The 144,179-nt window shown below is 36.1% G+C and overlaps 2 protein-coding genes across 2 annotated transcripts; one reads left to right on the top strand and one right to left on the bottom strand.

Annotated features, from left to right (window-relative positions):
• Positions 1–50,245: 50,245 nt before the first annotated feature.
• Positions 50,246–52,612, top strand: LOC149562011 (uncharacterized). Its single transcript, XM_089827934.1, has 5 exons — positions 50,246–51,295; positions 51,428–51,481; positions 51,682–51,910; positions 52,001–52,125; positions 52,250–52,612. Exons 1-5 carry the CDS (start codon positions 50,246–50,248, stop codon positions 52,610–52,612), a joined length of 1,821 nt encoding a protein of 606 aa, XP_089684060.1.
• Positions 52,613–54,162: 1,550 nt separating this feature from the next.
• LOC149562010 (DHHC-type zinc finger family protein) lies at positions 54,163–126,862 on the bottom strand. Its single transcript, XM_089825549.1, has 7 exons — positions 126,182–126,862; positions 100,555–100,647; positions 100,223–100,324; positions 100,025–100,102; positions 99,791–99,889; positions 99,572–99,667; positions 54,163–54,701 (listed from the first exon to the last, which is right to left on the bottom strand). Exons 1-7 carry the CDS (start codon positions 126,449–126,451, stop codon positions 54,585–54,587), a joined length of 855 nt encoding a protein of 284 aa, XP_089681675.1. The 5' UTR covers positions 126,452–126,862; the 3' UTR covers positions 54,163–54,584.
• Between the last annotated feature and the right edge of the window lie 17,317 nt (positions 126,863–144,179).

Raw genomic sequence — 144,179 nt, 5'->3', positions numbered from 1 at the left:
AAAAAGATGAATCCTTGGGGGAATAACATTTGACTTCACTTAGTGAGATTACTTGTGAGACTGTGACAATGAGGAAATCACTATGTGGATATGTGTAAGGTACTCTTGTGGCTATGAGTCCTATTTTTAAGTCTCGTATTAGGTGCAAGAGTGGTGTTATGAATGAAAGCCTTGCTAAACACCTTAGGATTTAAAGGCCACCCTTTTTACCCACTCAATATTTGTTGGAAGTTTATTGGGAAACTGAGATACTAAGGGGAGGGTGAATCAAGATCTATTAAACTTTTATTCTTCAAAATAACTTTACTGTATTCACCATGTTAACCATCTCATATCTAGTTTATGCATAACATAACTTGGAATATAAAATGTTGAAATAAACTAACTATATATCACATCCATGAAATCTAAACACATAACACAAAAATTTGGTAACGTAGAAACCCTCCAAGGTGAAGGTAAAACTAGGGTGGGGATGACACCCACAAATCTTTATTACTGTGGTGACAAAGTTAGCATGTTAGGACTACAAATTCGATCACTTCTGATGATCTACCCTAGGGGTATGCCCTATTAAAATATTTACAAGACTATTAGGTCTACCCTGATTAAAGGATTTAACACTTAAAATTTAGTCAGGACTCTATTAAGAGATTTTAAAAGGTTTGTTAAAACCACACTGTTAAGGGATTTTCCCTAATTCAATCTATCAAAACTGGCTCAATACCTGATCCTTTGATCTGCACTTATTATTTTTTATTATGGATCTCCTCCCTCTAATCTCTAATTTGATCTCTTATCTTATATGTCTTTATCATGTCCTCCAATGCTTCATTAGGTTGCTAACTCTATTTATACACAACTTTTGCATGCAGCCTCCAAAACCTAATTCCTTCACACAACACTTTGCTCCCTTTGTCTCAACTATTCATCATATCAAAATAGGGTTTGGATCTACCCTTTTAAAGACATTTGTAGATTCTTCTAGAATACAATAAATTATTTATATGTTTCCCCTTTTACCTGTTTATTTGATGGGTTGTTCATCCCTTGTAGGGCATAGTGATCCACGTCAAAACATGTAACAATCATTGCAACAAACTCTACAATCATTAAATGTTATTTACATTTTGGCTTGAAATGGTTTCCCTCAAATTTTTTACCATTTCAAACATATTTTTTCTCTTTTTGTTACTTGGCACATATTGTCTTTGATGCTAGGTTGTAATTGTTCTTCCTTCTATTGTTCTATCCTAACTGACTCAGCTCCTTCTGTATGACTCAGAATCTATGTGCACTATATGCTTTGTCTTCTTGGCATTAACTGTAGTTGGCTTGTATGGAAGTACTCAATGACCAAAGACTTGCTCAACTCCTATAGAGCTCAGCTTATACATGATTATTTACAAGTCTTTACATGACTTGACCTATATAGAGTAACTCAGTCACAATGATGACCAACTGACTCTGTCTTATATATGACTAAGTGTTTCACACTAATAGACAACAAAAATTAGAGATACCAACAATATGTTGGTGAAAGGATCAGTCCTAGTACACTACCCACATCACCCCAAGATTTGACTTACCATATATGTTCCTTTAGATGTGGGTAAACTATCTGTGACAAAGCCACTACTTATTCTAGGCGACCACTTTGTGTAAGGCAAGGGATCATCAAGTTGTGGGCCAAGGTATTAAGAAATGAATTGTGTCCTTTAGGTAGATATTGCTTCAATGTGTCTTTGGATGTGCTAGACCCATAGAAATATTTTAAACATACACATAACAATAGTCTTCAGAGGGATTTTTGCTTTCAAACCTCACTAATAGTTTTATTGGCAAGGTCATTTTATCCCTTGTCTAATTGTTGAAAACATGTGTTTGTATCCCAAATTATTTTTAAAACTATCATTTTGTTGTCAAAAACTAAAGTAAACTCTGCTACAATAGTCACATTGCACAAATTGGTCAAAAAAAAGGTTGAAACATAGGTATTTTTAGGCACAAAGTCAATAAAATTATCTTATCTCTACTAGTCAATTATCATACTTCCTTACTAATAAATATTATATGATACTTATAAACTCTACAAAGTATTGTTCTATCATTCAAAGTTTGGCATACTACTATACTGAGGTTCGTTGTACTAGCATATAAAAATTGTCATACCAAATTAAACTATTGCACTACTTCTTGAAAATTCTCATACAAAACTATCTTTTGTCCCTCTGTCATACTTCTTTCTAGATTATGTCTCCTAGACTTTGTGTTTTCTTAAATTGAGTGTGGTTACACTCTTAGCTGATTTAGGAGTGTCCTTACTTGATCACATTGTGTCTCTAGTCTGAAATCTACATGTTTGGCTATGTTTTAGGTTGAAAATGATCACCTTGGCTCCTTGGGTGCATACTTGACTTGAAAGATTGTTCACTTGTCATTTCCTCTAATTTTTATCAACTTTTCTATTTGGCTTCTTGCCTAGATCCCAACTTGAGTCACTAGTGTCAAAAGCTACTTGGACACTTTTGACAAGTCATTCTCATTGCTACCCCTTTGACAAGTGAACATCATGATTTTCTAAGTTTGGATTCCAAGTGATTTATGTTATCCTAGTAAGCTAAAAACTAGCCATTACATGTTGGTTACAACTAGGCTCCAATTTGGTCAAGGAAGTCATCATTCTTTTAGCTTTGAACATTTACCTTCCCCTACTAGGTGTCCATGTGAAAAACCTCTTGAGGCTGAACCTATCTTTGAAAAAGTAGAGAAAGATACAATCCTCTTAGTCACTTTGGTAGTTCCTTTGATACTCCACTTGATACAACTAGGGCTGAAAATGGTGTGTCTTTCACCATGAATCAAGAAGAGAGTAAATAACACTTAGATAGCTTCCTTTTAGAAATGAAAAAAATTGAAAGGGAGAAGAAAGATTACCAAGATGATCAAGTAAGACTAGGACAAGGGAGACTTGAGCAAGCAAGATACATGGCTTCTAGGATTAAAGCTCATACATATGAAGATAAGAATGCTTAAAATGCTAATGCTCATGGGTTTGGGAATCATCATGCAAATACTTTTGACAATCAATATGTTAATGCTACCTATAATAACCCCTTTGTGAATTATTTGAACATTGGAAATAATGGAAATAAGACCCCTCCAAGGACTCCAAGGTTTCAATTTTAGGGTTATGTATCCCCACATAGAGGTTCCCAACATGGAAAACCTTCACAACATGGGAGTGAAGTAGATAATGAATTTTCTAGTGATGACCTCATAAAGTTCTAACAAGACGACTACCTAAAAAGACTTATGCTTAAGGCTTTAGAGAAAAATGGTGACCAATACTTTGCATATTTAACTTCTAGAGAATGGAAGATACCCCTATGATTTTGATGTCCAAAGGATCATTCAAAAGAGAGAACCTATCGAAAATGAAATCATGAAAAAATAATTCCAAGACATACGAAACGAATTTGCATGCATGAGAATGGAAAAGGAAAAGCATAAATCTTCATTCATTAAAGCTATGTGCATGCTCCCTTTTCACAATAGTCTTTACATGATACCTTTATTGAGGAATGTGCAGATTCCTAAATATGACAAGTATGATGGCAATGGGGATCCACATGATCATGTTAGAAAATTCTATGTGTGTAGTATGGACTTTATGCATGAAGACACATATCTCATGAAACTTTTTCCAAGGAGTTTGAATGGACAAGCCATGGAGTGGTTCACAAAAACTTATCCTCCTCTTAAGTCCTTTGATGAGCTTGTGAAAGGTTCATTCCATATTATTTTTACAACATACCACACCCCATTACTATGCTAGATTTAAGCAACATCAAACAAAAATAATGGGAATCTTTTGTAACCTATTCACAAGGATCAAAGAAGTTGTATGGTAAATACCCTCGCTAATTCCCTATAAATGAGAAAATTGACATCTTTAATAGCACTCTTGTGCCTGAGCTACATTATGATCTTAGAAAACAAGTGTTCCTCACTTTTAGTGACATGATTGAGAGTGTTTATTACATAGAAGATGTTTTTGTTAAGGGGGAAATAGTCTTTAACAGGGATAAAACCAATGATGATAGAAATGGTAAGGACAAAGGAAAACTATGGAACATGAACAAGTATATTTTTAATGATAGTGTAGTTGATGTTCCTAAAACCAAATAACCCATCTCCAATCTAGTTAATTCTATCCTAGCTACAAAACAACACGAAGCTGCAAAAACTAATGATTCCAGCAAGCCTAAGTTTACACAACCACCTAAGCCTAAGCATATTATCGCCCATTTGGTTGATTATTATGAGGTGATCTTAAAAAAATTGCTTTCTAATAAACTCAATATGCTACTAGACTTTTCAAGACCTTATGGTCTCATTGTTAAGCCTCCTTAGTGGCAAGAAGATCACTTTTGAAACTATCATAGGAACAAAGGTCACAACATTGATCATTGTCTTATGATTAAGGATGTTATACAGGATCTTATTGATGAAGGAAGGGTTGGTATTGATGGGATAGTTAAAAACTTTGATCATAAGGCTTTTTAGAAGAATCTCCCTAAGTATGAGCAAGGGGAGAAGTCAAATGTAGACAAGAAAATCGTGACATTGAGATCAATTACACATATACCAATGCTAACAATGTTATACATGTGTGTAAACCCATTAATGAGCACATTTACATTATGGAACCTAAATATAATGAGGAGCCTAACTATGACATGGATGAAAAAAGGCATAAAGTTATCTTAAGAGTAATTGGTCCCATCTCTTCCTCTAATGGTGAAAGATCGAATGTTGTTACTAGGAGTCAACCCAAAGTTGTCCTTAAAACCATAGACACTTCCAAACAAACTCATGCTTAACAAGTGGGATCTTCCTCTTCTTAGTAAAAAACTACCACTACTAAATCCACTTATGACCTTGTGAACCAATTGCAACATACCCTCACACAAATTTCTATCTTCAAGATACTAGAGTTGTCCTCTTTGCACAAGGAGATCTTAGAAAAAGAATTATGAATGGCTAGTGTCCTTACTGACATTGATGCAGATCTCTTCGAAGCTATGGTCAGCCACATCTCCACTCCACACTACCTAACATTTTTTGAAGAAGATGACAAAGCTCTTAACCATCCACACAACCTTGCACTCCATATTGAATTTCAAATCTATTATACCCGATTTAGACATGTGTTGATAGACAATGGCATGGGGTTAAATATCATTTCCTTTACTTTTTTTCAACAATTAGGTCTATTGGAGTTCATCATTGATCCTAGAAGAAAGATCACTATCAAAGCTTGTGATGCAATTGAGTGTTCTTCTAAAGGTCTAATTGTGCTACCTATTCGAGTGGTTCCTATAGAGAAAGATGTGGTCTTCCAAATTCTTGATATTCAACTCACATTTAACATTTTGCTAGGGAGACTTTGGATGAATGACATGTAGGTTGTCATATCTACCTATCATCAATGCATCAAGTTCCCCTTAAATGGCACTGAAGTCTCTATTCCTAGGGATAATGCTATGTCAATAAACACGTTTACTGTTGTTGAATAATAAACATGCTTACTATTGTTGAATCTTTAGTTCCAAATAACCAAGCTACCAATGAAGCTAAAACCACACTTGCTAATTGTGAGAAGAGTCTCAAAATGATGAACATTGGTATGGAGGAATATATTCTTGACTCTACTATTGCATTTCTTGTTTCCCCTTATTCTTATGGGAAGTCATGTGACAACATGAAACCCTCATGTTCAAAATTGACTATCTATGGCAATTTTTTTCAATCTTTAGTTCCCTTAGAAGATGAGAAGGAACATTGAGTTATCAAAGACCTAATTCATAGGGAAGAAGAGACATATGATGAGATCACACTCACAACTCTGATTTCTCCTAAGTAATATGGAAAAGGCTATGAGTTACTTAGAAAGATGGGTTATTCAAGTTATAGAGCTTTGACTAACAATAAATATGCTCTCACTAAACCCATGAGTCAAACAAAGGGATGAAAAAGAAAAGACAATACTAGTTTGGGCTATGATGTTAATGACAATCCTCATATCTATGATGAAACTTCTACTGCTAATGACTCAAAAGTTGAAATTCATCTCATTGCTACCACCACTCTTGACAATGAGGATTGTGTACCTCCTACTTTCATTCTTTGGGGTGAAAATTAATTTTAAACAATGATCAGAGTGTTGAGGCTTCCATTTGTAGATAGATTCAGTTTGATGAGTCAGATGTAGAGGATCCAAATAGAGACATGATTAAAAAGAGTATTGCTTGCCTTATAGAATATGATCAAAGTACTAATTTTAATAAATATTAGTGGGATTCTATTTTAGTTGCATCTCATGAGTTGGGGATAGATGTTATACATGCCTATGCTAACCTAACCAATATAGTTGACAACTCTTTAATGGGGTTTGATGAGTTGGATTTTCAACTTGCTTTAGTGGACTACATTGATTCTCCTAGGCCTCACCCCAATTTAGGTAGCTTTGAAGAATTCTTTATAGATTCCAACTCCCTTGTCACTAGAGATGATTCCCTTTGTATCAAAAAATTAAAATCCTCCACTTCACGATCACTCATGCAACCCGATCTCATTGATTCATCTATACAAAGCCAACCACCTAAGCTATTGTCCTTCCAAAAAGATTATGAGATTGCTTGCTACCTCAATGCTATTGAGCATGTAGTCTCTTCCACCAATAAACCAACTATCAACATGACTGAAATAGATATCAAGTACCTTAATCACAAAATCAAAAGAAAAATGAAAAAAAGGCACTATGATCGTGAAAACCACTTTATGGCAGTGTCAGAGCCTAAAAATATTAAAGATAAAGATGTATCCAAGGGTAGAAAATTTGAGGAGCCTCAAAATGAGGTACTCAAATAGTCTGCCACGCTATTTTTAAGATAGATCATCAGTGTTGATTGAGCTCATGCAGTATATTAATCTTGGTACTAAATATTCTCTAAAAATTATACACCTAGCTCAATCTTTGTCAGCTGAAGAAAATGAACAGTTCACTCAATTTTTATGTGAGAATAAAATCAAATTTTCTTGGACATATGTAAACATGTCTAGTCTTGACATTGGCCTTATCATGCATCATCTTTCTATAGCTCTTGGTGTCAAACTCGTTAATCAAAAATTGAGAAAAATGCATATACGTGTTTCCCTTTTAGTGAAAGTTGAATTAGAAAAGTTCCTAAGTGCCTAATTCATAAGAGTTATAGACTATGCAAAATGGATCTAAAATATTGTACCTGTTTCAAAGCATGACAAATCTATTCGAGTGTGCATTGATTTTCAAGACCTAAATAAAGCTTTTCCTAAGGATGATTTTTCATTCCCTAATATTGATATGATAGTGGACATGATTGCAGGCTATGAAATGTACTCCTTGATGAATGGGTTCTTGAGATATAACCAAATCAAGATAGCTCTTGGAGGTCAAGAAAAGACCACTTTCACTTATGCATGGGTTACCTTTTGCTGGAATGCCATGCCATTTGGGCTTTAAAATGATGGTGCTACCTATTAAAGGGCTATGACAACCATTTTTCATGATATGATGCATAAAAACATGGAAGACTATGTAGATGATACTTTGGCTAAGTCAAAAAAAGAAACACTCATTTGGATGGCTTGAGTTTGATAATGGACCATATGGAACAATTTCAACTTAGGCTCAATCCAAAGAAATGTGCCTTTGGTGTCACTTCTAGTAAACAGCTAGGCTACATCATATCTACTAAGGGCATTGAAGTTGATCCTAAAAAAATACAAGCAATTGTGGAAATGCCACCTCCTTGTAATATTAGTTTGTTAAGGAATCTTCAAGGGCATCTTCAATCTAGAAGGAGGTTTATTTCTCAGCTAGCTGATAGATCATAACCCTTCAATAAAAAATTGCATAAAGGGTCTTTGTGTGTGTGGAACAAAGAATGTGACAAAAGCCTTAATCAAATCAAGAGTATTCAGCCAAGCTTCCTATTCTTATGCCTCTTGTTTTGGGTAAGCCTTTAATTTTGTATTTCTCAACTACAACTACTTCCCTAGGAACACTACTAGTACAACATGATGGAAATGGAAAGGAGTGAGCCATCTATTATATCAGTAGAACTCTAGTTGCTTATGAGTTCAATTACAATAACATTGAGAAAGCTTGTCTTGTTGTAGTCTTTACATCCCAAAAGCTTTAACATTATATGCTAGGTCACACTGCACATCTGATTGCCAAAATTGATTGTCTTAAGTATCTCCTAAGTAAAGATATACTCATCAGTCAACTTGCTAAATGGATGATGATTCTCTCTAAATTTTGCATTTAGTATGTGAATGAAAATCCATAAAAGGATAGGCTACCAAAGACCAACTTGTTTATTTCCTGCTTCAAGATAATACTCATATTCAAATAGATTTCTCTGATTCATCTATTGTGTATGTCATAGAAAAGATTTGGAAAATGTTCTTTGATGGATCTCACACTTAGAATGGTATTGGTGTTGGCATTTTTTTCATTACACCTCATGGGTACACTATTCCTAAGTCCTACAAGCTATTGTTCCCTTGCATAAACAACATAGTAAAATATGAGGCTCTCACAAATGCTATCAAATTGGCTATTAAATGGAGAATTACTAAGCTACACATCTTTGGAGACTTCCAACTTGTCATAAATAAAATTAGCAATTACTACCAAACTAAGGATGACAAGTTGATTCCTACAAAAAAAAATTGATGCCTTGAGGAATTACTTCAGCTTTGTTCTCTTTCAAAAAATTCCTCAAACTAAAAAATGAGGTTTTTGAAGCTATGAAAACCTTGGAATCTATTCTATAGTTGCAAGAACATGAATCTTAATTTGAATTTATGGTGGAAGAGATACGCTACCCTGCTTATGATTCCCCTAATAACTAGGTCATTTTCACTATTGTTGGATATGACTTCTCTCGCTACTCCATTATCTATTCTTACCTCTATGACCAAGTCATTCCCAACAATCTAACTCATAATCAAGAATGCCAACTCATTCACAATGCCTCTCACTATACCCTCATCTCTGGTAACTTGTATAGGAAGGGTCTAGATGGAAATCTACTTAGGTTCTTAGAGGAGGATGATTCTAAAAGGACATTAGTTGAAATTCAAGATGACATTTGCAGGTCTCACTCTAATGGCCTTGCACTTGCTCGAAAAATACTTAGGTTGGTTACTATTGGCCTACTATGCAAACAGATGTCATGTGTTATGCTAAGTCCTAAAGTGTCAACTCCATGGTAACTTGATTCATGCCCCTAGACGTGATTTGATTCCCTCTATCACACATTGGCCTTTTCAACAATGGGCTTTTGATTTGGTTGACAAAATACATCCTAGTTCTTCTAGTAGACACAAGTTTATTATCATAGCTACTAAGTATTTTACTAAATGGATTGAAGTTGTACCTCTCTCTTCTGCTATAAGAAATAACATTGGTCTCTTTGTATTGAATCACATCATGTGTCACTATGGCATTCCCTCCTCCGTAGTCACTAATAATGGGGGACAATTCAAGAATAAGGACCCTAGACAACTTTGCAAAAAAATCAAGATTAAATAACATTGGTCCTCTATTCACTATCCCCAAGGGAAAGGTCAAGCTGAATCTTCAAATAAGACTTTTCTCAAAAATTTACATGAGGTTAGATGACATCTACAAATTAATCTAGCATTAAGGGCTTAGAGGACTAGCATACACACACCTATTGGGGCTATACATTTTGATCTAGTTTATGGTTCTAGGGATATTCTACCATTAGAGGTTGAGATCCCTTCTTTGTGAGTCTCCTTGAAATGGCTAATTACTGATGAGGACTATGGAGCTATGAGGATACAAGAGCTTGAACTTCTAGTAGAACATCGCAAGGCTTCTTTTGACCATATGAGAGCATATCAGAATCAAATGTCTACTAGCTACAACAATAAAGTCCATCCTAGGAAATTTCAAGTTGGTGACCTCGTCATTAGAGAAAAACTAAAGAATCAAAAAAATAGAGAATAGAAGGGAAAGTTTGAATCTAATTGGTTGGATCCTTATGAAATCACTGTTGCATTTGGCTCTATTGCTTATCAATTCTCTACACCTGAGGGAGAACAACTCCCGAAGCCCATCGAAATCCTACATTTGAAGAAGTTCTATGCTTAGTGCTAATATTTTGAGTCATGAATATAAGGAAAGATTCATGAATTTTTATTCAATCTAATTATAGATTTTTTGGTTTAGCATTATTTGGTGTGCAAGATAGAAGCTTGTGTATTGGTTTTTGGGTTACAAGAAAAGAACAACAGTTTGGTATAATATATCCTTATGTGGATCTAATGGATCAATTTTGGAGAATTTTTTTTTATCAAGGATGATCACCCATCATATGGGATAACGTGTGATCAACAATTTTGGTTCACATTGGTGTCTACATTATGATCTAGCAAACTGATTGTACATGTTTCATCATTTTGTTAACCATTCTTGAAGCAAATATATAAGCAGTATAATCTCTTATTGTAGATATATAAGATCAATATGTTTGGTTATTTTTATATGGATGATGACATGTGGAAGATGATTATAGCAATCCTACGTAGTTTCACATAGGCAAGGTCATTATTTGAGGTATGAATCAAAGCTACACTATAGTGAGCTCTGGATTGTATGAAATCAATATATTATACTTAATTGGAATTTTATTTTGGAATTTGTAGATGTTGTTTCTTAGTTCAATCTTTACTATGAGATTATATTTATCCTATAGGCAGTAAGCCTCTTTGATTTTGAGCAATGAGCTAGGCAATATGACTAAATGCATGTACATTCCATTTTGTAATACTATCACTTAGTATTTTCATCTTGTGTGTTCATCCCCACCATGGTTTTTCCCTTAATTGAGTTTCCAGACAAAAAAAAATAGTATTATGATGTTGAAGATGTTTGTATCATGATTTACCATCTTTATTTTCTATATTTGTGCTCAGTGGATAAAGACATAGATTAATAAAGTTAAAATGTGCAAAACACGTATTCAACTCCCCCCAACCCCCACCTCTCAAAGTTCTTTAATTCCACCAAAAAGGTGGTCAAATACAAGTCAAAGTACAACTTGCTTAACAATCTCGTAGGGAAGTCAAGGGAACCCTAGCTAGTTTAGCTTCATTGTTGTCTTGTATGTATGTGTTTTGTGGGTAGTCAGGAGGGCTAGGAATTTTGAAAAACTTAGGTGTTGTCATTTTTTATTTAGGTTAGTATACTTTTTTAAAGGATGGTGATTTCAATGTAACTGTTATAGGGATGCTAACTGTATAAATTTTGTGTAGTAGATGCAGAACTATGGAGTTGTGTGTGAAATGTTGTTAATGGCATGTTATTATGCATCTAAGAGTAGTTGTGTTTTCATGTTTTTGATTCCTAGAAGAAGACAGTGATGTAGAACGTGTTTATGTTTAATATACATTATTCAACATTACTAATTAAAAAATACAAATTATTTAATATAGTCTAGAGATTCAATGTTCAAAACTCATTAAGTCAAAGTTGCACTACAAAGCCACATTTGTTGTAAAATAAATGTATGAATGTGTGGTAATGGATTGAAAAGTATAAGACATGACAACATGTTGATGGATTGAAAAATACAAAAGAACATGTATAAATGCATGTAGAAGGATTGGAGAATATAAATTCTACCAAAATATGAAGTGATAACCTAGAAGTGAGAACTTTAAATACCTAAAATGATTAATGATGTGATATGCAACACATTTTTGAAATTGACTTTTTGCTAAAAAGAGTTCATATGACTAATTACATATTTTTCTAAAACAACTTTTAAAAATCGGATTTTTTTAGGTTCCCAATGAAAATTTACAATATATGTTTAAGTTGTTGAAAATGTAAATTTTGATGCTAAAAATAGAACATGGTTTGAATTTTTAATCTACAAAAGAAAATATAATTTTTTGTAAACAAAATATTTAAAACTACCATAACTTTCTTGCATTAAAATCAAGCTTAATGTTTGAACATTTATAATGGTAATTCATAGAATATAAATATTTAAGCATACTAAACATGTTCAAATAATTCAAATTGTCATCATGCTCATTCATATAGCATAAATATTTTAACATTATGGACATGTTCAAGCATGTCAAACTACTATAATAATCATTCATGGAATATAATATACATGTAAGATATTGCTCAAACAGTCTCCACCAATTTTGGACATATAAGTTAGTGGAATCCATGAAATTCCATTAATGCTATATGAAAATGAAGGTTTTGAAGTTAATGATTGCATCTTGTTATATTGTATGGTTATAAGATCATTGCATGTGATGCTTTCAAAAAAATTAGGATGTCAAATATTAAAAACTTAATGTTTCTAAGACTAGCATGGGTTCAACATTTGAATATCCACTCTACTTTTTGGAAGATTATCGTTATGATGCCATCAACAATGCTATTGGCCACTTTTTGAATGTCGACTATACTACCTCCCACTTCAATCACTATTATGTTTCCCAAAATCTAGTGCTCATTGATATCCACAAGCCTCTTATAAAGGGTATATTTTGAACGTTGGAGCACAAGCCTTTGACTCAATTGCTTGATTATGAGGGTATGCCCTTTACTTATAGATGATAATTTGTCACTAGCTTCTTAACTTTCATTATCCACTCTCCTAGAGAAATGGCACATGACATGGTGGAAAAATGTCAATGAAATCACTTGACTATTCATGCTTCCAACTCTCAAGTGGATGGTTCTTCTCAACCTAAGTCTCACTTTTATTCTAACTCCTATTGGTTAATCTTGCCCACCTTTTGATTCAATGACTTAGCCTATTACCCTTCAACTTCTAATTGTCTTCAATCTTCTTGTTAGAATTTTTTTCAATGTTTGACTTCTCAAACTCAACTTTTCTTTATTTCTATTGGACCCATGGGTTGACCCTCGATGGGGAAACCTCCAGCTACTTCTCCTTGATATGACTCGGAAGATAATATCTCCTAGACAACAATATAAAAGTGGAAGAAAGATCTCAATTTTGTCTCCAAATTCATACTAGAGTGAAGACTAGGTTAAATGGGGTTTGATCCAGCATTGTTTAACTGACATCAGTAAGTTCTCTCTCATTTAATACAATGTTTTTTTGTGATCAATATTTGGCTACAATTATATCTACTTTCATTTAGGAAGGGTTGTTTTCCACTTCAGTTGATTTTTGTCTTTGCTCATGGGCTTGTTTTGTAATAATTTTGGACCCATGTTTCCCATGTTTGTCTCATTTCTCATAGTAATCATCACATTTTTCAATGGGCTACTTTACTGTACAATTTGAGCATTTCAAATCCCACTTTTATTGAATTGAAAAAGATTATGTGTTCCAGAGTTTTGGATACCTTCTTGATATGGTTTAGAGTATCCACACTTTTCATAAAGATTAAATATCATGACAACTTTCTAAATTAATAGCTTGTAAAATTCTATTATCAATTCAATATTACTTTTGATCTCCATTTATGAAAGTTGTTGGGTTTGCAGCACTATGCATTTGTTCTAGATCTAGATGATGATTGCACATCGATGTATATGCAATTGTTAGCTGTTGTATATTTGATTTCAGTGCAAAGTAGAGGTTAGTCACATGACTAATGGTTGTTGACCCTTATTAAGTAATTAAATTGTTTACATTGATAATGACATTCAATTGTGCACCAAACGGGTTATTCGCTTGAAGATTATTTGTGAGAAAATTATATAATGTGCATGATGCATTATTAGTATTAGGATTGGATTTACATTTACCATGAATTTTGTTAAATTTTTCCAAACTATGTTAAGAAATGTTACTTGCCAATAACTTTGTGTTTTCCAACGTTCTTGAGAAGTTCTAGAGAATTATTTTTTAACAAAGGTTTGAGGTTGTGATGATGTTATATATTTGTAGCTGCAAAGTTTAATTCTTAATTTAGAATAAGATTTAGGTTACATTTGTGCATTCTTAATGGATTTTTGTTATTGAACACTTAGGCCCCATTTGGTAACAAGAATTTTCCAGGAATTAGAGTGCATGAATTCTTACATTAGCACTTGCAACGTTTGGTTGTCAAATTTAAAATCAGAATTAGAATGACAATATCCTCATTTTGATCGAAAATGACAATCCAGCTCTTCTATTCAAAGGGGAATATTCCTATTCCACTTTTTTCTTAACCATATTATAATTTTTGTCGAGTCCGTAAATGGGTCAATAGCATTGTTGAAGCAATTTTGACCTAAAACATTGTTGTGTGTATCATTTTCTGTGTTCGTCTTCTATGATCTTGGTGTTGACTACAGACATTTGTGCCCTTATTCCATTGTATTTACATCTAATAGAGGGGAGTCCAACTCGAATTGATGGATGCTTGAGGTTTTGGACCTTGAATCTAGCTGCTCAAAGTAGTGATTTGGAATGCTAGTTGACCTAAATAGAAAAGGTGTATGCTTTGCTAAATGGTTTGAAATGAAAATTACCATTACCAATGTGCTTGTTGTAGGAAATTGGAGGATTGTGGTGTTGCTAGTTTGTGCACGTTAAAATTAGTTTTGCATTTGGAGGAGTCTAAAGATCTTTGTAGTTGACAAAAAGCCATTGCTCAAGGCTATCTTCTCTTCCTTAAATGTTGGTGTTGGTTTTGGCTTTCAATTGCAGTTCAACCACGGCTTCCAATACTTGCAACCAAATAGAGAAAATATGTTTACCTATTCTTCTTCCAGGTTAGGTCAAGAATTTATCCCAGAAATGATTTTTAAAATGGGTGAATTCAAGGAATGAACTTATTTGAGCTTAGTTGACTGTCACATTTGGCAATTCCTACAACCAAACGGACCCTTATCGGTAAAATATTGTCTTGGTGAATCAAATGTTTTTCAAAATGTATCTCAACATTCACAAATTGTTTGATCTAATTGGAAACTATGCATCTAGATGATGATTGGATGTGAACTCATATAAATTTGCTAATTCTTCTTGTATCTAACTTCACATGGTAGTTGATGATATGGTTTGGCATGGTTAATATTTTTTTTTGTTCTTGAATTCTTATATTGATGATTAGTTGTTCATTTGTACACCTCATGGGTTGTTCAGTTGTAGATTTTGAGGGAAAATTGTATATTTTTTATTAAGTGGAAATAGGTTTTCAAGGGACTCTGAAACCCTTTACAAAGTAGTTAAACAAGGGAACTGCTACCTAGGATTAGAGATTTCCAACAAAGCACACATAGGCAGGACAAAATAAAGGCACAACAAGGTAGAACCCACATGAGCACTACCAACCAAAAGGGATGCATGGAAGAAGGTGCAAACCAAAATACAAAAAGGACCCTCACATCTTATCAACTGAATTTCCTTTAGGAGATGAAGCGTCATGTCAAACTTGCCATAGGGGGACTTTCCTTTTAACTATGACCTACTCCTCTTCTAATTTAGCAACAGCTTGTGCTAGGGTAAAGAATCCAACAAGGTATGGTTCCCACCTTGAGAAAGGTTCAAGGAAGGGACATATTGAATAGAGACAAGACTAGTAGAATCCAGAGGGCCTGGAGAAAAACTTGAGACAAGGACTAGGAATTCTAGTAGAATCCATCCAAACAAAAATAGATGTATTAGATGAAAGGCCAACAAACTAAACAGAAAAATTGGAGGAAAGGGGTTGCACCACCAATGCTAGACAAATAGACACAACAACCAAATCCCCACAAAAAGAGGCTCGAGCACCAACAACTCCACCCACTGTAGCATCAGCTAGGGATAGTTGTATATTATGGATATTATATGATCAATATTTCATTGGACATTCATTTAGCTTAACTTCATTGATTTTGTTGATTTTTGAATGTGATGCCTACATATGTCATATCCATTTAAGGATGGGTTTGTGTGCAACTGCTCTAGATGTGTTACCTAGTGACAAGCCAAATCTTAAGGATTGGTTACTTTTGGAGACTGACAATTGTTTGTTGCTTATTGTAGTTGTGAGATGAGAAAATGGAGATTGGACATGGTATCAAGATTTGTGGATATTATTTGGATTAGCAACTGATGCATCAAATTGAGAGAGTGCTCTTTTTTGTAGAGCATTGAGATTTCAATGATTTGCATACATTATGAAGGTTTTTAATGATTACGCCTCTTTCACATTTTGGTCCAATTTTTCTTCCATCCATTTTTTGTAGCATCAAACTTTTAAATATATAAGTTAATGACTCTAGAGGAAATGATTTGGATGATTCTTGAATAACTTGATATAATGAGCCAAGAATTTTAGACTGTTGTTGGATAGATGGAGGCAATTTGACCTTACTGGGTTTACAATACTTGTGATAGGAAAATTATGATACTAATGAAAGGTGACAATGTAAACTTCCATATTTTTAATTTTGGTAGGTCTACCATATATAGAAAACCTTTAAAATGAGCATCGTTGATACAAATATAACGAGAGGTTTTGACATAGATAAGTTTAATACTGAATTTTTGTCATTATTCTTGCATCATTTTAGTTAAGAGAATAAATTCATCTCAATTTGGGTTGTAGTGGAGTATGCAAAGGATTGGTATAGATGATAATAAATAATATTGAAGAAATGATCAAGAGGTCGGGAGGTAAAAGGTCCCATGTGAATATGCATTCTCCAATGACACTGGAGTTGTAAGGCTATAGCATAATATAGCTTTATATTAATGAAATATTAGATGCTAGGTTCAAACTAACCAATATAATAAGAGGTTTCTATCACAAAAGTAATTGGTAAAATACTTGCTTGATATTAGCAGAGACCAAAAGGTCAATTTATAAAAAAGAATGAGATGATTTTTCCTTAGGAAACAATTGTAAAGAATAGAAACATTCTATTCTAGAGAAAGAAAAAAAAGTGCAAACTAAAGCTTATTAGATATTTACAATAGATAACCACTAACTAATAATAGATGACTTATCTATTATTGTAATACCCTCCTTTAATGGTTAATCTATCTAACACACCAAGTTGTCCTCTAAATTTGACAAACTTATCAGGACCAAGAGACTTGGTGAGAATGTTTGCAGTCTGATCTATGGTAGGAACATACTGCAAATCTATAGTCCCATCTTCAATTAGTTGTCATATGTAATGACAATGAAAATCCAGATGCTTGGTTCGCTCATGGAAGATTGGGTTCTGTGCTAACTTGATAATGCCTTCATTATCAACAAACAAAGTAGTTGTTCCTACTAGTGACATCATATCCCCAAGCATCTAACGAAGCCTTAATAGTCCCTCTATATTCGGCCTCTGTAGTAGAGAGAAACTATCTGCTGCTTCTTTTTGGTCCATGTGACTACATCGAATCCCAAACTAAACACATATCTAGATACTGACTCGTTATCATCAACAAAGCCTACCCAATCTGAATCTGTGAAATCATTAAGTTTAGGATTAGAACTTTGAGAGAACAAAAGTCCATAATCTAAAGTGCCCTTCACATAACAAAGCACATGCTTTGTTTTCATCCAATGATCAACCTTAGGAGCTATCATAAAACATGAAATATAGTTGACTACGAATTTGATATCAAGCCTAGTAGTAGAGAGGTAGATGAGCTACCTACTAGTTGCATGTATGTAGTATCATCAATGAAAGGAGAATTAGACTTTTCTGATAACTTGGGATCTTTCTCCATAGGTGTAGATGTAGGTTTGCAATCCTACATTTTGAATTTGTCTAACAGGGCTCTAGCATATTTGGACTGAGAAATGAATATACCAGAAGACTGTTGCCAAACTTCAACACCTACGCAATAATTTATGAGCCCAAGGTTAGTCATATCAAAAGATTGGCATAAATTATATTTAATTCCCTGAATCAAAGATGTCAAACTACCAGTGATGATCAAAACATCCACATAGATAACCAGAAGGGTGATGTCACTCTTAGTAGTCTTGATGTACATATTTGAGTCTGAAGAACTCCTCTTGAAGCCTTGGATCACTGAGGTACTTATCAATCTTGATGTACCATGCCTGAGGGGCTTGCTTCAAACCATAAAGAATTTTTACCAATCTGAGAACATGATGGTCTTTACCAACAATATTGAAACCAGGAGGCTACATCATGTAGACCTCTTCATGGAGATCACCATTCAGGAAAGCACTCTTGACATCAATTTGATGGACCTTCCAACCAAATTGTGCTACCGTGGCTAAGACTAATGTAACGGTGTTCATCTTTATAGTAGGAGCAAAGGTCTCCTCATAATCAATGCCCTGATGCTGAGAAAAGCCCTTTGCCACTAAATGAGCTTTGTACTTATCTAAAGTACCATCTAATTTGTATTTGATTTTGTAGACCCATCTGTAGCCAATAGGTTTCTTCCCTAGTGAAAGATTAGAAAATACCCAAGTGTTGTTCTGCAGCAAGCTCTAGTGTGTTCAAATATCATTGCTTGTTCCCACTCTGGAATTCCTTTAGCCTCAAAATATGTTTGAGGTTCAAACACACTATGAATTTTGGCCATAAGAGAAAAGTTAATAGAATATGTATTTTTCTCTTTTTCCAAGTAGTTCTCCCATCAATGAGCTCATTATCACGAAGATCAGCAAGTGTCTTAGCCCACCACTTAGGTTGGATAGGAGAATGACCAACATTAGTACTAGGAGATGCTTGATCAGTAGGATCCTCATCAAAAGAATCTAGATCAAACTCAGGTGGAGCATCTACAAAGCAAGGTGATCCTATACGAGAAGACAGAGGTGTCTGTATAGGTATCATTAGTATAACTGGAGCTGCAAGAGCCACTGGAGCCCTCCCACCAGGTGGACCTAATGGAAGAACTATTACATCCCAAATTTTTGCCCTAAATTTTTATTTTGATCATAGCTGTTGGTTTAATGAATTATTATCATGTAAAGTGACTTAGTTAATTATAGATGTTGCATCAATTTATTTCTTCCTGGTCATGTGAAGTGAGTTAAATAATTATAGCCAATGTATCAATTTATTTCTTCTTGATTATGTGAAGCGAGTTAGTTAATTATAGCCATTATATCAATTTACCTCTTCTTGATCATGTGAAGTGAGTCAGTTAATTATAGCCATTGAATCAATCTATTTCTTCCTAATCATGGGAAATTAGTTAGTTTTTTATGCATTGATGAAATCTCTAATGGTCACTAGAAAATCGACAATGGTTTTGGATTAAAAATTAATATATCTTGAATTAATGTCTTGGAAAGAATTTTGTTTGAATGATTGTAGGAAGAAGACTAAAGAGAGGGGAAGCATTACTAAATGGGATCATTGGAAGGGGATTTGTCGAATAGTCCAGTCATCTGAATTGACAGGTTTGCCCTAAGATCACTCTGGCAAGGATACTAGTATTTGACATGTTCCATTAATGGAACCAAATGATCTATTGAAGAAATAATATAATAAGTAATATAAATAAAAACTATAATTCATACCTTTGAAGAATTATTAATGAATTTATTATTTAATCATTATCATTCACACTCGAATACGAACATATGTATATAAAAATAAGGTGACAACAATCAATTATAAGCTATAATCTAATGATGCCACCTTGTCAATACATACACATGAATGTATATAAGAATGAACAACAACAATAAAATAATAAAACCAAACTCTTCGACTTCTTACTCTTTCCCTCTATTTTTTCTTCTTTTAAAAATTTGAATTGTTATGCATTAGAAAAGTCTCTTGTAATTGATGGCAGTCAAAGAACCAAACCAAATATTTTTTTAAGGAGTCTCATGATCGTATCTTAGCACAATCCTTTATTCTTTTCTTCCCTCTCAACAATCAGTCTCTCTATTCTCTACGTTTACATAGAGTGAAGAGACTACTTTGACTAAACCATTGCATTTGTCATGTTAATCCATAATAGCTTCACATTCCAAATCTGTGGGATACTGTGCAAGGAGTTGAGTCCATTAACCTATCACAAAGAATCTTTAAAAAAAAGAATGTCACGTAAGATATTGTCATGCTATATTTTCCTTAACTTTCTTATGTTCTTTCATAGTGTTAAGTCTGTCATGTTTCAAGTTGAATATAAAGACTAAGTTCAAATGCCACCATACCTTGTTTGTATATTTTCTATGATGTTGCATCAGTTGTGTATCCCTTTGTGCACAAAATTCAGAATACTAATGTTTATTATAGACCGAATCAATGAGATATTAAATAGATTATAAAACATGGAATCTATCATTTATATTGTTGATGATACATAAACATGATAGGATATCATTCATGCATGAAAAATTAACTCAGCCCACAAATTATTACATTTATTTATATCCCATAGAGATGCAATAATATTATGGAATTCAACACCGAAGAATTCACCAGCAATAATGCCAATATGGGTGAAGAGGTGTAAAGAAAATATAGTGGATACAACTTGCGAGCACCTGGGAATCACTAGCATGGAAGCTTGAGAACATGAGGAGGTGTAGAGTCTAATCTGACTGAACCATTGCATTTTCCATTTTTCTCCATAATGCCTTCAAATTCCAAATCCATGAGATATTGTGCAAGGAGTTGAGTCCATTCACCAATCACAAAGAATTCGAAAAGAAATAGTGTCACATAAGATACTGTCGTGTTGTATTTTTCTTATCTTTCTTATATTCTTTCATAGTGCTAATTATATCATGTTTCAAGGAGAATATAGAGACTAAGTTCAAATGCCACCATACCTTGTTTATATGTTTCCTTGATGTTGCATCAGTCATGTATCCCTTGGTGCACAAAATCTAGAATACTGATGTCTATTATAGACTAAATCAATGAGATATTATATAGATTTTTGAACATGGAATCTATCATTTATATCATTGATGATACATAACCATGAAAGGATATCATTCATGCATGAACAATTAACTCAGCCTAGAAATTATTTCATTTATTTATATCCCATAGAGATGAAATAATATCATGGAATTCAACACTAAGGAATTCACCAGCAATAATAGCATTATGGATGAAGAGGTGTAAAGAAAATATAGTGGATACAACTCCCGAGCACCTAGGAGTCACTGGCATGGAAGCCGGAGAAGGTGAGGAGGTGTAGAGAGTCTATATAAGCAAGAATAGAATCAAAACAAATAAATTATTAATAAGCTAAAACAACAATAGCTCATGCATGTTCTAGTTATGTAAATTGTTGTCAAGTCAAGCAGTGGAGATCGAGTTTGTAGAGCCAACTTGAAATCCTTGGCCAAGGTAGAAATTAGGTAGATGTGTTGAACATGTCATCTTTGTTGATTGTCCAAATGCTTCAGTTATTTTGGAGAATAATTGTTCAGACTTCAACCCACTTGATTACTTAGATTGTTGGGCTTATGAACATCCCAAGTCCGATCCCTACATAGGCAAGGTCATTCTATTAATTTAGGATGTGTGGGGATAAGTAATGGTCTGCAATTGGGAGTTTAAGCCTATATCAATGCTTCTCCTCTCACCAATGTTGAGGCTTGGACAACAAGTTTAAAGAGATTCTTTGTTAATATTGTATGTTTCTTTCACTTTTAACCTCTGCAAGAATAGATAGATAATTTCATTTCATGATGGAGAAAAAAATTACTTTTATGTTGAATAAGAATTTCAATTGATATAATTAGTTGTTACTTTATTTTCAGTAGAATATTTAGTAGTTAAATTGTTAGCAATACATAAGTATCTCTTTTGTTTCTCGTGAAATCAATTGAATGTGTAAGATAGATTGAAAAAAATTTTATCAGTTATAATCAATTGGTAGAAATCATTTTCATGTGAATTGCAATTAGTTACTTGTGAAATTAGATTAATTTGAGATTAAAATTGGTTATGAAAATTCATATTTTACATATCTAATCAGAGCACTAGGTTCGACACTGAACCTAGGGCACCCTACCTTCTTGAAACCTAATAGAAAACACCCCGCAAGAAAACTCAGCATCGCATCTTTCCCTATCTCATTAAAAACATGACTAAATATGACACACCTGTTGTTCTATACCCCAAGATAATGAAACCTTAAATCAAGCAATTCAGTGAATGAAGAAGAAAAGAGTCAGGTGGACTCTTTCCAGAAAGGCAGCATATAGAAACAAGCTGATACAAAGCTGGAATGCTTAGCAAAGAAGCCCTCTTTTATAGTTTCATAGATCTTGGATGGTGCAAGATACATACCAGTCTGAACCAAAATGTAGTGTTGCAAAGCAAGATTAAATGTTATGTTGATGTAAACCTCCTCAATAGAGGAAATTTTGTAAATAAAGTTGCTTAGTGAAGCAATGAAATAAATTAAGTTATTTGAAATCATGTGATTGCAAAAAATTTTCTTTATTGTAAAAAAAAAAAAAAAAAAATCTTTTCTATCCACATAATTGACACAATTGCAAATTAACAGGTCGAAATCCTAAACATAAAAATAAATAACAACGAGAACACTAAAAACCAAGATATAATGCACGAGAACCCTCAATCTCCTAATGAAATGCTACTCCAAATCTTGCAAGAAACAAAATTAAAGTTAGAAACCATGGAAAGAAGGATGAGTTAAATGGCAGTCCAGATAGGGCAAAACCATGAGGAAGTGCAAACCTCAACACCTCCTAGACCAGAGACAAAAGTCTCTGAATGTAACAAAACTCCCTCTCCCAAGTAATTGGAGAAGCAAAAGAAGAAAGAAATAGTAGTTAATTTATTAGCAAACATAAAGAAAATAAAATCACATGAGTTTTTTGGTTCTGAGTTTGGGGAGGAAGCAAAAGCATGGTTAATCGAGATGGAACAATATTTTGAGATTAAGAATTTCTCTGAGACCTCAAAGGTAGTTTAGGGAATATATCATTTCATCGAAGAAGCTGCAACCTAGTAGGGAAATACTAAGGTCGAGAAAAACATTAGAACCACTAAAATCACTTGGGAGAAATTTGTGAGCATTTTTCAGAAAGGTTGACTACCTCAGACCTTTTCTGATCAGAAGCTTTTAGATTTCCAAAACTTAAAACAAGGAGACATGTCAATGCATAAGTACTGGGAGAGGTTCACATGATTACTTAAATACATGCCACCTTATTAGCAAGGCACTAATCTAAAGGTGAGAAAATTTAGCATGGGATTGAACAATGGGATAGGAGGAGCTATTGATGTTCTTTCTCTCTAAACCATGGAAGAGGCCCTAGAAAAATTTGTTTGATAAGAACATAAGATCAGAAAGGATGACTCTATCCGAGACAACAAAAGGAAGACAAACTGGAATTCAAACGGTACTGACTTTGGGCCTCAAAAAAAGTAATTTAAGCACTACAAAAGCAACAAACCTGAGTTAAAGAGCAATGGAGCAAGGGATGTCAAAAGAAATTATTATACAAATAAGAACAACTAGAATAATGAGAAGAAGGGACCACCAGGAGGATGTTTTAACTGTGGAGGGGATCATTTTATGAAGCAGTGCCCCATTAAATCCAACATCAGCCAGCCATAATGACCACCTTTTCTATAGCAGCAACAAGTCTTTCAGCAAAGGATTCATGTAGCCCTAGATAATAAACAAGTAGAGCAGCAAATATGCCCCATTGAAACTCTGGGTAAAATTTATGAGAACCTCATGTCCATATTAATTGATACTAGAGCATCTGAATGTTTTATATCACCGAGGTTGTTAAGTAGGTTCCCGAAAAGATTTAATTTTATGGCAAAACATGGATAGTCGAGTATGCAAACCAATCAAAGGCTAAGGTGGAGCAATGCCTATTTGAAGCTTAGGTTGACTTTCCAAAATTCTCAATGGAATTGAACTTATATGTAGCACCGTTGGGGTCATACGATATTATCATAGGAATTAATTGGCTCAGTGAACATAAGGCTAAAGTAGATTGTCTTGCCAAAACTATAAACAATGTGGATGATCAAGGCAAACCAACAAGCATTTTAGGGATTAAACACGAAATTAGATCAAAACAAATTTTTACAATGAAACTTAAGAGATATGGGAGGAAAGGCTATGAAATTTTTGTAGTTAGGATTGAGGATATAAGGGAGTCTAAAACAACCACTTACGGGGATGACTACATTTATGAAGATGGGGAAATTAGGAAAAAATTAAAAGAATTCTTCAAAGAAAAATACCCTTATTTGAAGAATTATCAAGATGTATTTCCTGAGGAACTGCTTGGACTACCCCCTTTCTAAGTATTTGATTTTACCTTAGGCTTGATGCCAGGAGCAAAATCCATATCCCCAACTCCATATAGAATGATAACTACAAAATTAAAGGAGTTATAGATTCAACTACAGGATATGCTAGATAAGAAGATGATTCAGCCTAGCATCTCACCATGGGGAACCCCAGTGTTTTTTGTAAAGAAGAAGGATGGAACCATGAGACTATGTATAGATTACAGGATGCTTAATAAAGTCACCATCAAAAGCTGATACCCATTGTCAAGAATACATGATCCTTTTGACCAAATGATGGGTGCGAAAATATTTTCAAATTTTGATTTAAGATTAGGATATCATCAACTTTGAATTAAAGATGAGCATATGATGGAACCATGAGACTATGTATAGATTATAGGATGCTTAATAAAGTCACCATCAAAAATCGATACCCATTGTCGAGAATACATGATCCTTTTGACCAAATGATGGGTGCAACAGTATTTTCAAAATTTGATTTAAGATTAGGATATCATCAACTTCGAATTAAAGATGAGGATATACATAAGACCGCATTCAGGACTAGGTATGGACATTATGAGTTTACAATATTGTCTTTCAAGTTAACCAATGCCCCAGCAGCTTTCATGAATTTAATGAATAGTATATTTTAGGATTGTCTGAACAAGTTTGTATTGATCTTCATAAATGACATTTTAATATACTCTAAGAATGAAGAAGAACATCAAAGGCACTTAGAAATAGTTTTGCAAAGACTAAGAGAACACAAGCTATATGGGAAACTATCTAAGTGTGATTTTTACCAAAAAGAAATTTAGTATCTAGGGCACATTATATCAACTCACGGTATAGTAGTAGATCCATCTAAGATAAAAGTGAATAAGGAATGACCCATACCTAGAGATGTATCTGAAGTTAGGATTTTTATGGCGTTAGCCGGATTCTATAGAAAGTTTGTCAGGAATTTTTCAAGAATAGCCTATCCAATCACTTCATTTTAGAGAAAGGGAAAGAAATTCATTTGGATAGAGAAGTGTCATTTAGCTTTTGAGTTTCTAAAAGAAAAATTGACTACTACACCTATTCTAAGGGTACCTGATCCACAAAAATAGTCTACAGTTATAACAAATGCATCCAAAGAAGGATTAGGAGGGGTATTAATGCAGGACAAATAGATCATTGCTTATGAGTCTAGGAAACGGAAAAATTATGAATAGAATTGTGAACCCCATGACCTCGAATTGGAAACAATAGTGCATGCCTTCCAAACATGGAGACATTACTTAATCAAAAAACCTTTCGAGCTTAGATCTGATAATCATAGTTTAAAAGATACTTTCACCCAACCAAATCTTAATGCTAGACAAAGGAGATGGCTGGAATTTTTAGCAGATTATGAGTTTGACATAAGCTACATTAAAGGTAAGGAAAACAAGGTGGTTGATGCCCTAAGTTAGAGAAGACACATTTTGGCAATAACTACTGTAAATTTCAAATTGAAGGACCAAATTTTATGACACCTAGAACATGATGAGTTTTATATAGAAATCAGCTTGGCTCTTATCAGAAACCCACAAGATCCTAAGTATTCAAAGTTTAGCTTAGAAGAGGATGGATTATTAAGATACCACCATAGAATCTATGTGCCCAATGACTCTAAACTCTGAAGACAGATTTTAGGTGAATTTCACTATGCCCCATATTCAGGACATCCAAGAGTAACGAAAATGTTATCTGATATAAAACCTTTATATTTTTGGAAGGGGATGAAAATGGAAATAATTGATTTTGTTGTAGGATGCTTAGAATGTCAAAGAGTAAAAGCAGAACATCGGTACTCAGCAAGTTTGTTGCACCCAAATGAAGTACCCGAATGTAAGTGGAAAGTAATATCCATGGATTTTGTACAAGGGTTAACGATGACCCGAAATTAACACAACACTATTTTGGTTGTGGTTGAAAAATTGACTAAGGTTTCTCATTTCATACAAGGGAATTTTATCTAATGGAGCACTCGAAATTTCCCATAAGTTCATAAAAGAGATTTTCAAGTTGCACAAAATTTTGGAGAAAGTTATTTTAGATAGGGATGCTAGGATAACTTCCAAATTCTGGAAAACATTATTTATGGCCCTGGGCACCAAATTGAATATTAGTTCAGCCTATCATCCTGAGACATATAGTCAAACAAAATAGATAAATCAAGCATTAGAAGATCTCTTAAGAGTATAATGTATGGATCGATAGTACCAATGGGAAACATACTTACCCCTGGTAGAATTTGCGTATAATTGTATACAAGAAAACCAGACCTGTTGGGAACAAGAGTAAACAAGCAAACATTAGCCAATATGCATATATCAAATGTTCAACAATAAAATGAAAACTAACTAACATTTGTTTGAGTTTTGCAATTCCAAAAAGACCAAGTCCTCAAGTAACCTCAAATAGCTCAACAAAGGCACCCATGAGAGGACTTGTTGGTGTGTTTAGATTAGAGGGATGTTGATGTGCTCTCCCAAAACACAACTATGATAAATATCTTGATTAAAAAAATGCAAGTATGATAATGATCTTATGCTAAATAAATGAAGAACACTTCAAACAATGCCTATGGAAGTAGCCATGCTTGAGAGCATTCAAAGATATGGAGGTGGAAATGCAAAAAAAAAATTAATCTAACAATGCAAGTGAAATGAGAAAGGAAATGCATGAAACAAGCTAATCTAATAAGGAAATTGCAATGAAAGCTATCAACTACCAAAGGTTAGTATGCAAGCATGAAAATCACTAACAAGCTCTAAGATCAAACTAGCATGATAACAATGCATATGAGGGAGATGAAAATGCTTGAGACAAAGACTCTATTTATAGGCTTGAGAGAGACCTCAATGAGGTGGAATCTATGTGGAATCCACATAGGTGCCACAAGGAGACATGTAAGAAAGTCATGCAAGTGGTCAACATTCAAAGTTTGCTCACACGTGTGAGACAACTTGCAGAAAGGAGTGGGGGACAAAGATGTAAGAGGTGTGGAAGGCATGAGGGGTGTGAAAAGTGTGAGGGTTCCTCACACATGTGTGAGCTCACACTTAGGATTAAAAAGAAAGTTTAACAAGGTGTTTGGGATGATTAAGTGGGATTAAGAAATGGATAGGCTTAGAAGGATGAGAGTGATGGTGTAGACTAGGTTTCAGGCTAGGTTTAAGACTAAATTAAATAAGATTTAATTTAGTTATAGGTTTAGAGAAATTAATGAGATGGAGGGGATTAAATAAATAAGATTTATTTAAAAGGGGGATTTATGGAAGGTCGTGCATTAAATACATTTAACACATTAAGGATTGAAGTATTTAAATTAAATTTGAATACCTTAGTAAAGTGAACCTATTTAATTAAATAAGTAGACGAATGTGACAAATATAATCAATTAATAAATAATTAATTACAATGTCAAGGGAAATATTAAATAAATTAATATAGTGTTTTGGGACAATTTTAAGCATCTACATTTTGCCCCTCTTTGATGTGATGTCAAGACTGCATCATATCAAATATATATATATATATAGGTTGCCCTAGAGAAGGTAGGAGTCCTAGGAGTGACAATAGAGGAGGAGGGTGTCCCCTTGTGAAAATAGATTTTGGGCAATTTTCACGAAAAAAAGGTCTTTCGAAGAAATGAAATAGTAGAAAAATGGAATAAATGAAGACATTGTATGACTTACAGGTAAACAAGGGATGTCAACAGCTTGAAAAAGACATGGGCTCAAAAGGGGGCCTTGGAGGGCCTATATAAGCCTCCAAGGGGCTCAAGGAAGGGTCATTTACACACCTAGAGAGCATAGAATCGAGAGCAAGGATGGACCTCATCGACCAATTACAGCTTGGCGAGTGCATTCGAGAGCGCTAGAGGTCAACAGACATGGGCCCACCAGTGAGTCAACTAACCCTCTTCATCAATTTGTTGATTTGGTAGGCTAGGTGCATTTATGGCGCCATAAATGAGCCATAAACTTAGTCAAGGTGAAGAAAATATTCTCCACCTTGTCATCTGTGTAGATGACAAATCGGAGGCTAGGAGGTCTGTAAAGACGACATGATCTATCCTATCATTTGTGCAAATGACAAACTAGGGGAAGGGGGTCCGCGAAGATGATAGGATGCATCTTTTCATCTATGGAGACAAAAAATTGGGGGAAAAGCGAAGCAGACGTGATGATTTTGAGGTGGTCATCTTCGTAGACGTCAAAACGGTAGCCACCAGTGGGAAATCAGTGTCTGTGTAGCCGTTGAAGATGTCAGAATGGAATCTCTATAGACTACATCTACGTCGATTAGCATCTTCACAGATTGGCATCTATGTCAATCAAAATCTACACAAATCGATGTCTACACTGATTTTCATCTTCACCAATTTGGACAAATCAGCAGAGGACAAGATAGGATGCCCCATTCTGGGGATGGCATAAAGAAACTGACCATCTACATGTCTATACTATAGGAGGAGACTATTGTATTTTGATTGAGGGAGCACTATTTGATGACGATGATGTTGGAGGAGAGACTCACAGAGGCAAAGTGGGGACACATCGAACTGTGTGGGTTAGAGCACATACATGAGTGGCTAGACTTATGAGCACATTCAATGTAGCTATCAGTGTTGATTGAGTGATGGAACACTCCTACCTTAAGCTTTCATCTGCCTACTAGAGAGGCGACTGTCACACTACTAGATGTGTGGTGGATACTATGAGTCCTCATCTGGGGGATGTATCTAGAGTATGTGCTAGAGGGTGCAAATCCCTTTCTACGAGAGTGCTTTGGGTGGCACCAACAGAGGCTACCAATATAGAGATCCTGGCTGACATGGCAGGAGGCACTAGAGTAGCGATTGTCAAGATTAGCTATGTACCTAGCATCATTGATCTGGAGGATGGTATCAGACCATGCTGGGCATGGTTTTCCTATTGGATGGACATAGGTGCTCAGCACCCTACTACATGAGGATGATGTGGTTTAATGTTGGGGCCAAACCATTCTAATAGACCTAACCACAATCTACATATGTGTACATATAGGACACAGAGGACTATCGGGCCAGGACTGATGCTGTTGATGGTATGGTCTTGGGAGCACATTGGTGTCATGAGGTTGATCATGAGATAGGAGACTAGACATCCTAGTGAGCCATTCACCTGCAGATATAGGCCACCCATCTAGTACACCTCTACAGAGTCTGTGAGCTTTTGGCACCAATGCATAGATGAGATCATTATGTTCAACTAGACCCCGTATGATGGAGTGGAGCAATGGGGCATTGTGTTGGCAACGGGAGGGGAGGATGATGTAGAGGACCAACAATATCTTGTGTATACATAGATAGACTATTGGATTATTGGGTGCTCTATGCACATGATCATGAGATATATGCCCTATAGGGTGCAGAGGTAGTTTGGCCGAGTGTAAGATGCAGTCCCCGACAGGTTTCTATACCCTATTGTATCGTAGGAGTATGGCAGGCTATGGGGTCATGGGACCACCCTATGGCTAGCACAAATTTCATGGGTTTTGATGCAGCCAGTTCCCTGGGTACATGAGTAGGATCAGAGAGATGTTGGGATGACACCAACTTATGCTCAGTGGTGGATAGCACACCAGCCTATCAGACTGATAGTTTCAGGAGCACTATCTCCAGTAGAGCATGCATGAGGAGAGGGTGATAGAGCTAGCGATGGAGGGCAGGTAGCATTCATGCCACCACTGGCATAGGGGGCATAGCAGGGGCCATAGGGGCACAGAGCCCATGCGAGGAGAGCACCAAGACGAGTACAAGTTTTGGCACAAGCACCAACACAGGGTCCACGGATACAGGTGTCACCAGGTGGACAAAGATAGGGGCTAGCAAAGGACCCAAATATGACTAGGGTAGAATGGGATAGTCTCCAGACAAAGTTTTCCCAACTCCAGGGTGTGGCACAGGCAGAGTAGGCCTGAGCAGATAGTGTACAATAGGCCATGGTGACCTTACAGGTAGAGGTCTAGGAATAAAGGGCTAGAGCAAGCAATGCACAGGAGGCCCTAATAGCCTTATAGGCATGGGTGGATGCGGATGAGTTTGCAGACTTCTAGGTGTAGGAGGAGGTCAATGAGCTCGTTGAGATAGAGACCCTTTGGCGAGAGGTGGCCACTTTATGGGTGGAGCAAGACACCCATCAGGCGCAACTAGATGAGTATTGTAGGTAGTGGGACCTGGCTAGACAGATGTTATAGCCTAGGCCAACTGTGGTAGTTATGCAGGAGGTCATGTCAGCCCAATGAAATGAGACACGAGAAATGCGAGAGACGGACTACTATAGGTCACTATATCATGATGTCATGCCTGTCAATCAACCATAGCCCAATTTTTAGGCAACCTTAAGCTCATGGACTATTGAGAGCAAAGATAGATCAAAGCAACCTATGGGACAGTGCTGAACTCCTTGAGGGGGTGACATAGGGGGAAGGGCCCTCATAGCTAGCTTCAAGATTTTGTATAGTGAGCAGTTTTGACAGATATGTACAGGTGCAACAAGTTTTTGAGGATGCATATGTACATGATACTACATGATTTTATGTATATGGACTATATAGACATTATTCTTTTGATATATATATATATATATATATATATATATATATGACATGATTGGATGGCCTTATGTGTCTATGGATGAGTTTATGCATATGATATCTATGGTGTGGATACTGACGGTTGTGATGTAGGATGTGTGTGATGTGATGTTTCTTATGATGTATATATGATGCCTAATGTGTGGATGATGCAGGTGTTGTTGGTGATTATGAGATGTATGCAGTGTTATTTTTCATGTATGGATGCACTTTATGTATTGTGAGATTTTTTTAGGATGTATATGCTACTAGACATGATGACTAAATGGATTCATGTAATTAATGTAATGAACCAATGATGCAATCTAATTAAATGAACAAAATGCCTAATGAACCACAAGACTCAAGCATAGAACCACTTGAGATGTTGGATATTTACAAGCTTAAGGAGTGGATCTCCCTTTGGAGTGGCAATTTGATATGCCCCAGAACCATATTTGGCTGTAATGATAAACGAACCAAGCCAATTAGCTTCAAATTTTACTTTCTTTTCACGGTTTTGGAGATTTTTCATGTTATGTTGCAAAACTAAGTCACTAACCTCAAATTCCTATGCCTTGAATTTTTTGTGATACTGAAGTTGAAGGCAATTTTGATACACATGGAGGTGGTTTAGGGCATTGAGCTATCTCTAATAGAGGAGTTGTAGCTCTTGCAAGTGAGCAACTCGATATTCTTCTTTGGACATCAAATTCTTGAGAGAGATTCTTAGGGAAGGGAGGTCAATTTCGATGGGTAAGACTACTTCAAAACCATAAACAAGGGAAAACAGAGTGGCTCCTGTGGGGATATGGATGGAGGTACAGTAGGCCCAAAGGGCGAGAGCAATTTGGAGGTGCCAATCATAGCTAGCTGTATCAATGGTTTTCTTTAGGATTTTCAAAATGGTTTTATTAGTAGCTTCAGCTTGGCCATTGTCTTGGGGGTAGTATTTGGTGGAAAAATGCTTGGTGATTCTAAATTTCTTACACAATGTGGCAACTTCCTAATTTTTGAAAGGTGTTCCATTATCAGTCATGATATCTTGAGGTATACCAAAACGATAGATAATGTAGTTCAAGATGAACTTCAAAATCTATTTTTCAGTGGTGTAGGTTAATGGGATAGCCTCAACCCACTTTGTGAAATACTTAGTGGCGGTAATATTATACTTGTGGCCATTTGCGAAATTTGGGTATACTTGACCAACAAGATCAAATCCTAAATGGGAAAAAGGTCATGGGGTAATGGTGGGTTGGAGGTCTTGGGCAGGGGCATGTATCAAATCGCCATGCTGCTGACAAGGAACACATCTCTTCACAAAATGATAGGCATCTACTTCCATAGTAGGCCAATAGTAACCCGTTTTGAGAAGCATTTTTGCTAACATAAGGCCATTGGAATGGGCACCACAAATTCCTTGGTGGACCTCTTCTAACGTCATTCTAGTTTCGTCTGAGTTGAGACATCAGAGGAGAGTTCCATCAAAGTGTCTTCGAAAAAGTCTGTCACCTAGGATGGTATATCAGGTAGTGTGACAAATGAAGGTCTTATTTTGATTTTGAATGAGGGTTATGGGAATGGTTTTATGATGTAAATAGGAAAAAATGTCAGCATACCATGGAGACTCAGGACCAACAATCTCACACACCAACTCTGAATCGATTTGCTCATAAGCAGAAGTAAAAAGATTCTCAACAAGAAACTCAAATTTAGAACTATATTCTAGCATGGAAATCATGGAGGCAATGATAGCCACATCATCTACTTCTTTGTTATTAGCCCTTGGTATCTATTGAAAGACTATCTTTATGAAGTGTTGTTTAAGATCCTCAACTATCTTGCAATATGACAACAACTTCTCATCTTTTGTGGGGTATTCATCTATAACTTGTTTAACAACCAATTGTGAGTCTCCGAAGACAAGAAGGCTTTTGATATTCCACCTAATAGCTTGATGCAACAATGTGACTAATCCTTCATACTCAACCATATTGTTTGTGCAAGGGAATTAAATTTTATAAGACTTAGGAAGGAGGTCTCCTTGCGGTGTAACAAACAAAATTCTTGCCCCTAATCCCTTTTGTGTAAAGGAACCATGAAAAAATAGCTTCCATGGTGTACTAGGGGTAATAATCATAATTGTGTCATCTGGGAAGTCTGCTACAATAGGATGGTCCCCTTGAAGAGGAGATTTAGCAAGTTGGTCTACAATTACCTATCCCTTAATAGCCTTGTGATCCTTATAAATAATGTCAAATTCACTTAAGATCAAGACCCATTTTGTAGCTCGACCAGTGAGGGAGGCTTTTGATAGCAAATATTTGAGTGGATTTATCTTGGCAATAAGATGTGTAGTATGATTAAGCATGTAATGGCATAGCTTCTATGTGCAAAAGACTACTACCAAACAAGCTCGCTCAATAGCAGTGTAGTTCAACTCATAACCAACTAGTGTTCAAATGAGATAGTATATAGCTTTCTCATTACCATTGTCATCTAGTTGTGCCAAAAGGGTGCCCAAGGCAACTGAAGTGGCTGAAATGTATAGAATCAATGGTCATCCTACAATTGGATAGACTAGAATTGGAGGATTTTCCAAGTATGTCTTAATTTGTTCAAATGCTTTTTGGCATAGACAATTCCATTGAAACTTATTTCCTTTGTGAAGCAAGTGTTGAAGTGGATGGACCTTATCTACCAACCAAGACACAAACTGCCTAATGGATTGTAATTTTCCTTAAAAACTGCAGAGTTGTTTCAATGTGGTAGGTGGAGGTATTTCAATGATGGCTTTCACTTTTGCGGGATCTACCTCAATACCTCTTCTTGACACAATGTAGCGTAACAACTTGCCGGATTTCACCCCAAAACCACATTTCTTTGGATTTAGGCACACTTTATATTTCTCCAATCTTTCAAAAATGGTGGTGAGGACATCAATGTGGGACTCACATGTCTTTGATTTTCCTAGGATTTCATGAACATAGTCCTCCATTATGACATGTAGAAGATCATGGAATATTGTGGTCATTGCATGTTGATAAGTGGCACCGGCATTCTTCAAGCCAAAAGGAATGACTTGATAACAAAAGGTTCCCCATGGGGTGGTAAATGTCATTTTATGTTGATCTTCTTCTACAATTTTGATTTGGTTGTAACCAGAGAAACCATTCATTAAAGAGAACATCTCATGTTCGGGAGTCAAATCCACTATGATGTTTAAGTTAGGAAGTGGAAAATCATTCTTAGGACATGTGAGATTTAAATCTCAAAAATCTAAACAAACACAAATGCCCCCAGATGCTTTCCCTACAAGAACAATGTTTTTGACCCACTCAGGATAATCAATAGGGTGGATGAACTTTGCCTCTAACATTTTTTGCAATTCTACTTTGACTAAAAGTGCTACCTTAAGATGCATCTTGCGCAACTTTAGCTTTATTGATTTAATCTTGGGATCCATTATTAAATGATGCACAACCAAATCTATGTCTAAACCAAGCATGTCTTTGTATATCCATGCAAAATTGACTTTACTCCTTTTCAAGAATTCAATCATTGTCTTTTGTTCTTCAAGACTTAAGGTAGCTGCAATGTAGGTGATTTGTGGATTATCCTCTATACCCAAATTGACTGAAATTGTGTCCTCATTCAAAATAGATGACTTTTTTGGTGGTAAAGATTTGAATAGCAAGTCAAGTTCTCCCTCTTCTGGCACCTCTAGGAGGTTTTCACCAGAAGATGCATCCTTTATTTTATCTTTTTCTTCATCCAAAAGTGCCCTAAAAGAGTTTTCACTAGAGGATCTTTCTTCTATTTTTCCATTTTTTATTTTCTTTTTTACTTTTGGTACTAAGAGAGTTGGCTACCAAAGTAGGCTTCCTCGTTGTATTGGATCTCATGTTCGTAATCTTGGAGATTCTTAAGGCCAAAGAGTGTCATCACTGCTTCATTAGACTTACAGATATCAAGAGCTGGTGGTGTGTCCTAAATTTCTTAGTCTGTCATGTCAGGGTTGGTGAGAGGTAGGTCAGTGGATGAAAGGTCAGCTATGGTAATGGCACAGATATGGTTGTCTAGGTCATCCTCAATGTATTAGAAAGGCACTTGGAAGAATTTCTCCTCTTCAGTCTCAAAATCAAGGTCAACCATAAAATATTTTTAGCAAAGGATACCTTGGGTTTAATGGAGCCCAAATCACGTCCTTTAGGATAGCTATTAGCCTCAAGGGGTTGTTTGATTCCATCTTCTTTAGGTCCAAGGTCGGTACCATGATATCCCATGTTTTTGATAATCAGAGGGGCCTTAACATACTTATCCTTGGGGAGCTCCATAGGTTCATCTTTTCCATCAAAATATAGCCAATCTAGGATATTAGATTCCATATGTTCATCACTAAGTGAACCCCAATGTTCAAATGTTGTCTTGTTAACATGCATAGTATCCTTGTTGGCAGGAGGTGGTAATTGTGAAGGTTTTCCAAAGGAACGAGGAGAGAGTGGCAGTTGTCCAACACACAAGGCATTTTCAAACTTATACTCTCCCATTCCTAAATCAATAAAAGTAACCTTCTTCCCTGTACTATTGACCTCAGTATCTTCCACCTTTTCTTTTCCTTTGCAGGAATTGGAATCATTATTGACTAACTCTAGCACTGTTGGGGAAGGTGATTCTATTATTGTGAAGGGCTTAGGTATAACCTTTGCAAACTCACTGATTGGACAAAAAAAATTTGGTGCACCTTCCAATCTTTTACAAAAGGCAAAAGGTGTGGGATCACTTGGAATCATGACCTCTCTTCCTTGGTGAGGAAATTTTAAGCATTGATGGTAGGTAGATGGCACCGCCTTTAGTATATGTATCCAAGGTCAACCAAGTAAAATGTTATATGAAAAATCCAAGTCTAGGACATGGCATTCAGTATTTATGATGGCTATTCCAACCTTTAGTGGTAACATGATAACTCCTTTTGATTCTCTTTCTCTTTCATCATATTTTTTTATTGTTATCCTTTTGTTGACATCTAGGAGGTCTTTTGGAAGTCCCAATAAATGAATCATCTTTAATATACATAGTTTCAAACCCGATCCATTATCTATAAGGACTCTTTTAATCTTTTGTCATTGTATAAGGACTTCAATGTGGTGTGAAAAATTATGGTGGGGATCAGGACCTTGGAAATCTTTGTCTGTGAAGACAAGGTGTTGTTGTGTGGCAAGGTTTCCAATCATGGCAGTGAATTGGGAGGCATTAATGTTTTCAGGGACACGAGACTCTAAAAGAGCCTTCTCCAAAATTTCTTTGTGGATGGGTGATGTGGTTAGGAGCTCTAGAATGGATATTTGTGCAGGAGTCTTACCTAACTGGGACAACACATCATAGCGAGAAGCGGGCCTTTGTGAGGTGGATGGCACAGCAGGCACATGTGGAACTGATGGATTAGTGGTGGTAGGAGTGGCAGCTTGCAAAGTAAGTCTTCCCCGTCAAGTGGTTGCATCACAATTAGTTGCTTGTAGGACAAGGGTATTCGCATGAGTGTCTACTTCTTCAATGCGACCACACATGGAGTCAAATCCACATATATCGTTGGTTTCTATTTTACCATAGGAGTCAATCCCTAAAATGTGATTATTAGAATAGTCATAGGGTAATGTATTTGATGTGAAAACTCGATTTGCATTGTTCGTATTGTTGTTTCCATTGTTGTTATTGTCATTGTTGTGATCAAGAAATGACTTTTGGAATATCTTCAACTTAGCATTTTTAGAGGATGGCCCTCCTTCTAACTCAATTTCTCCATCATCAACAAGATTTTGAATGAAAATTTTGATTTTTATAAACTTTTTTGTGTCATGTCCTTTGATGCGATGGTATTTGCAATATTCCTTTTCCTTATAACATTTCAATTTGGGTTGATTTTCATCAAAGGGCCATGTGTTGGGATATACCATCAAATTGTGATCCACTAGTTTTTGGAATATGGCTTCTAGGGGTTCACGAAAGTTAGTGAACTTCCTATTTCGATCATAGTCACAGTTGTAATTGTTGTTGGTATTGTTATTGTTGCGAAGGAAAATTTGTGTTTGATTACGAGATTGCTGATTGTCATGGTTTGAATTGTTGTTGTTTTGATTGTGATAGTTGTTTTTGTTGTTCCCTCCTTGAAGGTTTTGTACACTTTTAACATCAGTGACACCATTGTGTGTAACACCTTTGTTCTTGGACCAAAATTTGGGTTTTCTATTATTGTTTGTGTCATTGTGTGAGGATGATGAACTATAATGTTTAATGGTACCTTTGTCTAAAAGTCCATTTTCAATGTTCTTGACTTTCTTGACTAAGGTGGGAAAGTCTTCAGGACTAGTCATCTTCATGTGGAAAGACATCTCTGGTATCAAGTTCTTGATAAATATATCCACAAGGTGGGAATCCTCAATTTTATATGGCATGCGATTAGCAAGATGTCTCCACCATTGTAGAAAGTTGGCAAATGTTTCACCCTTTCGTTGTTTTGTGTTGCACAAATCACTCAATGAGACATGATGTTCAATGTTGTAAGAGTATTGTGCTACAAACTTTCCCATTAAATCATTGAAAAAAGTAAAGGAACCCTTGGGTAAATTCATTATCCACTCTAGTGTGGGGCCTCCAAGACTTCATGCGAAGAGCCTCTTAAGATAATCCTCACTATAGGCTACTTCTTGGCACAAAATAGAAAATTCCTTGAGATGTGTGATGAGGCATGTTTCTCCCGTGTATTTGTCAAATTTAGGAATCTCAAAGTTGGGTGGAAATGGCATCATGTTAATGGATCTATCAAATGGAAAGGGACAAATTTCTTCAAAAGAGAAATCCTTCACCCCTTTGTTGTTCATGGTATGGACTAAATTTCGAAGTTCATGCAACTGTTGGGCTAAATCTTGGTTTGGTTGCATTTGTGATTTTTGGGAATTCATAAATTCACCTCCCAAATTGTAGGGGGTCCCAAACGTAGTGTAAGGTAGTGGAAGTACTCCACTTTGGCCAATGTATTGATATGCAGCCGTTGGAATTGGCACGGATGTCTTCACCATGCTTGTTGGCACTTGCAAATAAGAAGAATATATTGGTTATGTTGGAATTGCCATCTATTGAGTAGACATTTTCCCAATTTTCAAGCATCCTACAGCTGGCACTGTCATGGTTGACTGCAGAAGACTAGCACTAGTAGTGTTCGGCATAGCACTAATGATTTTTTGGATATGTTCTACACTTAATTGGAATGTCAATTGTGTGGTGCCACTTGATGTGGATGTAGCACTAGTTGTCACTTTTGGTCCTTGACTAGATGCTTGGGTTGTGTTTGGAAAAATGGGAGCACCACCCTTCTTAATCTATCTAAACAAGGTGGTTTCATCAAAAGTCGTAGGAACATTAATGCCACCTTTAACCAAGGTTAGGAAGATATTAGTCTTGTTTTCCCTAATAGCTTTTTCCATCATTTCCACATTGTATGGATCTGCAAGGAATGTTTGAACATCATTAGGGATATTGTTATTGTCAATAGGGTTTTCCTCTTCGTATATTTCTTCGTCATCATTTCCCAAAGTTGTGTTGTGAAAAGGATCTTATAGTTCTTGTGTGGATGTTAAGCTAGGCATGTCAAAGTTTGAACTAGAGGGAAATCCTCCCCCCAATGATGTTGCATGTGGAGCAAAAGGATTATCCATCTCTTTTTTCCTTAATGATTCCAACAAGCAAGACATGGGATTAAATGTGAATCTGTCAGATCGTGTATGTACCATATAATAGTGACCAAACCAATGATGGAAGATTATGAAAGAAAGAGAAGGATGTGTGGGAGAGCTGTTGAACCTTATGTGATAAATGGGGCCAACAACCTAAATTTAAACAAAAGACCTTGGTTTAGAAAATGAAGTGTGATTATAGGATAAAAGTATCTTTCTCCTACCAAAGATGGTCAAGTGATCTTTAGGCAAGATAGGATACCAAATTGATTACTCACTATTTGGAGCTGGACTTGTGATCCCAAATAAGTGATAGATGTTTTCTTGTGGATAAAAGGTCTAGTGTTGTGATCTCGGAAGGTGTTCTTATGCCAAAGTCTTTAGGTTCAAATGATCAAGCTCTCTAGAGGAAAATTTGTGAATGGAAGACTAGGAATTTGGGAGAAATGGGGTTAAAATGAAGGTGTGGTGGTCACTTATGTGGTTAACTCAATCCTGACTTACTAGGAACAAAAATCTTGGGTTCACTCCAGAGAAGGTAGACCAATTTCGAAGTTTAGCATTGTATTCAATTCTATTGTAGCGGTCTTCTTTAGCTTCTTCTTTTTGGATGTCTTTGATAGTGTATCAGAATTGTTTATCACCGTGTGCTAGGTTCTTCCTTTCCTTGTAGAAAAATGGTTTGGACAATTTTGCCTTCTTATGTTTGACTTTGTTGGTCATGGAAAGAACAAAACAAGACCCAGTTTCAAAGCACAAACTGTAACTAGACTCAACCAATTTCAACTGCTAGACCAATATAGAACTCTTGAAAATAACCGTGAGTCAAGAGGACCCACTTACCACTATTTCACTCACTAAAGTTTAGCTTGCAATTTCACTCATTGTTTTGCACTTGTTTGATGTTTGGTGTTGGTTTTGAATGTTTAAACAAACAGGCATGCAAAACATGCCAACAATCCTAATAAGGCTGCAACTAGGATGTACAGGGCTTATCTAAACGGAATCCTTGATATACACAAGGTACGTGAGCCCCAAATCTATAAATGAAAGAAAATAATGCCACATAGCTAGGAGGAGACGCTAACCAAATATCCACCTTCACTTTCCAAAGGTATAAAGTTCTTTGGGGCTTAGCCAAGAGTGACAAGATTTTACTTTCAAGAGAGGTGTCTTTCGATTCACCTCTTGATTCTTATACTCCACCAGAACAATGGAGTTGAGGTCATCCTAAGGGGTGATGAAAACCCCAAGCAAGCCTCCTAAGAAAAGAAAACAAGACCACTTATCTCTTGTGCACTCAAGATCATCTGAAGGTGCAAGAGGAGAGAATACGTAAGTGGCCTCGAGGTTTAAAAGACACTATTCTTTCCCAATGAAGCTTTAGGTTTTGTAATCTACTCTTAAAGACACACATGTTTAAGCATACATTGTTCTTTCCAACTTGAAATCATCATCAACATAAATAAAAGCACAGATTCGTCAACAAGAAAGTAAATCGCTCGTGAATATAAGCAAATTGTTGAAAATAAAACCAATTTCCTTAAGTCATTCAAGATTGTGTGAGTTCATTTTAAGCACCAAATCCAAATGTTTGTTATCCTAAGAATACATGTCAATTTCTTTAAGGCATTCAAGAGTGTATGAGTTCATTTTAAGCACCAAATCCAAATGTTTGTTATCCTAAGCATGCATTCCAATTAAGAGATTGGCCATTCATTTAATGGCATTCAAGATTGTGTTTGCTACCTAAACATCCATTCCAATGAAATGTGAATAAATTTCCCTTAAGGCATTCAAGATTGGATGTAATTTTTTCCCTTTAAAACATTCAAGAGTGTGTTTAGATTTTACTTTTTACATTGCAACATACATTCAAAAGACAAGTGGTTATATCATGCAAGTTCATTAACCTTTTAATCCTAAAGTGATGAAAATCACTACAAATTTCTTAAGTGATAAAAATCACTATGGGTTTGTTTTAAGTACTCCAAGGTCTATTTCTTGCATGTAAACTTGTTAGAAATCCCTACAAACAAACAATTAGCGAATAATGTGTCTAAAATTTAATAATTCTGCCAAAAATCGCAGACGATAGTTGACAAGTGCAAACAATAGAACTCGCAGACGCTAAAATGTGGAGATGACAGAAGGTAAAAAGGTGCGGCTTGTAGTCTAGTGGTACTTTTGTTAGGTGCAGATGATAGTTCAAGTTTCAAAGATGCTAAAACACGCAAACAACAAAAGAGACCCAAGACACAAGGCAGACAACAAAAGTACAGAACGCAGATGACAGTTGGTAAACATAGATGACAATTTGAAAATTGTAGACAAAAAATTGTTAAGCGCGAATGATAGTACAATTTTTCAAATTTAAAACCCACCCACAACACAGATGACAAAATGATTTGTGCAGATGCCAAACTAGGTTTTTAAATGCAATGTGGGTGGATTAAAATAGCAAGGCGGAGACGTCGATCTGCACAAATGCTTGTCTGGGTAGACATTGATCTGTGGAGACAATGCAACGCAGACGACGTTGTGTTCGGCGCAAACAACAAAGCAAGGTTTTTGATAACAAGTTATGGATATTTTTGACAGATTTTTGGATGGAAAACAAGGACGTGGGTCCCACCGGGCGTGCCAAAATATATGCAAAAAAACTAGACCTATTGGGAACAAGAGTAAACAAGAAAACGTTAGCCAATATGCATATATCAAATGTTCAACAATAAAATGAAAACTAACAAACATTTTCTTGAGTTTTGCAACTCCAAGCAACCAAAAGACCAAGTCCTCAAGCAACCTCAAACAACTCAGCAAAGGCACCCATGAGAGGCCTTCTTGGTGTGTTTAGATTGGAGGGATGTTGATGTGCTCTCCCAAAACACAACTATGATGAATCTCTTGATATAAAAAAATGCAAGTATGATAATGATCTTATGCTAAATGAATGAAGAACACTTCAAACAATGCCTATGGAAGCAGTCATGCTTTAAAGCATTCAATGATGTGGAGGTGGAAATGCAAGAAAGAAACTAATCTAACAATGCAAGTGAAATGAGAATGGAAATGCAAGAAACAAGTTAATCTAACAAGGCAAATGCAATGAAAGCTATCAACTACCAAAGGTTAGTATGTAAGCATGAAAATCACTAACAAGCTCTAAGATCAAACTAGCATGATAACAATGCATATGAGGGAGATGAAAATGCTTGAGACAAGGGCTCTATTTATAGGCTTGAGAGAGACCTTGGTGAGATGGAATCTATGTGGCATCCACATAGGTTCCATAAGGAGACATGTAAGCAAGCCATGCAAGTGGTTAACATTCAAAGTTTCCTCACATGCGTGAAAAAACTTGAAGAAAGGAGTGGGGGACAAAGATGTAAGAGGTGTGGAAGGCATGAGGGGTGTGAAAAGTGTGAGGGTTCCTCACACATGTGTGAGCATACACTTAGGATTAAAAAGGGGGTTTAACAAGGTGTTTGGGATGATTAAGTGGGATTAAGAAATGGATAGGCTTAGAAGGATGAGAGTGATGGGTGTAGACTAGGTTTTAGGCTAGGTTTAAGACTAAATTAAACAAGATTTAATTTAATCATAGGTTTAAAGAAATTAATGAGATAGAGGGATTAAATAAATAAGATTTATTTAAAGGGGGGATTTATGGAGGGTCATGCATTAAATACATTTAACACATTAAGGATGGAAGTATTTAAATTAAATTTAAATACCTTAGGAAAGTGAACCTATTTAATTAAATAAGTAGAAGAATATAAAAAATATAATCAATTAATAAATAATTAATTACAATGTCAACAGCAATATTAAACAAATTAATATAGTGTTTTGGGATGATTTTCAGCGTCTCTAATAATAACTTTTATCAATCCACCATTAGAATGGCTCCCTTTGAGGCTTTGAATGGTCATAAGTGCAAAACTCCAGTAAGTTGGAATCAATTGGAGGATAGAATCACTATCGGGCCTGAAATGCTTCAGGAGATGGAGGAACGGGTACTCTAGATTCGTTAGAGGTTAAAAGAAGCAAACAACAGACAGAAGAGTTATGTTGATGCCAAAAGAACACCCAAAGAATTTTCAATAGGGGCAAAGATGTTATTAAGGGTTAAACCTTAGAAAAGTACTATCAAGTTTGGCAAGAATGCTAAATTAGCCCCGAGATATGTAGGACCCTTTGAAGTTCTAGAAGTTGTAAATCCAATGGCCTATAGGATTGCTTTACCACCAATCCTTGCCAGGATGCATGACGTCTTCCATGTGTCATATCTTAAAAAGTATATTACCCACCATGAACATATGATTGATTGGAAATTACTGTAGGAGTGAGTACCAAGAGCGGTAGAGGTAAGACTACTCAAAATACTCGAGGTACATAAGCTACGCTTACGAAATCAGGAAGTAACACAGTGCAAGGTCCAGTGGGACCAATATGCTAAAGATAATGCCACCTGGGAGGATTATCATGATATTTTTCAAAAATATCCCTATCTTTTCTCTAAGATTAAAAACTGAATATTTCTTTTCTTTCCATATAATTGATTGAGTACTACTTAAATTTGCTATTATTTTCATCGAGGGCAATGAAAAATCTAAGGGGGTGAGTATGTTACATCCCAAATTTTTGCCCTAATTTTTTATTTTGATCATAGTCGTTGGTTTAACAAATTATTATCATGTGAAGTGAGTTAGTTAATTATAGATGTTGCATTAATTTATTTCTTCCTAATCATGTGAAGTGAGTTAGTTAATTATAGTCGTTGTATCGATTTACCTCTTCCTGATCATGCAAAGTGAGTTAGCTAATTATAGTCGTTGTATCAATTTATTTCTTCCTAATCATGGGAAATCAGTTAGTTATTTATACATTGATGAAATCTCTAATGGTCACTAGAAGATCGACAATGGTTTTGGATTAACAATTAATATATCTTGAATTAATGTCTTGGCAAGAATGTTTGAATGATTGTAGGAAGAAGACTGAAGAGAAGGGAAGCATTGCTAAACGGGATCATCGGAAGGGGATGGTCGAATAGTCCAGTCATCTGAATCGACAAGTTTGACCTAAGATCACTCTGGCAAGGATACTAGGATTTGACATGTTGCATTAATGGAACCGCATGAGCTATTGAAGAAATAATATAATAAATAATATAAATAAAAACTATAATTCATATCTTTGAAGAATTATTAATGAATTTATTATTTAATCATTATTATTCACACTCAAATACGAACATATGTATATAAAAATAAGGTGACACCAATAAATTATAAGCTATAATCTAATGATGCCACCTTCTCAATACATACACATGAACATATCTAAGAATGAACAATAACAATAAAATAATAAAACCAAACTCTTCAACTTCTTACTCTTTCCCCCTATTTTTCCTTCTTTTAAAAATCCAAATTTTTATTCATTCGAAAAGTCTCTTGTAACTGATTGCAGTCTAAGAGCCAAACCAAATCTTTTTTTAAGGAGTCTCATGATCATGTCTTAGCACAATCTTTTATTCTTTTCTTCACTCTTAGCAATCGGGCTCTTTGTTCTCTACATTTACATAGAGTGAAGAGACTAATCTGACTGAACCATTGCATTTTTTATTTTTCTTCATAATACCTTCACATTCCAAATCCGTGGGATACTGTGCAAGGAGTTGAGTCCATTCACTTATCACAGAGAATCTGTAAAGAAACAGAATGTCACGTAAGATACTGTCATGTTGTATTTTCCTTATCTTTCTTATGTTCTTTCATAGTGCTAAGTCTATCATGTTTCAAGTAGAATATAAAGACTAAGTACAGATGCCACCGTACCTTGTTTATATATTTTCCATGATGTTGCATCAATCGTGTATCCCTTTGTGCACAGAATCCATAATAGTGATGTCTATTATAGACTGAATCAATGATATATTAAATAGATTTTTGAACATGGAATCTATCATTTATATCATTGATGATACATAACCATGATAGGATATCATTCATGCATGAACAATTAACTTAGTGCAAAAATTATTACATTTATTTATATCCCACAGAGATGAAATAATATCATGGAATCCGATACCGAGGAATTCACCGGCAATAATGCCATTATGGGTGAAGAGGTGTAAAGAAAATATAGTGGATACAACTCGCGAGCACATGGGAATCACTAGCATGGAAGCCTGAGAAGGTGAGGAAGTGTAGAGAGTCTACACAAGCAAGAATGGAATCAGAACAAATAAATTTTTAATAAGCTAAAACCACAATAGCTCATGTATGTTCTAGTTTTGTAAAATGTTGTCGAGTCGAGTGGTGGAGATTGGGTTTGTAGACCCAACTTGAAATCCTTGGCCAGGGTAGAAATTAGGTAGATGTGTCGAACATGTGATCTATGTTGATTGTCTAGACACTTCAATTATTTTAGAGAATAACTGTTGGGACTTCAACCCACCTGATTACTGAGATGGTTGAGCTTATGAATATCCCAAGCCCGATCCTAAGGTAGGGAGGGTCGTTCTATTAATTTAGGATGTGTGGGGATAAGTAATGGTGTATGGTTGGGAGGTTAAGCCTATATCAATGCTTCTCCTCGCACCAATGTCGAGGCTTGGACAACAAGTTCAAAGAGATTCTTTGTTAATACTGTATGTTTCTTTCACTTTTAACCTCTGCAAGAATAGATAGATAATTTCATTTCATGATGGAGAAAACATTTACTTTTATGTTGAATAAGAATTTCAATTGATATAATTAGCCATTACTTTATTTTCAATAGAATATTTAGAAGTAGTTAAATTGTTAGCAATACATAAGTATCTCTTTTGTTTCTCGTGAAATCAGTTGAATGTGTAGGATAGATTGAAAAGAGTTTCATCAATTATAATCAATTGGTAGAAATCATTTTCATGTGAATTGCAATCAGTTACTTGTGAAATTAGATTAATTTGAGATTAAAATTGGTTATGGAAATTTTTATGTTACACGAACTCCCAAATCATGAGCCATCATAGGTCAGTTTGTTGGATCAGGAACGGGAGAAACTGGCATGAATGGTCCTCGCTGCTAATCAAAGACTACATCACAACTATAGATGAGACAAGATGTCTCAACATCAATTAGGCGGTAGGCTTTGTGAAGACTGCTATATCCAACAAGCATCAGTTTATGACTCTTGGCATCCAACTTGGTGTGTGATGCATCAAGGATCCAAACAAAAGCAAGGGAGCCAGAAACCTTCAGGTGACTGATTCTGAGCTTGTGATCTGACCAAGCCTCTTCCGGAGTTCTACCTTTAACTGCCACTATGGGTGACCAGTTCAACAAATAAACTGCAGTGTTAACTGCTTCTGCCTAGAACTTCTTTGGAACATGTCTATGTTCGAGCATGGAACAAGTTGTCCCGGTGATTGTCCTGTTTTGACATTCAACTACATTGTTCTGTTGTGGCGTGTGGGGTGTGGTTAACTGACATTTGATGCCATGTGTATCCAAGAAGCTGGAGAAAGCATTAGATCAAATTCCCCCCATTGTCTAATTTAAGAGTAATAATAGATTTCCTAGACTCTTTTTCAACTAAAGCTTTAAACTTCTAAAATATAGGAAAAGCATATGATTTCTTTTTAAGGAAATACACTCACATCTTCCTACTAAAATCATCAACAAACAATAGAAAATACCTGGACCCAAGAAGAGGAAGAGTGGCCATAGGGCCGCAGATATCGACATGAACAAGCTGAAGTACCTGAGAAGCTCGCCATGAATCGCCACTGGTGAAAGGTGTGCGATGTTACTTCCCAGCCTAGCATGTGTTACAAACTCCAAGCTATTGAGTCGAATTTCTAGCAATTCAAGAACAAGCTCATCCCAAGCATGCTGTGAGAGATAATGCACATTTAAGTGCCCATATCGTTGATGCCAAAGTGTGCTGACAGAAGATCACCGAACAGCCCTAGCTAAGTCCTAAGAATCACCAAAATCAGTAAGTCTAAAAAGAACATGATTCTAAAGACCCACTGCAACAATAGACTTAGTCACCCAATCAGTGATGGTGCACTGATGTGAACTAAAGGTGACTACCAAGTGTGGAGAAAGTCGCAGCAACTGACTGACAGAGAGTAGATTTAGTTTCATCCTTAGAACGTAGTACACATCAAGGAATATGAGATTCCTCCCAACAGACTAAATCTGAATGTTGCTTTTACCAACAGCCGTGTACTCTTCTCTGCCACCAAAAATAACAGAGTCTGAATAAGCTGGTAGTCAGTAAATCAGTCTTTACGGTGAGTGAAATGACAAGAGCCACTTGAATCAATGTACCAGGCAGATGACTTCACATGATATGTAGGTCTTTTAGCCATGAAAGTGTAAAAGGCAGATTCTACCTACTCAGTGTGCTCTGCATTGTTCGCTTTGGGCTACGAACCTGATTGCTTAGACTATGCAGCTAAGCAATTCCAACATTCAATCTTCATGTGACCAAACTTGTGGCAATAGTTGCATTGAATGTTTTTCTTTTTGGAACCATTTGATGTTGGAGCAGAAGACTTTTGCTGAGATGGTTGTTGAAACTTGCCCTTATCCTTCTGAAAGGATTTTGCAGCAAAGGCTTGCTCTGTGGAGGTGGAACTGGAGTTGCTACCGAACTGTTGTTTCCACCGATCTTGTTGAAGCAGCAGTGTGCAAAAATCAGTGAACTTCAAATCAACACCAATAGATGTGATATTGAGAGTCTCGATAAAATGCTCATAGGAATTTGGTAAACTCCGAAAAGTGATAACCACAATATCCTCTTCCTCCATCTTGCGACTGATGGCAACTGATCACGGATTTCCTAAATCCAATTCAGGTGTCCCTAGAGCGAGGTGAACTCATCCATGACAATAGAAAATAGAGTGTTTTTCAAAAATAAGGCTCTACTTTTGTCAGAAGTCTCATGAAGACCTTTGAGATGCGTCTAGATCTCGGCAGTTGTATCGCCGAATAGAATCTGAGAAAGCCGATCATCAGCCACGGATAATTTGAGAAGCATCACTGCCTCTCGGTTATTCAGATCCCATTTATCTTAATCAAGACCCGGAGAAGTTGAACGCTTCGTAACACCCAAAACAAGTTGATCAATGTTCTGATATTCAAAAATTGCGATAATGCGCTGCTTCTAGGTGCCATAATTGCGACCATTGAATTTGGAGTTATGCTCAAGCAGAATATTTGTCAGAGATGCCATGGCACATTTTTCAATGAAAACTGTGAAATTTTGTGAAGGCACATTCTTTGAGGCAAAAATTCAAAAGATCCAAAAGAATCAGAGTGACCTAGAAAAGAGCTCGAAAAACCCAAAAGGAATATGTTGTCATTTTTTGAATCCGCTGGCTCAAAATTTGAGGTACCCAAAAAAATAGATGACAACCCAGTTGAGCTCTCAAAAAACCCACCAAGAATCTGCAATCAAAAAAAATTCTAGACCCAAAAATTAGGGTTTAAGGAAAAACCCTAGTCGTCGGCTTGGAAGGTTGATTCTACAAAAAAAATAGTGGATTTTGGATAAAAGAAAACTCGAAAAAGGCAGAGTTTGCTGGCAAAGTCAGTCGAGAGGGCTGGTTAGACAAAAACAACCCTGTAGCAAGGATCACAGCAGACAAAAAACTAGTTTTTTCAAGAGTTTTTGTGGCTCAAAAAAAATCCGTCGCCTTGCTTCAAACGGTGAACCAGTAGTCTTTTGAACCAGCAAAGAAAATTGAATGGGATTCCCAACAAATCTGAGTTGAAGAAAATTGCACGAGAGTGATAGATACAATGTGGAAAAAAATCGCAAAGGTAAAATCGCAATTTGCAGACGACTCCAGCCACGAAACAAGTTGAAACTAGTCACAAATCCGACCGCCAAAAGAAACCCTAGTTCGGAAATTTCTCCAGGCAAAAAACCCTAGGCAAGTTTTTAGAAAAATTAACTAAAATAATTTTGGAAAAATTTAAACAGATAATTTCAAGAAGAAACTATAAATTTTTCCAAAAAAAATAAAGTATTTATCTCTAATCTCATATTATGGAAGTAATTGGTAAAATACTTGCTTGATATTAACAGAGATCGAAAGGTCAATTTATACAAAAGAATGAGACGATGTTTCCTTAGGCAATGATCGTAAAGAATAGAAACATTCTATTCTAGAAATAGTAAAAAACGAAAGCAAAATAAGGCTTATTAGATATTTACAATAGATAACCATTAACTAATTATAGACGACTTATCTATTATTGTAATAGTTTTAACCTAAGTTGCATATTCGTAGCCTATGCCCCATCCTTTTCAGGCATGAAACGTACTAGAAACAGAAACCACTGAAATATCGATGTGATTTGCATATGGTCCATTTTTGGTTTTGCTGAAACGTTTTTAGTAATTTCCCACAAAATCTCGTCGAATCCAACTTCTATGAGAAATTTCTAGAACAAATCTCAGTGAAAAGCAACATTTTTCTGAAAGTTTCTTTGGATTGCCTAGTTTTGGGAATGTTTTTCCCATTTTGTCAGTTGTAAAAAAATGGAAACCTCTAAGAATAAATAGGATACGGATACATGTTCGACACACAACTTTGTAGAAGATTAATTTTTGTAGGGAAAAACAAGCGTAGGCAAGGGCTTTCATTGTTGCAGTCTTAATCTGTGCAGTAGGCAGGAGATCGACTTGCAAGCGATTACAGAGGGCAAACGCGAGATGAAGCAACCGTCCATGCATAAGTATTTTTCCCTCCGGCAGATTACAATAAAGTTTTTGTAATGTTACTTTATTAAGTGAAAATTTTAGATTATTAAATGTTTTTATTAATATGATATAAATTTCTTAAAGTTGTATAATTTTTTATCAAATGGCATATAAAATAGATTTATTTTGTTTTTGTTTTTTATTTTGAAGTGTGCAAAGTTCAAACTTTTATTAAATATTTATTCTATATTTAATATTTATTTTTGTTTTTAATTTTGAAGCGTACAAAATTCAAACTTTTATTTAATATTTAATAGTTTTATGGTTGGTAAGAGGTATAAATTTATTTTAAAATTCTTGTCTTCATATAGGAAAATTTAAGTTAATCAAATTAAATTTTATTAAATTAATAAAAATGTTGTGAAATTAATTGATATTCACATTATAATTTAACAATATTAAATTTATAATATATAGTAATAGGAAAATAAATTAATTCTAATATTGAGTTAAAAATTTAAAAAATATAATTTAAATTAATATTGTGTATATTAATGTATTAATTAAATAATAAAATATTAAATAATCAATGATAGAAGTTTTAAGTATTAAATAAATAATAATATAAAATTGTTATTGAAATATAACTTATAAATTTATGATTATAATTATATTAATTCATTTTTTTTATAGTTGTCAATTTTTTCATCTTTATTATTTAATAATTGGATTTTAATTTGTTGTTAACAAGATAATGACAACTAATGTTAGCTCTTAGTCTCCCACCTTCAAGACCGATCCAAGTTCACCTTTGTGGAAATATGTCCAAATGATAGAACAAGTTAAAGCAGGTGGAACGTTTGTTTGGATATGCAATTTTTGTAATGTGAGGTACAAAAGTTTATCTAGTCGTGTGAAAGCCCATCTTTGTGCAATTCCCCAACAAGGTATCAAAGCATGTCCAGGAGAGGATGGCAATGGATTACCGCCTCAACAAATAGTAGGCTATATTAGAGAGCAAGAGGAAGCAGATGCAAGAGTTTCTCGTGGCACAAACCATCCTTTAAAGAAAGGGAAGAAATCAAATAAGCCTCCTCCATCTCATAATGACTTTCATGATGTTATAGTAGAGAGCCACCCATTTCTAGGTAGAACTGAAGAACCTATTAATGTGAAGAGAAGCAAGGGGCCATTAGAGAGTGCGTTTAAGAATGATGCTAGGGAGATTGTAGATCAAAGTGTTGCAAAACGTTTATATGCAAATGGTTTTTCCTTTAATATTGTGAGATCACCATATTGGCAAGATATGTTGAGAAAAGTAAATGAGGCTCCAAAAGAGTACATGGGGCTAGGATATGAGGTGGTGTGTAGCACCTTACTAGCAAGGGAGGTAAAAAGCATAGACACTGCATTGGCTCCAATTAGGAATTCATGGAAACAAATAGGAGTGTCAATTATTTCTGATGGGTGGAAGGATGCCAAAAATCGTTCATTAATCAACGTGATTGTAGTGTGCCCCAAAGGGGCAATGTTTCTTAAAGCTATGGATTGTGAAGGGCAGGTGAAGGATGGACAATTTATTGCTAACATCCTTATACAATGCATTCAAGATGTGGGCCCTCAAAACGTTGTCCAAGTAATAACAGACAATGCAAAGAATTGTAAAGTTACAGGCATGTTGATTAAGACATGGTTTGAGCACATATTTTGGACCCCTTGTGCAATGCACTCTCTCAATCTTATGCTAGAAAAGTTGGGCAGAAAAATTAATTGGATCAAAGATATCTATGCAAAAGCTGAAGAGATCCAAATGTTCATCAGAAACGATCACATGTCACAGGCCATTTTTAGATCATTTTCGCAGTTGGAGTTGCTGAAGGTAATTGAAATACTTTTAAGTTTAGTTCTTAACTTTTGAATTTTGTACTTCACTTTAATAATTATGAATTCACTTTTTAAACTTAGCACATCTTTAGTTTGTAATTCAAGTTTTAATTTTATTTTTTACTAGGTTGCTGAGACTCGATTTGCATCCAACACAATTGCGTTCAGGAGACTTGTGAAGGTACGAGAGCCACTTGCTAGTATGGTTATTAGTCAACGCTAGTCACTATGGAGGCAATCCAACATTGAAAGGGCTATAAATGTAAAACAAATGATATTGGATGACACCTAGTGGAACGAGTGGGATATCTTCTTAGTTTCACTGAGCCTATCATGAGTATGATCCGTTATACCGACATGGATCATTCGTGTTTGGGAAAGGTATATGATGGAATTGATTCAATGCTTGAGAAAATGAAGCATGTCATCAATGAAAAGGAGCAAGATCCCGAAGAAACATTCTTTAAAGAGGTGCAAACAATTTGTGTTGAGCAGTGGAATAAAATGACCACCCCACTCCATCTTGCATTTTCCTTGACTCCCAAATTTTATAGTGATGAAATTCTTGCTATGCCATCAAGGGTACCACCATATAGAGATGTAGAAAGAAGTTAGTGAAAGGTGTAGGAAAGCACTTACAAAACTCTCCCTGATCGTGAAATGGAGAATATAGTTACAAGTGAGTTTGCTGATTTTGTAGCTTCCAATGGTCAAAGTGCTTCTACTCTCTGTGACAAGTATACAAAGGATGCTCATGCTTGGTGGTACCTTAATGGTCATACATCACCGCACCTCCAAACTCTTGCAATCAAACTTTTATCACAAGTAAGTTTTTCCATTTCTATTGCACTCTCTAACTTTATATTGTTTACAATTTGTAAAAATAACAAATATTCTTAACTTCAAAATTTGAATGACATTTTTTATGCCCCTTACTTTGTCTCAATAGGTTGCTAGTTCCTCCTCATCTGAGCAAAATTGGAGTGCATACTCCTTTATTCACTCAATGAAACGCAATCGATTGGTTGCAAGTAAGGCAAAAGAGCTAGTTTATGTGCATTACAACTTGCACCTTCTTCCTCATAGTCAAAATGAGTACAAGGAAGGGGGCATAAAGTTTTGGGATGTAGATCCGGAGCGAACTGATTTGGATTTTTCAGCTGCTGCACAATCTTTAATGGATGTGCAGTTGGGTATCCAACGTCCTCCTAGTGCAAGCAGTAGTGGGGTTGCATCAGCATGTGATTCTAGTCTACCTGCATCATCTAATGTTATTGTCAATGATGATGTTGATGTTGATGATCTTATATGATATGGCATCATATATCATTTAAGCGTAATTAGTAATTATTAAGCATGTTCTTTTCATGTTGAACCAATGAACGAGTTGAATAAGTTGTCATAAAACTCATGTTATGACATATTTTGAATTTTTAGGATTAATGGCAGTACTGAGTTTGTTTAGCATGTATGATCTATTTTATTCTGATGTTGATGATCTTATATGATGCCTATATCATTGATACGTACTTTGTAATTACTAAGTGAGCTATTTTAATGTTGAACCAATGAATGCATTCAAATTTTGAATAATTTGTCATAAAATTCATGTTTTGAGATATTTTGAATTTTTAATATTAATGGCAGTTTTGAGTTTGTTTACCATGTATAATCTGTCGTATTCTGAATTTTGATCTTGTTTTTACTTTTAAGCCTGCAAATATTTATATAGTTATAATTTTTATGTTTTTCTTTATGGTCGTACCCAAACTGCCCCAAAAAATTGCCGTACCAGCGTATCATATCAACATCCCCGTACCTGTACCGGCAACTTAGGTTTTAACATAGATATGTTGAATTCTGAATATTGGGCATGATTCCCGCATCATTTCAGTTTAGACAATAAATTCATCTAGCATTGGATCACAAGGAGTATGCTAGGTTCGGTCTAGAATCTAAATATTAATAAAATAATATTGAAAAAATATTCAAGAGGTTGGTAGGTACGATTCACTCTTACATGACACCGTGGAGTTGTAAGGCTATGTATCATATAGCTTTACATTTATGACATACTTGATGTTTAAGCTTGGTGGTTTATCCTTTGTCATTGTATGTCAGCAGGTTTTCATTTGAAAAACTAACAAATCAATACTGTTGAGATAGTGAAATCATAGAAGTGGAGAATAAACCCAAATTGACAGCACTCCTCATTGCAATGAACCACTAAGGATGTAGTATCGAATTTTCTGTGCTTTGAATAGCACATGATCCTAGATTACTACTAAAATAGAAATCTAATATTCATTAAGACCGTCACTTTTTGGTACTGTTGCCAGATCTGGTACAAATCTGGGCAAAGCCAATTTATTCTGACCAGCTGGACATTTCTATTTCAGCATATGGATTTCCAGATCCTACAGAAGTTTGACCCTTCTTTGCAATTCCAGATATCCAATTTTTTTGGACACAAACCAAATTGGATCTTTGAAACCTGTTGCCATGCATTTCAGCTCTATGGGTAGATACTAGAAACACATATTTTAAAATGCCTTCGTGTCATATTTAGTGAACATTTCTTAAGTGCATTGTAATTAAATGATGTTAAAAAATTACACTGCAAACTTCATTCTGAGTGATTTGTGAGAATCTGTCATTTCAAACGAATATGAAAAAATTTAGGCTTCCATCTCACAAATTTTAACTGCAACACAATTATTCTTAAAGCATTAAACTAAACATATAGAGCTATATCAGAGCTTCACTAAATAATTGATTAAATATTCTGTTCTGGCAATTTATCTTTGCACTTCATTCAGATTCAAACTGCAAATCTTCTCTCAAACCATGGAATCACAAGCATGGACCGAAGGCCAATTCTGGAATTTCATTACCACTTTTAAAATCTTGTTACAACAGTGAAACTGACTCAACAAAATGGTGAAGAATCAGCAACACTAGCACAGCCTCTGGCTCACTACTTACAACCCTTGACATGAAAAGAATCTTAACACTGAAATGCTGAACTGTTTAAAGTTTGAAAAGTTACCATCTATGAATGTATTATCCATGCACTGCAAAGCAAGAAATAGCTTTCCAAGAAGTATCAAAATGACAATTAATCATCACAAGCTCAAGGAAAAACCAGTTTTCCAGGGAAACGTTACCTTTAAATGTCAAAAATCAGGTAGCAGTGCCAATCTTTCCTGCAGCTCAGGTGATTGCATCTATCAGAATTTATATGGCCATTTATTTATCTTTTGAAGAGCTACCAGGGAAAATATTCAAGCAGAACTGGATTGTTCACAAATGTTATCATTATAAGTTGGAAATCGAAGACCAGAACCAATATGCCCTAATGCTGTCGGGCAAATCCATGTAGCCAGATTTGGTCCCAGCACCTGTGAATGAAGCAAATTTATATGACCACCAAGTATGTTTCAGTTCTTCCAAAAGTGCAAACATTATATAATAAATGCTCATGATTAAGATCATTAAGATTAATGAAATAGCTTAAACAGCATAACATTATCAGAATTTGTAAAATAACAATTAACAGTTTAGAAAGCAATAAAGTACATTTTAGTATCAAACCAGAAATGTGAAGTTTTCCAACTTTTATCCTCCATAGAAATACACACAAGCATTTAGTTTTTCCTATTCCATATTTTACGACATTACCCAGGGATGCTTCCCAGGGTTCATTTTCAGCTGTCCCCATCCCAGAGACAGGGGATGCCTACTAGACTTTGACTTTGAAATCTACAGGAAAATCCACTGACCCAAAATACCAGAAGTTTGGCACAAAAATCTTGTCAATTCTTATATTTTAAATTTCCCTGAACATTTTAATTTCCCCTATTTTTATATAGCCATCCCTAGTTGTCCCCAAAATTAGCAAAAACATTGCCATCCTAGAAACTCATCCCCCATACCCTGACGTACCCATAATGGAAACTTGAGGTAACCTTGATATTTTATTTAGCAGAAGCAACCCAAAAAACTGTCATCCAAAACACCATAGATTCCTGTATTAAAGCTTAACCAAAGTCAGTTAAAAACCATATGGGCTTCAGAACTGCTAGTCACATAATTAGTTGATAAATGAATGATGTGTTGAATATTGGAGAGATTGTTGATGATAAGAGAGTTTGTTGAGTTGGAATTGCTCTTAGATGAGTGTTGATATGCAGGTTTGTCATTGATGTCAACATATGTTCAGGAGTTTCATAAAGGAGTTGGACAGACTTAGATTTTGTGCGTTACAGGGTATTGATCAGAACAGTATGGATAATGTAGGACATTCCTGCATATGAGAGCTTGGATATGTGTTGCAAGATGAGCGTAGACCTTATGTCTATTGTCGCAACTCTTTATGTAATGATTTGAGTAAGGTACAAATGTTTTTGTGAAGACCAATTGCAAGCTAGTGACAGAAATATGCCATAGGTAGTTGTTGTATTTTGGATATAACGTGTTGGCAAGTTGGACTTAAGGTTTGCGAGCATAAAGCATGGTATGTAATGTCCCTAATTTTTAATAAAATATTTTAATTAGGTTAATTAATTAAATGGTCGTACAAATTAAATAATATCAAAAGGACTTATTTAGTTAATTGATTTAATTAACAAGGGGGCCCAATTTTTATTTATTATTCGTAGGTGTTTGCCGTGTTGGCATTCTTTTGTAAACCCTCAAGAATTTTCCCCGAAGGGGTATTTAAGTGCGGCATGTAGGAAGTTGTTAGTATGCGATTTGGATTATTTCTTTGTATTGCAAATTCTTGTTGGAGTTTTGAATTGTTTGCCATTTTGGAAGTGGAAGACCTTCCTTACTTGGCTATTCCGGTTTAGGTGGGCTTAAACCCCCACCCTATTCTAATTCTTTGTATTACTTTGCTTCGGGTCTGGCACATCTGGAGCACCATCTATCTGCAAATATAATTGGCAAATATCTATGTTCAACATCCATTCTTGTTTGACATGTATCTTGTGCAATTGGCATTCTAATATTATCTTATCTGGCATATAACGTTGGAATTAATTGTACTTTCCGAATAGCGGATTCAAACCCTATACGAAGCCTTCTTTATTCCTGTAAGTGTTCTCTTTCCTACCGTGCAGCCTTCAGCTTCCTACCATGTACGGCGTCTTTGCTTGTTGGTCTCATAAACTGAAGGTACTTCTGTAGGCACCAAGACACACATGAATATTACATGGTAGAAGACTTCGAATAGTGCGTGTTTCAGGATTTGCAAGTCATTTGGTTCATGTTGTGATGATTGCTAGCGTGTGGCGTATGGATAATTGCTTTTGGGAGCTGACACGATGGTGTAGCATTAATTATGGATTGTGGCATGTAATTTGATAATTGTAATTGTTGTATAATTGTAAAAGGTGCCATGTGCATCTTAAAATGGGTCTATTTAATTATTTGTGCACTAGGGAAGTCCTAATAGGCCGACCTAATTGCGTGTTTATAACTTGTATAAAGGAAAGTAATTTCCTTGGTTGTATTGTGTCAAATGTATGGAATGAAATTGTATATGCGAACCTTAATGTTAGATATTAGAGTAGAGCTAAAGGATTGTCAGATGCTTTGGAAGCGGTATGAGTGACATGTTATGATTCCTAAGTGTACTTCATTGGAACTGTTAAGACAAGTGTGTTGTCATCAACCAATTCATCATTTAGATTTGTAAATCTTTGAAGCTGGCTTTAACCTTTTATCTAAGTCTTTAGACAGTGAGTCTTCTTGAAGGTGGGTTCAACCTTCTCTCTTTGAGCAGTGTGCTCTGGCAGTGAGCTTTTTGTTCTCATCAACTCCTAACAGTATTGGCACCTTTTAACAGGGACTTGTCCTTTAATAGGGATAGTTGTACTAAATGTACTGTATCAACTCCTAACAGGGTCAGGTTTCCTAATAGGAAAGTTTTCATACTAGTGCATAATCTTGTGGGTATCATCCCCACTGAGATTTTTCCCTTAACAGGGCCTTCCTTGAGAGCAACTATCTTTGTGTTATACTGTTGGTTTTGATCTTGTTATGCACTGTTATATTCTTGGTTAGTGATTTGATTAAGAAGATTCAAGTTTATAATTATTGCACACAACTGATTCAACCCCCCTGCCTCCCCCCACCCTCTCAGTTGTGCAGTGTGGACTTTATTACTAAAATGATGTTATTATTACATTATCCTAGGTTGGTATTGCAGGGTGAAGGTAGAGTAATAGATTAACAACATTCATGATGAAATGCCATTGCAGTCAAATTCATTCTACAATTGTCAATAAGAGCGTCAATAAACAAATTTCTATAGTCAACTCATAAAAACATTACTATGCTTCCTAACTGATACAGTAGGTGGGTACCAGTATCAGTAATCCACTTTTTGAAAAACTTGTGGAGATGATTCAGCTGGCTCTTACATACTCATTCCATTTGTGTTAACTTCATTGTTCATGACTCTGGCTTGTAATTTCCTTTCAGTTGTCATTTACCCATGTGTATCATATGTAATTCTTGTATTTTTAGCTCAGGCACATAATTTCAAGAACAAGGTGAAAAGCACACAGATTTGAAATTAGCAGCAAGATATTCATTTGAAGAAGGTGAAAACACACCTTGCTACAAAACAGGCAGGTCCTCAATGCAAGAAAGAAGAAATTTGAAGGAAAAGGTACTCGGTATTAACGTACTTGCAGCATGAACTCGTGAACAAAAACTGATGAAACCCATGAAACAGAGAAAGCTTTAGGGATCATCAGCTGTATACTTGAGTAATTTATCTTTTATATGTGATTTTGCTTGAATCATTTGTCAGTCTTGAATTGAATTTCTTAATACCCATAGCAGTCCACAGTTTAAGATTGAGCAGCGTAGTTAGCAGAAATAGGACCACTCTTTGGTTAAATTGTGCTAGTCTCTACTACAACAGCTATGTAAATTCTGTGACATGATATTGCTGATGGCTGCCGGCACAAATTTCAAATTTGCTATATGTTACCACTGTCCAGGAATTTGCCCAACAAAATGATTTAAATTTGACATTGGACTGATTCCATTAGTTGCCAATTTAGTTCACTGCAATTATTTCAAAAAATGAAAAAACTAATCATCGCTGATAAACTTTAATAATTAAAAACTGTATCCAAAAAGTAGAAAACTGTTAAAAAAAGAAGTGATTCACCAGCCTCCGTATATATCAAATCTGTTGCAGTTGAATTAAGAGAAGTATTTAGTTAAGTGCACATGTTTATCCAGATTCATATGACAGTCTTCCAAAACGTTTTCTTATATAAATGAATATATCTAGGTCAAGATGGTATGGTGAGAGACAACAACCATGCATTTTCAATTAGTTGGCCAGTAGTATGATGTATCTATTACTGTTAACCATTTATTTAAATATTTTCAATTTGGCTATTGACTATATAGATTATAAAGCATCTCTAAAATGATTTGATCCAAAATATTATGAAGTTAGGATAGAAGAATTAGATGGATCTACTTCTTCCACTTATTTTGAACTCCTTATGAAAAGGCCTCTCTATAAAATCTTCAGAAATAAATGCAAACAAATCAATATTCCAAAAGTTGAACAATCAATAGACAAAGAAACTTGTAAAAAAATTGAATCAGATCAGGTCATGCTGATATTGAATCTCTTGTGGCAGAGAGGAAACTACTAATGCATAACATAATTGAGGCCTAAGTTATGATGCCAAAAGGATTCAAAGAATCACAGAAAATCATGTAAGGTTTTGTAGCAGCACGATACATCAATATACCTGTGAAGGTTGTGTAAACCCCTTGTTAATGTTTAACTTGTTCTTGAGTTTTTCCCAGCTCGACTGTGTGGAGCCATCCCTTTCATACTTCTGTTCCACCTATGCCTTGCATTGTTTTTATTCTGCTTGTGTCAAGTTCATTCACTCTCTGCCAGCTGTGGATTACCATTGCCATCTGAGCTTGCTCTGAAGCCGTCTGTTATGGTCGACAGTTCATTTTATCTCCACCAGTTATACTCTCCTTACCATCTTTGCATATGAAGTGTCAAAGGAAAATGGCCTCACTGTCACTGTTGTCAATGTATTGCCATCAAGCTTTAAGTTTTATGGAGCCAACTATGCATGCTGGTGCCGGCTATGCTGTGACTGTTCCTCTTTCATCCACTCTCATTGTTTCATTTAAAAGGTTTGACTAAAGCTCAAGACCATGTGTCTGTTCATATTCTGATTGGCATAAAGAGTAACTGCTGTCAAGTGTTAATGATTCCACAAGCCACAACTTACCATTGTGGTCTTTTGGGCAGTGTGACATAAAGGTGAAGTTTAATGGTTGTGGTTACAATTCAAGATGTTGGTGTAACTTTGTTGTGATGGTGTGAGAACTATTCAGAAGTTTTTTATTCTATCACCACGGGATTGGTTTAATGCATTTTTACGAGTCTGCTACAGAATTCATTGTTTTTGCCTACTGTTGTATTTTGTTAAGAATTTGATGAATAACCGGTGTAAGATCATTCTTGATGTGATGATCATTTATACTTTGCAATCTGTGAAATGTGGATGGTCATGTTCATATTGTGAATGCTAAGCAGGCTATGCTCAAGCTGCACTAAGGCTTTGATTGTTGATTGTTACGAGTTAACAATCCCAGATAGATTATTTATTCTTATTAAGCTTGAGAAAATCATATTCAGTTTCCAATAAAGGATCGAATTTTTGTGTGGCTGGGTTTTTCACCCTCAAGTGGAGGGTTTTCTTGGGATAAATAATTGTGTCATTGTATTTGTCTGATTTTGAGCTTCTAAATATTGTTGTCTTGCATTCTGGTTAAAAACTTAACATGGTATCAGAGCGGGTCTAAGTAAATGATCTAGAACCAGAATTTTTTAAGCTTCGAATTTTTCTCTGCTCTACTTTCAGTTTCCAACAATGATCAATGGACTCGAAGACATGCTGGATGGTGGATCCAAGTTTACTTCATAGAAATCCAGGGTCCTCATTGATCTTCTGAGCTATGTGACTACTAATGTAGCTCAGCCAACAAATGATGCTGAGAAAGCCCAGTGAAGAAAGAATAATATCATGGCAAGAAAGATAATGATTGATTCTATGAAGGATCATCTGGCACCTGCTATATCAAAGTTGAATTCAGCTAAAGAGATGTTTGATCGTCTTCAAAGTTTGTATGAATTCAACAACACTATCAGAGTTCTAGCCTTGAGACGTCAACTCCTGCACATTGAGATGGCCAGAGGAGAATTTCTTGAATCTTCCTTCATGAAGATCACAAAATTGAAGGATTGTCTCAATGCTACTGGAGATTCAATTGAGGACAAAGAACTAGTTACGTTGGTGAGGAATGGTCTTCCTCATTCTTGGGAATCTTTCATTCAAGAGATTAGCAGAAGAGATAAACTACCCAAGTTTGATCAGTTGAGAGCTGACTACATTCAAGAGGAATGCATATTAAAGGCTAGAGGAAACGGGTGTAAATCTCACTATGAAGAAGATCGTGTCCTTGTTGCCCATACTTCTAAAAGGAAGGAGACAAAATTTTAAGAGGTTCAGAGATAGGAATTTCGATTCTGCCCCGGAAACTAAGAAGGGGGATTTCTCAAGGATTCAGTGTCTCAGATGTGACAAGTATGGTCACTTTGATAGAGATTGTCCATCAAGACCCAAGCACCAAGCTGTTGCTACAAATGTTGAGAATGCTTCTCATAGAGAATCAAGTGAAAATTCAGAGGGTTTCTTATTTATTTCTGCTCTTTCAAGTAATGTTTCTAACTTTCTACTAATAGTGATAATTGGCTGGTTGACAGTGGAGCATCTTGCCATATTATAGGATACCATGCGCATCTCTCTAATCTAATAGGAAATGATACTCATTTACAAGTTATTATTGGTGTGACATTGCTGGTCTTGGAATTACATCTTTTCATTTAGACTCGGGAATTCCTCGTCATCTAAGTGATGTATTGTTCATTTCTGGAATCAAGAGAAATTTGATTCCTATTTCAGTGTTGGAAGATAAAGGATACCAAGTGGCATTGCTTAAGGCAAAGTTCTTGCATGGAAAAAAAACTCTAGCATTAAGAGCTCTTGAAATTGGTGTTTGTTGAAAGATTCTATATAGACTTTCAACTCACCCTTTCAGGCCTTAGAACATTATTCCATAAGTGCTAATGAGCTGTGGCATAAGAGATTCACTTATCTAAATTTCAGAACCTTTTTTTCATGTAGAAGATGATCATTGATCTTCCAAAGCTAAATCAAAAACATGAGGGTGTCTGCAAAGGTTGTGCCCTAGGTAAGAACATTAGAAGTCCTTTTCATGATACTGAAATTAGAGCAAAAGAAATCTTGGAGCTGATTCATTCTAACTTGTGTGGTCCTATGTTTGTTGCTTCATTAAGTGGTTTTTGGTACTATGTTATTTTTATTGATGACTTCTCTCATAATTCATGGATTTATTTTCTGAAAACTAAGGAGTAAGGTGAAGTATTGGCTAGATTTTAAGAGTTCAAAGCTCTTGTGAAGAATTTGTCTGATTAAAGGATCAAAGTTTTAAGGTCTGACGAAGGTGGTGAATATACTTTTGGTAAATTTCAAAAAATATATATTGAAGCTGAGAGTAAGTGGGTGTTCTGTGTCCCTTGTAATCCACAACAAAACGGAGTTGCAGAAAGAAAGAGCGGGTCTAATGTTTGAGCCAGTGAAAGCCATGATCCATGATCAAGGTCTTCAGACTTTTCTTTGGGTAGAAGCTTGCAAGGCAGTTATGCATATTCAAAAGTCCTCATCAAATTCTAGACAATACAATTGTTGAAGAAGCATTCATACTTATTAAACCAGAAGTCCGTCATCTCAAAAAATTTGGGTGTCTAGTTTACATACATGTACTGAAAGATAAAGGGTCTAAGTTAGAACCTTCAGGCAAGAAGGGCATTTTTGTTGGTTGCAGTGAATCATCAAAAGCTTACAAGGTCTAAATTTCAGGTCAAAAGCATATTGAAATCAGTAGAGATGTTTCATTTGAAGATGTATCTTGCAAAAGATCCAAAGAGAGTAATATGGAAATCGATAGAGAAGATCTTGAGCCTTCTCAAGATATGGATATTGCTGCCCTTGAAACTCCTCCTGAGATTCAGAGGGAGACTCCTGAATTAGAAATCTTGTTGATCCTATAGATTCTACTGCTAGTCCAATTAATATTTCATTTTACGAAGAAGAGACCTTTGTGGGACAAACATACCATGCAAGAGGATGAAAAATATACAGCCCCACGTGGCAATTGAAAAGAAAGTAAGAAACCTCATAAGTTTGTAGGATATGTTGCTTTGATGAGTTATATTATTGAATTCAAGCCTTCAAGTTTTGAGGAGTCTTGAAAACAGCAAGTATGGAGGGATGTCATAATGGAGGAGTATCAATCCATTACAAGAATGATGTTGATTCATTAGTCCTAAGCCTAAAGGTAAACCTGTTGTTTCTTCTAAGTGGTTGTTCAAAATTAAAGATGCAGTTGATGGAAGTGTTGAAAAGTATAATGATAGATTTGTAGCTAGATTGTTTTCTCAAGAGGAAGGTATAAACTATGAGGAGACTTGCTCCTATAGTTCGGTACACTTCTATCAGAACTATCATTGCTATTGCAGCAATTAAAGGATGGAAACAGCATCAAAAGGTTGTGAAGACGACATTCTTAGATGGAGTAATAGAAGAAGAGGTATTCATTGAGCAGCTAAAGGGATTTTTGATTCATGAGAAGAAATCACATGTCTGCAGATTGAAAAAAGGATGTGTATGGCCTTAAGCAAGCTCCCTCTGTATGGTATGAAAGAATAGATCATTATTTATTGAGCTTGGGCTCCCTCAAAAATGATGTAGATTCAAATCTCTATTTTAAGGTAATTGATGATAAAGCACTAATCTTAGTTCTTTATGTTGATGATATGTTTCTTACTAGCGAAGATGCTCTCATTGTTAACTATAAGAAAGAGTTAGCTTCTGAATTCGAGATGAAATTTTTTGGTCCTATGCACTGCTTCCTTGGACTAGAAGTATTGGCAAAGACCAATGCAAGTCACGGGAAATATGCTATTGACATTTTGAAAAGATTTGGTATGTTAGATTGCAAGTCCATGTCAACTCCTATAGAAGCAAATCTGAAAAAGTTTATGAGGTTCAGTTAGTTCAAATTTAGTTGATCCCACTATGTATAGACAGTTAATTGGATCATTATTGTATTTGGCTAATACTAAGTCTGATATATGCTATATTGTTAACACTCTCAACTGGTTCATGTGTGAGCTTAGACAAAGTCATCTTATTGCAGCCAAACATATTTTGAGATATGTGTGTGGTACAGTGGGGTATCTTGTGAAGGTCTGAACTTGCAAGGTTTTTCTAATTTAGATTGGGCAGGATGTGTGCCTAACAAGTAGAGCACTTCCGCTTGTTTTAGTCTAGGTTGAGCTATGATCCTAGTGCAGCAGGGAACAGTCATGTATGGCTCAGAGTACAACAAAAGCCGAATATGTTGCAGCTTCCATGGCAGCAAGAGAAGTGGTGTGGTTTTGAAGGCTTTTTGTGGAACTATTTGGGCAGCCTCCACAACCAACTTGGATTCTTTGTGACAACTAAAGATGCATGAAGCTTTCAGCTAATCCTATTTTTCATGACAGAACCAAGAATGTAATGATCAACCATCAGTATTTCAGAGATATGCTTCAAAGGAAAGCAATTAAGCTCAAGTACATTTCCACGGACAAGCAGACATCGAACATTCCTACCAAGCCACTTCCTAGAGTGAAGTTTTCTTATTTTCGAGACAAGCTTGGTATTGTGGAGAATGATGCTCTTGTTGAGAGAGAGTCTCATCTTGAGTGATTCTTATTTCATGTTGTATTGCATTTTTCTCTGTGATGGAGAAATTTGAGGTGAAAGCCCTAGTAATTCTTTCTCCATATGGTGAAGAAATTTGAGGCAAAAGCCTTTCTAATGCATTTTTATCTGAGATGGAGAAATTTGAGATCAAAGCCCTTGTTTCTCTTTCCACTCATGTGACTAGCCACAGTGGATGTCATGTTGAGAGACTAAAATGACAACATCATGGTTGAGTGGCTCCATGATGAGAGCTTGTGTTTATTTCACACATGGGAGTAGCCATGGTGAACATCATGTAAGTGGATTCATGATACTATCACGTTGAGAAATTCCATGATAAAGTTTTGCTTCTAATACATATAGGTGTAGTGATCGTGTTTCTCATGTGGAGGGACTCCACGACTTGAAAATCTGTAAATGCTATTTCCTTTGTTAAGAGGGAGTGTTCATGTTTTGTAACAGCGGGAGACATCAAAATACCTGTGGAGGTTGTGTCCTTGCTGATGTTTACCTTGCTCTCAAGTTTTTCCCAGCTCGACTATGTTGAGCCATCCCTTCATACTTTTGTTCCATCTATGCCATGCAGTGTCTTTATTCTGTGTGTGTCAAGTGCATTCACTCTCTGCCTATTGTGGATTGCTATTACTATTTGAGCTGTTCGTTTTATATCCATAGTGTAGAAGTGAAACAACTCTCTTTACACTGCCACTGTCATCAATGTATTGCCATTGGGCTTTAAGTTTTATGGGGCCAACCATGCATACTGGCAGCAATGATGCTGTCACTATCTGTCTCTTTCATCTGCTCTTATTGCTTCATGCAGAAGGTTTGATTAAAGCTCAAGACCGCATGTTTGTTCATATTCCAGTTGGCATAAAGAGTAACTGCCATCATGTGTTGATGTTTCCACAAGCAGCAACTTCTGGAATTCCTACCGTTGCGGTCTTTTAGGCGGTGTGACGTAAAGGCAAAGTTTAATGTATGTGGTTACAATTCAAGACAATGGTGTATCTTTATTGTGACTGTGTGAGAACTGTTCAAGTTTTTTGATTCTATCATCACATGTGATGTGCCCATTTTAAATAAGATTTAATAGTAAATAATAAGCAAACAATAAAGTTTTAAATAAAAATACAAGAAATATTTAATAAATAGAAAATAATAATATATTAATCTAATGTATTACTTATTTGATAATAAAATCATATATTAAAATCAATATTAATTTTAAAATAAAAAATAATAATTAAATATTTAATATAATTAGATAAATAACAACATATAATATATTTTATTATAGGCAAAATAAGATTTAAAAATAAATTATAATTAAATAATAAAATTACCATGAATGAATAAATAAATAAAATTAACTGTTAAGAGATAATATTGTAAAAAGGTATTTTACTTTTCTAAATAGGATTTAATAACAAATTATAATAAACTTAAAAAGTAAATAAAGAATATAATATAAACTAACTAAATCTAATGAAAGGTCAAGAAATATTTAATAAAGAGGTGTGACTCTTCCAAATAAGATATAAAAGGAAGGAGAGATTATTTCAAAGAGGGAAGAGGAGGGAAAAGATAGGAATCAAATAAGGAATAATATAAGAGGAAAGTAATGTGAAGAAAATAACGAAGTGACTTTTTTAAAAGGTATCAATGATATTGAAAGGATGTGACTCGTCAAAAAGGTCATAACTATGAATGGTTGTGACACTTCAAAAATGTTGTAATTATAAAGTATTCTGACTTTTTTAGAGGATTATGATCATGAAGGGTTATGAATTTTTGAAAGGATTGTAACTATAAAGGGTTGTGACTTTTCGAAATGATTTTGATTATGAAAGGTTGTAAGTTTTTGAAAAGACTATGATTATGAAGTGCTGTGACTTTTTTTAATAGAGGGTTAATTATGAAGGGTCATAAATTCTACAAAACATGATGAAGAGGTGTGACCTTTCACTTATATAGGTACACTAGAACAATCTCTTAAGACCATATGCAATATATATTCTTGTAACCAGCCAATATACAGTTATATAGGAAAGTTGTGACAAGTCTACTTCAGAATTCATTGTTTTTGCTTACTATTGTATTTTGTTAAGATTGTGATGAATGATCTGTCTAAGATCGTTCTTGATGTGATGATCATTTATACTTTGTAAACTATTAAAGACAAATGGTGTTGATCATATTGTGAATGCTAAGCAGGCTATGCTTAGGCTGTGCAAAGGCTCCGAGTATTGATTGTTAAGACTTAACAATGTTGAGTAGATTATCCAACTCATTATTTCTTTTGATTAAGCTTGAGAACATTGTATTGAGTTTGAAGTTTCAATAAAGGATCGAGTTTTTGTGAGGTTGGGATTTTAACCCTCTAGTGGAGGTTTTTCCCAGTACAAATAATTGTGTCAAATGTACTTGTCTAATTTTTTCTTTCTAAATATTGTATTTCTTGCATTCTAGAATTAGGTGTAAGGGATTGTTGATCTGTAAAGGGGCGAGCTACACCTGGATTTAGTATTTGAGCCCTAAATGTTGAATTGACACATTTAGGGAGGACATCAAGCAATGGTTGCTTTCTACCCAAAACTTTTATGGGCGAATAAGAGTAGCCCCAACCATTCAAGACGAACATTCTACGATGTTTTCTTTTATTCACTCATGTGAAGTGTCATGGTGGACAAATCTAAGGAGGTACAAAACAACATTTAGTAAGCGAGAGCAGCGTGAAGTAAAGCAACAAGGTAGTGGTAGTTAGTAGTGTGACTTGGAATGCTTGATCAGGGAGGGGCCAAGTATCTTGTTCTAGGTAAGTCATCTTAGGCTCACCAAAGAGTCAAGGTTGTATCGGCACTGGAAAACCATGACATAGGGTGTTAAGAGTGTGGAATCAAGTTGTAGAGCTATGGCTAGGGTGTGAGGTGCATAGGGTGTGTGTTAGTGTTCCAGGAGTGGATGCAGACCTAGAGGTGGGAAATTGTATAGAGCGCTTGGGTAGTACTCGAGTAGTGATCAATGACATAGCTAAAATTGATGTAAACCTGGTCAGGGGCCATTTGTTGAAATCAATAAAGCTACTTCTTTGCCTCACCTCTTGAATTCATTGTTATTGTGAATCATTCCACTATGCAAGAAGATATTGTGTTGTGTTAACACCTGTATGTGCAAGTGCTTGAGCTTGAATCTTTGGAGGAAGGCATAGTTCGAGTTTTCCCACTACAAGGAGATCACCAGTGTTGCACAAGGTAAAAATCTAGCCCCGTGAAAGTTGGTTTCAAAATGCAGTGCTTGATATTCCAAGCTTTAGCACGTAGTAGTAGGAAAGTGTATTCATGTCAAAACAAGAGACATCATCTGTGGATCCGACAAACTCAGAGCCTATGGCACTGCAAAATCTAAGGGCCAATGTGAATACGAGGCCCAGAGCTACACAGAGACTCAATGACAAAGTCAATGACTTGGAAAGTTGAATGGAGTCTTTGGAAGACATAAGTGCAGCAAATCGGATAGCATCTATGTAGATTGAGACCAAGGATCTAATTGATGATACTGCAAGCATGCATACATAGGGTCAGATTTTGGTTTTAAAATGCAACTTGCTTTTAGAAGATCATGCAATGGTGACAAAAATTCATTGGAAGTTGAGAGCAAAATATCAAGTTTTATCAAGTGAGTATCAGACATTGGTGGCGAAGCATCAGTCTTGACAAGGGATTGTCAAACATTGTTAGAGGAAGCTCAGAAATTGACTAGGGAGGTTGATTTCCTAAAGGCGGTTTTCACTCAAAGAGGTGGGTTGAAGATAGGGCATAAGTGCAATCCCCCATATTTGTGTGACAAAAAGAGAAATGACAAGGTACTCAAGAACTTCATATTTGATATGGACCGATATTTGAAGACTCGAAAACGATATTCTTAGATGAGGAGAAACTTGATGAAGCTGCTTGTTGTTTAACAGGAGAGGCCAGACTCTAGTGGAGAACAACGTTGGAGGATCAGAAGGCAAGAGGCATGTGCCAACAAAGAAACTTGGGATGACTTGTGTAAGCAACACAAGCAATAGTTCAAACCAGAGAATGCAACATATGACTTGAGATACAAAGTCATGTTCATGAGGCAGAATGTGGCCACAAGAGATTACATCAAGGAATTTTGAACACATTGGTTGGAAATGTCAGACTAGGGCTGCTTTGATAAAATGAATTTCTTTATGACAAGTTTGAAACCTTGGGCGGAGGTATAAGTAAGAAAGATGACGCCTCAAACTCTCAAGGATGTCATCTCTATCGCAGATGCATTGGTAGACATCAAGTCTAGACCCGAAGAGAATACTGGTGGTTTAGCTCCTCAGAAGAATGACAAGAAGCAATTCCACAAAAAGGATGAGGGTAAATTCAAGAGCAGTAAGTCGTTTGGAGGAGCTTCAAGTAGCTACTAAATCGACTAGGATGTCGAACGCAACAAACAAGACAGATTTGGCCAAGAATTACTCAAAGGATGTAGAGTCTAGGACTCTGAAGAAATGTGGGTGCTTTATCTACAGAAATCAAAAGCATTGATCTAAGGAGTGTCTGAAGTGACAGAGACTAACTTCCACACAGACAAAGACTTTAGAGAAGGATAGGTCAGCCTCTAGTATAGGCATGGTTCAAGGATTGGGTGCAATAACGATCTCACAGCATCAACTAAAGGCTATGGCAAGCAAGGTCGGAAGATCAAATCAATTGTGTCATGTGGATATTGAAATGAACAACAAGATCATCATGAGGATGGTTGATTCAGGAGCCACTCACAACTGCATTGCAGCCTGTAAGAATTTTCCTAAGGCAATAAATACAACACCAAGATCTAGAAGCACAAGAGATGGCACAAGAGAGACAAGAGATTGATCAAATGAGAATCTCAATAATAATCAAAAATAATAATGGATAATCAAATACAGTACATGTAGATGTGTCTAAATATATAGACAATACAAGATAACTAGGAGTCATGCAAGTGATAAGCATCACAACTAAGCACATGTCTGCCAAAGGTGGATTATCCTCCATTGTGCATGAAAGTATGTGCACCAATGAGAGGATAAGAACACAAAGCTATATCACACAAAGGTGTGAGACAACATGTGCTCAAATAGAGTGCTAGTTATCGTGTTGTCTACATGACAACTCATTTGAATATGCAAACTCCTAGGTGTCTACATGGCATCTCATATGAATATGCAAACTCCTAGGTGTCTACATGACAACTAATATGAAAATGCATAAACCTAAGTAAACTAAGTGTAAATAGTAAACGCTTATTTACACCAACACCCCCCCTTAAGTTCAACTTAGGGGAATGCACTTAAGCTCACAATGAGCTAGATGGCAATGCATGATGGGTTCCGGTTACTAGGCCATGTTAGGTACCCATGTACAAACTACAAATGCAAAATATATGCAATGCAATCTCTCATAAAGTGGAGAAAGAGGGAAAACCTCATGGGAAAAACCCTACCCCAAAAAGAGAAATGAAAAGGAAGAACAAGATGCATACATGGATGGAGTAATCAAGACCCCCATATTATGACATACATTATGCATATACAATATAGAATCCTCCATAGGAATGAAACAAGGAGAAATGAAATCCCCCAATAGTGAATGATCTCCTGCAAGAAGGGCGAGTGCTTAAAGACAAAAGGGAATCGAATGCCTACAACCAACATTTCTCCCTTTAGGAAGAAGATACACCAAGTACAAGTGCAAGAATGCTTCCCATTGTAGATAGGAAGTAGGAAGGGGAATCCAAATGAAGTAGGAAGTCTTTGAAGTTTGATGATGTGTTGCCATATGCTTGAATGATGAAGATGCCACCAACCAATCAGGATCAAGCCCAAAGAAAAATGTGACAAATAAGGAACCAAAGCTGACTGATCCATATAATATTCTTGTTCAAACTCCAAAGACCAAGATATCTCCTCAAAAGAAGTAGGAGGAGAAGCAAAGAAGCCCCCCTTCAATAAAGAATGTACTACACCCTTGATAGATGTTCCTGGATCAATGTAGAAGCTGCACCATGAAAATAGAATGGTGTTGTTCCCTTTAGGAAGATATGGTGCCATAGGTGTATTAAAGAATCTTCCCCAATCAATAGGAAGAACCCTCAAAATATAGGATGCCAGAGGAAACTAAAGAGGAATCTCCAACACGAGTATGATCAACCATACAATATGAAATCTCAAGTGAAGTGTGAGACTCATGAAAATCAATCTCCAAAGTCTCATCTATCTTCTCTAAAGTGAAAAAGGCCTCCTGCAACTGATGTAAGAAAGTATCCACAATCATGTCAAACTCGAAAGAAAGATCAAGTGGAGAATCATGAGGGTCAAAGTGTTCCCTCGCAACAACTGAAGAAGGATCATCCTCAACAAAGAGAAGATCCATGTCATCAATAATGTCTCCCAAATCTGCTATGTAGGACTCCACAAACAAACCTGCATGTCTGTCAAGAAGTCATCTGAAGGAACTAAGTCAAGAAGACAAGGAATGTCCTACTGCTCAGAATCAAAATCATCATCATCATCCTCTTCTTCTTCTTCATCTTCTGCATCAGGATCATGATGCCAATTATGTAGTAATACTAAGTTTTCTTCATCAAAGGGAATATCATCTACATCATCAAGTGGAAGGAGACAATCTACAAATGGATCATTTGGGAATGGAAAAATATATGGATCTCCAAAATGCTCCCAATACTTTATCCAAATTTTATGTGGGCACTAAATATCCATGATCTAGGTGGCAAAGGCATGAAATAGAGATACACTCATGGTTCCACTAAGTAAAATTTTGAGATATTTGTTCTTATCTTACCAAACATATTGAGTCCACTCTCCTTAGGGCTCAGGAATGAGTCCTTAGAGATGACGCAAAAGATTAATCCATCTACAATGTGTGATGATGCCCTTTGCCCATAATGCATAATATTCCCAGTGAAAGGTATGACACTAGGATGAAATGATAGCTTTATGATTATATCAATAACTCACCCCCAAAATGCAATGAATGAAAGAAACCCCCCTAAAGAGATGATTTTGGCACTTATATGTAGGGTGAGTACATTGCCACTTGCTCAATTAGCCAAAGTGGACTTCTAAATTTGATTATTAAAACAAAAAATATGAAGCAAAAACAAACTCGATACAATTAGGACACAAGATCTCTAAAAGATCAACAAAGTACAAGTACCCAACAGGCCAAAATAGACCAAATATTGAAAGTGAAATTTTCATCCAAATAAGCCTATATCAGGATGGTAGATTTGGATTGCTCTCTAAAAATTATGCACTTTCAAAAAAATGGTACCTGAAAATGTGTCAGTATGAGCCAGAACAGAGCCTCTGAAGTTGCAAAATCAAGGATTGGACAGGTATAGTCACCAAAATCTGCAAACTCTAGAAAATTTGTCCACCAAAATCAGAAAATATCTGCACCACTGAAAAGGTCAAGCAATTTAGGCCAAAATCAAAAAAAAATGCACTGAAGTTGGAGTCCGTATGACCAAGATATGGCCCTACAACGCTTAAAATGCAAATGGTGAGGGCTGCTTGATTTCCAAAACAGATGGCTCAGCAAAACAAGAGATGAAATTCGATGGTCAAATGGCCATCACAGCGAAAAGAAAATACCCCTATTGACATCTTCATGGGCATCAATTTTTGAACCGCAAGTTGGAACTCGTGGCAAAAAAGGGCAATCACAAGATGAGTGGACTACCAACTGGATCTTGATGTCACTGATGATGAGAGGGTAGTATGCTGACTGGGCAAAGATGATGTGTCATGCCACTTATGCCAGGAAAGACAATAAGTGTGATGACTAGGAAAGAAGCTACGCCCCCAGTGTGCCTAATGTGTCTTCAAATACAAATATGTTTGACGATGGCTCTAGATCAACACAATGCCGAATCACTTTGCTTGGGGCAAGCTCTTCTTGAGGGCTCCTGAGCTCAAGCTGGGTACTAGCGAAATGAGTGGGCACAATAGATGTCATTGGTCGTATTTGAAGATCTGTATATGATTACGAGGCCATGTGCAATTCAAATTGCATGAGAAGTGGATCTCATGAAATGATACCCAAAGATGTCACGCTGAAAATAATTGATGCCAAGATAGGGTTCGCAACTCAAGAGTTGAAGTGAGCTCAGAGATGCAGATCGACAATGTCAATGTCAATGTGCTCAATGAGGGAAAATAGAGAAGGTAGCCGTGTAGTGGCTCGACAATCCAATGCTAAGAAGACTCCTTGAGAGTATGTTGCTACGGATTGAGATGACCTCGCAGCTCGACAAATGGTGTGTGTCCCGATGAAAAACTCTCAGTGTCAATTAAAAAATGCACTCTCACTACGGATCGAACCCACTATCATTGCAAATTGGATATTGTGCATTCAAATCCAATGTGAATGTCTGCTAGCAATGTGGGGGAATGGAGAACCAGCTAACATGATCTACTACAATCCAAATGCAAAATGTGACGACAGAGATCTCCGACTTGCTTGGACTTTACTGGCTCGAGCTTAGTCAATGAGCTCTACGTTAGTTCGTGTCACGATGGACACAATGGTCAGGCGGTCCCCATGCTGTGAGCAATGTGCCAAGTCTGTAGGGATCGAATGAGTGGGCTCGAGTGGGTTATGATGTTCGATTTGTCTAGTCAGTGTTGTTAGCAGTGCGTGGGGTCGAGATTTGATCACCCACCCAATGCACAAAGAATATTCTCTGTGATTTTTTGCAGGCTATCTGATTTGGCCCACCAACGAATTTTGCCCGATACAACTAAATTGCAGTAAAATGCAAATAATAATGACAGAAAAAAGTGAGATTCGACAAAACTTTTGAAAATAATTTTTTTAAATAAAAAAATTTAGATCATAACGTTAACTTGCAGATCGGGCCTTAGTGTTCTGATTTGCAAAAAAGAATTTGCCTCAAATTCGACTTTTGCCTAACATAGCCAAGTTTATAGTCACATTTTACCGGACTAGCCACCCGAACACAATGGTGAGGTCAGATTTTTGCTCAAGACACTCCCACAATAATGCTAATATCGGATCTGAATCATGGCCCTCTAAAAAATTAAGCAAAATGCTTCCCAATGGCTATGCAATGAATGCTTCTATGGCTCTAATACCATGTAAGAATCTCCCTAAAGCTTAATACCATGTAAGAATTTTTCTAAGCAATGAATACAACGCCAAGATCTAGAAGTACAAGAAATAGCACAACAGAGACAGGAAATGATCAAATGAGAACCTCAGTAATGATCAAAATGATAATGGACAATCAGATACAATACATGTAGATGTGACTGAATATATAGGGGATACAAGATAACTAGGAGTCATGCAAGTGTTAAGCATCGCAACTAAGCACATGTCCACCAAAGGTGGATTATCCACCATTGTGCATGAAAGTATGTGCAACAATGAGAGGGTAAGAACACAAAGGTGTATCACACAAAGAAAGGTGTGAGACAACATGTGTTGAAATAGAGTGCTAAGTTGCTAACTACTGTGTTGTCTACATGACAACTGATATGAATATGCAAACTCTTAGGTGTCTACATGACAACTAATATGAAAATGCATAAACCTAAGTAAACTTAAGTGTAAATTACTGAATAGTAAATACTTATTTACACCAACACAGCTAGGTGAACTGTGGAACTGGATCTCAAGATGCAACCAAGCGCGAGTTCCTTCAAAGAGGTCAACTCACCTACTAAGAAAGTAACTAGTGTAGTGAAAGGTATGCCGGTGAAAGTTGGCATGTACCAAGGCCGCATGGACCTTATTTATCTTATTTATTCAGAAAATAAAAAGTGACTAAGCATTGTAAAAAGAAAGCATTTGGCTCAAGGGAAAAAAAAGATAGACATTTTGCATACTTCAAACATGATTATCAAACATTAAAGTGAATTTGGAGCCAAAAAGGAAAATTAGTATTGTATTCACTGAGAAAGGTTATAAAAGGAGTAGTGTGAACATAAAAGGGTTATCATTTTATCTTTTGAGGACGAAAAACCCTCCTAGCTTGATTTGATGATTTCACCCTGTAGTCACAATTTTGCTTGCAAGTGAAGATTTTCCAGTTTGTTGCAAATAGTTAATTTTTATTGGTTTTCACAAGATAAAGACTTCGATTCTTCTGTATAATGTTGGCAGGGTTTAGGATTATTGGAGTCAGTTTGGAGGTGCTAAAAAGGAGCCCTACCTTTCTCATTTAAAAATTGACCATTTCTCTAGTGTACCTGCAGCTGTGCCAGATTTCACATATTTTATCCTTGTAATATCTCTCCTCTCTGCCATTTTATCTGCTGAGTGATAAAGTTTATGGAATTTTAAGGTGTCGAACAACAACCACCAGGCCATACCGTGCTTAGAAGGGCATGTGAAGTGGCCAGATGAATCATTGTCTTGCTGTTTGAGGTGGTTTGGAAGCACCTTGGTCAACCGATATCATACCTTCGAGCTTTGATGTTGATGTTGAACTTTGTACCTTCGAACTTCTTTTGTGGATCCATATAGCAATAGTAGCTTCTGTACCAGCACTGAAGTACTCGGTTACAGGCCTGTTAATGTCTGATTTTATTTATCAGTTGCATATGCGGGGTGTATTTAGAGGAGGTTTGGGCTATATTTTTCAGTAGTTTGTTTGTTTGGCACTATTGGTTTGCTTCTGGACAGTGTTTCAGCATGTTGACAATGTGTTTCAATTCAGTTTGAGCAGAGCTATCAGCAGAACAATGTGCCATACCTGCACTCAGCATCTTGCATCATCTTTTAGAGGTATACTTTAGTTGGACTAATTAATTAAACTTGTGGGTAAATATTCCAAGTTCCTCGAGCCGTCTCTGTATCCACAGCGGTGTTGCAAGCCTAATCAGAACAATAAACCGATTGTGGCAAAGTTTCATGCCATTCTTTTGTGTATTTTATGTATATGTAGTTCCACCGGAATCTTTCACTTGAATGCATTTCCAATTTGCTACAAGTCACAGTTCGCAGCACTTGGATCTCCACTTCGGCTCTTCACAAATCCTTAAGAAAAACAAAAGTAAAATCCTTGTTTTAAAAAGAGTAAAGAACAAGGATTCCAATTATCATGTACCCTCTATCTCAGTGTTCAGGCAACCTTAAGTTTCTTTGTGAGAGAGAGAATCCTCATGGAATTAACCCTTGATATATTTATATGCAAAAAAATTTAATATTTGAAATTTCATTTCTTGCGGTGTCACAATGAGTTCTCACAGCATGAGAGATGAGGAGGGTGTCAGGAGGAATCCATTGCATGCATGTGGATTTCAAGCAGGGTGGATGTTCAATTTTCAAATGAAAGATGATGCAAATAATGGTTTTCACAAGTTCTTCTTCGCCAATGGCACTCTAGTCCTTGTTCCTGACTATAATTATTATAAGGAGGTTGTAAATAATATTATAAGAGCAAGGCCTTCATATGTGCGATAAAGGGAGACAATACTGAAAACCACAATCTTGGTTAAGAACTATTCTAAGTTTAACACTCTCATGAAGAAAATGAAGGCAATGTGAATCAAAAATGGATGCAACATTGCTGTGGACGGACGGACAGGCAATGGCATCTCTAAACATCTATGGTGAATTCTTTATTGTGTACATTCCACGATCAATGCACTCAAGGACATGGAAAAATGAGATTGGATAAAAAAAGGTTCAAATGTTTATCTACTATGACCACACATCATGTGCTATTCTAGACATTGTCCATAAGTAGTTTGAACTTGTAGCTATTGTTCAAGGAGAAGATGGCCTCAATGACAACAATGCAAACTATGAGTAACTGGTTCAACACTTTCTCCCTAAGCCATTCAATACAAGAGAAGGTGGGGCATCTAAGCATAACTCTCAACAAGCTCTAAATTTGATTAGCAAAAACCCAAGTGTGATAAAGGGATGCCAATACAAAATCTAGGAACTTATCAAGTAAGTATACTAGCAAGGCCTCTTTCATGCAATGCTATGAGATTGATTAGGAGCAAATAAAATCTAAGTAATGTATGCAAGATGATTATAGATCTGACAAACAACCCGATATAGATCTAAAAAATAAGTAAATACTAAAAGACAAAATAAGAGATGGACTCACCTTGAAATAAGCTTAGGAAGATGTATTTTTTATCTAAAAACAATAGGTCCAAGCCTATTTCCAAGATTGTGGATTCCTGAATAAAACGACGAATCGAACAAATCCCAAAAACTATTTTTTTGGAAAAGCAACAAAGTCTAGGTCGACTTGGTTGTAACCTGATCGGTTAGGTTTCTATGAAGTCACTGTGTACTAGGGGCACTATAGAAAGGTTGAACCAACTTCTCCAAAAAGCTCTTGAGGAGTAGTTTCGAGATCCACAAGTGCCAAATTGATATCCTGCAATTTTGTAACAAATTTTGCATGTGTGGGTCAACCCCCCATTTTGGTGATTTCCACCTCCACAAGCAGCCATTAGGAAAAATGTTGTGTGAATGTGTAGATCTAGAATGTAAATATGCCTAAATGCTAAGAATCTACTCCGTGAGTGAAACCCTAGCATGTAAATATGCAAGTATGTGAATGCATGTAAATGTATGTAAAAGTATGAAGGTCTAAAGCATCAAATCTGAAATATGATGTAGAAATCATACCAAGTCCTCAAGGCTAAAGTACTCTAACCATCTTCAAGATCCCCTTGCAACTCCATGTTGTTATTGTCTTTGAATGCTTGATGAAGGATAATAACCACACTTTGCAATGAAGAATAAGAAACCAACCCTTGCTTTCACCTTGCAATTGCCCTATGTCAAATTGGGGTGTTCACGCATGCTTGCCTCTTGCTTCCGTCATGTGCAAATGAGGTGTTTGATGCTTTTTATGGTATATTTTCCAAATTTTCTCAAAATTACCCCTTAGGGACCGATTGCACAAGTGGGATTTTACCAAAGGAGCAAAATAGCACCGGGTCTAGAATCACAAGAATCTCCTAGTCAAGATTGACCTGGTCGACCTAGACCTAGGCCAGGTTGACCTTGACTTGGACTAGGTCGACTTGGGCCGACCTTGACCTAAAGGTCAACCTTCTGAGTCTCTTTGTTCCAGTTTCCAAGTTGGCAGAAGTTAGGGGTGTAACAAGTGTTCGAGACTAATAATCAGAGACCAAACCTAGGATATGGGGTTCGAAAGGCGTAGGATACTCATGGATTAAATCCTACCTCAATAGATGTGTGAGAGAAAGGGAAATCAAGGAGGACTTGTTAGGTCCTACCTCAATTTCACCTAGGAGATAGAGGAGAAAAGAGAGAAGTGTGTGCTCAAAGTGCGATTGTGAAATGCTTAACACTAAAGAAGAGCTCAAATGTCATAAATTGAAGTGCATCCAATTTAAGATGGTACATCTACTAGATGCGTCATACTTCATCCTCTTGGAAAGGATACTTGAGTTGCAAGAGGCATTGCAACTAATGGTCATGTCATAAGAGTTAAATTTCTAAATTGAGTAGTGGTAGAGGGTGAAGGTAAGTGGTGAAGAGCAATATTTTTTAAGTTGATGTCAAATAGATTGTCTCAATCATATTTCCAATTTTCGCAATCATTAGATATGAGGATGTGAGTGTTCTAAACTTTAGTGAGATGTATGAGTGCAATGACTGCAATGCTTGGCCAAAATAGGGTTATTGTACAAGAAAAACACCCCACCTTGCAATTTCAACCAAGAATAAAAGATAGCCCTGGATGGGCAGAAAAGGAGCTATTTTAACTAGGCATAAGTGTGGGATTTATCATCTGTGCTGCCCACAGTACTCTGTTAGAAGCAATCCTACCAAGTGGGAGAATCTCACATAAACATTTTTTATGCAATTCATAAGTACTGTATGAAACTATTTATTTGGGACCTACTGCATTCCACTGAGATGAAGCACGTGCTGAAACACTATCAGAAGTTCCAACATTTTTTAACTCAACAATTCATACTAATGCTTATCTATCCATGATTTATATGAATGCACAGTAACCAGAGATTTGTCTTTGAACGGCTTTCATATTACAACAGGATCTTAAAAGTGTTTTTATGCCTTCATAGAAAATTCTATTGCTCATGGGTATCAAAGAGACAAATAATATATTTCGTGCAGTGGCAGTGCATTGTTCCACTGACCTTCTACAGCTTCCAAGAATCTCACACTTTGTCGACTTCTAGATAAGCATGTCACCATACAATTCTATGCAGAACTAGTTCAGCCTTTCAAACTAGCAAAGTAGGTTCCTTGTAGATTAGTTGTTCTCAAATTTGCAAAGCAGATGAAAGAAATTGACCTGCAATATTTTGATTAGGTTCATTGCAGATTAGTTGTTCTCAAATATGCAAAGCAGATGAAAGAAATTGACCTGCAATATTTTGATGGAGAAGGCAAAAGGGAGTTCTTCCCAATGTCACGATCCCACCATGGGGTTTTCAACTTTTCACTTAAAATATGCCTTGATGGCAGCTCGTTGATAAAAATCCATAGGAAGATGTCACCATAAAAAGCATGGACCAGAAGACATAGGCAACAGTTCCTCAAGTTCTCAAAAATATGTTGATAATTGCCTAAGCTACGACAAAAGGTAAAAAAGAAACATAGCAGATATACAAAAGCCAATTGCAAGAGGAACTAATAATATAGCATTTCAAGAAATAGTGTCAAAGGCCTCAAGGAAAGATCAAAGCATCATACAACATGATGTGCATGATACAGATTTTAGAGAGATCTCATAAGGTAGAGAGTTTTCAAAAGACGGTATGAAGCTGTACACAAAACGCTTCCGGACTTTCCTGGCCTCTCTGAGTCCTTGCAAATCCTGAGCCGAGTTACCCTAGCCGAGTCCTGCGCCGAGTTACCCTAGCCGAGTCCTGCACCGAGTTACCCTAGCTAGAGACTGGCCTTTTTCCTGAAACCTGCCAAGTCTTGCTGATTTTTGCCAAGTCCCGAGTCAGGTCAGCCTTGCCGAGTCCACACCAAGTCTGACTCTCTTTTATATACTTTTAATGAAGGCGAAGGATCTTCAAAATAATCCTGCGCTAGATATTTTCACCCATTAAAAGACTCCAATGTTTTTTAAAATTGCACAACAGGAGCTGCAATAATTAAAAAACAAGGGTATAAAAATGGCAAGCAGGGTGCACAACGTCAAGAAATATAGCAAGCCCCCTAGTCAGCACATGGCCAAAAATGAAGGAACAACCCAATTTCCATTGCCTAACACTTATACCCAATATCTACTTTACAACTCCAAGCTAAAGCTTTTCGGGGTGCACATTAATAGACACTGCAATAGGTTAAACACAAACTGCCATAGGGCCGCAGATGACATAATTAACGAGGCAAAATTTTGTAGAACCTCCAACTCCTCCTTTTGTAGATGTTTTCAACTTGACCTCCTTTTCCATTGTAAGAAGCATGCCAACCATCCCATAAGCAATTGAGCTTTCCGCCTCTCTTCCGAGTTCTTCTGCAGTTAAATATTTTTACCTTCTATTAGCTTCTTCTGCTCCATGTATTGTCATCCACAATGTCCAGCTCATTTCCTCAGCAAAGCATACACCAAGCTCTTATCCCTTCCACCACCACAATTATCTCATTTTCTTGTCAATTCCTCTGTTTCTTCCCAAGGGACGCAAAGCTTCAATACCAAGAACATAGAATTGAATTATTCTTGCAAGAATTTTATAAAGGGAGAGGCAAAAAAAGATAACAAGTCTTCCTCTTTATAAGCAGGAGATATTTTCCACAATATGTCAAATTGTAATAATGCTACCAGGATTTAACTGTGTAGTTTTTGAGTCAAACTCATTGACCCATGTTTCACGAGTAGTGATTCACACAAATCCATCTCTCATGAGAATAAATGGAACAATTAGCACTCATTGGATCTAGGTGATGCTCATAGAGGTGAAGCACCAAGACTTCCCAAGAGGTCACCCATCCCAGTACTACTCCAGCTTGAGTGCGCTCAACTACAGAGTTTCCTCCATAGTTAAATCCACTTTGCTTGCAACCCCATTTGCACCATTTGACCCATGTTTCATGAGTGATTCACACGAAGTCTTCGTCTAGTCACTACATAGCTAGCCAACAACCCCAAGAGCCTATCAAATTTTTCTGGCCAACACAGTTTGATTCCAGCAGATATCTTCCATTTGGTCAACAACACGAAGTCAAAGAAGGTCAAAGAGCTACAAAAGAACAGCGTTAACATTTGATTTTACCAAAGCTCTCCCTTGGGACCAATGTCATAGGACTCACCTACACGTGGTAGGGAGGTTGAAACAAGTTTGACCCAAATAAATGACAAGTTTGGCTAAAATCGCAGGACTGAATGAGTACCCAATGGGTAGACTTGCCCAGTAGCTGAAAACACGTACAGGGAAACTAAAAGAGAACAAATATAAAACTTGGAACCTAAGAACTTGAATAGGAACTATACTACTCTCAAAGCACAAGAATTTCATTTGCAAGCACAAAGAGAAGAAAAAAGCACCACACAAGTTGAGCAACAAAGATTAATTGAATACTATTTGGGCAACTTGATATCAGCTATTGATTTATCTAAAAGAGCCTCTGAAGCATTTGGTAGAGTGCACATTGTTGATTTGGAGTAGCCCCCTTTGATTTCATTCAAGTTTGAAAGGTGATTTTGCATTTTGAATCTTCTTTTGTATTCTTCGTTTAAATTTCATCATTGTCTACATTTCTTTCTTTCTTTTTCTATTTAAGGTTTTTTCTTTCTTTTTCCTTTGTGCAATTTTTTTCTATTTTATAGCTACAAACTCTAACTGCTTTATTTTATTTCCAATTTTTTATCTTAATTTAACTACAAACCACAAATATCAATTTATTTTCCATTATTTTTTTGTTTAGAGCAGGAATTAACTGATTGAAATATCACCTGGCATAGATACCAAGCCAAGATGCTAAAGTGTGTTCAAAAGAAACTCTTGAGGTTCGAATGAGGTACAAAGCCAATTAAAGACTTTTGAGCAACAAAAGGTAATAAGAAACAAGCAAAAAGTACAGATATAGGCCATTTGTAGCAACTCTTCTTCTTCAATTCCTCCAATACTTGATATTTGACTAGTGACAATAATGTTAGTGTTGGACCTAGAGTTCATGTATCTAAATTAGAATCATATATTCTAACATGCACTATTATATGTTCTAAACCAACACTTGAGAGCCAGAGTTGAAATAAAAACAAGCAGGACAAAACAAGCGAGTGCAGTCAAAGATTTTTGGTATTGTTGTACCATTTCATTTCATGTAGTCAGGTAACAATTTATTACTTAGTTTTAGATTATATTGATTAATTTATTTGTCATGTGATTTTTTGGATTTAAGGGTTTGTAGAATTTGAACTCAAAAAAGTCTTTTACTTGGAAACATATTGTGGTTGTCATTATTGTCAGTGGGACAAGGTTCAAAGCCCCTAATAGTAAGATTAAAAAAATCAATTTACTCAAAAAGGTCATTGCTATGTCATAATTAATGAACAACATGAAACATCAAGAAAGAAGGCTTCCACCATCATAACCAATAGTTAAACAAATAGGAAAAAGTAACATTGCTAAATCTTATTGTATCCCTTGTATGATTGTATTCCTTGAAACCCACTGATTTAGTGATTAAGATTTTTAATTTCCAGTCTTATTTGGGGACACGTCCCCAGCCTTATTTCATCTGTTCCTGAAACAGGGACATTCCAAAAACTAAGAAACACATCCCCTAGCTGTCTAACAGTATTATTGTTTTAGTTTTGATAATATGTGACCTCAGTTCTCATGTGAACTCTTGATTTCAATTATTTAACACAAATTTTATATATCGAGGTTCTATAATGTATATACTATATAAGCATGCTTCATCTATAATTTCATATAAATATTAGAAACTTCCCTATATATTTTAAATTTTCCCTATTTTTTGCATAGCCTTCCCTTCCATCCCCTAATATGGCAAAAAAATACATCCTAGAAACCCATTTCCCTGCCCCTTGTCCTGGAAACTCAAGGTAATTTAGTTAATTTCTACTTTACTAATTTAACATTAGTATTTCAGATTTCATTGTTTGTTTCTAAAGTGGTACAGTTTTCTTAAATCCATTGATGCTTCAAGAAACAAAAAACATATTGAGTTTCTTTCTAAGATTTCACCAGGAATTTTGGTCAAGGTTGGTGAGAAAAATGTTGTGCATATAGATAGACACCTATCCTCATTCGAGATTCTTTGTGTTACTCATTGTCTCCGCCTCATATTAGAGGTGTTGAAGATTTTAGCTGCGCTAGAGAATTTTTTATACTGTCGTTATAACCATTATGGTCACCTTCAATTGAAGAGGACATTTGTGATAATAATTATAACTGAGATAATATTAAATATATATGACATGCGTTGAGGCATGCATATGGAAATATGAAGGATCATATTTTGAGAAATTGACAAGACCTTCGGTTGTAATCTGAAGAGTCTCTCTATTTGTTATATATATCACATTAAGCGAAAAGCATTGTACACTTGAACATTTTATGATCAATAAAAGTGATATTTTTGGTTGTGTGGCTAGGTTTCTCCCTTCATCTGGAAGGGTTTTCCAAGAATAATTTCGTCTCTTGTAGCTATCTTGCATCTATTTTGTTCTTCCTGATTGCTGTTTATCTTTTTTTCTGGGATAAATTTAGCATCTCTCTGGATAATTTTGTCTCTTGTAGCTATCTTCCATCTATTTTGATCTTCCTGATTGTTGTTTATCTTTATTTATGGTATAAAATTTAACATGGTATCAGAGCCAGATTAACAACAGCAATTTAGAGTATATTGAAATTTTGGTATTGCTATAGAATTTCTTTTGCCTTGTGTTTGTGTTGAATAAATTTCACTATGCACATTCATAATGGCTCGAGACCATTTTTAGCATGTTATTTATGTTTCTTGATATTTTGCAATTTCTCAATGCTCTCTCTTATCCTAGTTATTATTTTCTTCATTTGCTTTATATCCGTAACAATTTCTTCTATTTTCTTGGTATTTCTATGGGAAGGTCACAAACTAGAGAATATATGGCGGAGGATGTCATTACAAAGGAGGCGTTGGAGGACATGATAAACCATTGCCTTCCAGGACTGCAAGAAATGTGATCGCCGCAGACTCTTGTGTCCATGGTTTACTGCTTCTCATCCAACCTTATGTATTGTCATATAGATGCATGCAGCTGGAATTCCAATAGCCTAAAACCAAGTCGGGACCCTAACCCTGAGCAACCTGAGCATCGTATATTGTCAAGTGGATTGTTCCTTTTGCCTTTAGTCAAGCTCTGCAGGATTGTTCTTTTTTTTCCAGCTTGCTCCTTCTTCAACCATCGAACCTGTCAATCAATGTATCAGCTGAGTGTTTCACATTTGTAAGGTTGACGATTTGATTTCTGCCAATCTCTTTGTTTTCAGGCTTCACTGTCCTCTAGCACGTTTGCATTCGTGATTCTTTGATGTTGCTTCACCTTTTCTTCTTTGGTGTTATTTCGTAACTATCATGAGTATATGTGTTCCCGTAACTCCAGAATAACTCATATTGTCAGCGTGTCATTGCCAGAGTCTTCGTGTGTTTTCGTTAGTTGTTTAATTTCTCCTTTTTCGCTAATGACTTCGTCTTATGTATTGACTCTATTTTGCTGATGACTCAGGATTCTTGCTTACCTGGTTCATTTCAGCATTTATTGAAGTGTCATCTCAATTCTATTATGTGCCCATGAATTTCAAATTGACTTTTAGGAATTATAATAAAGCCCGCTTTTTTGTTTTATATTTACCTCACGTCAAGCCAATCTGGTTTCATATCCAATGTCATTTCACTAGAGTGTGTTGTGTTCACATGTTCAACTGCATGGAAATATAGTTGAAATTCTCCGGTTTTTTGATAGATTGAGATTATCCTTTCATATCGGCATGCGTTCGAGATTCTATTTTTCACCACTGAGTGTTTTTCTTTGTCGTCGTGCCTTATATCAAAGGTTAAACATGGGGTTAGAAATGTCAGTAGTGTGTATGGAAGAGACTTAGGTTCCTACACAAGCATCGTGCTTCTTCTTGAGTCATTCTTATTTTTCAATTTTCTTCCGTATGTGAGCTGATTATTTGTAGCAGTGCAATGATGCTTCCTGTTCAACTATCAGCTTGCTTGGATGACCGTTTGCAGTTGCAAGATCTATGGTGGTTCTTGTCTATGTTTTGCAAAATGTCCTGTGAGAGAGTAAGGCACAATATTCTGTTTGGTGTGACAATCTTATAACATTCAAACTCAGTGATTTTATGTGGCGATAACATTCCTACTTAATCTCCATCAATACCATCTAAAAGTTGCTCTCAGAATAGAGCTTAATTTGAGAGAAGATCCATATCTCTGACAATTGGGGGATACCATTCTATCAACATCCATCTACTGGAGTCCAAAATGATGGTACAGACAATGTGAATTCAAACATAATCCTGACTGTAAATGTTGTACAGGTGAACGACAGGTAAATCATGTGACATGATTTCTTTTGTGTAGAGCTCTTTCATTCAAAGCATAGTCACGGTGAGTTGCTATGTTTGCAGATTGTGTGAACTTCATTTATTTTTCTGCTTTGACTTCTACTATTAAACCTTGGTCATTATTTGTGGGATTATTCTCATCATTATTATTTCAGTATCTCTTCCTGTCTAGAGATATATTGACAATCTTGAATTGGATGAATGCAATTGATCTGATTAGCATAAGTTATGTTGTGTGGTTGTTGGAGAAAATATGGAACATCAAACCAGATAGTGAGATCTCAAAGAAATCTGTCATAGAGAGAGCTGAGGAACATGAGTAAAGTAGTATACAAATTCAATGCTCCAGAACAAAGCAGTGTCTAGCATTAGAGCATTGAGGGAAGTTTCTTCCAGCAACATACCTGAGTTCTTGGGCATCCATACTACAAGAAGATAAGTATTCTGTAATATTGCATAGTAGGTGCCTATAGTATTAAACTCTATTATAGTTTATCTTTTGAGTTGTTCATATCTCTCTTGGTTATAGGGTGCAACAAGAAGCAATGAGAATGTTGCCTTGATGATAAATATTCAGAGGGAGATGTTCAGCTTCAGAGGGAGATTACATCATCTATCTTATTGTGATGAACAAAACTGTCCCCACTGAGAGCTTGTCTCTGTTGAGAGAAAATCTCAGTCATTCTACATCAGCTATTTTATTGTGGTGATTTTCTTTCTTGTTGATTATGGGTTCTTATTCATGAGAAATTGATAAAGTTATAAGGACAGTTATAAAAACTCTTTCACTTACGAGCGAAATCGTAGTGAACATCATGTAGAGAGTCCATGGCGTCATCACGTTGAGAGATTTCATGATGGGAGTTGGATGTCATGTTGAGAGATTCCATGAGAGCATCACGTTAAAAGAGTTTGTGATGTAAGCTGGTTGTGAGCCTTGTAGGCTTATTATGTTGAGAGATTCCATGACAAGATCACATTGGGAGAGTTTTTGATAAGCATTATAATTATCACATGACAATTTTTTAGTTTTAGATTATAACAACATCAATCAAATGATAAGCCTTGCGTATCATTGTACACTCTAAAGATCAAATTCTGAGTATAACATTCATCTTGGGGTGGCATACTTGGGTCTTGCAAACGTGGAAGGCAGCTTGTCCTTTCCATTTGCAATCTGTTTGTCTAAATTCAAAATAGATTATTAAACAAATCTTTTATCCCACATTTAAAATAAAGATAAGGATTTAATTACTTGCAAAGGTCAATAATTTCTGCAAGTATCTCTATCGCATGAACATGTGTCGATTGGTCCATAATTCTACTTATTTATCATATTTATCTCTTAATTAGAGTTTCTGCTATGATTTTAAATATTTTTCCTTTTATTTTCCTTGGTCAATCAATTTCACTTGATCGACGGATAATTGTTGAATGGTTGATATTTGTATGAATGATTGATTGATTTAATGATTTGCTTTGATTATACGATTTGAAGTATAGATGAGTGATGATTAAGTCCTTGTTGATTAGATGATTGATGAAATATGGTGTAATGAATGTTGATTTGATATATTGGTTGATGATGACTAAATGTTTCTGATTTCATAAGATGATTTGTTTATTGATTGGTTTTTTTAATTTGGCAATTGACGATTGCTTTGTTGATTCATGTTTTTGGATTACAGTAAAAACAGGTTTTGAGGGGACCTAAAACCCCATACAACAACAAAAAGCTAGATAAACGAGTTAAAAGTCCCACCAGGTTTTACAAGGACCTAGAACCTACAAGAATGGCAGCAAGCCACAAAACCAGGTTTTACAAGGACCTAGAACCTAAATACAGTCAAACATATAGCATAGAAGATGGAAAAGAAAAACTGCAAAACATCCAGTAGAAACAACCAAGACCAAAAACCCCAACCAGCAACCAAAACCTACAACAAAAACAGAGCAAACTTACACGAGCTCCTCCATTGCCTTAGTCAATTCTTTACCAGTATTAACAACCTCTTGAAGGAGGTCTTCAATAGTCGAACCACGATCAGCTTCAATGGCCCTTTCCATACTCTGCCTTGGCCTCTAGCTTGGGCCACCAATCAATTGGGTAGCCACAAGGGAGATGATTTCATCATTGGTTCCCCTTCCAATACTCGCCGCCGCCGCACACAAGCTAGAGGAAACCAGTTCATTCCTTGTCTATTGTCCTTAACCAGTTGCCTCAGCCCTGCTTCATAGGCCATGAGCTTCTTTGGGATGTTCCCAACTTTACTTTCCAGCTCAATTCTTTTAGTTTTCTCATTTTCCAAGTTGTCTTGCAATTCTCTAACATTTTTCTTCAAGGAGATGATCTCATTATAAATCCAAGAATCAACCTGAAGGGAGGCATTCACCTTCAATTTGGCTTTGTTGATTCGTGTTTGATAAGAGATGTCATGTTTGATAATTGATGAGTCATCCTTGAATACTTGGAATGATTTCTCTTTTATACTTTATTGGGGACAGGATTACCACTTTTGATAAGAATTGAGTCACCACTCTCCATTCCTGATTTTTGAGAATAATAATAATAAATTGTGTTCCCTACTACGACCTTAATTTATTCTAAAATTCACAATTAGGGTTTGGATTATAATGTCCCCTAATAGGATTAATCATTCATCTTATAAGATTCAACTTATCTATATAAATTATTACCATCCATACTACCTTATTACTACTTCAACTTAATGAAGGATTAGGGATGCAACCAAGGTACCTAGAGACCAATTGCAATGGGCTCCCTCAAAGTTTACAAATCCAAGCCCCTCCTTGGAAACATCACAGCCTCCCTTTCTCATATTAGAATGGTAATAGTCTTGAATGTATGTGTGTGTGTGTGTGTGTGTGTATATATGATTTTATATATATATATATATATATATATATATATATATATATATATATATATATATATATATATATAATTTAGCTAATATATAGTTTTGATATTATTCTTATTAAGAAATACACACACACACACACATATGACCCTCTAAGGGTTTCTTATCAATACTAGCATTCTGATAAAGCCTTTTGCAAAGCAATATATAATAATAATCAATTACAGCATATACTTGTTATTGCCTAATGCTTGCCAGTAAATAGATAGAGACTCCTTCTCTAACATATTACATAGAATAGCATATATAATATATAATATTTATCCCTCCAAATCCATTTGAAACTGCTATATTTATTTATACCCTCTAATTCCCCCCCCCTCCTCCTCTCTTGTGTGACTTTGGACCAGCTCTTACATTTCTAAATTGATAAGGTGGTAACCATGAGGGTTGAACGGTTGCAACTCTTTGTATTGATCCCTTCCTAAAGATGAGTGGATTTTGTTAATCTTTGTTTTCTTAATGATAATGCATATCTTCAAGGCATTACCATCCAATGATATCGAAGCCGATATCATTTTCCTATCCCTGTTGATTATGTTCTGCCATCTTTTTATACATAAATGCAATATGTTTGACACTTGATTTTTGTCCTTTTTCAAATGTAGATACATAATTATCTTTGAGATTGTTGTTATCACAGTCATTTTCCGTAATTTCTATCTTTGAGATTGTTGTTATCACAATCATTTTCCTTTTATCCTAGATGACTGTCTTTTTCGTATCATTGTCTTAATCTATTGTCACTGTATCTCATTGTCCTCCATTTGTTGACTTTTCTGCTGACAATTATTAATGTGTATGTGTTTGTTATTGATAGCCATAGCCAAGCATATGTATACTTATCATCACATTCTTGCTCAATAATTATTAGAGCATAGTTAGCCATCTTCTCGGACTTTGTAATTGTCACAGACGTTAATGTCTTATTAGTTTGATTTGTATATTGGTCGCTTTGTATCCTGAATATGTAGTAATCCTCCTCCTTCCTAGTGTTTGTGTAACATTCTCTTGTAGCTTTCTCATTGTAATTGTAAAGTTTCCGCAAATTCTGCTATAAATCAGACTGAGATAATACCTTTATAGTGCTGAAGATGGTCTTCAAAGTACAGACCTATAGATGAAGTTTAATCAATAGTATAATTACTATTCTGAAATGTTCTTATCTCTGCAATAAATCGTACAAGGCAGCAATGTAGAGGAGCAGACTTAATTGTATCTTTTGTGTGTCCTCTAACCTCATCCTTACCTCGTCTATATATTGCACTCAAGAGGCATATCCTTAGAAAGGACATGTCTCCTCCCAAGTCGGCCAATATAACCTAATAAATATATTTTCCAAGATCGGCATTCTTAAAGAAAATATATTAGTTAGTAAGGATACTAACACTATGCATAAACACATTATAATATCTTCCACAATTAGACGACGATTAGGTTAGATAAAATAAGAGGCCAATCCCTATAAAGGAGCTTCACGCTTCATTAGAACTGTACAATCAGATCAGTATGAGATCAAAGTTACAGAATTAACACTCCCTCTTAATTTGATAATCATACTGAGAGATAGCATATCTAGCATCATCAATTAAGATGAATACGAATAGATTGATACTCTATTTCTATCTAAATCTTCTAAGCATGTGGTATCATTGAACACATGAAACTATGTCATATTACTATGCCTGTGATATGACTTATCACTTATACTTGTGATAATAGTATTGCATTGAATGCAATATACAGGATAAAATCTAGAGAATGATTAAATTCTTCCTTTATCCAAGTTTTGACTCATAGGTACTGGCAGACCTATATCACAATATGATCCTAAATTAAGATCTACTAGTTCACAGATAAAGTCTGGAGAATGATTAAATTCTTCCTTTATCCAAGTTGTAACTCATAGGCATAAAAATGTCTACATCACAATGTGATCTTGAACTCATCTAGATCTGACAATGGATCTCTACCGTTCAGCACATTATCTAAGAGATTGTTATCTCTCATAATGTCTTTTCTACAAGTGTTCGTTATCTCAGAGATTGTCACCTCTTAGATAATGAATACAAATGGTGAAGCCCATAACAATCAATAGCTTGACAATAATAATTTTAATTCAAAATTATTAATAATTAAATAATACAAATGTATTACAATTCAATCATACCAAGTCTTTTCCTAAAGTGATCTATGTTCACTCAAGAGAGAGGTTTAGCAAGAATATCTACTATCTGATCTGCAATGCAAATGTATTCTAATTTTACAGTATTCATGTCTACCATATCTCTTACACAATGGTAAGGAATTTCAATATGCTTGGACTTGTCATGAAAAACTGGATTCACAGAAAGCTTGATGGAACTCTGATTATCACAATGAATAATAGTAGGATTCGTGAGTTGACCAAATAATCCCACAAGTAACTTTCTAAGCCAAACTACCTCCTAAGAGGCCATTGTTGCGGCAATGTATTCATCTTTTGTGGAACTCTGTGCTGCTGATACCTACTTTCTACATATCCAAGATATCATCGCTAAGCCTAAACAGAAACAGAATCTTGAAGTGTTTTTCCTATCAGCAACACTTCCAGCCCAATCTGAGTCTGTGTACCCATGTAGGTCCAAGTCAACTTTCTCATACTTGAGCCCAAGGTTAAGAGTGCCTTGTAAGTATCTCACTATGTGTTTGACTGCAACTAGGTGAATCTCCTTTGGCTCACACATAAATTGACTTAAAGCATTAACAGAATAGCTAAATTAGGTCTTGTATTTACCAAGTACATAAGACACCCAATCATCTATCTGTAAAGAGTAGAATCTATGGAGGGTGATTCTACTATTGCTTCTTTAAGTTTATGTAAATTAGTCTCCATTGGAGAAGACAAAGGCCTGCAGTTCCACATTCCAAATCTCGTCAAGATGTCTAATGTATACTTTCCTTGATTAAGTATGATGCTGCCAGAATTTTGCCATACTTCCAATCCTAGGAAGTAATGGAGTCCTAAATCTTTCATTTCAAATTCTTTGATTAGATCTTTCTTGCATTGATCTATAAGATGATCATCACTTGTAATTCGTAAATCATCAATATATAGTATCAAAATTATCATATCATCTTTATCCTTTTTATAATAAAGATTTGGATCAGCTTCATTTTTAGAGAATCCTAAACTAGAGACATACTTATCAATTCTTTCATACCATGCCCTTGGAGCCTGTTTAAGCCCATAAAGAGCTTTCTTGAGCCTACAAACAAAGACTTTAGGGTTATGAGTTTCAAATTCTTCAAGTTGTTCCAAATATACCTCTTCTGTAATCTTTCCATTCAAAAATGTTGTTTTTACATCCATCTGATGTACTTTTCATCCCTTCGATGTTGTAATAGCTAGGACTACTCTTACAAGGTGTATCTAGCAACTGAAGCAAAGGTTTCTTCATAATCAATTCCCTCTTCCTGAGAGAATCCCCTGGTTACAAATCTGGTTTTATATTTTTTAATGCTACCGTCAACAACATGCTTGATTTTAAATATCCATTTAGAAGAAACAACAGATTTTCCTTCGGGCCTTGGAACAATTTCCCAAACATCATTCTTAATAATGGATTGGTATTCTTCTGTCATAGTATCCTTCCAAGCTGTATGTTTAGTAGCATCTAAAACATTGGTTGGTTCTAATTTAGATAAATCACTCATGTTTGTTGCATAACTAGAAAATCTTTTGAGTCTTTTGCTCTCTCTAAAGGTTCCAAATGGTGCAGCTAAGTCTTGTGCTTCCTTTACAGTCTTAATGCTTTTCTTTGGATTTTGAGTTTCCTCAAGATTAAGATTCTGAATTTCATCTTCAATTTTTCAACATTCTCCCTTTGAAACTCAGATTCATGATTTTCTCCAGAACTAGGTAAGGGAGAGGGATCTTCAAAACTTAGGGCTCTTTTGAATGTTAAATCTTCTTCAAATATTACATCCTTATTAAGTTCAATGTTTTTCTATCCAGATATGAAAATCCTATATGCTTTAGATGTTTCACTATATCCAACAAAAATACCTTTCCTCCCAGAGGGTTCTAACTTAGTTCTCTTTCTTTTGGAACATGTATCTATATTGGGCACCCAAATATCCTAAGATGACTTATATTAGGTTTAACCTTAGTAAAGACTTCTTCAAGAGTTTTATCTCTAAGGTGAGAGTGAGGACTTTTGTTTTGAATATAGACAATAGTACAAGAGGCTTCTACCCAAAGATAATATTCTAAATTTTGATCAAATATCATAGCTCTTGCTGCTTCTATAATTGTTCTATTCTTCCTTTCTACTACCCCGTTTTGTTGTGGGTTATAAGGAATAGTATACTCCCTCTTAATTCCTACTTCTTTACAAAACTCTTTAAACAAATATGAATTATATTCCCCTCCATTATCAGGCCTAAGAGTTTTAATTTTGTGGCCTGATAAGTTTTCAGTTAAGGTTTTGAATTCTTTAAATCTCTTAAGGATTTCTTCTAATTCTTTACATTTTAAGAAGTAAATCCAAGTTTTCCTAGAGAAGTCATCTATAAAAAGTATATAGTACCAGAATCCTCCACAAGAAGGAACATACATAGGTCCACATAAATCTAAGTGGACTAATTCCAAAACATTGTTAGTTTTCCTAGTGCTATCATGAAATGGACTTTTGGCGTTCTTACCCAGAGCACATCCTTTGCATATGCTTGAATGATCTTTATTCAATTTAGGTAAACCAGTAACCATCTTCTCCATAGTCGATAAGGTTTTGAAATTTAGATGTCCTAACCCTCTATCCCATATTTCATTTATATCAGCAACTTCATGAATCAAGGCTTGAATAGGTTGACTAGATTTTGTATTTAATTCATACAAGTATCCCTTTCTTTGACCAATCAACTTTGATTTCTTAAATGAAATGTTCTTAGACCAAGTCATTACTTTACCGTCCATGAATGCAACATTATGTCCATCATCTTCAAGTTCTGTAACAGAGATTAGATTCTTTTTTGTTCCTGGTACATAGAGTACTCCTTTGAGATGTAGAGAACTCCCTAACTTCAGTTTCAATGTGCAATTCCCAATTCCTTTGACTGAATGAAAGCAATTATCACCGATGGTAACTTCGCCATTAACTTCTTCTGATATAGAGTCTAGTGCTTCTTTGTATCCTATTATGTGTCGAGATGATCCACTATCAATTACCCATGCTTTGCTTGATACTTCATTTGATAGTGCAGAATACAATACACGATTCTTAGGATCATAATTTTCTTCTTTCTTAATAATGTTTGCACAATTTACTTGTTGTCTTGTATTCTCAAGGCAATTAGATCTACAGTGTAAAAAATTTTCACATTTGAAGCATTTTATTTTGGATAGATCTTATCATTTCTTTGATTACCCTTCTTCTTTTTGAAGTGCTTCTTCTTACTTTTATAGGAATTTTGTGTTGAGAACATGAAGTTCTTCATCTTCAATTTTCAATTTTCCTCCTTTCTTAAGTTTCCTAGATTCTTCTTGCAGGCAATCTCCTTTAAGTCTATTAAAGTTTGGAAAATTGTCTCTAGTACTTACTCCTTGTGGGAATGTTCCCCATGAATCTAGTAACCCATCTATAGCCATAAGTGTTAGTTTCTTGTCTTCAATTATGGTCCCTATTCTTGCAAGTTTGTCTCTTAGACTAGCCACCCTTAGGAAGTAAGAGTTCATAGATTCTCCCTTCTTCATCTGCATATGATTTAGTTGCCTTTTTAGTGCAAGGGCTCTAATTGCATTGTTAACCTCATATGCATTTAATAATGCATTCATCATATGAAATGTTGTTTTATGTTTCATTAGCATAGGTACTATTTCATTTTTCACTCCATCTAATATGATCTACATGGCTTTCTTATTTCCTTTACTCCAGTTAGTTTTATTAGGTTCAACATCAGATTGCTTGGATGCTTTATCAACAAACTGTTTCACATCATTGTCTTCAAGAATCATCATAATTCTGAATTTCTAAGCAACGAAATGTTCTTTCCCATCAAACCTGTCCTCGAGTCTGATTGTGCTCGCCATTGAAGATAGAAGGATGTTGCTAGATATTTAAAGTTTGATCGTTTAATTTGTAAAGCCTAGGTTAGACTACCAGAGCTCTGATACCATGTAAAGTTTATGCAAATTCTGCTATAAATCAAACTGAAATAATACCTTTATAGTGTTGAAGATGGTCTTCAAAGTACAGACCTGTATATGAAGTTTAATCAATAGTATAATTACTATTCTGAAGTGTTCTTAACTCTACAATAAATCGTACAAGGCAGCAATGTAGAGGAGTAGACTTAATTGTATCTTTTGTGTGTCCTCTAACCTCATCCTTACCTCATCTATATATTGCACTCCAGAGGCATGTCCTTAGAAAGGACATGTCTCCTCCCAAGTCAACCAATATAACCTAACAAATATCTTTTCCAAGATCGGCGTTCTTAAAGGAAATATATTACTTAGTAAGGATACTAACACACACTATGCATGACCACATTATAATATCTTCCACAATTAGACATCAATTAGGTTAGACAAAATAAGAGGCCAATCCCTATAAAGGAACTTCATGCTTCATCAGAACTGTACGATAAATGTACAATCAGATCGGTATGAGATCAAAGTTACAGAATTAACAGTAATCATATATGCATATTCTTGAATATATTGAAATTTTATTATATATTATTACACTCTATTTTTGAAGGGAACACCATAATTTCCAAATGGATTTCTCCTCAATGTGCTTCTTAAATGAAACCTTTTCCACTTTATATCTTCTAATGTGAGGGAGAGCCACACCTATTCATCATGTCTTCCCTTGCAAAAGTTACAACTTTCACAATTATCACCCATTGAAAGAGTACAACCTTTCATAATTTCTACCCTTTCAAAGAGTCACAGCCTTCCATATTTACCAGCTTTTGAAATAGTACAACCCTTCATCATTTCTACTCTTGAAAAGTCACTTCCTTATTTTCTTCTCATTCATCTCTTCTTCCTTAATTCCTATGCTCCATTCTTTTTCCCTTCCTCCATATCCCCTTTCAAATGAACTCTTCTTCCTTTTGCATCTAATGTTTGAGGGAGTCACATGTAATGTCCCCTTTTGTAAATGTGCTAGTCTTTTTTTTCCCCTAAATCAGAAAATTCCAAATAGAACAAGGAGTATAATACAATTAGTAACATCATGTACTTGGTTGAGATCCTACAACATGATAGGAAATTATTAAAACATAATCCACAAATAGATTTCCTTATTAGAGACATTAAAAGCATAGATCTTTCCTACTAGGTTAGGAACATTGATTTAACCATAAGATATATTTAGTTTATTGATGAAGTTCAACCATAGGAGAGCTAGGCTAAGGAGCATATTGGGGTGCCTTAAAAGATCCTTTACCCTAGACCCAAGAGTGAATATCATCCTTCTCGGTCATCATGTGGCCCTTAATCATCCATAAATGGGGTGTACTAGTGAAGAATCTTGTAGTCATTCCCATCTTCCATTTTTGACCCTTCTCCTTATGATTAGAGTTCCTTAATGTTCAACCATGGTTAAGGTTTGGAGAGACTACAATAGGTTGTCTCGAATGTCATTCCCTTCTTACCTCAGGGGCAAGGCATATCTTGCACAACCTTGGCCTCATAGGATTTTCTATCACCACCATGTATTCCCCCCAACTGTTTCTCCTCCTTATATTCCTCTATTATCCCTACCATGATTGATTATAGCAAGCATTAACAAGAATTACACATTATTGCCTACATTCTACATATAAAAGATCAAAAACAAATATCATATTCTTATATTGCATGTAGTGTTACTATTAACCATCCATATCAAACTACAGATATAATGCACAAGACTGTATGACTCAATCTAAGTCCTTATATCTAATTTTCCTTGCTCAATGTGTCTTATCTTGATTGATCATTCGATTGTTGTTGAATGTTGATATTTGTATGAATGATTGATTATTTGAATAAATACCTTTAGTATGGTGATTCGAGGTATTGGTGAGTTATGATTGTGTAATTGTCAATTAGACTATTAAAAAGTGAAGTATAGTGAATATTAGTTTGACACATTAATGGATAATGATTGAATGCTAATTTGATAGAGTGATGCTTGATAGCTGGATTATATGTTTTCTTGATCCCCAAGATGAAGTAATGATTGATGTGGATTTGATGATTGTTTGTTTGATCTTGTTGATTGATTGTTTGCTTGATTTCTTAAGGGATAATGGATGAAGGATGATGATTGATGTCTCCCTTCAATACTTGAAATGAAACCTCCTTTATAATTTATTGTTGAAAGTGTCACCACCTTTCATAAGAATTGACTCACCTCTTTTCATTGTTGCCTTTGAAAATAATAAATTATTCCCCAAATATATCTCCCTTGGATGTCCTCAAACGAAACCTATTCCACTTTATATCTCCAGTGTGGGTGAGAGTCACACCTCTCCACCATGTTTATACTTTGCAACCACCCTTTGAAAGAGTCACAACCCTTCATAACTTTTGCCCTTTGAAGGAATTACTTCCTTATTTTATTCTCATTCCTTTTTCCTCTTCCATTAATTCTTTCTTGATATACACCTTCCTTTTCCTCTTCCTTCCTCTCTCCCCCTTTCAAATAAAGTTCTCTTCTCCTTTTATATCTCATGTTTGAGGGAGTCACAACTTTTCATTTCATGCCTTTTGACCATTCATTAAATTTAACTAAATTTTAGTTATGTTTGAATTTATTCTTTTATATTTTTAATTTAAATGTTATCTTATTCTTTTATATTTTGATTCTATTATTATTGTTCATTATTAAATCCTATTTCAAAAATGGGGCATAAACATTACAACTCTTCATTGCATGCCTCTTGACCTTTTGTTATACTTAATAAATTTTGAAAACTCATGCGCGTGTGCCTATATATATAAAATTTATTATTATAATTTTATATTAAATTCTGTTTTAGAAAGGGGACATTACAAGTGTCTAATTTTTAGTTTAAAATGAAGATTATCTCTAATATTGAGACCTACAGACTTGTACAAGGGGACCTCTTTCCACAAGACATGCAAAGCAATTTAAATGACATTGCAGACAAGTCTATAAAGGGCATAACTTAAGTTTAAAACTTAAAATTTATCTTCTTTTTTTTAAATTAGTTTTAAAACTCAAAGATAGATAATGTGATTGACTTTTTTCCTAATTTCAAACGCATGGTGAGAAAACTCTGGTGCTGAAGTATCAAATCTTTGAAGGATTGCAATTTGTATCTTGAGTCAACCATGCATTGATTCAAGGTGTGTACGCAATTGGAATATGTTTGATAAATTCACTCAAAAAAGTGCAACAAATTTGGATGTTATGGATTTCAATATTTAAGAGTTTTATATGCACTTGACGATATTTATAATATATATACACCTAAAATTCTTGTTTTTTTCAACTAAAATCCACTTTCATACTCGTGATGAATGTATACTTGTGTATGTGATCAAATGGTTTCTATGGTGCATGATAGAGGTTTTAAATCATTAAAACTCTATGTATTTCATGTTTTTTCAATTTATGGAGACTTGACAAAGTCTGAGTGCCAACTCCAAGTCTGAATAAAAAATCATTTAAGTCTGAGTTGAGTCTGAGTTTTGTAACTATGATTGGGAATATGGGAGAAAGTAAGGTTTTCCTAATAAAGCTAAAAAATTGTACAAAGTGGTTACCCCGCATAGTATAAAAGCTTACAAACGCACACAAATAGACAAATAAAATTGCAATCAACTTAGGAAAAGAAAAGTCTAGATCCAGGATGTTGCAAAAGGAAATTGACAAACCAAAAAATAGGATTAGAGAAGGAGAGGCCAAGGATAAATTGATTAGCTATTTAAACAAAGACTTCCAAACAAGTTAAGAGTATTGAAACTTTAAGATTGTGAATAAATAGTCAAGAATGAACTCACCAAGACAGAAGATAAATGAGAATTCTTTTGTGCAAATAAAAGAATTTTCCAGCCCACATATAGGAATCGATGGTTGGCTATTTACAAAGCATGTAAGTTAAATTCAACATTTGTTGGAATGTGTGGATGGGTTACAAATTCAAATTGTTGAGGTACAAGCAGACACCAATAAAAACCAGAAAATGGTACAAAGTAGAGCTGAAATGGCAGTGGAAACATTCATAAAGAAAAACCAAATGAATTGCCAGCTGCCAGTATTGATAATAGAGATCAACTTGAATTCTGATTTTAAGCATACAGGAGGAAGACCTTTTATTTGCAGAATATTAAGCGCCATATGACCATCTCAAAGATAAGACTACTGACTTTAACAAGTTGCTAAGACTGGAGTTATTTTTTATTCAACATGAAACCAAATTTGAAAATGTTTTACAAGCTACACAATAAGGGAAGAAATTTTCAAGGATTGACGAAATTGTGAAACAATATTCCTCTGGGAAAGTGTTCAAGATAATTGAGGCAATTGTACAACTGCAAATTGAATTAATAAGCATGATGAACAGAAATTAGCCATTCACCTATCATCTGCCAATTGAATTGTATGAGCACAACTATGAGGTAATGTGTTAAAGATACATCCATACTGAGTGGGATACCTTGGTGGCACATTTTCAGCCTCCACACCAAAGTTTTGCCTTTGATAAGTTTATGCACATCACTCTCTCTCTCTCTCTCTCTCTCTCTCCCTCTCTCCCCATAACTTCTTTGTACGTGTGTAAATATATATACATAGAGCTTTTGTATATTGGACAGAAAGGAGTGACAGAAAAAAAAAGGAACTAGTTTTGAACAAAGCTAATGCTATGCACTCAAGGAAACCCTACCCTATTAAAAAGTTCAAGAAAATCAAGGTTATTTTAAGAAAATAAGACAGTAGTTTTGTGGAGATGTACCCACCTCACCAGCATTTCCTTAAGAAGCAATAAAAGTATAATCCAAAGCAAGCATTTGTACTTTAAGCTCAGAAACTGATCAAATGCAGCTTTTAATTAATCCCTATTATTTTTCGTTCTCTGCTTTCCCAGTAGCCTGTAATGTCCCCTTTTTAAATGCCCTAGTTTTTCTCCTCAATCACAAATTCAAAATAGAACAAAAAAAAGAACAGAATCAGTAGCATCCATGTACCTGGTTGAGATCCTGCATAAGGAAATCATCGAAACAGAATCCATAAAATAGACTTTCCTTATTAGAGACATAAAAGCATAGATTATTTCAACTTTAGAAACATTAATTTTATCATAAGACATATTTAATTTATCAGTTGAATTCAACCATACGAAAATTAGGATAAGGAGCATATTACGGAATCTTACTCAATCCTCTACCCTAGGCCCAAGAGTGGATATCATCCCTCGGCCTCATGTTGCCCTTTCCATCCATATGAGGGAATGTCCCTGTGAGAAATCTATAGTCCATAATCCAACTTGTCTAGAAATTATTCAGTTTGAGTTCATCCACCCCAGTTATGTTTCTTAATCTCTTGGAGATCTTTTAGTATTTCTACTTGCTACCATAAGTTAACTTTGGGACTGATTAACAGACTGATCAGATGCACAGCTTAAATCTTGTAGAAGTTAAACTAATTGATAGTGCTAATATTTTATTATTATTTTTTTATTAAAAGATAATTGTCAAGATGTACTTGTGTGTTTAATGATCATAACTTTTCCTTGCTGTATATAGAGAACAAGGGGTAGAGTACGAATTAAACAGCATCAAAAAAAGCAACAAATCTCTTTACCGAAACAAGATTTGCATAAAGTCCAAGATCATATGGGTGGCGATACACTCGCCCTGCTTTCTCATCCAACCACATAGCTCGCACTCCCTCGTGATACTGCAATAAGAATGGGACAAACAAGCATTTTCCTCGGAGAATAAACCATTATATTTTTCAAAATTAAACAGAATATAGATATGCAACTATTTATCAGTTAAATGGAAAAAAAAGTTAATGTACCTCAATTGTTGTCTTGTTGTGTGAAAGGAGATACATGTGCCAACCCAGTAGAACAACTAAAGCCACTGTTAATGGAACAAGTATTGAAGCACAGAGAACCTGTGACAAGCAATATATGTGAGACCATTGTTAAGAGTTCTGAATACATTGATCCCTAAGATAGGAATTTTATTCATAATCTGGGATTTCAAACAATGTAAAACATATTAACTTCTCTCAAAATAAGCAGCTTACATAAGAAGCCCTGAAAATACTTCCAGACTGCCGCTCATTGTGATTAAATTCTCCAAGTGCGCTGCCCACAAGCAATGCCTACAACCACCAATTTCAATTCATAATCAAGCCAAATCCCGTATCAGGTTATATAATCAGTCTCTTTCAAAGAATTGTATTTAGATTCGAAGTTGTTGGTAGGGTCAAAATTGAAATTACCAGTGCATAGATGCAAGCTACAACAACATAGAGTACAAAGAGGAAGAACGCCTTGTAATTTTCATGGCCAACACAATTATTTATCCACACACAGTGATGATCCTGTAACAAACCCTCATGAGCAGGCAGATCAGAAATATCCATCATACTTATTAGCTTCTGTTAATAAATAACTCTAGTTCTGGATACAACAAAGTCAAGTTATGAATCTTGGGACATGAAAACAAAAACTTGTATTTCCTGAAAGTAGTATTCTTATTGCCAGAAGATTAATAAGCACCAAGATCATCAAACAAACAGAAAATCAAAGGTAAAGATTTGTGTGTACCTACCATCCTTAGTACACACCTTTTGCAAACACGACAATGATGTGCACGAGGAGGCTTATAATGCCCACACTTTTGGCAATATCTCAAATCTCCACCCTGGTAAACAATTCCAATGAAAACTTTATTGCTAAAAAACATCTCACGTTTATTAATGCAGAATGAATAAATTTAAGTTTCCTTAAAACTGGAGAAAGGTGCTAATTAAAAGATCCTTGTAAGTATAACAACTCATAAGGCACTTAATGATTAACCATGCAGATACTTTCAAAATTGAATTATCTAAAGCCACAATATAAGAACATATAACATACGAAAGGAATTGTCTGAACATGCAAGAGATTGGATATGCTATAATACCATCTTCACATACAAATACTAATAGAATTCTTTTGAACTCATAAATGAGGGCTAGCATGGGCATTTTTTATTTATTTTTATTAGTTTCATGGGGAGTGCCCCAGTAGTTTTTATTTGTATCAAGATAACCACAATAAGAAATCATTACACTAATGACATTTTCCCTCATTTATGTTTGTAATAATCATTATAATTGCAAGGCAAGCCCAGTAAGCACACATGCACCTTTAATCATTCGTTAGTAGAGGGAAAGTAGCTAATATATTTACCATTCTTGAATCCTCCCCCATTAATAAATGCTAAAAGAAACTTGTGTAAAAACATAGTCCCCTTTCCTATAATTACCAACATAAATAAAAAAAATTGTCATCCGAGTGCAATGGCTACGCATTTGGGTACTCTTAAGATGACTTAAGATTGGAAGGGTCAAACTTTCTTGGTGATGGTGCAGAACCCATACAAGAGTGACCAAAGCATGTGGTAAGGTCCTGCAAGTCCTGCAAGTCATTCCTTCTACAAACATAACCATGCCCAATCACCAACCTAAAGGTGTATGATTGGTGGTAATGATAATTCTTTTCCTTAACATTTGCATTATAAAAGATAGTTTGCACCTATCGCTAAATTTGCACCATTTCTCCTTGAGTAGACCTATTGTTTGCACCTATTGCTAAATTTGCAGTAGACCAATGGTTTGCACCCATTGCTAGAATTTGAAACCGCTCAAGAATCTAGTCAGAGATAATGGTGGATGATAATCCAAAGTGAATCCATACAATCTAAAAGTATACCTGAGTTGGTTCTAGAGCTGAAATTGGTTTCGTATAAGGCCTGAGGATCACCATCTAAGAGAATATATATATCACTACATACACACAGCCATTACTCCTTTTGAGGGTGGCATAGTCAAAAGTAAAGTTCATGGAAACAAATTCTGTAAATTCCGTAATAACCCACAACCTTACTAAAACTAACCTCATATATGTGCTTTTGTATCTCTTCCTTGTTTGGTACACACAAGTGCCCAAGCTGATATAGGGGTCCATCCAACAAGTAGAAATCTTGATATGACTTACAACCATGCAAATTTGAAATGAATGTTACATGTCATATAGCTAATGATCCATTGTTTTTTTAAAGACTAGAATACATTAAGGTAGACAATAACAAATAAGTTGGTGAAAGACTTGATGGAGCCCAAATTTTAAGTCTCCAATTATGCACATTTTCACTATGGGCCAGTAAATATATTTCATCTAGTCTGCAATATATTACAAGGTAAGGGCTGGCCACCAATGACAACATGAAGATATGCAGACCTGTTGATCACAATTGTTGAGTTTGTCTCATTCAGGATAAAAGACCATTTTTAAACCATCATAACTAGCCCTGAGCATTCATTAAACAGTGCTTTCATTATTGGATAATTACTGTGATATTACAAAAAGGATCTGTTTCAGTATACAGAAGGAAATCCTAAGAATCTTTACTACAAGGTCCCCTATTTGATGTCAATTATCTTTGCTTCCGAATGAAAACTATTCCCAGCATATATTCTGTAACAGCCTGATCATTCTTCAATGTCACATATCTATTTCCCAGTAGCAGCTGAAATAACCATAGTTCCTATATGGCAAAATAATGGCTATAAATATAAACAGTTTTTCAAAGTTATCAAATGGACTATATGTGTATCAACAGCAAGGACAGTGGTGTACAAGACAATTACACAGCAAAGAGTCCAGAGGAACGATGTTGCTGTCTGGCAAGTTCAACAAATCCCTTCTATCATTGTACAACATAAACAAAACTGATATCCAAGCATAGGAGTTATCTGGCGTTTTTGAAAAGTCAATGAACATGATGCGGCACAATCCTTGTGCACGATAAAGATGAGCCAAGTAAAGCTACACAATCAAATGCTATACCAAGACAAGGGTTGAAAATAATGGCGTAAAACATTCTTGGTGTTGTTCCGATTGAAGACAAAGCCGCTATGTATGAGGGGCCATCGTGAAATTTGGAAGTGGTGAGTTGGCACGTCTACCTGATATAGGAGCAGAGACATCTAAGTTGAGAACAGTGACAAATCATCTGAATATTCATGTCATTTTGGATGACCTAGTGATCAGTATGAACGATTCTCTCGCAAAAGTGTTTGAAATAATTTTTGTGATAATTAAAATCGAGCCCCGATGAATTCATCACAAGACGGTGTCATGGAATTACCAAGCCTTTCACAGGAGCCTGTTGATTTTAATTTAATTAAAATTGTTTATAAGTCATATTATGGGAGGGTGTTAAATTATATTTGTTATGTGCAAATTATTTTAATATGTTATAGTGAAGAGGTGCAATTATTGGGGAAATAGAATATGACTTTTCATTTGAAAAGTCACGTTTTCTACATAAAAAAGGATATGAGTACAAGTTTTTGATTAAGTAAAACAGGTTTTACAGGGATCCTAAAACCCAAATGTTTTACATAATATCAGAAATATAAATAATAAGTAAAGTCCAGCTGGTATGCATCTGCTTATAAAAAGCCAAAACCAAAAGACAAGCCCGCGGCCAGGAAATAAAAACTAGTAACCCTAGATAAGGATGAAACAAAAAATGAAAACTAAAACTATTAGTTCTCCCTATCTAGAACCTGCAGAGTCTTTGTAGCTTCATTGGCCCTTCGGTTGTCAGCGCCCACTTGGTCCTGGTTCTGATCATCCACCAGTCCCCTGGTCTCTTTCTTTTCTTCCTCAGTTTTCCCACAGTCCATACTAGCCTTATGTTCTTTTTCCCTGCCAAAGCCAACTTCCTTCAGAGATTCACCCAAACTATTGATATTCTCATTCAAGGTGTTCAAAGTTGCAATCACCTAATTAGCCAGATTCTAATTAGAAGTCTCCATCCTAAGGACTCTTTTTTCAACCATTGAGATACGATTCCTCCTCGTCAACTTGGTGTCCCTGGTCGCTGCTTCTCATGTGGCCGTCCTTTTGGCCCACTTTCTCCTTGAGCTCTTTTATCTCGTGAAATAGCCATTTGATAGAGCAAAAATTATCTATCATGCTACTTTTAGCGTTGTTGAGCAGGTTGAGCTCATATTCTCTCACATTGTCAAAGATTGCAACAAGAGCCGAGTCAAGAAGTTCATCAAAATGGACCTTACCATCTTTTTCCTCCATCACTTGAGGGTTCATCGTCTCTCTAACTATCCTCATCTTCATCGTTTTAGAGTTAAAATTTCTCCACGACCGCCTCCAACCTTTCAAAACCACCTCCCCATTGTCTTCCACCAGAGAAATTATCTTCCCCTACAGCGACGAAATAGTAAGAACTGGGCCCGAGAAAAAAGGAGTCTGGTCTTTTGTTTCTTCTAGCAGCGAAGCCTCCTAAGCCTTCCTTTGATTGGGGTTCCTCGGTGTAACTATCGCTTCCTCCACAAACTTTTCACTATCCTCCCCCTTCACCTCTTCCTCTGATTATGTATCCTCTTCTTCAACGCTATGCTCCTCCTCCTCTTGTTCCTCAATCTTGGGGGGGGTTAGGGGTTAAACCTCTAGGGCTTTTTCTGCTAGGAGTAGTGCTGGTAGAGGGAGAGACTTTCTCCCCTTCCTTAGATTTCTTACCTTTAGAGGGGGAAATTTCCTCATCTTCTAAATGTATGCTCTGAACTTCCTCAGAATCCAAGCTCTTAGTTTCCTCAGAAACATTCCCAGCTTCGTTGAGGGATTTGCCCCTGGTCTAAGTCTTTAAATACTCATATACCAGAAGGAGCAACCCCTCATGAAGGGCAGGGTTAGTAGTGGGTTTCTTTTCAAAACCCTCAATGCCCTTGCTCATGGAGGTAAAAAGATAAAAAGGAAGAGAAATCTTTATTCCATATCTAAAGTGATATAGCAGCACAAAATAATGAGTCCTGACCCTATCGAATCTAGTATCCAGGGATATATATTCGATAATAACTCTTAAGACATACCTCCAAAGCTTTTTAATGGACTCCATTTCATAGTATGTCTCAGTCTTTACGAGTTTCTTCCTTTCATTCTCATCCTTCACAAAGTCCTTGACTGCGTTGGCCGACATTTTCTTGTCTCTGAAGAAATTTATCCCCTCCAGGGAGAGCTCCACGACCTGGGCAATCAATTCCACATTAACCTGATGTGTAACTCCATCGATTTTAACTCATCCGTCCTTCCAGGATTTCACCGAGAAACCATGGAGTTTTTCCATGAATTTCGTAATGCCACCCTTCTCTAGTTATGCCATGCCTTCGAATTATTCCTCCAATTATTCACCTCCCCATCGGCTCCTTCCTACTTCTCTCCCTAACCATAATGTCCTCTAGTTCGAAAAACCTGCACCTGCTTCCTATTCTCTCACAAGCTTCAGCTTCCTTCTGTTTTCGAACACCAAAAAATGTTTTACATTTGGCAGAAAAAATGTTATAAGGCAAATTGATCCAAAAAACGTAACACACATACTTGATATGATGGAAAAATAATAACTTCACATGATTCTCATTTACTCCTTGTCCAATGTGCAATCTTACAAATCTTTCCATAATTATAATTGGATTGCCTTCATACTTCCCTGGATACGTTCCAATAATATTAATTCTTTCACAGCTCCTAGAAAGCTTTCGCCATTATGCCACATCATCGTTGTGTTTTTATTACCACTTCGTTTACAAACCAATCTGCGGCTAAGTTGGCCTCCCTGTACACATGGCTTATATGGACCTTTTTAAATTTGCCAGGTCAATTTTGGTCTCCTCCACCACATTCGCAATAGTCCAAGATGGCAATGATTGACCGATTAAACAATTAATAATATTTAAAGAGTCCCCCTCCAGCCAAAGGTTGTCGATCCCAAAAGCTAGGGCCAGTTTAACAATGTGACAAGCTGTATTGGCCTCAGCAAAATGGTTCGACTGAGTCCCAAGAGGATAAGAAAAATCTACAATGCCACCCCCATGACTGTTTTTGATGATTCCTCCACAGCCAGCAGGACCTGGATTCCCTTTGGCTGCCCCGTCGAAGTTGGCTTTATGCTAGTCTTCAGGGGGAAGAAGCCACCTAGCTTCCTGTCTTTTCCTATCCCTGTCCTTTTTCTTTTCTATGTTGTTTCCTCCTATATTTCCTCCCTTTCTGTTTGCAAAATTCTCCTTCATTAATCCTTCTATTTTTTCTGCAATAATAAAAGCAAGGGATTCCCTATCTCTGAAGATACGATTATTTCTCTCTTTCCATATTCCCCAATAGAAATGCGGAAGAGACCAGGAGCATAACATCTGAGTCTTCATTCCGATGTGCACACTATTCCATTGTCCAAAGAACTCTTAGATGTTAGTCAGGATGCACCAACTGACCCCATAGTCCCTGGTCAAAAGATTCCAGACCTTGGAAGAGTAGGGACAATGAATAAAGAGGTGGTTAACTATTTCCGAATCTTGCTTACAAAGGCTACACCTGTTAGGGATAATCTGATCTCTCTTTGCCAAGTTATCCAAGGTAAGCATGTTAATATTTGGAGTAAGACCAGGAATCTAGGCCTTAGCCCAGATAGGTTTCTCCAATCTGTCCCACATCGAGAAGTAACCTGAAGCATTAGAGTATTGCCCATTTGAGTTATCTCCCCAAATGACTTCATCCCTCTTATTATTAAGGATCATTGCATTCAGGGTACTCATCAAAGGTTTAAGGTCCTAGGAGACTAAGGACAGATCTTGCCATCCTTGACCAGCTCTGTAGTCGCTAACTTTCAGACCAAATCTTCTCATACATATTTATGCCCATCTCCCATAATTGGGGCGGTCAATAAGAGGTACCTAGCATAGCCAATTATCTTGCCAGAAAAAAATGTTTTCACCACTGCCTACTTTCCATTTTGCCTTAGACTTGGCCAAAAATTTTGCCTTTAAAATCCCATTCCATATGTAAGATCCTTGAGGTATCTCAACCTCACTAAGCAAAAAACTAAGGGATTGCCTTCTCAGATATTTCTCCACTATTATGTCCCTCCATTCTCCTGAGTTCTGAAAGATGCGCCATATCTGCTTGGCCAATAGGGCATTATTGAGATGTTTGATTTTTCTAATACCAAGACCACCATAGCATTTAGGGAGACGGACATGATCCCAAGCAAAAAGATGATATCTCTTATTATCTTCAACGCCTGTCCATAAGAAGTCTCTCTAAGAAAGAAAGATACATTGAACAACAATTCATATTCGAAAACATTCATACACTCTAAAAAAGCATTTTATATCTACTTGTATGGAGGAATAAGGGCTCAATATGGCTTTGTAGTATGAATTCTATTATTTTACTTTTCTAATAAAATAAAATGTCTTTTGTTTATTTTTAAATGGCATGGAGATTTAAATTGTAGATGAATCATCCTTTGTAATTATTTTTTGGAATTCTGTATACAATTTAAATGTCGGATAAGTGGACAAGGTCATTTAGCATTTTAAATTCGATTATCACAGATATTGTGAAATAAATAATTGTTTCTGTATTTGTATCTAGTTTCTCTCCCTACCAGAGGAGTTAAAGCTCAATCTGGACTAATTTAAGATTGCATAATATTTGATCTATCACATCTGGATTATTTAATTGTTGACAGTTCAAGTGCATAAAAACTTTATAAAGTTGTACGTGAAAATTCACTGAAGTTGACTCTATTGGCCGGATGAGCAAAGGCACTAGCCTTTCTATTATTGAAGTCAGAAAATCTATATCTTCCTTCCTACAAGCATCAAATTCATTATTAACAAACCTTATACAAAACATTCAATTATTTCAAGTACTAAACATTCAGTTTCAGTTTCATCGAGTTCAAGGACCTTGCCAATCGGAGAACTCCAAAGCTTAAATTCGCTTTAGAAAAGCTTTGAACCAAGTAATCAGGTTCGAGGAGAAGGTCTACCCACCTAGGTGTAGCGAAGCCTGAAGTGCAAGGGAATCAAGGCGATTCTCGTTCGTTGGCCAGAACTGATTGCAGAATCCTACTAGAGAAGTGGCAGGTTCTTGGATTTCCAATCTATGGTTTTGGAAACCAACAAGACTAACGAATTTATTTTTCATCTACATGATAGTTGTTGGTGGATTGCCCAACCCAAAATATATACCAACAATTTGAATACACTTCCTTTGGCCTTGATGGTTGTCTTCCAAATGACTACAATTACAAGTTCAATCGGAATTTGGCAATACACAAAAAAGATAGTTTTTGGTGATGAATTCACAACTACAAAGGTGGTCCAAAAGACCCACTATCCAAGGAAGATAATAGCAATTCATCATTGTGCTCTATAGCCGATGGAAAGTCAACACCTGTTGTCACTTTGCTCAATCACAATTGAGCTGCTACAAAGCACAAACTAGACTTGAGGTGGCCCTTGTCCATGAGTACTTGGATTTTCTACCTAAGCTCTTATACTTAAGTAATGATTTGTAGTACAAAGATATATTAGGTAAACTTACTCATTTCCCTCTGTTTGTTTGTTTTAGTAAGTCGATTCTCAACTCCACTTGATGATTTAAGGAGATCCTTATACTCCGCCATATCTTTCAATTGCTATGAATGTACTAAGGAAGTTGCATACAAGTTTGAGTTGTAAGGACATTCTTACTCTCAGGTGTGGCCATGAGGAGTAAAATTTCTCTCCAAGCTAACTTATGTCTTGCATTGCTTAGCACTTATGAGAGATGAAGGGGTTGTTTCTGGTGTGCAAGGTCTATGCTCGTCAATTTCTGTAGGTCACATGTCAATAATACAATTATGATTGCCCAAATGAAATATCACATACCTCTAATGGTAAAACATCACAATGGACATATTTAAATGGCTTCATTTTGTACACAAAGTGACAACTAAGATCCACAAGTTCTTTGAACCTCAATTGGACCATCCAATGGCACATGGCTAAGGATGAGGTGTCAGTGGCAAGTGTAATCTACAAAGTGCTTCAAGAAAAATCCGGTTCTTCTAAATTTTATTGTCAAAATACGAAGTGTACTAGTTGTGCATTGACCAACATTAAGAGTGGAACAAGCTGTCAAATTCATCTAAATTATTGTTTAAAAAAGATCCAATGGTTGTGACACCAACCATAACAATATGTTTCCATCCATGATCTACTTGCATATGTTAGGTGTCATGGTGGCAATATTAATGAAATCTAACAATGCAAGGAAGGTTTTTCTAACAACAATTTTTAATTGAGACACTATCAATGTTGTAAAAGGTGCACCATTTGTTACCTTTGGAATGTTCCTACAACAGTAATGTTTACTTCAGAGATTTTTGTCATGGTACTTTTCCCTAGAACTCTATTCAGTTCCACACTTGGTATTCATCTGCACTTTATCCTAAGACTCTTTCTTGCTCTTCTACCCAACCTTGGCCTCAAATTAGCAAGCCAATCTATAGGCTTCTCTAAAGGTAGCAATCTAGAAGAAATCCATGTCTAGTTGGATACTAGAGAATCCAATATGCATATTATCTTCCTTGTATAGCTTAGAAACTAATGTGTGAAAAGATATCAATGTAGTGTTCATATATTTGTCCTTTGTTGGCCCCACCAAGTAGGTCACTTAAATGGCTTCTACAAAACCATTCCAAGGGCCTAGAGAATGTGAGATAATGACTTTATGGGATGCACATGGATTTTGCAAATGTTGTTTGACAAATAATCAAAAGGGCAAGTTGAATGTTAGTATTTGTTGAAGAATTGACTTATTGCAAAGTACAAACAGAGGGGATTAAGCCAATTACCTAGAGAAATTGTTTTTATTTTACCTTAAAAAAAATAGAGATGTCAAGATTGATAGTACAATGTGGATTCGTTAAAGAGTTTAGGGGAGGCAAAGCTCTCTAGAGGGCATCGTATGCACTCAACAAGCTAGACAAAGTGATTTACGATGCTCTAACTATCAATTGTATTTTTGTTCTAACTATTCCTATTTTTGGTCTGACTACTCCCATTGTTGTAAGTTTGTGACAAATCTTCTATAATTCTTTGGATCATACCCATAGTTAGTAGATTGGAGCTCTGTTACCATCTTGAATTTTTGAAGATGAAGGAATGCAACAGTGAAATAAACCTCAATCCCTAACTTCCTATAGTTCAAGGTCGTATGGATGGGCATGCAAACTGAGACACAATATAGTCATAGATCTCTATACAACTACACATGATATGAAGTGCAATGATTTTGATACCACCAATTTAACTCCTCAGTTTGCATCCAATGGGTAGAGTTGGTGTGTTTATGTTTTGTGCCTAGTAAGTCTTTCTCCTAGGACATAGAAACAAGTTTAGGGAACACATAGGATCTTTTAGTAGCAGCTCCACTTTAGATGGTGGTGTCATGTTATCACATTCCACTTTATGTGGTGTCTCCACCTTTAGTGCTCTAATCAATTTATCATTTTCTCACCTTTGGAGGGTGATCCATCTTTAGTGAACATGTTGCACATACTTCATCCCACTTTGAAGGGTGAACCACTCTTAGTTCATATGTGACAATTTTACTTTTCCACCTTAAGTGGTTGATAAGTTGTCTCTTTGATTACAATGTCATAAGATTACAACACTTGTCATAAGTTTATGCACTCCTATGTTTTCACCTTGGCCTATTTAACCAAGAGGTCTGCTATGTACTATCAGTTATTCTATTGCATTCTTTGCAAGCATGCAATTTATTCTTGTCATATTCATTCTCTCTTGTTATTGTGCTTTATATTAGGCCTCTAGATCTTGGGTGACTATATCCATAGCTAAATCTTACGGACAGAGACACAGATGGAATACATGTGCTATGGAAAAAGCATAAAATATGAATAATACTGGCTGAGAACTATATAGGAGTATAGATTGCTTGGGACAGAAGAAAACCCAAACAAATTAGACAAAACAATGTGAATAGTGATGCAAGATTTCATAATGCAATAGCCCTGTACATAATATAGAGGTCTAACATATGGAATGCCTAAGCCATCCCATTGTATACCTCTAAGTTAGTGGTATCACTAACTGCCAGTTAGTCAAAAAGAATAATAGCTTACAATAATATACGTGAAATTGAAAGAGCATTAGGTAGTTACAAGATTGTTTGCATGTCTGACAAATTTTGGCTTGATCAATGGATTCCTTTGTTGCTGTTACCTGGGAATAGTACTCCAACTTTCTGTATGAAACAGATGTCAGGAAAGACACCACCAATGTGTCTAGTAAGATTGGAGAGGAGTCAAATTGTCATGTTACCACTATGTTTCTACAACTGAGGACAATATTTTTAGTGAAGCCACATGCTAGTAATGACAGAGTTGTGTTCTCTTCACTGCCCTAGCTCCTAGACCATTCTGCCTCGCAGGACTCCAAAAAGGTACCTAGAAGTTTTAACATCCATGCTGATAGAATTAGTCCTCTTATATTTTTACCCGGTCACATTAATAAAGGTGTTACTCCCCTCATGCTCACCTCAACAAAATCTCATTTGTGTTGATCCATGCAATCCGAGGGCTGAGATCCATCGGCAAGGTCATCAGAAATAATGAGGGGCATCAAGCTGGAATCCACATCAACAAGCATGCATTCCCTAATGGCTTGCTAGCTCACAAGAAATCTGGAGTATGGATTGGTATGCAAAACTCCACATATTTTAAATTAAAAAAATTTTACGCCCTCCCCAAAACAACGGTGGGAGAGAAATTGCAGAGCATCTCAATGCAAGAGTTTCCCAATTTTTAGTGAAATATCACCAATGGTAAGTTTTACTCACAGATGCAGCTTCAGATGGTTGTATTACAAAGCAAGGTGAAGGAGGTGATTATGTTGAAAGCATCCACAAATAGGTTTTCAATATTTGAGGAGCAAGCCAGAGAATATGCAACATTGATTATGGAAGAGCTCAACACCAACAACCATGGCTACAAAGTGTTGTCAGAGTTCACAAGCTTGTTCAATGAAGGTGGCTTTGGAAATGAATGTACTCATAGTTATAGCCAATCACTAGGACCTCCAAACATGAAAGTGTGTTATTAACAACTAAGAAAAGCAAGCACGCCAGAAGTCATTAAGGAAAAAACATGGACTTTTACAAAATGGTTTGTGACCTGCATTGCACTCTTTTCTAGAAATTTGTGCAGTACAATCAAGGGGACAATTTGGAACGGGTAGGATGTTGTGAATGTACTGTAAAACATGTCATCAAGTCTTTGCCACTCAAAATGGCTTAATTTAGTTCCTTGTTGTTGGCTGTAATAAAGGCTTTATCCCCTAAATGTCTCAGGCAGTCTATATAGCACATTGGAGGAAATTGTTGATAGTATAGATAAGGATTCATAGCCAGGGACTTTTCCATTGTCAAATAATTGGAAGGTTGTAACCAAGTGATAGAATGTTGTTTAATGAATGTGAAGCTGACAGAAGATGATTCCAAACAGACAGAAAAGTGGCATTCATTTCCTGTGGAGATTGTATCCAATGCAATCTGAAGGTTGTTACCAAGTGGTAGAATGTAATTTGATGAATGTGAAGTTGATAAAAGGTTATTCAAGACAGACAAAACATTGGCAATTGCTCCCTGTGGAGATTTGTGGCACAGGAGATATCTTGATCAGGATATTGCGATTGAAGTCTTTATGCCTGCACATCTAAATATTATTTACAAAACATCAAACATAAGAAAATTGTTCGACTCATATATGCTTGTGAAAAAATGCCTTATGTGTATAGTTAAACAATCCATGTCTGAAGGGAGGCTTCATGATTACTTGCACAAGCAGAGGTACCTTTGGGTTTCCCAATCGACATGATATGCAATTGATGTCCCCAAAGGAATGGGGCATTTGGATCAAAGAAAAATCATTCACAGGGATCTAAAAGCAGTTAATCTACTATGGATATGAACCGTGTTGTTAAGTAGTGGATTTTGGCATTGCTCTCTTCCTGACTTAAAATAACGGAACAATGATAGCAGAAAGAGAAACACTTTAATGCCAATTGTGGAGGGAACTTGCCATTTGGATTTGACTCGGAAACTAGAACATATATCTTGTTAACGAATGCATAATAGCTATACTTATCAGCGACAAAATTAATGAAGGCCAACTCAATGCCATTGAGGAGGAAATGTCTTAATCTTTTGACAAAATTACTGGAGAAGTATCTCATGTTTCCAAAAGAGAGATTTTAAACAAACTCAAGGACCAGTGAATGGTGATGAAAAGGAGAAATTAAATACAATGGCAGAAGAAAATAGTATTACATTTATGGCTACATCCCACATTGACCAAGTGGAAGTGTTTTAAGTAGACATGTTTTACAAACAGTTGTGGTTAGTACTGAAAGTTGATTGACTGTTTCAATTTTCATGTTAACCAGCATGATTAGTGCTGCTAATATTTTAATTATTAGGGAATTGTTGGTGATCTGTCGATCATTAAATGCTTGCTAGTGATTCATGGTTATGGCAATTTATCAGCCAGTCAATACTGGTAGTAAGAACCAATGTTTTGGTAGCCATGTACACATTAAAATGGTATGCAACCCTTGTAACTACATGAAAACTTCAATTATCATCATTCAGATAGTTGTCTAAGCACAAATTGTTATGGATGCCTGCACATTACAGGGGTACACGTTGCAACTATGGTACACATTGCTGGAGAAGATTATGTGCTACATAGCAACACATTTTTGTAGAGGATCGCATCTGAGCAATCAACAAGAGGAGGACCAAGGCTATCATAGCTCAACAAGAAGCAAAAAAGTGTCATAATTATGCATTGAGGGTGAGTGCATGGACACCATCTCAATTTTTTATGTTATCCAAATGACTTGAGTATTTACAATATTCTGAGTTATGTTTTATTGTTGGCAACGCAGTTGGATGAACAAACCTATGAAGGAAAAACATTCTTGTCGCAATCAACAAAGAGGTAGACTTTTGAAAGATTTCAACTTTTTAAAGAAATAACTATTTTTTTGCAATAGATTGAAGACATCTTTCAAGGCTTTTTATGTTGTGAGCAAGATCTATCTTCCGAATGAAAATCTACAAGACTAGCATTAGTAAAGCAAATAGGGCTAATCCTAAACCACAAGTTCCACCTCCTTCTCCACCAGTAGGAAGAGGGGTCCATCAATGTCCACAAAGAGCAACCCTTTCTCTGTTAGGTTCTTTTGGCAATTGAGGAATCTTCGATCAAGCTGACCAAAAATCAATTGTCAGCAAAAGTTCTTGTTCTTTCTTTGACTTTCAACAAAGCTTCAAATTCCAACCTACTCCTGAAAGAAACATAGACCAATAAAAAGTTTGTGTCCCTTGAAAACCTGTGATGTCTATAAACAAGGAATCACTCATTCAAGTCAAGCTCTTCTATTTTCAGGAGCTCTAGTTCCTCCATAACAAGCAGTATCTCCAATGGTCACATATTTCCGTGGGAAAATCAGAATGTCTACTCAATGTAACCCAACTCACCATCAGGGTCTTGCAAGAACTTTACTAGAATCTCCAGCGATGGTTCCCTCCACCCAGAAGAACATCTTACGAAATATCCCCCTGCACGTGGAGTATATGGCAAAGACATCCATGTATATTTTTTTGTGAAAAGCATCAAACATAGCTGCAGAATGATTCAACACCTTCCAATCAGATGCATCACAAGCTGTAATGATCTAAGAACAAGGTTCATTGTTGTTTTAAACATGCAAAAGACAAGTGTGACCTATTTTTACAGCTCTCAAACATCAAGAAGAGAGACAGATCTTGTCAGAAAATTCATAGCAAGGCTTAACAATCTAACAAATAGGATTTTTAGGCTGTCAAACCCACCTCTATGAATCTCTTCGTTTATTCATGGATGCTTACAAGTTACAACACAAAGATTTACATATAAGCTAAAAAGAGGAAACTCAAATGATCTCGATGCTATTCAAAATCTAGCAATGAGATTTAAACATAATATGATTCCAGCCTAGATGATTAGAGAAGAGGTAGATGAGAAATAAACCAAAATATCCATTCAAGATCAATGAAAATTATGATATAAGTGTGATTGACACAGGAACATCTGGCAATCACTAGAAGAATCCAAAATATCCATTCAAGATCAATGGGAATTATGTGATGTGTTAAGTTTAATATTTTCTTAAGAGTGACGGAGATGGAAATATCTCTCAATCACTAGAGCATCATAATCAACTCTGTGACATTTAGCCCCTCTTTTTCAACATATTTTAGGACTGCAAGGGGATTATTTCTTGATTGTCACCACATACAAGAAATGTTAGATGTAGGGGGATGCACCAGAAAGAGCGTGGAACACGTCCTCACATAATGATACATAAAATCTAAATCTTTCCCAAATTGCTTGGGTTTCTCTTCTCCTTATCTTACAGATACCCAATTTCCATTCTTGTTTCAAAATTGAAGTCACTTTGATAGATTAACATAACTTCCAGATCCTTATCTGAAAATTTGAGTCTCTCTAATAGTTGTTTATGTTTCTAGTAAGACCATGTCTGCATTTTTAGCATCAACATTTCAGATCATACTCCATGATCCATCATCACATTCTTGAACGCTCGCACCTTGGTGATAGTTCATGGAGTACAATTCGAAATGTTGATGCTAAAAATTCACACACAATCTTACCAGAAACATAAACAACAATTATAGATTGTGGAAGACTTCTATCTTTAATCTCTCTAATAGATTGTAAAGTTTCTGACCAGGTTTTAATTCGATTGCAGACTAATACACAGTTTTGTTGCAGGTATGACCACTAATGCCAATGGACTGATTCGCTTCCAAAATCTGTAGAAGTTAGTACAGTAATAACAGAGATAAAACAATATTATTGAACTAAGAATTTCCTTCAATCCTTTGGTGTGCTTGCATTAATAGATTTCAATGCCTTGTTTACTTCGGGCAAATTGGATATTTATCAAGAGGAAGGGGTGTGGGAATGAATGGTCATGTCTCCAAATGGAGACATGGACATTCATTCTCACAAGGGGTTTGGGGGTTAATGGTCATGTCTCCGAATGGAAACATAGACATTCATTCTCACACCCATTCAGAAGTAACCAATCCTCACGATTTGTTACTGACTTAAACCAAAGTAATCAAAGGCATTATCAATCATTAAATCTGCGGCCTGATATAAAGGATAAATCGATCATGATCTAAATATCAAAGGAATGAAAAGTAGTTTCGATCATGCCTTAATGATCTCTGCAAATATATATGTCATCGGTTTCAAACTGTGAATGATCACATACAGCACGTCGTATGCATATATGTACAACAGTATGAGCATCATACTATTGTACATATATACATACGTATATGCTGATCATAGCAATGTCAGACCGAAGCTACATGCAGTAACACTCCCTCTTAGCTAGGGAAGACAAAGTGCATATATATAAGTTCTCCTTATTTGAAAAGTAATATCCTCAAGATATATTTAAGAAAATCAAATCTCATGATATTCTTTCCAGTTATGGTGTGTACACAAATATCAAGTCACATGATAGCCACCATAAAAGATCATGGTATATCCATAGATATTAAGTCACATAATATCCACCATGGGTTTGAACATATTGATCTTCAACAGATATCAAGTCACATGATATCCATCAACGTGCTCTTTTAACTATCATGATTTTTCCACGAATATCAAGTCACATGATATTCATCATGATAGTAATCTAATAATTATAAAGTTGTCACCTCATATTATTAAAGTCAGCATTTCATTATAAAAGATTATCACCTTTTAAACAATGAACATAGGGTACGCCAATGAGTCATAGAGTCACACATATGACAAAAGAGTTTACAATTTAAACATTTTTTATTAAATAATACAAATTTACAAAGTTGAGACTCAATCTCATAAACTTACATTTCTACCAAGCCAAATTTCTTCTGAAATGATCAACCTTCACTTTAGGAAGAGCCTTGGTGAGAATGCCAGTTGTTTGATCACCTGTATAAATATATTCTAACTGAATAGCTCTTCTTTCCACCATGTCTTTTACATAGTGGTAAAGAATTTCTATATGCTTGGATCTATCATGAAATACCAGATTCACAGATAACTTGATACAACTTTGGTTATCACAGTGAATAGTGGTAGGTTTCATAGGCTCATAAAACAAGCTAGAAAGCAACTTTCGAAGCCACACTGCATCTCCAATTCCCATTGCTGCTACAATATACTTTGCCTCAGTAGAACTCTGAGCAACTGAAGCTTGCTTTCTACAAATCCAAGAAATCATAGCTGATCCTAAGCTGAAACAACATCCTGATGTGCTTTTCTAGTCTTTTACACTTCCGGCCCAATCATAATCAATATATCCATGTAACTCCAAGCTGGGATTCTCATATTTAAGTTCATATCCAGTAGTACCTTGGAGATACCTTAATATATGCTTCAAAGCAACAAGATTAATCTCACAAGGTTCACACATTAATTGACTTAATGCATTCACAGCATAGCAGATATCAAGTCGAGTATTTACAAGATACATCAAGGACCCAATTATCTATCTATATAAAGTGGGACCAACTAGTTTGGATTCAACACTTGCTTCCTTTAGCTTGTGTAACTTGGTTTCCATAGGTGTAGACATAAGTCGATAGTCTCACATTCCAAATAATTTCAAAATATCAACAATGTACTTCTTTTGATATAGAAAGATATTCCTAGACTTCTGACATACTTCCAAACTAAGATAGTAATGAAGAATTCTTAAGTCCTTCATTTCGAATTCAGAAGCCAAATCTTTCTTACACTGATTAATGAGATGTTCTTCCCCTGTAATCAGAAGGTCATCAACATAAAGAATTAGAATTAGCATATCACCTTTAGCTACCTTAAAGTAGAGATTTGGATCAGCCACATTCTTGGTGAATCCAAGACTTAAAAAGTATTTGTCAATCCTTTCATACCAGGCTCAGGAAGCCTGTTTGAGTCCATATAAAGCCCTCTTCAATTTACATACATAAGAGGTAGCATCATGAGTCACAAATCTTTTTGGTCGTTCCACGTATACTTCTTCCTGAATTTTTCCATTAAGAAAAGTAGTTTTTAAATCCATTTGATGCATTTTCCAACCTTTGGCTGCTACAATGGCTATTACAGCTCTAACTGACATATACTTGGCAACTGGTGCAAAAGTTTCTTCAAAGTCAATTCCTTTCTTTTGAGAAAACCCTCTAGCCACAAAAAGAGCTTTATGTTTTTCAATGCTATCATTTGCAGCATACTTAAATTTGAAGAGCCATTTTGAAAACACGACAGATTTTCCCTTAGGTCTAGGAACTATATCCTAAACATCATTTTTTAGTATCGACTGATACTCTTCTACCATTGCATCTTTCCAAGCTTGATGTTTAAGTGCTTTTGAAGTACTTGAAGGTTCAAGGGTTGGACTCTCACACATGAAAGCATTGTATGTCAATTTTCTAGGTCTCTTGCTTTCTCAGAAAGTCCCTGAAGGTGCTCCAAATCCATCTCCTTCCTGTATAATTTTCCTTGACCAAAGTGGCCTTTTAGAATGATAAAGACTCTCTTCTTGAGTCTCAGGAAAGATCTCGATTTCATTTGAAGTCTCTTTAGGGTACTCCCTCTGAATCTCAAGAGCAAGAGCCTCTTCTTGGGATACGTCAACTATATCTAATTCATCAAAAGTTTTGGCTCTTCTGAAGGCAATGTCTTTTTCAAAAATGACATCTCTACTTAGTTCCAGTTGTTTCTGTCCAGATATGTAGACTCTGTATCCTTTAACTATTTCACTAAAACCAATAAGAATTCCTTTTCTTCCAAAAGTTTCTAACTTTGTCCTTTTCTCCTTAGGTACATGAACATACACCGGACATCCAAATATCCTTAAGTGACTGATGTCAGGTTTCTTTCCTAAAAATGCTTCTTCAGGGGTCTTATTGTCCAAATATGAGTGAGGACATCTATTCTCAATATAGATTGTTGTATTAGATGTTTCAGCCCAAAATGACATGCTCAAGTTTTGATCAAAAATCATAGCCCTAGCAGCTTCTACAATAGTTATGTTTTTCCTTTCAGCAACTCCATTTTGTTGAGGATTGTAGGGGACTGTAAACTCCCTCTTAATCCAAGCAAGTTTGCAAAACTCTTTAAATACTTTAGAAGTGTACTCTTTCCCATTATCTATCCTCAGAACTTTAATTTTCTTTCCTAAGGAGTTTTCAGTGATTGTTTTGAATTCTTTAAACTTAGAAAGAATCTCTTCATATTCTTTGCACTTAAGAAAGTATATCCATGTCTTCCTTGAAAAATCATCAACAAATATCACATAGTACAAGAACCCTCCTGTAGATGGTAAAGACATGGGTCCACATAGATCAAAGTGCACTAGTTCCAACACATCTTTAGTTTTGCTCAAACTATGAGGGAATGACTTTTTAGTGTTTTTCCCTAAGGCACAACCTTTGCAAGATTCATTGTGAATATGGCTTAATTCCGGTTACTAACTTCTCCATGGATGTTAGGGCACGAAAGTTTATATGACCTAATGTTCTATGCCATATTTCATTTGAATCTGAAGTCTCATGCACAAGTGCAAACTTGGTCTTTGTGCATAGCTCATATAATAGTCCTTGTCGTACTCTTATTGTTAGAGCCTTCTTTAAAGTTGAATTCTTAGGCCAAGCTAGTACCTTACCTTCCATGAATGCAATTCTATAACCATCATCTTCAAGTGCAAATATTGATATTAAATTCCTTTTAATCTAAGTTACCATATTTGGTCATCCGGCCCCAAAAACAGTAGTTGATTCGCTAGTTATTCGAATGCATTTCGTATTCGATTCAAAATCGTTTATTTCCTGCTACATTCAGTGCAAAGTCAATGAAAGGAACCTTGGTCGAATGTGGCATCTTCTGCAGCAAATATTGACGGGTCAATGCGCGCCCAAAATGAATTCCAGAATATTTCGGCAAATTTCAATGTTATTTAATTGTTTTAATGGTTTTAACTTTTAAGTTTTTTACCTATTCGCATTTGCTTGGCTTTCTTCTATTCACAACACGAAGGGTTTTTTTGGAGAAGCACGTACGTCGATTTTACTAGAGAGGCACGCACGTCAGTTTTCCCTCCACTCACAGGCACAAGCACGTACATCACTTTCCCCTCCACTGGACAGGCACGCAAGAATCATCATCAAAGGAAATTGTGAATGTTCAGAGAGATCATGAAAATCGAGTTTTATTAGACAAGGAGCAGTCATGGATGTTCAAACTGTGGATGATTTGATAATGAATGTCTAAGCTGGATTCATATCACTATGTTGGGGATTCATAGCGTTCTCACCTGGATTGGTCACTATGTACATCTCTCCTCCTTTTCCTCCCTTGGTTGTACTTCCAAAGCCCACACTACAATCTACGAGTTTCATTTTGTTTTGTGCCTAGCTTGCGTCTCAACTATTTTCAGATTGTTTCATAGTAGGGTAAGCTTCCATAGTATACAATATTATTTCCTCTCAACTATTTTCAAACTCAAAAAAAGTTTACTACGTTGACTGTTTGGCATATATTAACCTCTCCTTTTATTTATTGTTTACATACTACAATATTACTATTATACTGTTTATAATTTATAAACTGATACTCCCCAATATTTTATGTCCTGCAAATGTATTTACCATATAAATAATAAATTTTACAATTATATTTTGTTTCAATGAAGTTATAAACAAATAATATTTACTATTTACCAATAAATTGTGTTAAAGTGTTTCAATAAATACTTGCAAATACTTGTAAGTTGCAACTTATAAATACTGTGTTTTGTGTTCTTTGTAGATTTCAATTTTAAAGAATGGTTGCAAGTGATTCTGTTACCGGAAACCTGCACTTCAAAATCGACAGATGCTCCCCGTTATCAAAATACGTGGAAATAGTTCGACCAATGCTAGGTGGAGGAGGTTGTGTATGGATTTGCAGCCATTGGAAAGAGGAATCAAGTAGTTCCTATAGTAGAGTGAAAGCACATTTGTGCTTTATTCCTCAAAAAGGCATTAAATTTTGTACAAGGAAGCCAAGAGTAAACGGAAAGCTACCTAAAACCCTCCTTCCAAATCACATTGTGAACAAATACATTCAAAAACAAAAGCAAGCAGATGAAGCAACTGGAAGGGCAAATGCTGCTCATCTGTTGCAAAGTGGTAGGCCTTCAAAGAAAGGGAAAATCTCATCTATGTCTTCAACTTCTATTACCAATGAACCACCGGCTGAGGATCATCCATTCTTATGTACTCCTCAACAACAACTTGTAAGAAAGCAATGGGACCATTGGAAGCATCATTTCAAAATGAAGCTAGAGACCTTGCCGATTAGGCCATAGCGAGATGTGTATATGCAAATGGACCATCATTTAATATTGTTCGCTCACCATATTAGCAATACATGATGAAAGCAGTTAATGAGGCTCCAAGTGGGTTCAAGGGCCCTGGTTATGAGAAGATATGCACCACGTTACTTGATGATGAGGTGGCTTGTGAGATGCTGCTATGCTGCCCATCAAGGATTCATGGGCCGAAACAAGTGTCACAATAGTATTAGATGGATGGAAAGATGCGAGGAACCGTCCTCTAGTGAATGTTATAGCAGTGTCTACATGAGGTGCAATGTTTTTGAGAGTTGTGGATTGTGAAGGTCAGGTAAAGGACGGTCCTTTCATTGCAAACATTCTCATCCAAGCCATTGAGCAAGTTGGCCCTCAGAATGTTGTTCAAGTAGTAATCGACAATGCAAAGGATTGTAGGGCTGCTAGCTTATTGGTTGACGAGCGGTATGAACACATTTTTTGCACACTTTGTGTTGTGCACTCACTCAAACTAATGCTGCAAAAAATTGGCACAAGGTTGAGTGGATTAAAAAATTGTATGAAGAGGCACAAGATATCCAAATGTTTGTCACAAACCACCATATGACACAAGCCATATTTAGACAATTCTCGAAATTGGAGCTCTTGAAGGTAAGTTCAATTGTTTAAAATTTAAACATGTTTGGAAATCTAGTGGCATTAGTTTAGTAAATTTTTTATGTTTTTGAATTTAAATAGATTAGTTGATTTTTTATTTTTAATCTACTATAATTTTGACCTTATAATAGGTTGCTGAGACCCACTTTGCCTCCAACACTATTGTTTTGAGACGCCTTATCAAAGTGAAAAAGGCATTGTCTAGAATGGTAACCAATGCTAATTAGAGTGTATGGAGACAATCTAATAGTGAAAAGGCAGCTGTCATTAAGGAAAGGATATTATGAGACTCTTGGTGGGATTGTGTTGAGTACCTTCTGAAGTTCACTAAGCCTATATTGAGCATGATCCGATACACTAACATGGATAGGCCTTGCTTGGGTGAGGTATATGATGGCATTGACTCCATGATTGAAGATATTAGAGTCATCATAAATGAGAAAGAGCAAGACACTGATGAAAAGTTCTTCAAGGAGCTAAAAGTAATCATGGAAGAGAGATGGAATAAAATGACCACCCTTTTGCATCTACTTACCTTTGCATTGACCCCCAGGTTCTATAGCCAAGATGTCCTCAAGGGGAACAGCACTAGAGTTGCTCCATACAGAGATCTTGAAGTTTCTAAAGGGTACAAGGCAGCCCTCCAAAGACTCTTTCCAGAGGACTTACAATCAGCAGTGAGATTTGAATTTATAAGTTTTGCGAGCACCGATGATTGTGGTCTCGATGCTTTTGAAAAAAAGAGCAATGCTGATACTCATAAATGGTGGTACTTCCCTGGACAAAAGTACCAACTCTTGCAGCCCGTTGCCATCAAGATTTTATCACAAATAAGTTTTTTAAATCTTAATATTCTAATATGTAATTTCTTGTTCATTAATATTTTAAACTCTTCACTCTATAAATTCAAATATGTAAATCTTGATAGGTTGCTAGTTCATCATCTGAGAGAAATTGGAACACATACTCCTTTATCAACTCAATAAAACGTAATCGACTAAACTCCAAGAAGGTAGATAACTTGGTCTTTGTGCATTCTAACTTGAGGCTCACAACTCACAAAAAGAGCACCTACAAAAAAGGGAATGCAAAACAATGTGATGTTGAACCAAAGTCTACAGAGTTAGAAGCCCACTTTGATGCACTAGCAATTGATGATGGTTAGCATAATGATGAGATACATAGTGATGTTCAAGCTGATCTTGAGGCTACAACTGAGACTACTGATGCTAGTGGTACTAATTGTGCTTCTAATCGACATCTTCCTAATGATGAGGAATTCTTTGATGATTTTTTATCACATGACTAATAGTGTTTACTGATTAGTGATTTGTAATGTTGGCATTACTGTTTTTTAATTTAAACAACATTGATATAGTGGTGTATTTTGACATTTTGTCATGCTGTTCGAACTAAATCGTAAATATATATGGTGGTTTATGTTGCTAAATTGCTATTATATTAGCATAGTGGTGTATAAATTTATTTGTTGCCGCATATATTTACATATATATAATTTTACTATTTTAAAAAAATCTTCTACGAACAAACCCAAAATGAACCGAACCTAGCCCAAAAAAATTTGAGCGAATGTCAAACCTAAATATCAAACCCGCATACGAACCAGAATACGAACCGGCAACTTAGCTTTTAATACCTAGTACATAAAGAACTCTAGAAAGCTGAATAGAATTTTTAGATTTCAATTTGATGGTGCAGGTCCCAATTCCTTTTATGGAATGTGCAGAATCATCACCAATTGTGACTTCTTCATCTATTTCTATTTGCATGTTGTCTAAGTTATCCTGATATCCAGTAATGTGTCTTAAAGATCTGCTGTCAACAATCCAAGTGTTAGATTTGGTTGAAATTTGACTATACAATGCTGAATAAAAAGCATATTTCTCAGATTCATGTCCTTCATTTGATTTTTCAGATTTGGCAAAAGGCACATGAGGTTTAGATTGATTGGGACAGTTTATCGCATAATGTCCATATAGATCACATCTGAAACATTGAATTTTGGACAAGTCTTTCTTCTGTTTAGACTGTCTTTTTCCATGAAAGTTTATTTTCCTTTTGTTGTTCTTCTTCTTTCCCTTCTTATGAGAGTTTGTGTTAAGAACTTGAACGTCTTCATCTAAGGTTGTGTTTTCCCTTAATCATTAATCTCAATTCTTCTTGAAGACAATCAGATCTTAGTCGATCTAGTTTTGGGATTTTAGATCTAGCAGTTATATCTTGAACAAAAGATTCCCAAGAATTTGGAAGTCCTCCTAACGCTGTTAGGAATAATTCTTGGTTGTCAATCTCATAACTGGCTACAAATAATTGATCTCTCAAATCTGTGATTCTCATGGAGAAGGCATTTATAGTTTCTCCTTTATTCATGTTGAAATTATTCATTTGTCTTTTAAGAGCAAGTTTTTTGCCAGTGTTATTTATTATGAATGCATTTTCAAAAGCTTGAAACATGCGATATGTTGTTGCATGTTTTGCCACAATAGGCACAATGTGATCTCTAACACCATCCACGATTATCTTCATGGCCTTCTCATTATTCTCAATCCATAATGTTTTCTCTGGATCATCTTTAGGTTCTTCCTTATCTTCTCTTACAAAAGATTCCAATTTGTTTTCTTTTAATAACATCATTATACGAAGTTTCCAAGATTTGAAGTTATCAGCACTTGCAAGGTGGTGTTCAAATCTGAATGTGTTTGTCATCTTGAAGAGAAAAGATAGACTGCAATTTAATGTGAAATCTGATCTCTTAAACTTAATGAGATCTCTCCTTAACAAGGCTCTGATGCCATGTAAAGTTTCTTACCAGATTTTAGTTCGATTACAGCCTGATGCACAGTTTTGTTGCAGGTATGAACACTAATGCCAATGGATTGATTCGCTTCCAGACTCTGTAGCAGTTAGTGCAGTAATAATAGAGATAAAACAATATTATTGAACTCAAGATTTCCTTCGATCCTTTGATGTGCTTGCATTAATAGATTTCGATGCCTTGTTTACTTTGGGTAGATTGGATATATATCAAGTGGAAGGGGTGTGAGGATAAATGGCCATGTCTCCATTCGGAGACATGGACATTCATTCTCACACCCGTTCGGAAGTAACTAATCCTCACGATTTGTTACTGACTTAAACCAAAGTAAAGTAATCAAATGTATCACCAATCATTAAATCTGCGGCCCAATAAAAAGGATAGATCGATCATGATCTAAATATCAAAGGAATGAAAAGTAGTTTCGATCATGCCTTAATGATCTCTGAAAAAATATATATGTCATCGGTTTCAAACTGTGAATGATCACATACAGCACATACGTATGCATATGTGTATAACAATGTGTGCATCATACTATTGTACATATATACATACATATATGCTGATCACAGTAATGTCAAACTGAAGCTACATGCATTAACATAGATTAACATAACTTCCAGCCTCATGTGGCTTACTAAAATTTGATTTGCAAAGATGATATTCATTAACAGAAAAATCTATTTCAAAAAGAATTTGTGAATTTGGTAAATCTTAAATAAAGGTCATTTCAAGGCAATAAAAAAGCCACTGGATTAAAAAAAAGATCATAATCTTTTTGTTATTTATAGTCTAAAAATAACGCTTTTTTAAGAATAACCAACTTTCTCTAACCTTAATTGACCCTAAATTGAAAAACACACGAAAGAAATTCTACATAATCTGGTATGCCTTGAAAAAGTATGATATAATACATTCTTACTACCGTGTTTACTGAATGTTTTTGGTAGAATGTATTTTCAAGGTCCTTTCTTGGGGGCAACTCCTGCATTATTAAGGAACACACCATTGTGGCTTATTTCGAACGTGTGTCCGAGACTTGGCAATGGAATTTTGGCATTTGAAGTCCTTTTGATTACAAAACAAAGCAAAAATACAATTTCAAACGTAACGCAAAATTCCCACACAATCGGTACAATTATCAATACAAGAAACCATGTGAATCAACAAAAATATAAAGAAATTTTATTTCAATTACTAATCTCGTAATTTCCCTGAAGAAGGGTCTGGAATAAAAACCAAATGTTTGGAATCGAAAATATTACACAGTGGTATCCATATACATGATGCTATGTTTAATCTGAATATCTAAATCTTTAAAATCGACTGCATTTTGCAAAACAAGAAAAAGGTAAACGATAGAAGATGTTAGAAACACAAACCTTTCTCTTAACCTCATGCATGAAAGTGTCCCCGTCTTCAAGATTTCTGACATACGAGGATGGGACCAGTCCTGGGTCTTTGAGAATTGCAAGGGTATAACATATAAGGGACATTACTGTCAATCCTGTAAAGATGATAGCATTGAGTAGGCCAGCAGCAGTCCTCAAGCTCAGCCATTGCTCCGTCACAATGAATACAGTAGTGTAGTAAACAAAACCTGTGGCTAACAAAACTACCAATACCGGTAGTGAAACAAGCCTCTCCCTCATTTTAATATTCACATGAGCGTTATTGAAAATTAAAAACCATGTCTTGAGTATGTCTCGTCATACTACATAATGTTAGATTGCAGATCTCTGGCACTAAGGCGTTAAATTGGAGATCCAAAAGCACAAAGAACAAGAACCAGTTTGGTCTTGGTCACTAAGTTCAGATCCTTCGAGGTCTGCAGCTCTGTAAACTCCCCGTTCTGACGGCAAATTCACCCGATTCGAGGAAATCTTTCAAATTTTTTTAATTTCCAGCACTCTCGTAGTATAAGATGTTTCGCTGGTTTTGTTGCTTGAATTCCCAACCATAATTAATGTTTTGCCCGGAGGAAGAAATTTTGTTCAACTAAAGGATGTCTCCCGAGCAAGCATATACAGATCAAGCATCATTGGGCGGCCGAGGGGAAATTTCTTTTTTAATTGATCAAAGGATCTCATTGGAATACAAGATTTTTTTGATGAATAGTCTTTTTCAATTAATAAAATTTACTAAAATTACAATTCACAAAAAAGGGCTGGGAGATACAGGATCACTCCGCGAATGAGTTCAATCGGCCGAAGCCGGAGCAAACAACATGGCCGCCAGCAATTATAAACTATTCATAAAAAAAAAAAAACATGTAGAACAACCTCATGCTACCTAGGCAGTACCAGTAGAGGGAGGAGGATCATCTTTATCAGGAATCCCCACGCATCAGTTGGATTGTGAGGCGGACTAGGAACAGTTCAGTCGTCATCAGCATCCGCAGGATCTGGAGTAGTTGCAGTCTCCGCATCCTTCTTGTCTAGCCGCGGAGGAGAAATTGCCAAGGCCAGCCGGGGAAACTTGTCAGAGTGCACCCATCCAGGGGGAGGAGCCGGAGACTAGCCAGAAGCCCGCCCAGGGGGGGGAGTCGGAGACCAACCAGAACCACCACGTGGTGGGGAAGCGGAGCGGCGCCTCCAATCGCCATGACTACCGTTGGGAGAGCGGTGGCAGGGACCCTGGGAGCGCGGTGTGTGCGAATGGCAGCCAGAGGACTGGCGTCTAGAACGATGATCGCAAGATGAGGAGGCATCAGTCGAGGCATCCGGAGGCACTCTGGCAATAGTACAAGGAGCATTGCCCCAGTGGTTTAACAATTCTTGTAAGTGGGCAACCTCCAGGGCAACTTTATTAGCTTGCACCTGTATCTGCATAATGACATTGTTACAAATGCATGCCTTAGTATACATTGCAATGTTAACATCCAAAAAACTGTGAGTGAATAAAACTGCATTCCTATCTTTCCATAGAGAAAACAAAATTTCCATCCTGAAAGTATGCCAAATCTGGGAAAACTTCTGAGGAAATCTGAGAGAATCACCCAGCAGGATCATGTGCCATGAAAAAGGTTCGGGCCTAAAAGGCTTGAAAAAATCATGGATCCAGTGCCAATAATTTTGAGCACGTTTGCAAAACCAAAAAATATGCAAAAAGGACTCAGGTTGGCCACAGAAGGGGCATCTGGGATCAGGAACCCCAAAGTGCTTGAGCCGAGGCCCCAGGGGAAGACCTTGGAAAGCCAAGCACCAAGCAAAGTGAGCAATCTTAGGTTCTATAATGGCACTCCAAATGGTGTCGAACCGTTTTCTCCATTGAGAAAGCAAAGAATGCAAATGCCACCGTTGATTAAGCGTGTCCACCATCGGAAGGTGGGGCGAAAATCATCTGTATCCCATATTGGGCTTATAATTGGTAAATGGAGTGGCAGGAAACCACTTCCAATCATACCACCAAGGTCGAACAGACTGAATCCCCACTTTATGAAGTAAGTGCACAGGGATGGAAGACAACAAAAGCTCATAAGTCTGGCGATCGGCACGTACAAAGCGGTATTAAACTTGCATATCCTCCAAAAACCTGAAATTCATGGTGACTCTTGAAAAAATGTCCTTAGTAGTGTGAATGCCACGTTTATAGAAACGCAAAGCACTGGCACCTTGAGTCTTGGCAAGAGGAATACCCTGAAAGGCAAACAGGGGAGACCACCAAATGTTCTATTGATTTAAGGACAGCCCATTGCAGAACTCATTACTAGCCCAACGAAGCCAAGGTTTAACAGCTTCCCAGGCTTTCCAGATGCTCTTTATAACGAAAGAGCCCTGTATGACCACTGGTTCTCGCATAGTGAGAAGGGTCTGAAAACCAATTCCCTTCCACGTTGGTCTGTTAGTAGGGAAGCCTAAAGAGATGCAATGCCTGACAAGAGTTTTCCAAGCTTCATCTCTAGAAATAGCTCTGATAATCCATTTAGCACAGAGGACAAAGCCCTGCTTCCGAGTGGAAAGCAGGCCGAGACCCCCAGATTCTCTTGGGAGACAACAGAAATCCCAAGCAACTCTGTGAAAACCATGATGGTCAGAACCAAAGGCCCAAAGAAAATCTTTGAGCAAACGTTCTAATTTGAGATATGAAGCTTTGGAGGGAGCCCAACAAGAAGAATAAAACACATGGGTGGCAGCCAAAATCTTAGAACAAATCTGGAATTTACCAGCAAGAGAAAGCGGCTTAGTGATCCAATAATCAAGCTTTTTGGTAATCTTTGTAAGCACAGCATTCCAAAGTTCCACAGGGGAAGCCTGGAAAGCAAAGGGAATGCCAAGAAAGCAGAAAATTTCTCCATGAATAACCCATTTCCATTGGAATTGGCTAAGCCAAGGTGGAGCTGGCAAAAAAGACTGTTGGTAACAGAGCGTTTTATGCCATTAAATGGCAGAGCCAAAGGCTTGACAAAGTGTCAAGACAATTTAAAGCATTTTTGATGTTTTCTTCATCTTCAAGAAGAGTGAGAAAAGAATCATCAGCAAAATGACCATTGACTAACTGGGAGGAAGAATCAGGCAAGGAAATGCCACGGACCAGCGCAGAAGACACAGAGTGAGCAAGTAAATAACCAAAATCTTCGGCAGCAAGGACATAAAGCGCTAGAGCTAACGGACAACCTTGTCTAATGGAATGAAAAAGTCCAAAAGCTTCAGATTGCAAATTATTGATGGTGATGCAAGCATTAGTGTCACCAAAGAGCATCTCCACGGACTGAAGGAAATTGGGACCAAAACCCAGAGCCTGAAGCATAGCCAAAATGAAAGGCCATTCAATGCGATCATAGGCTTTAGCAAAATCTATCTTTAAAAAGATAGCCTGCTGCTTGGACTTACGGGCCCATTCCATACCTTCCCAGATAGCAATGATGTTGTTAAGAATATACCTAGATTTGATGAAGCCAGTTTGTTCAAGCCGCACAATTAGAGGAAGCATATGGCAAATTTTGAGAGAGAGCGCCTTAGCAATGATCTTATAAGACACATTTAGGAGGGTGATGGGCCTCGAGTTGTAGATGTCCTCAGGATCACCAGCTTTAGGTATGAATTTAATATTGCCTTTATTTATGATCGCTCCTAAGCTTTTAGAATGGTATGCTTCAAGATAGACTTTGTGCAGATCAGGACCAATTTGCTCCCAAAGATGTTTGTAAAATTCACAGGGAAATCCATCACACTCAGGGGATTTGTCACCCGCCATGGAGTAAGCTGCCTCTTTAAGGTCTCGGAGAGAAAGAAGTTGCTCACAGAAAGCGCGTTGCTCAACCGCGAGGCAGTTTGGAGTAACAGTAATACACTTTCTGAGAGCCTCCTCTTGAGCAACTGAATGGCCCTGCGAAGCAAAAACGTTCTCATAGTGAAGAACAAAAGCTTGCAGGATGTCTGGCAAACTGGAAAGAACATCAGTTCCCTGTTTTTTTTTTTTAATCCTAGTATTGGTATGACGGGCTCGGAGAGCCTGGAAGAACTCCTTCGAGACTTTGTCGCCAATCTCCAACCAGTGGAGACGGGCTTTGATTTGAGCTCCTCGGGCAGCATAGTTATCAGCAATTTGTTTTTCATGGTGAAGCTTGGCAAGCTGAAGTTGCAGATCCACATCAAAGGGGTTGAAGGTGAGCGCTTCAAAGGCTTTTTTGAGGGCAAGGGTGTTGGCTTCATAAGATCGTTTTCTGAAAATTGCCAGCTGACACCCGTAGATGCGCCAAAAAATGAGCCGTTCTGGTAATGGCATCATTCCACCATTGAATCCAACCTCGATGGGAATGTGGACGTGGTTCCAAATTCCAGACACGTTGTATGTGGGAGATAGTGGAGGCATGCAATAGCACAGACGTGTTGAGGAAGAATTGAGACTTAACCACTTTGGGGACAGCTGTTTGCCAAGAAATGCCAAAATAAATGGGATAGTGGTCTGACAACGTCACCTCTATCAGGGGAATGACAAGTAGATCACGATCTTCAGAAAAATGAAAAATAAAGATTGCGCCAAGATCATAGCACGATCAAGACGTTTCAATATGCGGTCAGGACCGGCTCGAAAATTGGACCAAGTGTGCCAAGCCCCATTATCATGACGGCGGCTAGTATTGGGATCAAAGAGGCCCAATTTATGATGCATGTAAAACCAGACTTCTCTTTCCCTAGCTGTCCAACGGAAAGGCAGAATGCCATCTTTGTCAGAGGCCACTTCAACCATATTGAAGTCCCCACACAGGACCCAAGTAGCTAGCGGTAGGTTGTCAGGAAGCCAAACCCACATTTGCGCCCTTTCCACAACATCATTGGAGGCATAAACATTAATGACTCCAAAAGAATGATTGTTGATGGAAAGAAAAAGTCAAATAATACGGTGTGTGGGGTCAGAACCGTGCGAAATAATAGCAGAATGAAGGTGAGGTGACAGGAGAGTAACTACACCACCTCGGCCAGCTTCATGCTGAGAAGAAAACATGACGCTATCCTACCAAATGATGCGGCATGCAACAGAAAGCATGAAACCAGAAATCTTAACTTCTTGCAGGCAAAGAAAATCTAAATTCCCAAGTTTATGACGGGTATCCAGACATAGAATTTTCTGGGGAGGTCTATAAGACCTCGAACATTCCAAGAGAGGAAGTTCATGAAAACTCTTCCATATCATCCTCGTCCTCGACAGAGGAGTAACTATTTTGCAAAAAGGTAGAAATCGGGTGAAAGTCAGACGGGAAATCCTCTGGACTTACAGCTTGCCGTTTGACCCCTGATATCTCTGCACGTCCAGGAGGACTGCGAGAACGCCTTGTTGCTGGTGGTACTATGGAAGAGACTGCAAGAGGAGAACGAGCCCCAGCCAAGGACGAGGCCCTGGCGGCTGCCTTAATCCCCTGCGAGCCAGCAGGGTTTGAAACCTGTGGAACCGAAATCGGTGCAACAGAAGCCGCTGGCGTCTCCACGCTAGCAAGCGCTGACACTTCGATGGAAGCAGGAGGAATCGCGGTTACGGCCGCATAGGATGGCTTGGGGGCCAAAGGATTCAAGGCAGGCTTGCCTTTGCGCCCAATAGTAACCCATTCTTCTTTTTTTCCTTCGACCTGCTTGACAGGAGTCGCTTTAGGCTGGGGTTTGACCCTAGGCGTGGCCAAAGAGCAGTCCCTGATCTTGTGTTCCGCAAACTGGCACCTATAACAAGTGTTAGGTAGGTTCAAGTAAAGCACCTTCTATGCGAAGGTTTGAGCACTAATCTAGATTTCCACCGAATCCTTGAGATCTTTAGAAAGATCAACTTCAATGCAAACATGCCGCTAAGGGCGAGCATTAAAAATTTTCTCTGGCTCCTTGGTAACAACTTTGCTAAGGGCTTGGGCAATAGACTCAATAAAAGGCCAGCAGGGCAAGGGTAGACCTGGAAATTCAACCCAAACAGGAACCCTAAGCTTTTTATCGTCCGAGACAGAGAGGTCTCGGGACCATTTCTGAAAAACAAGCAGAGAGGAACGCACAGACCAAGGGCCATTGGTAAAAACTGCATCAGCTTGCGACGGGTTAGCGAAGCAAAATAAAAAAAACCTTTGGTAAGGTTTTGCACAGCGTCAAGGCGGACGCCATGAGGAGTCCAACTTTTGTTAACCCATTCTCTGAGCATAGCTTCAGGGGGGGTCCTACCAACAAAATACCCTATCAAGGTATGTTGTTCTAACCAGTCACATGCAGCATCAAATTCTTGCAAAGGAAGGACAATATCAGGATTACCTCGTGGAAAACTTTCGGGACAAACTTGCGTGGGCGTTTGTTCAGTGGCGGCGTCATGGCAGTCCAAAGCAGCAGCGTGAACACTAGAAACAACTGGTTCACCACTGGCCGGAGCCATTATATCCTAACCTAAAGCTCTCGTAGTAAATGCAGTATGACAAGTGCCGACAGAAGGGGAGTGCAAGCGAAAGGTCGTACGCAAAAAAAACTGCAAGTTCACATGAAGCAAGAAAACCCTAGCAGAGCGGAAAACTCCAAAAACCTATTCGATTGGAATGGAATTGGCGAATAGAAGATTTTAACCTCCACAAGGCCGTAGGATCATTGCATTGGTTTTTTTTTACCTCCATTGTATTGGATCCTTCGAATAGAAGATTTTTAACTTCCACGAGGCCACTGGATCATTGTATTGTTAGTTAATTTGTATTAGGCTATATTTTTTAACTCCTTTTTAATGGAAATATTATAAAAGGAAATTGTTATAGTTTTGGTGTATTTAGTTTAAATGTAAATGAAGTTGAGGTGTTGAGGTTAAGTATGTGTGTAGATAGTTGGAATGTTCTTGTTAGTTTTGTAATCTATAATAAAATAAAGTATGTGATTCAAATTATCATAAAAATGATATAAGTTAATCTTTAATTAGATCCAAAATGATATTTGTTTTTATATAAAATGTATGATGATAGATATGTGGGGTCTAAAATAAAGTATGTGACTTAACTATCATTGAAGATGATGTTAGTCTTCAATTAGATTTTAGTTTTGATGATAATCGTATATAAGGCAAAATTTATCAAGATGAAATTTTAGTTTTTCTAGTGCTAGTGTTAAATTCAACCATAACAATATATTTATTTATTTATTATTATGTGGGTGTGCATTCAATCTAATGATTTTTGTGTTCATCGATTTTATATTTTGTTCTATTTGAAATCTTATTTCTCTCATTCAAATTTCTCTAGCAACAAATTAAGTTACATATTTGTGTCATCTACTTTTATTTTTCAAGTGTTCAAAGAGATTGAACCATAACAATTACCTCAAACAGAAAAGTACCTTTTTTTAAAGAAAAATCCATACAAAGAACTAAAATATTTATAAATGTGATCAAGCAATTTTGAATCCTCTCTATTTCTCTGCATATTCATTTTGAATTTTCTTATGATAAAAAAAATATTGAATCATCTTTATTTCTCTATATTTTATTTTTGAGATGCGGTTAGCTTGCAATTGATGTTCATGTTGGAATTACTAAAAGTCAAAAGAGAATTCGATCAATTTCTTTGTCCCATAATTTGGCCTCTCTACTTCTATGTAATTATACAAAACTGTGTTCTCTAACAAGTCGATGTACTTTATTTTTACAAGTAACTCGTCTAAGCTTCTTATTGAAGTTTATCCCAAGATATTTGTAGTTGTCACTTCTTCAAGAATAAGCCCTTCAAAATAAAATTAAAGAGTATCATTTTAAAATTTTGATTAGTTAAAAACATGATCTTAGTCTTTCTAGGGTTAACTTTCATACCTACCTCCTTCCAAAAGTGTTACGGGGATTTAGAGTGCTCTTATGTCCCTTGAGTAGACCTTGCAATCAAAATAAAATCATAAACATATAAAATAAGCCTTCAACATACTCTCTCAAGAGAATTCCAACCCCTCATTGGAAAGTTAAACATTACTTTTAGTTTGTCAAAGAGAGTGGATAATGCTTGTCATTTCTGAACTCAATATCACTAAAGAGTTTGCTTATGTTTTTATTTTCACTCAAACCTCCTTATAAAAACTATGGACCACTATTATATGATTTACCAGCATGCCAAGATTTTTCATTTACTTCATAACTTACTCTTGGGAACCATTTAAAAAGATTTCTTCAAGTTCACGAAAAATAAAGAGAATGGACTCTTTTTCTTTTCATTTGTGTATTGATATGTCTAAAACTAATGCCATAATCTATTCTTTTGAAGTGCCCCTCTCATTTTTATTATGTAGTCCATCTTGATGGATGTGACCTTGATGTTCTTTCTTTCAAAGTGATCATGTTGGGAACCATGAGTGGTCTACATCCTTGGAGTTATCTGACTTTTGTTGTTACATTATCTGACTGATTATGCTTTATGTCTGACTTGTGAGGAGTACGATGGTTTTACTGAGGTGTGTGCTAGTGGTTACATGAATTTGTATGGTACCATGATGTTATTTTATGAGTACCCCTAAGATATGAATAGTGGTTGCACTATGTGATGCATTTTACTACTGCACCTAATTCTAGTTTATGCAATAGTGTTGAATCACGAGTTTGATTATGTTGTTAGTAATATTTTGACCATACCCGTATAATGGTGTTTAATGATGTTATATGATGTAGTTGACATTGAGGTTATTGATGTTGCTTCAAGATGGTTGTCAAAAATTTTACAATTATTGTGTCATGTATGGTGTTGAGTAATTCAATTGTCATTTCCATTGATAAATGCTTAGAATATTTGGGAAATAGTTATCTATATTCGGGGTTAGGATTACGGATTATATTTTCATATGGAAGATGTTCATTTGGATTTATAACTATTGTACTTCCACGTTGTGTACATTTGTCCCCTAATTTTAGTTGATATATATGCTTAGAATGATTGTACATGATTATTTAAATGTTTTAATTTAAATGGTTTATGATTATGTGATGTTATGATGTATTGCTCCACTACTATGTGTGGATTTCCAGTTGGTGTTAGTACAAAATAGGAACAAAGTCATAGTCACTTGCTTATGAGATCTATATGATGTCTCATTCTCCTTCATGTGACTATGTGTATATTTTTGCTTCAATTATTATATATTGAGCATCTCCATTTGATTGTTTCTTGTTTATTGAACAGGTAACAAGTACATTCACCCTAATTATAGGATCTTATTGTGTACCTATATCATTAGTAGCGAGCATTAGGAGATAGCGATTTTGACCTTGCATACTAAGTCGAAGGCATTCTCGTATGGGAAATGTATCTAATCATTATTATTAGCCATTTGAGTATTGGTAAATCTATATTCATAATGCATTATGTGATTAGACCCATGAGTGTGTATGTGCATTTAGGGTTATGTACTTGTCACAAAAAAATATTAATTAAAATGTGAATTTAATTTATTTGGGGAGTTTCATTTATTTTATTTAATGTTTGGCTATTTTTTTGTAGTTGGATTTCATATTCCTAGGATCAATCTATTTAATTGAAAAAATGGGCAAATAAATTATTAAGTGGGTTAATAACCTATTTTATAAGTCAATTTGTAAAAGTACTTAGATTATGCCAAAAATTGAGTTTTATTGTCACTTCTTATTTTTTCATGTTTTGAAAATTAGAGGATTTTCCTCCAAACCCTCTTGGAGATCCTTTAATTGCTTAGTGCATTCGATCTAGTTTTCAAAAATGTGCATGGTGTTGTGATGTGGAGCCTAATCAAACTCAAAGGTTAATTTCTCTCACTTTATTTAGTGTAGTTTTCCCCCAGATTATTACTAAGGGGGTTTGGAGGTAGCACTCCTTGCAGGGTCCTCGTGTAGAGCCCCATGTGCGCTCCTTGTTGTATTACAAGGTGGGGTCAAGGGGCAACACCCCTGAAGCCAAAAATGAATTTACTATTGTAAAAGGCATTGACTACTATTTTTTCCATTGGATGACTTATTCTAGCCCTAATTTTGTAAGCGAAAAAAAAACTTATATAAAATGGCTTATGGTTAGGGTTTTCATAATGTATGATGAGACTATAGTTTCTTGCAATGATATTGAGTTGTAAGGGATTGTGGATTGTAATCACTGGATAATAAGAATAATATTGGACTTGTCATTGGTGGATGTAGTCTAGGGATTGGGTGTACCACATTAAATCTCTATGTTTTGTGTCCTCTTTTGTGCCATTTATTATTTTTGGATATTGGTTATCTTTGCATGTAATTGTTATGTATATCTATGGTTAATCCTAACACATGGAATGACTCATTTGATTTGAATCAGGATTGCTCTGCTTTGTCAAAGATTTTAGCCAGTTTAGTAAACTCTTCAATTTTCTTTTCCTTTTCTTGGTTTTTATTATATGTGGGAGGTAGGGCATCTCACTATTTTCAAATAGATTTTTTGTTTCAAATAAAATAAATTACAATAGGATTGTGGGCATAAAATTAGTATTCCCCTACATTTATGTTTGATTTCTCTATCCAATTGAGCAAGTGTGAGCATTTTGGTGTTTTTCATGAAGTTTTTATGTAGTTATGCTACCAAAATCTGTGAGTGTGTCTGGAACTTAAATTTTATTATATTTTTGGGAGTTTGTACATATTTAGGAAGCAGGTTTTTAATTTCATCAAATTTCAAGGTATTTGAATTTCAAGTGTTTTTGGCATCACCTTGTTTGTGGGTTATTCACTAATTATTTGGCTTGACTTCAATTATTAATAAGTAGCCTCTACTACAAAGAGTAAGATCATGAAGTTAGAGGACATTCAAATATATTTTATATGTCAATTTTGTTGGTAAATAGATTGTTCTTTCTGATTCTAACTCTTAAATGCCTAAACTATGAACAATATCTGATTACAAACAGTTAAAAAGTTGCTTCTAAAAAGGCTAAGTTTTCTCTAAATATAGCTTCCCTATTGTGGATTTTCAATGAATTATGTTTTGTTCCTAAAACTTATATGGGGTGTGTTCTTGACCCGAGAACAGGAGAGGTAAAATTGAGCCAGTCATAAACAGGATCTAACTCAGACAAGAAGTGATTTCTGAAGAATTGATTAAGTTTTTGAACCCACACATCTTATGAACTCACAAAGCTTAATAACTCAAAATGACATAACAACTAATACTAAAGTGATTCAACTAGAATCTAAGCTACAAAGAAAGAAAGATTAACTGAAGCGAAAAACATCTAAGAGATTTCTCTTTGAACATGCAATGACACTACTTATCACATTCGTTCACTACTTCGAAATAAGGGAATGAAACTCCATTCATTCCTTGCTTCAATTTAGATTAAAGAGAAAACATATAATTAACAACTAACAGAAATGGAACAAAAAATAATTGATACAAAATACCATTCAATTGACTCTACAACATCAAGTACTTCACACCAAAAATTAGCTGACCTTTTATTTATCTTTCAATTTCATACATATAGGATTCTGAGATGACTGTTACAATAGAAGTTCAATCGGTTCATCTCCTCAAAAGAATGACAAATGAAAAGAAACCAGTTTGTGTATTACAATGATTACATCAGAAAATGAAAGGGGCCGAATATGAATCACTTCACCTTCTTTCCCTTTTCTACTTTTTCCCTATAGGCCTTAGCAGCAACAATGATTGGGATTAGCTCTTCATGCCTAGGCATGTGTATGTTGGTGTATCTCAAGAACCACTTAGAATACTCCCTGGCCAAATCCTTCACAGCATTCAATTGAACTTGCAATTCCTCTATGGCCATATGTATGCATCCGCTGAGTTTTTGAAGTTTTGCAACTCTATTTTATTACTGGAGGATACATCCGTCAGACTATCTATGAATTTGGAGAAATTCTCTTGCATGACTGCCATTCCAATAATTCCTTTCCCTTGGCCGCTAGTCTGCAAATCTATGTGCAGTCCCCTTATGAGCTCAAAATCTTTGTCTTGGTCCTTCTTTACTTTATCCTCAATCTCCTTAAGTCCTTTCCCTGCTAACAAGATCATTTTTTATTTGAACTTCATGTTATGAAGCCATTCGAACAAAGGTTCATCTCCCTTGGGCAAGATCTTTGCTTCGAAAGCTTCCTTTGTCTTCATTTGAATCTTCAAAAGAGAGATACAATCATCACTCTTCACTCTTTCTTTGGCCAAAGTATTTCTATTTGCCGAGATGTTATCCTTTTCTACTTCTAATCTTAAGATGACATTGCCAATTTGCTCCATAATAGAGACTCCCTCTAATTTGAGCTTTCCAGTCTAGCGCTTACCAATTTAGCCAAAGTGCCTATCTTCCTGAAGCTGAGAGATAAGGGCTTGAACTTCAGCAGCAATAGGATTACTTATTATTGGCATTCTAGAGATACATGCCAATGGAGTGACCAATTGTTTAATAATTTTATTCAGCTCTTCCATCTTCGCCTTCATCCTAACCTTTGACAACTTGAGGCTCTCCAATTGTCCTTCAATTACTTCATTGGTTGACTTCCACAAACCAACCTTGATGTCATGTCTAGCCTCTCCAAGATCCATCGAGTGCAGAGTAAAATCATATGCAGACATATCTTCAATCTTTCCATCCGTGATGGGTTTTGCAATTTCCACTGTTAGGTGCCCTATTTCTGGATCTTGTCCCAGAATAGACAAGGTCTTCTGCTTCTTAACCTTACTCAAAGCAGATACAAAATGAACTGCAAGAGATAAGGTATCCTTACTAGGAGCACCTTCCTCTTTCTCTTATTCTCCAAAGTGTCCTCCAATTAGGAATCTGTGCCTATCACTTGGGAGGTTGCCCCAAGTGACTCTATGCTAAACACCTTCTTCTTGATTGGAGTGATTGTCATTGCAGTCCAAGAGAAGGGGTTCTTCAGGGCTTGAGAAATAAGCTTAGAAGAGCTTTGTCTTTTCTTGGCCTCTGAGGTCTTCTTAGCTGCCTCATCAAATTCAATAGATTCACTGCTACTGCTCCTTCCATCTCCCAAATCCACTATCTGCATTGGAAGTTACTTGGTTGCAGAAGTGTAGCACTTACTTGCGGAACTGGGCTATTATGAGGTGAGGGAATTGGGGTGACATGAGGAGAGGAGACTGGGGTAATATAAGGAGAGGAGACTAGGGTAATAGTACTATCTTTTGGCTTCTCCATCTTCTCCTTCTCAACATCAGTTTGTGTTCCAATAACCAGGAGGGAGCCATCTTGACAAGTTTTAGTCGTAGGGATATTCTTGTCTGGAGGTTGATCACCTCCCCCTAATGGTTGAGCTGGTTCTTGAGGGATGGCTAAGGTTACACCTATTGTGCCACCTTGAGAGGAGGAAGGAGCTATAGCTATTGGAGAAGCCTGAGCTGGTGTGCTTTTACTTCTACTCCTCCTCACAGTAGTCCATTTGACCTATTTTCTAGTTCTTTTGATGATTTGGGCCATCATGATATCTAGGTCTTCCTCAAAATCCTTGTAAGGCTTCAAACTGATAAGAGTGCCTCTTAACTTAGTCAAATATATATTACTATACATATGTTTCCCATCATCCTCTAATCCTTCAACATTAAGATTTATCTTTTATGTTTTATTTGCTCCACTGTGAGCCTGGCGAAGGCACGATCTCAACTTTTAAATGCATCTTTGTAATCTACCCAATAACCTTCAATAGTGGTAATATGTTTAATCACACTCCCAATATACAACACCTCCCTAGCATATTCGTTCGGGTCAAACATAGGTCTCGGGACCTCATACATCTCCAATTTGTACCTCATCTTGAACACTTTAAGCATATTCTTTGCATCAGATCAGGATTAGCAACTGAAAGCTCCTACTTTCATAGGGAACTCATATCCCTTCTTCTTCAAACTCCCACTCAACACGTTCACTTGGATTGCCTACCTCATGATCTCGATCAGCACAATCATGTCGCTCAAATATCTGGGTAGCTTCAAGGGGAATCCATCGAAAGTTGCAAGGCACAAATACAAGAAAGATGAGACTGGATAAAATAGCTTTCAAACTGGCTAATAGCCACCATTGCTTCTGGGTTGAATCTCCTCTCTGGACATCCCTGGAGCTCCCTGCAAATTCTCATAGTGAATGCATCATTAACTTTGACATACTGTGCATAACTATTTTGCAACTGTAAACAAGGGTAGAACTCATAAGACTTCAAATCATCAGGAAAATCTTCTACTCTTCGGAGCCCTGGCCATAATTGTAGGGAAGCTAGCATATAAATGAGAAAGGAGGACATATAGAAGGTGTTGTAGAATTTTTGCAGCATGAAGAGCATTGGACAGAGTCTCACTTACCTCATGAGCCCAATCAATATACTGAGTATCATAGCATGTAACTTGCACTAAAAATAAATATTGCTCAATAAAGTTTAAAGCATCTACTTCACCTCTTGCTCTATGCAGTAGGACAGGGATGTCAACAATCTTAGGTTTGAGATTAGTACAAAATAGAGTTTTGGGGACCTTACTCTTGGCACTCTATGGCTTTTGAAACTAGGACTGCATAATCTCCTTCCTCCAGACCATCTTCTTAGCGAAAAAATTAGAAATTGCTCCTCCCACTGTCAAATTTGAAAACTCTTCCCATTTTGGAACTTAGAGGCAGTTCACCACAGTTTTCCTATCAATGGAGATCAACACTGTATTATCTAGTAACACAATCTATCTAGTATCCAAATTGTAGTGATTCATGCATTCATAAATCAATTTCAGAGCTTGGACTGCCACCGAGAATCTAGTTTCTTCCACTAGCCCACATCCTCGGTGCTTCTCAGCTATGGGATGAATCAGCTTTGATTTCAGCCTCTTTTGAAAATCTTGCATATCATAAAAATGGAGTGAAGTATCTGTGAAATTCTACAATGTGGACTTGATTCCATTCAGCCCATCAAAACCCGCAAACCTAGTTGCCATTCTGTTTGAGAATGAAATGAGTTGAAATTTTGAATCTAGAAGAAGAACAAGATATTGAATTCGCAAATATAGGCTATTTGAAAAAGTTGTGCAATTTAACAGAATAATAGTTCAGGAAAGAGCAGTAGTTTGAATAACTATTATGTTTCCATCTATATAGGAGTCTCAATTCACCTGTTGATCTTCAAGATTCCCACCACATGAATGAATTAAAAGATAAATCCGTTGAAACAGTAAATGCAAGAGCTCTAATGGATATTTTTGTGTCTTTTCACTATTTCCATTGGTGCAATGGTAACTTTCTATTTTTTCATGCTTACTTTCTCGTTTCCCCTTAAGTTTTGAGAAATTATGAACAGTGTACCCTGTAAGAAAATATATGCCTAATCAAATTTTGCTTAGTATATCTTTCTTGCAATGGTTAGATTGTTTCCATTATCATCTTAAGATGTTTTGTGTACAATTTGTGGGTCCAATTTGCTTACAAAGTTGATTTTCTTCAAAATGCGGAAAATTGTTCTCATGGGTTCAAAACCCGCCGAGGAGAAGACAATTTTCATTTATTCGCCCAGTCTTTCTTTTAACTTTATCTTTTGAGTTAATACTTCCTTTGGGTTCAGAGAAGTTTAGAAGGAAAGAAAAATTTGAAAGGGACTCACTCCTTGTTTCTTTTCCTTTACAATTGCCTTTGGCGGAAAACATACTTCATGGGTTGAAAACCTGTCGAGGAGAAGTCAGTTTTGAGTTTTCTGCTTGAGATAATTTTGAGCATCATGATGAATCTTGAATGTTTCCCAAGGTAGTATGTCACAGTGAAAATAGGAATTTACCATAAGGTATCTCATTATCTTCTTGCATGGACCCATACACATCATTTGATGCTCTTCATGGGAAATCACCTTCATGGGTTGAAAACCCGTCGAGGAGAAGGCAAAGCTCAATTTTCTACAAGCTTCTTCTTTTCATGGAAAATATGGTAAGTTGTGAGCAAGCTCAACTTTGTGAATAATTTTTGCATGTTGCAAGAATCTCCATTGGATTAGGTACTAAGCTACCCATAAGACTCACAACATAAAGGAAAACCACCCAACCATGAAATGTGGGGGAAGGGAAAGATGAGAAATCTGATGAAGACTCTTTCCACCTAAGGGAACTTAATACTAGACTCAACATACCTAAGCTTAACTAAGACACAATTCTCCACTTTTTCAAAATGGTTATAAGGTGAAAAGTGGGGCAACAACTGGCTCTGACTGGGGACTTGGGTAGACTATATCCAAGCAAGGAACCCAAAATCTCTAGTTTTGCAAAAATAAAAGGTGGCTACACAACAAAACTAAAGTGGGGAAAAATGAGGAAGCAAAGGCAAGAAAGGAAAACTAAGAAAACCAAAAGAAAGGAACTAAACTAAACTATGGTACGACACAAGGGTTACCTATTTTCAGTTTGAAATTTGATAAAGTTTTAGATCCTGACCATTGTAGGTCAGAGGTAGCACTTCATCATCTTGGTAGGCCAATTTGAATGAATTATTCTCGAATGCCTGATGAATTATGAATAGACCTTTCCATAAGGTATCAAACTTTTTATGCATACCCTTTGGAGCTTTTCAGTTATCCCACAACAATACACTGTCGCCCATCGTGAATTTTCGTGGTCTCGCCCTTTTATCAAACAAGTTCTTCACATGCATTTGATGTTGAGTTATATGATCCAAAATTTCTTATTTTTCCTCTTCGAGTTTACTTAAGTAGAGAATTCTCTTTTCCAAACCATCCCTATAAATATCATCTTCAATTACTATCCTCAGTTTGTTTCTGGCTAATTCCAATGGTAATGGAAGATTAGCTTGAGTACCATAGACTAATTCAAAAGGGGATATACCAATCACCCTCTTAGGTGTCACCCTATGTACCCACAGTGCCTCATGAATTTTCTTGTGCCAAGTTTTATGATTATCTGACACCAATTCCTTGACAATATTCATCAAAATTTTGTTACTGGATTCTACTTGACCATTTCCTTGCGGGAAATAGTTAGATGAATGACTAACTGTGATGCCATGCTCAAAATAGAACTTGGTGATCTCCATAGAAGAGAAATATGCCACATTAACCATCACCAATTTGATGGGGACACCAAACCTAACCAATATGTTTTACTTAATGAATTCACATACTACTTCGGAAGTAGTTTCCACCCACTTGGTAAAATAATCAGTGACTGTTATAACATACTGGTGACCAGTACTGGATGTTGGGTTAATCAAGCCAATGAAATCAAGACCCCATTGTTGAAAAGGCCCTTCGATGATGACAAGCCTTAGCGGCAATGCGGCTAATTGAGGATGCCCAACGAACATCTTACATTTTTCACATTTTGCCACCCAAGAGTAGGCATCCTTGAACATTCTAGGCCAATAATAACATTGTATTAATATTTTGAATGTCGTGACTAAAGAGGAAAAATGTCCACCGCACGCTTCATCGCGAAAAGTTCTCAACAACTTTTCTTGTTGTTGTTTGTCTACGCATTTGAGAAAGGTACCATCTATAGCTTTCTTGAACAATTTGTCATTCCAGATTACATATTTGGCTACTTTCAACCTGAGATCTCCTCTTTGTTTGGCCGTCATACCTTCTAGGCATTCTCCATATGTTAGTAGATAAGTAATATTCTCAAACCAAGGATCATGTAGACCTACAGCCAAAACTAATTGCTTTTCTCCCAATTCTTCTGATTCTTCAGCGATCTTGTTTTCTGCAATCACTTTCTACAAGACATTACCCCTTATTAGTTTGGTAGGCTTAATTTCTATATCATACTCTTGTGTCTTTGCTATCTATGTTCCTTTGGAATTACACCCTACATCCTACTAGTTAACACACTTTTTACTACTACATCAGGGACATAGACCATGTAATGCGAATGCAATATGTAAAATTGAAATTTTTTAAGTGCTTTGACTAATGCAAAAGCATGTTTTTCGATTTGTGAGTACCTCAACTCATGATTTTTCA

This window comes from Cupressus sempervirens, chromosome 4, assembly GCF_028749045.1.
Source record: "Cupressus sempervirens isolate cs-2001-9-10 chromosome 4, ASM2874904v1, whole genome shotgun sequence".
NCBI classification, from domain to species: domain Eukaryota; kingdom Viridiplantae; phylum Streptophyta; class Pinopsida; order Cupressales; family Cupressaceae; genus Cupressus; species Cupressus sempervirens.
This window is presented reverse-complemented; position numbering and strand designations above follow the sequence as displayed.

Bases quoted from the DNA above. Each gene is read 5' to 3' on its own strand.
- LOC149562010 (XM_089825549.1), bottom strand. From the start codon at position 126,451: ATGAGGGAGAGGCTTGTTTCACTACCGGTATTGGTAGTTTTGTTAGCC. The intron at 100,325-100,554 runs GTAGGTACACAC...GGTTTGTTACAG, and splicing joins AAAGGTGTGTACTAAGGATG to GATCATCACTGTGTGTGGAT. The intron at 54,702-99,571 runs GTAAAGAGATTT...CTTCATTCACAG, and splicing joins TTTATGCAAATCTTGTTTCG to GTGCTGGGACCAAATCTGGC.
- LOC149562011 (XM_089827934.1), top strand. From the start codon at position 50,246: ATGATAGAACAAGTTAAAGCAGGTGGAACGTTTGTTTGGATATGCAAT. The intron at 51,911-52,000 runs GTTAGTGAAAGG...CTGATTTTGTAG, and splicing joins ATATAGAGATGTAGAAAGAA to CTTCCAATGGTCAAAGTGCT. The intron at 52,126-52,249 runs GTAAGTTTTTCC...TTGTCTCAATAG, and splicing joins CAATCAAACTTTTATCACAA to GTTGCTAGTTCCTCCTCATC.